This window comes from Diadema setosum, chromosome 9 (assembly GCF_964275005.1).
Source record: "Diadema setosum chromosome 9, eeDiaSeto1, whole genome shotgun sequence".
Classification (NCBI taxonomy): domain Eukaryota; kingdom Metazoa; phylum Echinodermata; class Echinoidea; order Diadematoida; family Diadematidae; genus Diadema; species Diadema setosum.
The window spans coordinates 4,484,372-4,628,550 of NC_092693.1; the positions used below are offsets into that span (position 1 = coordinate 4,484,372).

General features: G+C 38.5%; 5 protein-coding genes and 2 non-coding genes across 9 annotated transcripts in view; 2 read left to right on the plus strand and 5 right to left on the minus strand.

Annotated features, from left to right (window-relative positions):
* LOC140232834 (dipeptidase 1-like) overlaps positions 1-3,484 on the minus strand; it is a 13,312-nt gene extending 9,828 nt beyond the window's left edge. The window contains exons 1-4 of one of the 2 annotated variants that reach the window (XM_072312949.1): positions 3,322-3,484; positions 1,459-1,600; positions 735-834; positions 1-131 (exon numbers count right to left, since the gene is read on the minus strand). The exon at positions 1-131 is cut by the window's left edge and continues 20 nt beyond it. In XM_072312949.1, the coding sequence (XP_072169050.1) occupies positions 1-131; positions 735-834; positions 1,459-1,600; positions 3,322-3,482 (534 nt within the window). In that variant the 5' untranslated portion in view covers positions 3,483-3,484. Of the gene's footprint in view, positions 132-734; positions 868-1,458; positions 1,601-3,321 lie in introns of both variants that reach the window. The other variant, XM_072312948.1, reaches the window with a different exon arrangement.
* A 2,359-nt stretch (positions 3,485-5,843) lies between these two features.
* LOC140232636 (transmembrane protein 143-like) lies at positions 5,844-31,204 on the minus strand. Of its 2 annotated transcripts, XM_072312737.1 has the most exons (6): positions 31,096-31,204; positions 14,088-14,528; positions 13,488-13,682; positions 10,036-10,669; positions 9,324-9,558; positions 5,844-8,022 (listed from the first exon to the last, which is right to left on the minus strand). In XM_072312737.1, exons 1-6 carry the CDS (start codon positions 31,171-31,173, stop codon positions 8,007-8,009), a joined length of 1,599 nt encoding a protein of 532 aa, XP_072168838.1. In that variant the 5' UTR covers positions 31,174-31,204; the 3' UTR covers positions 5,844-8,006. The 2 variants fall into 2 exon arrangements, with proteins under 2 accessions (XP_072168838.1, XP_072168837.1); XM_072312736.1 differs by having other exon boundaries at positions 5,844-9,558.
* LOC140232706 (tartrate-resistant acid phosphatase type 5-like) lies at positions 19,881-20,900 on the minus strand. The gene has a single exon (XM_072312824.1). It carries the CDS (start codon positions 20,898-20,900, stop codon positions 19,881-19,883), a length of 1,020 nt encoding a protein of 339 aa, XP_072168925.1.
* Positions 31,205-37,943: 6,739 nt separating the features above from the next.
* LOC140232763 (uncharacterized) lies at positions 37,944-76,044 on the plus strand (the record flags this gene model as incomplete). The annotated part of the gene is made up of 10 exons (XM_072312878.1): positions 37,944-38,063; positions 42,681-44,351; positions 44,930-45,104; positions 45,540-45,754; positions 47,170-47,440; positions 49,977-50,135; positions 53,116-53,185; positions 62,195-62,326; positions 63,649-63,818; positions 75,939-76,044. Coding segments are annotated over exons 1-10 (3,087 nt in total), but the record flags the coding sequence as incomplete, so codon positions are not given.
* Positions 71,181-71,253, minus strand: Trnat-ggu (transfer RNA threonine (anticodon GGU)). Its single transcript has one exon. It is a non-coding gene; the product is annotated as a tRNA-Thr (tRNA).
* Trnat-ggu (transfer RNA threonine (anticodon GGU)) lies at positions 72,252-72,324 on the minus strand. Its single transcript has one exon. It is a non-coding gene; the product is annotated as a tRNA-Thr (tRNA).
* A 36,034-nt stretch (positions 76,045-112,078) lies between the features above and the next one.
* LOC140233397 (uncharacterized) lies at positions 112,079-113,454 on the plus strand. Its single transcript, XM_072313504.1, has one exon. It carries the CDS (start codon positions 112,079-112,081, stop codon positions 113,189-113,191), a length of 1,113 nt encoding a protein of 370 aa, XP_072169605.1. The 3' UTR covers positions 113,192-113,454.
* Positions 113,455-144,179: the final 30,725 nt, after the last annotated feature.

Genomic DNA, 144,179 nt, shown 5'->3' on the forward strand with positions numbered 1-144,179 from the left:
GGTGATCGTCATATATCTAACTCCAAGATCATAGAGCATGCGCAAAACGGCCATACTGCTATCCATCGCGTGACCGCCCTCTACGCCGATCAGGGAGGCAATCTTCCCGTTGGCATGCGAGTCTACTATTCCTTTAACACAAGAAAATGAGACATTTTCTCATTAGTAATATGGCTGGCACAAGGAAGAAGTAGGAGTGTATGGTAGTGTTCAAAATCTTTTCTCGAATTTTGATAAACGTATTTATGTTTGTATTTATTTCCAAGCTGAGTAGGCTTAAATATGCACCATTGTTATAGGCCTGTATGTAGCGCATGCCATTGAATGTTTTAAGTATTTGCATATTTGAAGACTTTTATTGCAAAACGAGCTAGCTCACTTCTTGTTTAGTTGAGATGTTTGCTATTAAACCTGCTAAAAAACCGCCAAAAACTAATGATAAGAAAATATGGGATATTTTCAATCATAACTTCAAAAATATTCTTTGCTATGTTACAAGTGAGGCAGAAATGTTTCATTTTACTTTAACAAGTTTAAAAATGTCACTTAGCCCATATTTGGCAATGGAACTCTTCATTTTTTACATGCATAAAATTATAACTCATACTTGATTTTCATTTATTCTCTTTCTTAGGCCTATTCAGTTACTTGTTTGCTTTACGTGAATGATATTTATTTATTCCTACGTTCATCAGTGCACTGTTATCTTTGATACCAATTCAAATGCTTCTTACCTTGTGCAGTTGTGACGAAATCAAATGTTTTTGGATACATCTGAACTATTCGCTTGATGATGTCGATTGTATCCAGGAGGTGCATGATGGCATCTTTGAACTGCGAGTAACATGGAGCCCAGGCGGACCAAAACTGCCATACATTCGAACAAACACACACACATACACACACGTGTATACACACACATACGCACATACACATGCGTGTACAGTTCGAGAGATAAAACCGACAAACACGGCATTACAATTTCACGATAATATTTTCACATTCCCTGGGTAGATAGGAACAGAAACACACATTAATTAGATCCACTAAGTCACTTCTAGAAAGGGAATTACGATCTATAGTCAAAACTTCTTTGTTGGTCAGATGGATGGTAGTGCAGTGTGACATGAAATGATAGAAAACATATCACTACTTTCTAATTAAAGAATACAGATCACCATTGAAGGAATAAACATGCTTCCTTTACAAACGTGGAAAAGTACGAAATCACCATGCAACAAAATGCCGCCAATATTATCTCAGTAACCTACAAGTAATCTACAAGTAACAGTAACATACAAAAACTAAAATTCATTTTTTTTTTGGGGGGGGGGGAGGGGGAGGGGATGGGTATTTTCCTTAATGTTTTACATTGTGTCGTTGAAAAAAAAAAATGTTGTATTCCATTCTACATCCAAGCAGGTCTCTCAAACGAAAGTCAACCTGATCTACACATACCTGCCCACCAACTAGCCCTTCTCTCAGTCGGGGTATGTCGGTATGACTGGCGTTAAATCGATGAGAGATGTCGCTATTCAAATCGACGTTTTGAAGTTTTCCGTTTTCGTGCATTCTTAGTCTTCCTGGCAGGTCGTTATGCCTAGATGTACAGATTTCGATTCGTATAAAACTTCAGAAACGTCAAAATGGAATTAATAAATCTGAATGATATCTATATTGAATACCATATAAATACTTACCTGTGATGTATCCTCATCTCCGATCCGATATCTTTACCTCTGATATTTTTCCTGGCTCTCAGCAGACTCCTCAATAAGCAATAGGTACTCTATGACAGTTTTTTTTTTTTTTTTCACTTCACTTCGTCTCTATTATTAATTGGTTTCCTCTTTCCTTGTTTTCGTCCGCATAATTTGCACTTGTAGCTTCTCGCCCCATTCCTCCTTCTTTTTTGAAGTACAAGTATCAATGTATTACAAGCGTGCATAGTCTTTGAGTAGGTAACTCAATCTATTCGCAGAATGTACAAGTGTGTCTGTAATATAGTTATTTCGCTGTTCATTGATCATAATATACGCATGAACATGCTGTCATTTTGCTTTCTGTTAATTATTCAAATGCACGTCCAATTTTAACAATTACTTTGTACATTCGCTTGAAGAAATGAAAATAAAGTTTGAATTTAGTGGAACTGAACTGAATTGAATTGAATTTCACTGAATATTACAGATTATGGTTTCAAATTATACTTTATACAGGAGACTATGGGAGTTGAAGGCATGGGAGGGTTATCTATACTGTAGGTCTCATTGTGCCACTGGTGTGCTTTACGTCCATGAGAGGAACTTACTCAAATCTCTATATTCTTATAAATGATATAAATTCACGTAGTATACAATACTAAAGAGCAATGGTTTTGCCGCAATTGGATAAATATCAGTGTTAAAGGCACCATTTGGAGATGACACAACAAAAAACAGCATTACTGCTTTAAAATTGTTCTAAAATGTGAGTTAGGGATAGAAACAACTTCTGTAAAAATGTAAATCCGTATAATCGATGTTAAGTATTGTTAAATACACAAAATGTGAACAATAGTTATAATAAAAATGTTTCCAGACTAAACCGTCTACAATGGTTATTGAGAAAAATACTGATGATCTCCTTATATATAGGCTTTATGCAAAAAAAAATATATATATATATATATATATATATATATATATATATATGGTAGAATGTTTTGTGGTACAACAGACCTACACAATGTCATATGCATTAAATGTGATATCTTGAACATTTTTCAAACCACTGCTCCCAAAGGGAATTGAAGATTTCCAATACATGTACTCAAATTTAAATACATTGTACAATAATTACACCAGTGTGCAGACAGATAGGCATCATCAAGATTATTTGTGATTTAGAGGATGACGATGATAATAATGATTAATGATTAATGATGATTCGATAGCACATGTAATAATGATAATAGTAATAATAATAATAATAATAATAATGATAATAATAATAAAAGTTATTATTATTACAATAGTAATGATAATAATGATAATCATCATCATCATCATCATCATCGGTGGACAGAAGAGGTACTCTACCTGGATCCCCCGTTCCTCCCCCTGATCCTCTTCGACCTATCATATACAATACTAATTTAATGGATTTCCCAGAGTAAATTTGAACTTTGAGCTTGTGTTTCAGAGGCGGGCGGCGAGAGAGGTTTCAAATCTCGGAGAACTGCGGGCTTCAAGAGATTAATAGGCCCTACGTACAGTTTGTTACAAACGCCAAATATTTCTACCAGTAAGGTATACCAACTCCCTGTTTTCTTCCACTCACGTGTCAATAAGGGGTACTTCCATCATGTACCGCCTAGCCTTGTCGAGGTCAGAAATTGTCCGCCGTTTGCTCCGTGACACGGGGATGGCTACGGCCACGGCCAGTGCAGTGACCAGAACCACGACGGCGACAACGAGAAGAACTAAACGGGAGCGCTCCATGACCTGCGATCACCGCCAGCATCGGCACCTTCAACGCGCGGGACACGGCTCCGTGTGGTAGCCGGAGAGAATGAGAAGGACTGAGGGTTGATTTGTAGGGTTACATCGCATGTGCAAAGTCAGCGAGGTCGAAGTGGAGTAGCTCCTATGTTTGGGCAGCGTCTCAAGGGGGAACGGTGAGAGGATGTTCGATAAAAGGGACGTGGAAAGATATTTACCGCTGGATGGTATTCAAGTGAATATCCAGGAGCGCAACGCAGTATGGATCAGGGTATAGTTATATACTTTCCATGTAGGGTCTTCCTATCTTTTCATTCCTTCCAAAGCCGGCTAGCAGATTGTAAGTGCGGATATAAAAACAAAAACAAAAACAAAAGAAAACAAACAAACAAACAAACAAACAAAAAAAAAACCCCAGAAGTTTATCCCATTAAAAACGATTGAGGAATCTCTCCCGTCCCCCTTCCCCACCCAACCCCATCCTTCTTCTGTCTTTCCTTTCTCGAGTCTCTCACGTTCTCTTTACTCTCTCTTCTCCCAAACTCTCCAAGCGTAAATCACCCGGCCTGTCATCCCCTCGACATCTGCTCACAAGAACTCATTAGTCATGTACCGGGTACGTGCCCCGTGACACGACATCTCCAAGCACCATTACACTATAAACACTTATAGTTTGGTCTCCGCTCTCTGTTTCTGATCCGTTTCCAAATCTGTCAAAGAATCTCGTACTGATACCGGTACTTAATATCTAATACATCCTTGGTGATTAATGACATTGAGGCTTGTCCTGCTTATTGATGGTATTTCCGTTTTGGCATACATCATATCAGATTGTTTAAGGGGCGGTACAAGTTTCGGTTAAACTATTTTGAAGGATGTAAAGAGCAGCTTTTTTTTTCTGGTTAAACTTTACTTTTACTTTCAATTGATTTGGCATCACTCCCCACTAGCTTATTCATTTTAATTAAACGTGCATCAGTATAATCTAGTAAAAAGAGAGCAAGTCTGAAATTAAAGCATTGTTTATTTTACCTCCTTTCCGTACAACTGCCCTAGGTCTTCCGGCAAACTGTCCTCATACATCATTGATAAAATTATTCTCTTTATCTGCACATCATTCATGTATGAGGCGCAAAGAGGCCTGTTAGACTGCTTGAATGGCTTATGTTATTGTATTTGACTATCATGACATTATATCCATGTGGAATTTTGGTATTTACCCGCCATTTTTCGTGTTTTAGATATAATTGAACTGTCATGGTAACTTTAAAGGCATAATTTACCATTTGCAGATGGAACAAAAACCCAGCATTAGAGCTTTAAAATAGTTTTAAATTGAGAATTAGGGATAGAAACAACCACTGTAAAAATTTGAATCTGTATAATCGACGCTAAGTATTGTTAAATATATACAAAATGTGAACAATAGGTATAATAAAATATTTCCAGACTGAACCATCTACAGCTATGGTTTGAGAAAAATACTGATATCTCCTTATATTTTAAGCTTTATTGCAAAAATATCATATGGTAGGATGTTTTGTGATACAAGAGACCTACACATATGCATCAAATGTGATATCTTGAAAAAAAATTAAATCACTGCTCCCATAGGTAAACAGGACCTTTAAGGAGAAGTTGTGTGGCTTTGGAATTTGTGGGTGTTGCTATTCACAGATGATAGTTAATGTAATTACATGTATTATAGTTGATATCAAGAAAGTTCACATCAATCAAACTTCTTAGTATATGTGAGCTCTTAAGTGATGTTTCATTATGACCACGTTCCCTCTTTTGTTTACAGTACATGCATTAGGCTTTCAATTAAATTGCGGACAGATTTGTGGTGGTGCTTTGATTTACAGCAAGGAATGGTATGGAAGCCTATCTCTTGTTGTGTTTGAGTATTAGGATGCACCATTTGAACTTTTAGTACTAGCTATACTGGGCAAAGAAAGTAATGCTCTTTTAATGTCACAAAAGTAAATCAATATTTCATTTTTGTTATTATAACTCTGTGAATATGGCATGTGAAGTTTGTCATTGATATATGATGTGTGTTGGGTCACAAGCTTAATGCTAACTGTTTTGACTTTCATGTTTGGAATCCCATGCCCATACATTTTTTCACTTTTAACAGCAAGATGGGAAAGTATCTTACCAACCTCCCTGCATTTAACTCTTCTGTCTCTGCTGTATCAGATTTCTGTAAATTGTATATTCTGTATGTTTCTCTCTATGGCTAGATAAGATATAAAAGTTATCAAGAGTTTGTTAAGTGCAAACAGGTAATCATACTGACAAACCAACTATTCTCTGGTCATCACATCAGAAACAGAGTCAAAAGTCTGTATATACATCTTGATTTCAGATATCCCCAATCTGAGGAATTTATTGGACTTCCTGGCATCCCAGAATTCCAAGAATGGTGCTGAAAACTTGCAAATTACAAGAATCCAGTACCCACTAAGTGGTATTATATTCATGTTCACAGATAAACTTCATCTTTCTATCAATACATATACATTGATTCAAACATTCTGCCTCAATCCTTGAAATATTTCATTGCCTTTCACAGTCATCAAATATCACACTCTACACATTCTTCAACATATAAATTGGTAAAAGAAGAGAGAAAATTTGAAGCTTAGAATTATCCCTCAACCTTTTGTCAAGTTTGGTTATCATTTCAAACAATCATCTGAACCTGTTCATGAACACACTAACAGAAGATGCAAGCCAAAATGAAGCTACTGCATAACAGAGCAGATGGGTACTACTGTCTTTGCACAATGAATCACCTCTCAGAAAGACCAGAACAAGCATAAATTCAAACAATCTCAACAAAGGACTCATTTGCTGATACAGTGGTACTTCGGGTTTGTGCAGTCAATATGGCACATGCATACAGACAACGTAATCATTAATGAATCAAGCACACTAAATGATGATTGGTTCCAGAATTATGAGTGTCTTGGTCACTTTGTCCCCTTATGAATAAAAAAAAATAGTACTCTACTGACAACTTAACGAAGTTGTACATCGTAATATTCTTTCTTTAGAGCAAGATGGCTGTCAGGGCTACAGCAGGTTAGTGATACTGATGGGGCACCTATGCCTTTAAATTGACAACACAACACTTTGCCGTTTAAAAATTATGTAAACACCTTTTCAAAAGATCATTCCTGGCAACCGCAAAGCATGCCGAAGCCTTGTCTAACAAAGTATTAATTAGTACATATGAGGTACATGTAACAGGTAACTGTATTGAAAGGTTGCTCAAGAGAAACATATTGATCAAACAGCCTAATACCAGGACCTCAGCGATATCGTCTTTAAATCTGAATACACCAGCACACCGGCCAGGAGAAGTGAGCAGGGAGGAGATTGTCATAAGAGACAGGCAGATCACCAGGAGGAGACAAGCACTAACCAGAGGGTCTTTGGATACCAACCCAACTTTCTTTTCCCACACCTCTGAATTAACAAACTTTGCTACCAGTAATTGGTAGCCAAAGTCACAACCAATCAGCTGAACTCGGTTCAAAGAAACTCATTCATATAGCAGTGATGGCTGATGGGCAAATCTAGCAATTCTATTGGTTGAAGTGACTAAACGAATTATTTGAATCATTAAGTTGGAGCAATTCCATTGGTTAGAGTGACTAAATTAGTAATTTTTAATCATTCAGTTGTCGCAATACCACAGCTGAAGTGACGAACTGAATTATTTTCAATCATTCAGTAGGTGCCATTGCATTGGTTGAAATGACTAATTAAATTATTTTAAATTATTCAGTTGGAGTGTTGCACTGGTTGACCTTTCTCCCAATTCATAATCATGATGGCAGATCTTGAAAGGGTCTTGTGCTATTAATGCACCAAGGTTTGCTCCTAATTGCAGTGGTAGTTACAGTGTGATGGTCTTTGAAAGTGCTAGGCTGTGACTGTTTTCATACCAATGGCCCACTAGAGATGGTTTACAAAATGCCACGTTGAGGAAGGATGACAAAGGCGAGCATCAATCAAAATCTGATCATAAACAAAAAGCGTAACTGACCAACTGTCCATCAACCATCTTTATCAACGTTTTATCGTCACTGGATTCATTCTCACAACCTACATACTAGACCAACAAAAAAGGTCTCAAAATATAAAAAAAAACCCAAAAAACCAAAAAACCAAAAAACACACACATGATGCTTTTTGAGATATGACAAGTGCCTAAGGATGGCTGAAGTATTTTTTTCATGGCAGCTGGAGCCAAGAATGCTGTAGTTGTAATATCAAGACAGACGTTAGGATTCTTTGTTAAAACAAACAAAGAAGGGCAAAGACATGCAACAAACCAGTAGTGATCATGGCATCTATAGACACACTGCCTTCACACTACAGCTACGCTACCTGTCTCTCTACAGAGAACTCAATAAACAGGTCAGCTACATTCTGACCAGACAGAAACCAGTGGACTGTACCTTGGCTGACTGCATATGACTGAGGGGGTCATTTCTCAGCTTAGCCATTTTACTCTCTTGAAGAACTGGTGATATTAATGGATAGAAAACAAAATAATTATGCATATTACACATGGTACAGTATCTGAAGTAACAAAAAGATTATCTTAGTCCATGGCAAGCATTATGGAATACCATATGGGATTGGGTGTCTCATTCACCAAGAAAATCATCATTTTATCTGAAGCAGAAACAGAATATCTCCAAATAAGAAATTAAACATGTTAAGTTGCAGGAAACATTAATGCATCAATGAAGAGCAGTTCTCTCCACTCCCAAAACAACGACTGTAAATACCTAACGGTATTGCATTGCATATGAATGAAAAAATTTCTTCAGCAGCATTTTAGTGCTGAGCAAATAAATAATACTTGAAACAACAATATACACATGCACCTGCTGTCATGTCTCATATGATCTATTATGGTGCAGTGATAAAAATCTACCAAATTAAAATCTAAAAGTGAGAGAAACACAGACATAATACAGCTTGACTTGGTGGTCCTGCAATGCCTTAAACATTTTGCAAGATGACTTTAGATGAAATACATATAAAAGTAATACAGGCGTGTTAAGGAATTAAAGAATTCCTTGGTAACCATTTTCAACGATGGTGGAAAACAATGATGAAGAGTGAGCCAGACAATACATGTTGCATTCCTCGGTTTACTGAGAAAAGAGCGGCTCTCTCAAGGGGTTGAAATTCATCAACATTTCTCAAAATGTACTAAATCTCCCTAACCAGTGGCACATATTTTCTAAACTGAATCAACAGCCAAGCAAATTAATTATCGGTACACACTTTCTTGCACTGAAGTTTGGTAAGCATATATTCAGGGTTTACTTTTTCAAAGAAAGGAAAAGAAACCCAAGTTCTCGTCTATCTTACGAACTGAATAATCATTGCTGTTAATATCAAGGGATTGCAGTAATACCCTTTTCCACACTGACTGATACCAGGGAAGTGGCCCTGCTGATACCATGGAAGTTTGGCAAACAAGCAAATGTCTTCAGAGAAAACCTTGAAATCTGTCTTTACAGAGGAGATGTGAACTCCTATGGTGAAAATCTGCAAGTTTTTTGTTTCCTTTTGTTGCTGTCTTTTTTTAAATTCTCAGCAAATCATTACAGTTGTATGTCTGATAAGGGTTCCAATCAAAGACACATTCTTGCAATAAACAACTGAAAATTTTGGATGTTCAACCAACTTCTATGAAAAGTTTGAATAATTCTCTAAATCAGATTAATCTATGACCATCCATGTCTTCTCTGAGATTTCTCCTCTCTCTTATACGTCTTCTCATCCTCCGTAAAGATGCGATCGTACCCTTCCTCCAGCTCTGCCTCTTCTGTTCTCGTTGCCATGGAGACAGGTTGCCGAGGGAGACCAAGGATGGCCGCATCTAGCGGAAGCACAGACAGGTTGTCACTTTCATCAGCGTGGAGAACTCCGAATGACTCCAGGATCCTGCGGGCATTAGTTGAGTTGAAGGAGATGGTGGACCCAGTCTGCTCTAGCACCCACTGCTCTACGGTCTTCTCCAGCCTAGAACTTGGTAAACCTGGAAATCGGTCAAATAATATTTTTCATGTCAATAAGAAAACCATGATGACAAGAGAGGTTAAAGATATCAAATGCCACTTAGGGCTCAAAACTCGTGTAACAGCTCCAAACAGAAATAATCGTTTTGCAGTTAGGTGCCTAAATTATGATACAGATACTTAAATATACAAATTCCATCACATTTTCAGTCTACGAAAGTAGTAAAATTGAAACAATTAAAAAGCATTAGAAATGTGGAGGAAATGCACTACATTAATCACTTTCAATGCCATGATAATCTATCAAAAATTACATTTCCGGAAGTTGGTCTTAAGCAATTTCTTGTTTAAACTGTATCATCTACATAGGATATCACTGGCAGATGTCTTTCTCGAAAAAGACTAACAATTTTGTGATACGTTTGTTTTTGTAGAGAAAAGTTTGACGTCATTTGGATTTTAGCAGCTGGCAATACGTAATTGGGAAATTAATTTACCAAGGAGAGAAGAGCTTGATTCTGCTGCATCCAGTGACTGCCTCGGTCTGTTGGTCAAGAGGAAGGTGTATGCCAGAAGAGACTCTTTGAAGCTCTCATCCTGGGCTCGGTCAACAAGTAGAGCCAGGAGCCCTCTGTTGTTGGCGATGTTCTTGAAGTACAGGGTACGCGACAGCTGCATCATGTATCTCGTCCGTCGGTTCTTGTAACTGTTCCATGCCCTCAGACCGATCAGACCAGACACTGCTGCTACAATGAGCGTCCACTGGAGCTTGATGTCTGCGAGAACAGTGACAGCCTTGACGAGCAAAGTGAGGGAGCCGACTGAGACAGTCAGCGCCAGGAAAGTCTGATCAAAAGCGCTCATCTGGATTTTGCCGTCGGGCAGGAGCTGCTCTAGCGCCCCCGTTGGGATCTCCTTGAACATCTTCAGAAGCAGCTTGTCCTGACCTTTAGGCTTGACAGCCACCACGATGCGCTTGTAGTAGTGGACTGGTGGGGGAGGTTTTTGCTTGGACGCTCTGTACATGATGGATTTGGAGGCACGTTTGTACCAGGGAGTGGTGTCAGCTGGAAGCTCCTTGCCAAGTGCCCAAAATCTCAGAATCTCATAGTTCTTCGCATTCACACTTACCTGAAAACAAAATCAGTGACAGTTTAAGTAAAAGAGACAATCAGATTCCATATCATTTCGTTCACAGTGCTAAAAAAAGAATACTTAGGGTATTGAGGAACATAATGCTTCTTTCATCTTTCAAAGCTGCAGTAACTCATGTATGTCAAATATGAACTGTGCATCTTGCTACGTACATTCTCATTAATGAGCATGCTTCTACTGAATGATACAAATTTGATGTGATGTAAGGTGATGCGCAAGGATGCGGGAAACAACTCAATTTTTTCCTCAGTAGAAACACACTGGTATTGGGTGATGCTACACAGACAGTGATCCTTAGACCGCACTTTTAGGTGGTCGATGCGAGGTAATGCAAGGGACAATTCTAGTAGAAACAGAATGGGTAATGAAATATGCAGCAGTGTGCTGGAAGTCTCAAATTCTAAGTGGGAGGTTCAATTGCTTCTAAGGCAGTGTGCACATGACCTGAACTTTGACCTTATACTAAGGACTTCCTGGTTCACAGCATTTTGCAAATTTCCTCTATTACCCCGCATATCAATGCATATCTTACTGCTCAGCAGAAACAGTTTGGGTTGTAGTGAAATTTGAGGTGATGCAAGGTTATATGTGTCTAGTAGAAACATGCACATACATGTAGATCATGTTCCCTTTCATTCTTTTTCACTGAAGTCAATGCCAAATTACTGCACCATGTCAGGTAGAAAATTGACTTAAGAAAATACACACTAGATCGAGGGCAAAGTGTTTATCATCACAAATGAAAGTGAAGATAGCTCTTTCAAGTCAAATCAACAGGCTCCATTTAGGAGGAGAACCCCTAAATCATGATTTGAGTATTACACTTGGACCATCTTGTAGGCTCCCACACATCCTTCAAAAGTCAGCTGCAATTTTGTTGGGTGAAGACCAAATACTGCCTAAATACATGTAATAAAAACAAAATAAATTTTCATAAACAATTCATCAGTGCCTTATGTTTAACAATCAAACATCAAAGTGAAGAAGGTCCCTCCTACCACACACACACACAATGCTATATGGAAATAACTGTGTGTCAAATATTACATAATGGGTAGCGATACATGCAATTCCAACTCAAGTATGCATTTTTGTTTGACAGAATATGACGAACTTAGACCCCGTTTACAGTGCAGGGCCGGGCCGGGCCGAGCCGCGGCTGAGCCGTGGCCGAGCCCGGCCTCAATTGCGGGGCCGAGCCCCACAATTCTGTCCGTTTACAGTGCCGGGCTTTTAATTCAAAACTTTCAATATTTTGTCGTAGTTGCGCTCTGCTTGTGAACAAACACTCGCAATGTGGTACAGTCTGGTTTCCAGACCCTTTGCCAACTGGACCCCGCGACGAATTTGCTGCCTTTACCAAAGGCAAAGACCTCTGCAGGACAAAAGCACCTTAAACTATACTAGTTTTCGACGTTGAGGGCATTAATATCCTGTATAGCGAAATAGTATGGGCAGAGGGTCTGGAAGCCAGACTAGATTTGGTACTGCATTTGGCCCAGTTTGCGTTTACAGTAAGAAAAGGCGGGGCTCAGCCGTGGCTAGGCCGCGGCTGAGACTACCTCCAAAGCTTGGCCAAATGTGCGGCCGATTTTGGTACCGCATTTGGCCTTTTGCGCGTTCACAGTGAAATGAAGTCCGGGCTCGGCCGCGGCGGAGCCCGGCCTTTTCACTCACTGTAAACGAGGTCTAAGTCAAGTTTTTTGGAAGCCTCCAGCATGATTAGGAGACTAGGTAGCTTTGTCAGTATAGTAGTAAAGTCATGTCTAGTGAGTTGGTCACTACTTCAGTCTATGCGCCAATTACTTAGCTTGAGAAAACAGGATAAAACAGGGAATGACTCATAGTGCAGTTTCCTGATTACATTTTGCTTATCATATCATACCTACATCCTGTCATACTTTCTTTCAAATTGGACTTGTGCCAGTATCATTACATACAAATATTCACTGCTTCACGGGATATCATTAAAACTACTTGCCCACAGGCAGTTATGAGGAAATAACAGTGCTATGCCCCAATACAAAGTCAAGTGGCATAGTACTGTTGAAAAATCACAGGGGCAAATAGTTTTAACTATGATCTAAGAAAGAAAGCAGTCTATATTGTTTTACACACTGCATCCCACTTGATTTTAAGATATTTATGCTTAATTATGGAAATGAAATTGCCATGCTACCATCACAGCAAACAGAATCACATTAAAGTGTAATACCCAGAGTATTATATTTGCTATATTTGTAGAATATACTTACAACATGCCCTCTGCAAAATATTAGAATTTTTTGTCACTCTGATTTTGAATTATTGGGGTTTGAATGTAAATTTTAGAGAGTATACAAAAATGAAAACGACTTGAAATAGACTAGTTGATCACCCAATTCTTTCAATCGAACAATCCCATTATCGCCCTAAACAGTATCCTGGACAAGTATTATACAAACTATGGCTTCCTACCATCATTATTATAATAGATGACTACAGAGTATCACCTGTCCACCTTCCCCTTAATGAGAGTGATTATCCTTCGATGCTTGCAGTGTTGTTACTTAAAACACAGCCCTGACTTAGTTGTGCTCACTCTTTACTATGTACCAATCCCCTGACAAACATGTTACCCGTATGACACCCTATTAGGATCTATGCCTATAGTGTAATTCCCTCACACCATTTCCTGACTTTAAATATGTAGTGCATTATCTTAACACTCTACACCTAACACTCTCCTGATCACAGTGTAAACTCCTAGACATCAAAACCATGACACACAATGATACACAATGGATACACTTACCCTGACACCTTCCCCTGACAAGTGTTCATCCAGGGCCTTCTTGACCACATGTTTGGGAAGCTCATGGAAGTTGGCACTTTCCATGAGAGCAGAGAGCTTCTGGAGCAGCCAAAACTCACTGTCCTCCTTCTCCCTCTTCCCTAGCAACCGGCTAGCAACGGTATCCTTGTCTGGGTTCACTGGGTCAAATAGTTGCTGCAAAATACAAGTGGAAGACAAGAGATGAATTACAATTGTTTATCAGACAATTCTCCTTGTTCATAGAATAACCTGAAAAAACAATGATATCATTAAAGTTCCTCTTTCATGATATTTATCAAACATGAATTCATCATAAATATAAAATAATAGCAAAAATAGAGAATTCCTGGTAACTTGCCATTGTGACTGATATGAAGCACACACTCCTTAGTATCCTCATCATATACCATACACAGGAAAATTTTGCTCTTTAGTTAAAATTGTTGAAATCAATTTCAAGTTGGTCCTTATTTGTGAAGTACTGTAATTTATCTACATGTACTGCAATGTCACTCATGACACATACTTGGTAACATTGGAGAAAAAAAGATTGAAACTAAAGTATTGTCACTTCATTACCTTTAACTCAGCCAGAACACCATAATACTGCTTGCTTATTGCTGTATCCATGGCAATTGCAAATTCTTCAAAGCGCTTCTTCTCAGCATCTGTTAGAAAATTGTCCTCTTGCATTAGTTCCCGGATGAGGGATCGCCGTGACAATGGGATGAAGCGCTCCCTGAAGCCGTCTTCATCGTGAGGTCCAATGTCCAGCACAGGGTTCATGCTGGTTACCATGGCAACTGCTTTATCCCCCTTCCCAGAGGCAGCTGGAATTGGGGTGGTAGTCACTGGTGAGGATGGTGATGACGGTGATGACGATGATGATGAGGATGATGACGAAGATGATGATGGCGATGGTGATGAAGATGCAGGCGATGAAGCTGATGAGCCTCCTGGATTGGGCTGGGGCACGGCAGCAGTGCTCATATAACCATGATGGGGAGACTGCAAGACAAGCTGCTAAATCAAACATAAACAAAATCATGTTAATATCCAAATCACATTCTGTGCTATTTCCAACTGTTACAGTGCTTGAGAAAGGAGCCATGATCAACATCAGAACTCTGATTTTTGTTTTGTTTGCTCTTTTAATTCACAGTAATTTTAACAGCACAAATAATTTGTCAAATTATACCTTAACTATGCAGCCTTTGCTTATTTGACAGACTTCTTTAGTTCACATTACTATTGATGCTTGATCATGATTTCTGTCTGTAGCATTGTACACGCAGAACAGCAACAGATATCAAAAATAAAATTAAAAATGTGTCAGTGTAAATACAATAACAAGGAATTACTAATGCAAATGCATGCAGTATAATAGAGTGCCCCCTCACATGAAGTGTATTTATTTATAAGCACACACTGTAAAAGCATACACATGGACATGGGTTTGTGCAACTATCGATTTGTTATGAATGAAGTTAATTCTGTAACTCTTCTTGTTCTACTCAAAACTACTCAGAAATCTTTTTTCTTTGGAGGTATCATATGTTCTGTTCTATTATGTCAGACTGGTTGGTTGGGTTGTTGATTATTTGATCGGTTTTGATGTTAGGTCATTGATCATAAAATTCAAAGCAAAGTAGCTTCTGATGAGCTGTGAAATAAGAGACCAGTCCAGTCCCTGAACAAACTCAATCCAAGTAGCTGGAATACATGTGCACTTAGCCCATAATGTGTACATGAATAGAAAGTTCCATGGGTATCTGTAAAGGGTTTCTGTGTCAATCCACTTCCATAATTTACCATTTGCAGAAGAAACAGAAACTCAGCAACAGTGCTTTAAAACAATTCTAAAATGTGAGTTAGGGATAGTTCTAACCAACCACTGTAAAAAAATTGAATCAGTGAAATGGATGTTGAGTATTGTCAAATATACAATACGTGAACAATAGTTATAAAAACTAGAAATGTCGCTATGGCGACCGGTATGCCTCCGCCATAATGCATGGTTCTCTTAAAGGTCCTGTTTACCTTTGGGAGCAGTGATTTAAAAGATGTTCATGATATCACACTTGATGCATATGTGTAGGTCTGTTTATCTCAAAACATCCTACCATATAAAATTTTTGCAATAAAGCCTAATATATAAGGAGATATCAGTATTTTTCTCATTAAACCATAACTGTAGACGGTTTAGTCTGGAAACATTTTTATTATAACTATTGTTCACATTTTGTGTATTTAACAATACTTAACATCGATTATACGGATTAAAATTTTACAGTGGTTGTTTCTATCTGTAACTCACACTTTAGAACTATTTTAAAACACTAATGCTGGGTTTTAGTTTCTTCTGCAAATGGTAAATTATGCCTTTAATAGGTCTATAGTACATGTGGACAACGTGTGATTACATTTTCATAAAATTGGCAAAATATTAAAATGACAAGTTTGTCACAAATGTGTTGAATGTTCACCTTCCTTGACCTAGGTTTAATTGGATGGATAGGAGAGCATGTATTTGGAGATTTAAGAACTTTAACTTGACTTGTGATCCACTCATAAGTTTATGCACTGAGTAATTTTCAAGGTATGGAGAAAAAGTGTAATTTCTGTATTAAATAGTAAATTATTGCCATTTTCATCTGGCCTTTGACCCTAGAAATCACATTAAGATAATCACTGTCAGGCAGAACATGCAAAAATATGTAGTAAGTTTCAAAATAACTTGAACCATTTCCTAGATAAGGAAGAAACAGTTAGTTCAGCACATTCTCAACAGAGAATCTCTATTGGGTTATACATGCATACACCAAGAGTAAAAAAAAATAATCCTGCTGGAATTGCATAAATATGAGGGAAATAGTAAAATTTTGAAGTGTTGCCCTTGACCTTTGACCCCATGAACCTTAAATTCTCTAGATAATCACTGCCAGTCAGTACATGTATATATACTATGTTCCATGAAGATACCTTGAACAATTTCCAAGGTAAAGAGAAAAAAGTGAAATTTTAATATTTCTACTTGACCTTTTGACCTTTGAACTTTGACCTCATGACCCCAAACTTTCACCAGAGAATTTTAATTGGGTAATACATGCATACACTAAGTTTCAAGAAAATATCTTCAGGCAATGCATAGATATGGAGAAAATAGTGAAATTTTACATATTTGACCTTGACCTTTTGACCTTTGACCTTGAGCATGTGCACCCAAAAGTTGATAGGCACAACTTCACCCCCTAATACACATACATGCCAAGTTTCATTAGGATACCTCAAAAGGTTTTTTAGTTACGCTTGCCACAAAATTCATTACGGACGGACGGACAACCCGAAAACATAAGGCATAAAAATGTTTCTAGACTAAACCTTCTCAGTTACGGCTTACTGAGAAAAATGCAGATATCTCCATATAATTTTAGGCTTTATCGCAAAAATTAAAATGTTAGGATATTTTGTGGTACAACGGACCTACACATATATGCATTAAATGTCATATCTTGAAAATTTTTAAACCACTGTTCCATAGGTAAACAGGACCTTTAATGTAGGGAGATTTGTTGGTCAAGATAGATTTCATCTGATCAAAGATCAAAGGTGGCTGAGTCAAATCAGACACAATGTACAGATAATCTGCGGTTGAATTCAATATCTGTTTTAATAAGTCATTCAATACCATGCAGTTTCTGTGCGTGACTTGGTATTAGTACGGTACCTTATCTCCATTACACAGTGCTCATGAGTAAAACTTTCAGATAAGATATCATGTCATTTGCTGGCTACATGCTAAACTTCTGCATGCATATCAAACCATAACCATGAGATGATGAAATGTGATTCATATGTCAGTGTCACTAAAGATTTATTTGAAGCTCTTGATGTCAAAATAATGTTTTAATGACTTTTGATACACAAGCATATACAAATATGCATGATACAAATGTTTACAAATAAGTGCATTTTTTTTTCTTTAAAGTGACCAACCGTATGTGCATATTTCTTGTCACCATATCTATCTGGTACACGCGTCTCAATGGATATTGTCTTTGCCACAATATTGGCATCATAGTTTACATTTCTTCTACTTAGAGTCTTTGCTTCTACACTAGGTCTACTGGTGAAAATATGTTTTTCTCATATTAACAGTAATTAACAAAATGCTTTCATTCAACATTAAGTTTGTAAATAAATTTTGGATAAATATTACATTACTTGCATAGTTTAAACTTTACCAAGTGATCTACATCTACACGCTCTGCTTTGAGTGGATCACTCTTTTCCACTGCTTTAATTACTTCTTAACGTTATTTGTTCTAAGTATGCATTGTTTGTCTTAGCATACCATTACACACATCATTCCTGATTCATGTACACATTTTTGTGCACTTTACTTTTGATAGCTTGTACTTCTTCGCTTCCTTGCTTGTATACTTTGTATTATGTGTCACCTTCTGTTTGAAGGAAATAAAGTAATTTAATAAAATTTAACTAAAAATATTACAACAACAAAAAGGAAATCCCCACCAAGGCTACTAAGTACGATGACAAACTTCTTAAATGATATGTATTATTTATCTTTTCACTTGAAAAAAAAATGTTCACTAAGATTAAACTATTCTCTTGATTCCTGCCATGCTAGATCAAGAATCTGCTTGGTACTAGTATTCTAATAAGAATTAAGAACATATACATCTTTTTTCTACATAATGTATATTCATAGATACGTGTGTATGTGCATGTGTATGTACGTGTACATTTTCATTAAAAGTTTAGCTTTTCTTTTTTTTTTCAGGGACCTGTTGGGGCTTCATGGGGATTATTCAAAATACACAGTGTATTCCTCACCCATAAAGATACAGAATTCTTCAACAAAAGGAGCAGTTGTAGATCTTTTATGTTAAGTGTATACTTAGCAATATTTTCTGCTCTGGTCCAGGGATGATTCCACACAGTTTAGGCTTAATATAATGAGCCATTTTTAAGAAAAGTGTGGAAATGTGAACAAATCAACAAATACCATGAGACAATTGCTCAATGCTGGTTACCAACTGACCACAAGTTGACAGTAATGGAATATGTGAGCCATATCACTAGTTCTGTGAACTACAAAGGAGTGCTTACTGGAAACTAACATCAGACACAAAGTTTAGTGCATGATTTGAATTATCAGCAAGATGTCTATGTGTCACGGTGGTATCCACACAACAAATATGATGATACCCGAGTGTCCTCTACAACATATCATCTCACTGCAGTGGTGGGTAACAATGGGATCACTAAATTTCCAATTATCAAGTTCACAGATTTGGTACAAAGATTAAAGGGACTGTACAGTACTGGTTGAGGTGGGGATTCAGGTTTATAACATTCCTAAGTGAAATAATGAGAAACCTCTTATGAAATATGAAAGAGCATGTAATTTTAAGAAGGATTAAACGTTTATTTGGTGAAAATTGGTTTTCAAATGGCTGAGATATCCAAAAAAGTGATAATAATAAAAGGCGACAGGCCACGCCTTTTATTAGGATCTCTTTGTTGCACCTTGTTTTTGGATATCTCAGCCATTTCAAAACCGATTTTCATCAAATAAACTTTTGATACCCCTTAGAATTGCATGCTCTTTGACATCTCATAGATTGGTTTCTGAATATCTTGCAAAACGTTAAAAGCTAAATCCTCACCTCTACCAGAATTGTACAGTCCCTTTAAAGGGATGGTACAGTATTGGTGGAGATGAGAATTGGGCTTTTAACTTTTTGCGAGATACCAAGAAAACACAAGATGAAATAGTACAGAGCATACCATTTTAAGAGGAATTCAAAGTTTGTTCGATGAAAATTGGGTTTGGAATGACTGAAACATCCAAAAACAAAGTAAAACAAAGCGATCGTAATAAAATGTGGGTCCCACACTTTCTTAGAATTACTCTGTTTTGGATATCTCAGCCATTTCAAAACCAATTTTCATCAAATAAATGTTGAATTCCTCATGGAATTACATGCTCTTTCATATTTGATAAGAGGTTTCTCATTATCTCACCAAAAAATGTTGGAAACCTGAAATTAGGTCTCAACCAAAACTATACGATCCCTTTAAGACAGAAATGATTCACTGATTGTTTATACGTAGTTAATCTTATAGCAGACTGACTTGAAGCATCTTTATCATGTCTCTATTATCACGTGTTATCAGTAAATCCTCATGTATATAAGTGTATACAATACATCGCACATGAAATTACCATCACAATAACAACTTCAAAACAAGCTCAACCAGTACAAAAATTGATCTCTCATCCAGACAAAGTCCAGCATTTAGTGAACCCAGCCTCAGATTCCCCACAAGAGTTAAGAACTTGTGTTACGGTTTAGACTGCTTTGCTCGGGGATACATCTCGACAGAATAGACTTCCTTTCCCATGAGACCGGTTATAAACGTAAGCTTCATGCTCTCACTGGAAGCCGTCACCCGAGCAAAGCCTCCAAGACTGGCAATGTTATCATCCATAAACTTGAGCCACGAGGGGGGAATGATGTCTGCATGCTTGCGAGATGGATCGACGACGTCGGCGGAGCCGATGACGAAGTACTCCACGGAAGAGTTGCCCTGCTTGATGTGTTGTAGGTTGTGGTCGTGCCCTGAGAGGTAGGCAGTGACATTATACTTCTCCAAGAGGGGCAGCAACCGTGAGACAAGGTGAGCTGTTGGACCATGCTCAGCAATTGACCACACAGGGTAGTGACCAGCCACAATGAGATAATCTGCTGTGGACAGTAACTCCAGTTGCTTTTCAAGCCACTCCCACTGTTCCTCGGCTGCTGAATGACTGACAGGCCCAGGAAGGTTGGACCCTGTTGTCTTGTCATCTGTCAGTCCACACAAGACCACCGTGTCAACAAGGATGACTGCAACTTTTTTCCCTGTGTTGGGGATGTCAAAAACATGACTGTGGTACAAGTCAGGAAACTTCCATCGTGATGACACCTTGGAGTAGGCTACCTGAGCTGAGATGTTGCCATAGTGATCGTGGTTTCCTCCCACAACATACCAGGGCACCTGCAGGGAGGGCATGTGGAAGACTCGTTCGTATGTTTCCCTGAACCTAGGGTCGTCCACACTCGTGACGCCTTGCTCGTAGAAGTTGTCACCCAAGGCGAGCACGAACTCGGCATTGTGCCTGGATGCAACTTTTCCCATCTGCCGAGCCACTGCGTATTCAAAGGGGCTGAAGTATGGCCATATTGGGATCCCACCCCAATCAGCAAGGACTAGAAATGTGATATTATTCCTGGAATCCTTGAACTGTCCAGCCCAGGATGATGTGAAACAGGCAAGGAAAGTTATGAGCCACAAAGCGATACTGAAGGGCACATTCGCCATGGTTATATTACACTCAACTCACTCTTGGCAGCAATATAGAGAAGTGAAGTCTCAAGTACAACCGCCTACAGTATGAACTGTCGCAAATACTAGTAGGTGATTCAGTTGACACCTGATTTCACCAAGAGATAAATGCAAACTATGTTCAAAGCAAAGTACAGCTTATTATATCTAGATACTTGTATACACACATCAGGTGGGCTTATATGAAACCACAACAAGTGAACTTTGGTCATGCCTGTCTCCTTGATGCAACCTACTTTCTACTTTGTGGAGCTGGCGCTATTAGAGAAATCGATCTCAACTTGAATAGATTGACGAAATCACAGCTGATGATGGCGGTAAACACTTGGGTATGAAAAGCAAGCATTGATCTGCTGAGTAAGCACAAAACAAACAAAACACTGTCACCTTAGAAAGTCCTGTTGGCTGTCAATTTCAGCAGGGTCTGTAAACTTTTAATAAGCATAATAATAATAATGGACATTTATATTGCACAGCTACTATGATAATATACTCTACTGTGCATTACAAAATAACATACATAATTCAAACATAAAATACAATACTTCAAGAGATGACTTTTCAACCTGGCCTAAACTCATTAATTGTAGCTGCTTGTCTTACAAACAAAGGTAGATTATTCCATAGTTTTGGTGTAGCATACAAAAATGCCCTGTCACCAAGAGTAACAATTGATTCCCTGATGGATATTTCAATAATGTTTGATCCTGTGAACTTCGGAGGTGATAAGAAGTTTGAAATGATGTTTTTAACCCGTTGAGGATGGTTTGATTTTGCTACAATATGTATTTCCCATAGACACACGCCCGAGTATACTCGGGACTCGTCCTCAATGGGTTAACAAGTGCTACAAGTTCCTGTATGTACACTGGTAGCTCTATCATACACTGTACAATCAATATGTTAATTTTTATGTTACAGATCTGATATTAATGTTACAGATCTGATATTTGATTCTACATTCATGCAGTAGAAGAGAGATGACTACACAAATTTAACTAGATATAAACCAAGAAAAGCACTTGAAAATCAGGAAACACATTTTATAGTCAAAATATGACAGAAATTATTATGACAAAAGCATGGATATCAAAAAGTCATGAAAATTCTGTCATCATTGAAACCCTCCCCCCCCCCCCAAAAAAGGCAAAAAACAAACAAACCCCAAAAACAAAACAAAAACATGATTCAAATGTTGCCAGGATAACACTCTCTGATTGCAAACAATGTGTTTCTTATATTATGTTGTAATGAAAGGGAATTTTCCTCTCATTTCGCTCAAAATAATTGAATGGTCCATCATTAATACCCTTTGCTTTAGACAGTTCATTTCCTGAGAAATCTTATTTTTGAGTACTCTATTAATCAAAAGAAAGCTCTGCACAAGGAATTCCATAACCATATGAAAAGACTAGCTGGCCTGAAAATGCCAGTGGGATGTTTTCATCTTGAAGTATGGTACATCTTAATTCATTGGTATTATATTTGTTGAATTACATGCATTGTATTCACACATTTATGTAATTTCCATTTATGTGTGCTCTATGACTGTCATCTAATTTATTGCAACAATTTCTTGGCAATTAATTCCATTCCGGGTGTGGAGTGTAACTTGGACATAGAGCTCACATGTAAAGCCTTAACTTGCTTAAGCCTTTTCATTCTTTGCAAAACCTTACAGTACTCTGATAACACTTTTTTGTATACTGGATTTTTTTTTTCTTTTTTACGGGGGGGGGGGGGGGGGGTGGAATGAATACCCATTTGCCACAATTATATTTTTAGCTTGTATGAAGAAAAAAATCCATCTGGTGTACACGCTTAATTCAAATTGTATTATTTCTTTTCTTTTATGTTCAACAACTCCCTGATGTGCTTCCTTAAGTTGGTTGGAGAGGCCCAAGGGTCATAGTGATTTTGATTGCTTTTTTCCAACCCGGCTCCTTCGGGAAGCTCAACAGGGAATGCCTGACACTTTGTTTTCTTGTGTTTTGTTTGTTTATTCTGTTTCTCTGTTATCACTTGTATTGTTTTGCAAATGCCGAATAAATAATAATAATAATAATAATAATAACATCTTCACACCATGTCAAAGCTGGCTTTGATATGATTAATACATTTACATGGTTCAAATGAAAAAAAAAAGAACAGCAACAAGATAAAGGAGTTCATTCCATTCTGACCTAAAATGAAAAAGAAGATGTGGACTTTCAAAGTTTTAAATTTTAAATTTTTAATTTAATTTAATAGATTAAGTGATGCCATCCTTCCCATGTTTCCTATTGATCTTTATAGAATACTTTAAAAATATTCCCTTTATCTTTGACATGAAATGAAAAGAAAAACTTGCATTCTTTGCATTAGATCTTGATTGTAATGCACTGCAGCCTGACTACAATGACTTTTAGAGGAAAGGGGTTCAGCATATGTTTTCATTTCATTTCATTTATTTTCACCTGATAAAACATGCATACATAAAAATGTGACAATAGTATGACAAGTATAATGTGACAATAGTATGACAAGTATAATGTGACAAAACAAACAAGCAAACAACCAACCAAAGTTATAAAGTGAAGGTATTAATGAGAAGGCAATGGGCCTTATCTAAAATCAACCCCGGGAAAGTAAACACAGCATTTTGTCTCTTCTTTCTATAAACTATAACTGACAGAAATGTCGGCACACGCATGCACACACACAAATATACTGTATACGCCGAATATTTTGCGAGGTTTTTATTTTCGCGAATTTCGCGAGTCAGCTGCTATTTGCGAAATTAAAAACATGCGAAAATATTTACTCTGATGCCAATGTGAATTTTGTGAATACACAAAATGGCTCAGGGCCAGCCCCTGGAGTATGACCATAGTTTGTTCAAGATCCCAATACTTTTTGATATTTTGTTGCAGATGACACCAGAGTGTTCCTTCCATGACAATGTTATTTAAATGATTGCATACTGTTGCTGTTGCATTTTTTATTTACCAACACCAATGGGACAGCTGCAAATTAATGCCATCATCACGTCAGCTACAATGTAATTTGCACTGATGTGACCGCAGGACGTACTGATATTCAGTGAAAGTGAACATTGTGATGAACTTCTAAAAAATTCCACACTTTCTTCAATATTCTCAATCCAAATTTTGGAGAATTTTTTTTTCATTCTGTTCTAAAGTCAAATGGATCATGTGGTCTCTCTGATGATCAGGGCTCTATTGCATAAAGCGATACAATGAAACATACAAGTAATTGAGAAAATTAAACAAGATCTTTGTAAGTCAGGTATCAGCCCATCAGAACTGAGTAAATCAGAGACTCATGTTTGATTTTCTGACTAATGTTTGAACTCAATTTTTATGCAACTGGACCCTCGTGCTTCTTAGATCATCGATTGCATAGGATTAGGACAATCAAGGCCAATAAATCAACAAATTATCTCCTATTGGTTTGTACAAAAGAAAATACAAGATTGAATAAATGGCACCTGCACCCTCTTCCCCTTAAAGGGGATGGCTAGTAACTGATCGATCAGTGGGAATCAGTGGGAATACTGGGGGATGATTGTTCCAATCCTTATGGGATTCATTTAAGAGTACATTATACAGTATATCTATTGTTGTGTGAAAATTATTTGCTTCAGAATAGTCTCATATTCAAGTAATGTGCAGTTCAATGTTTCCAGGTTAGCATGCCTGTACAGTGTCGGGCCGTTAACGATCGCCCCGTTAATGTATGTACATGGTGTACATTAACTGCGACCAGCCCTAACGCGTGCATAACTGTGTACAAGGAGCGCCCTAGGGTTAGGTGTACATTAACCCCGGACGCTCCTTGTACACATTTATACTGTGGGAGCCTCGCATTAGGGCTGGTCGCAGTTAGGTGTAATTGTAAAATTGCATGAGACACTCAAAATATCCCTCACAATGGCTATTGCATGGAACCAGTCTACAACACTTGTCACTGTCTCGAAAGACCGCACTTTGTATTTCCCTTGAATAGCTGTTGTGCACAAGTTTCAGTAGCTCTATATTCACAAAACCAAGCCTTTAAAGGCATAATTTACCATTTGCAGATGAAACGAAAACCCAGCATTAGTGCTTCAAAATAGTTCTAAAATGTGAGTCAGGCTAGAAACAACCACTGTAAAAACTTGAAACTGTACAATCGATCTTAAGTGTTGTTAAATACACAAAACGTGAACAATAGTTATGATAAAAATGTTTCCGGATTAAACCGTCTACAGTTACGGTTTATTGAGAAAAACTCTGACATCTCCTCATATTTTAGGCTTTATTGCAAAAATGTTATATGGTAGGATGTTTTGTGATACAACAGACCTACACATATGCATCAAATGTGATATCTTGAACATTTTTGAAATCACTACGGCAATTGTGCACTTTACGGCCCTATATTATCGGTGTGAGATTTTACCCTAATCGAGCAGTGAATGCGAATTCGAGTACCTATCAGGCACCGCGAGTTCGACAGCGTGTCTTCCGGCACTGTACTGTGTACATGTGTGTGAGATTTTGCATTGGCATGCAGTGTGTGTGAATGTGTCAACATGTGTGTGCGTGATGAAAGCACTTACAACACGTACGCCACATGGTTGCTCTATAACCGCCTTTCGCTGCGAGGCGCAGCGTGATCGAGCGTGAGCAGACCCCAGACAAACAGGATGCTGTGCACTGGCACACAATGGAACGCAACGGTAAACTTCCGTGCTTCAATCATGATTTTAAATGAATGAATTCTGCGTTATATCTGAGCAGGGGATCACTAATTAACCTACTGAGTATTTCAGAGGACATATGTCCACTCGCGGCCTTGGCAAAATTATTCTGTGAAATTATAATAAAAAACCCTCAAAATCTTATCCCGATTCGTCCGTCTGTTAGTGTTTTTTTCGTCCAGGCCTAGGCCTACAATACCGTTCGCCGAGCCCAACCAGACGCCGTGCGAAGTGTGTATAGCTACCGATTTACGGACACACACACACACACACACACACACACGTGCGCGAACCTCGCCCGCGGCCGCATGGTTGGTTCGCACGATTGCACAGTGTTCAATGTGTCGGCTGCGCAGAAGCGCAGTGAGTGAGGCGGGCTTTTAGTGACCCTATCACTTGTCAAACGGCGTTCCATACAGCAAGAAAAGCTCCCCAGCTGCTCAGTGCGTGGTGGTTCATGGGATATCACCTTGGCGTACGGCAAATAAGGTACCGATAATATAGGGCCGTAAAGTGTACAATTGCCATCACTACTCCCAAAGGTAAACTGGACCTTTAAGGAGCTTCCTTGACAAAACAAACACTAGCAAATTACATTGTCATTGTAAATTTACTGTAGATAGATGTGATGATGATGTGATGATATCACATCTACACAAGCTCGAGATGGTGACTACAGACGAACAAGCAGTGTTGCAGCCATGCTTCACCAGTTACAGTCATTAGCCTACACTTCAAGAGCGCAGGGCTCAATTCAAAGTACAATTTGTAGTAATGCTTTACCCCATCATCTACTCAATCATTGACATACCCCTAGCTACACGCAGCCGCTGTAGAGACAGCGGCTGCACCTCTATTCCTTCGCAGACATTGTCATTTTTCAGTGTGGTTGTGTGACTCCTTCATGAATATCTTTATTAGGTAAATTGGCACCTCGTCTACGACCACCCTGTCCACTGTCCACCTAGTCTAATGCCATCTCGTCTAAACTCACTTCGTCTACTACCAACTCGTCTACCAACCATTTTGTCTATAGCCAATTAGTCTAATTGTCATTTCGTCTACTAGCCATTTTATCTAATGTCCAATTTGTCTAAGTCACATTTCGTCTAACACCCATTATGTCTATTGACCATTTCCTCTATTAATCATAAGGTCTATGAATAAAATAGTCTACAGCTCATTTTGTCTAATAGCCAATTGGTCTACAACTCATTGTCTAATAGTCAATTAGTCTAATAACCAGTCAGTCTACTGCCAACTGGTCTACTGCCAACTGGTCTACTCCCAATTGGTCTAATCCCAACTGGTCTACACCCAATTGGTCTACTCCCAACTCGTCTACTCCCAATTGGTCTACTCCCAACTCGTCTACACCCAATTGGTCTACTCCCAACTCGTCTACTCCCAACTAGTCTACACCCAACTGGTCTACACCCAACTCGTCTACTGCCAACTCGTCTACTGCCAACTCGTCTACTGCCAACTCGTCTACTCCCAACTGGTCTACTACTAGTTATAGTTTTTTTTTTTTTTATTTAAGTCTACTTCATCCAGTTTCTTTTTTCCCAGTGAAATAGGTTGAACACTCTTGGTGCCCCATTTGGTTTAAATTTTTATGTTCTAATCATGACAAGTTTTTAGGAAAAAAAAGATAATGTCACAGTGTGAAAAACTTGCTGTGTTATTTTTGTGGTGGATGTGTAATTTATATCAGAAGCAATCATGCAGCATTTATAAGTCCAAACTTCAACACTCCATCCATTCAACTTTGATACACAATCATAAGTATGGTAAAAATGAAAAGGAACACATTAGAAGTACATTATCAGTATTCTTTATTCTGTCTGCCACGTACTGATGTATGTAAACGGTTAAATGCACAAAAAAAGGTTGAAACATATACACAAAAATATGATTTGCGATGATGGAAAGAAATTAAATCTTGATCTAAAATATGGTAACGTAAGTTTCACTATATACAATTGGTGACACATTTCATTTCATCCCTTCTTGAAAACAAAACATTTATATAAAAAACTTTGACTATTATATAATGAAGGGATCATGTATGTTTACATTAATTAAGTTTTGGGGCAGTGGCTCTTCTCTAAATTTTGGCAAGATACGGAAATTTAGAAAATATTTGACTGGCGACACGTCAGTGGTATTTCATTACTACATCGGATGCCTTTCCTGATTTCTCATTTTTTGGCAGAAGAAGGTCATTGATATGGATTTTATCTTCAAGAGTGAACCTTGTATAATAAATAAAACATCCTAGCGTGATCGTTAGTACCTTCACTAGTGTACCAAACGCAATGAAAATCAAATTACACTCGTACTCGATAATTCCTCATTCGGGATCCCGCCAAGATCGCTGCATGCATGCGCACGGAGGTACAGGTGGACTGGGGTGGTCGGTCGAAATGTAATTCTGTTTCGTATGACTGACAATTCGTTTGTGATGGAGGATTGTAACTGAGCTAGTTTATCATTATTTAGTTATTTTATGGCCAGAATGTAGACTGGATAGTCATGTCTCACCATTGATTAGTATGTCTTTATATTCAGCATGTGCGAAATAATTAACAACTAGAATAGTCTAACATTGATTTTTGTGCTAATCAAGGGCAGGGTTTAATATGAATAGTTCATGACAGTGAGACGGACTGGGCACTAGACAAAGTGGTATATTTATTATTAGCATGACCAGATGGAAATGATCAGTTTGGGTAAATTGTTGAGAGTAAACCTGTATCAGTTGGGAGTACACCAATTGGGTATAGACGAGTATAGACCAATTGGGAGTAGACAAGTTAGGAGTAGACCAATTGGGAGTAGACCAATTGGGAGTAGACCAATTGGGAGTAGACCAATTGGGAGTAGACCAGTTGGGAGTAGACCAATTGGGAGTAGACCAGTTGGGAGTAGACCAGTTGGTAGTAGACCAGTTGGGAGTAGACCAATTGGGAGTAGACCAGTTGGGAGTAGACCAGATGGGTATAGACCATATTGGGTATGGACAAACTAAGGGTTGGACGATATGATAACTAGACAAAGTGAATGTAGACTAAATGACTTGTAGACGAGGTGGGAGTAGACTAACTAGTAGTAGACAAAATAGATATTAGACGACATGGCAAATAGACATTGTGAGTGTAGACGATTTGGCTATTAGATCAATTGTTTTGTAGACGAAATGCTCCTTAGACGAGTTGGGTATTAGACAGTACGGGTAGTGGGCAAAGTGACTATTAGACAATATGGGTACTGGACAAAACGAGTTGTAGACCAAATGGGTATTAGACGAATCGGTAATAGACGATATGCCAGTAGACCAATTGGAAAACAGACATAGTGGCTGTAGACGAGGTCACTATAAACCCTTTATTATTTGTGGAAAACTAAAATACAAGGAATTATCGTAATCTATGATAATCATTCAATAATCGGTATGCGATTTTTTGTTTAATTACGTCAAAAACTCACTGAAATCTGTGGCTGAAATCAGGTCTGTAAACGTCCTTATTGCTTCACTCCTCATCTGCGTGTTATTATGAATGGCATTCACTCTCGTATACTACAACGTACAACGTAGGTAGTCGGAGAGGCGCCCTCTAGCTCTCCGACTACCTACGTTGTACGTTGTACTGTAGTATACGAGAGTGAATGCCATTCAAATAACACGCAGATGAGGAGTGAAGCAATAAGGACGTTTACAGACCTGATTTTAGCCACAGATTTCGGTGAGTTTTTGACGTAATTAAACAAAAAATCGCATACCGATTATTGAATGATTATCATAGATTACGGTAATTCCTTGTATTTTAGTTTTCGATGATTATTAAAGATATTCATGAAGGAGTCGCACAACCACACTGAAAAATGACAACGTCTGCGAAGGAATACAGGTGCAGCCGCGTCGCTTCGCGACAGCGGCTGCGTGTAGTTAACATACCCCTAGACATCATACACCCTTCTTCATCAACATCACTCCGCGGACATTCTCACAAGTTCTTTATTCCATATACATGAACAGTTAGCTACCAAAGGACATTCTTCCCAGACACAATCAGACTATGGAATGCTCTGCCCCAGGATACCTTCAACTGCACCACTTTACTTAGCTCAGTTTAAGCAAGCGGTGCAGGATATTCAACTACGCTATAAAGCCAAAAGGGAATGGGACGTTTTTAGCCGCACTGTAGAAAATGTAGTCATTTTAACCTGCACTGTACATGAACAATTCCACACCATGCCTGCCAACATTACGACAATACACCAAAGGTCGACTGTAGGCCTACTGAACAGGAAGAAGAAGAAGATCCGACACCTGCCTGTTTGTAGGCACTGTTTGGGCAGGGCACACAGTAACTATACACAGCCCAGTCGCCGCTGTACATACGTAGCGCGACAGGGCTGTACCAACGAAGCTCCAAACACGAAGAGGGTCCAACGATCGCATGCGATCGGATTGAATTTTGATACTTTAGATCATTTTTTTGTCACTTCAAACTCATCCGACGAACAAAATGATAATGAGACTTCATATCTATGCTATGAATATTGAAATTTAGATTTAATAACTTACCTAAAATGATGGTTATATGCAGCATGTGTGAACGGTTCACGAACGGTACATCGTCTTTCACGCCAGGCCATTTCCAATATCCGGGAGGTCACATGATCTGAATGCCCTTTCAAAAGGTCGCGCTGTCGACCGTACCGTGCTGCTACACCAACACTCAAGCGCAGCGCATCGCACGCACGCGAAAGATTTCCGCAGAGATCAAGGCGCCATTTTGAATTCTGCAACGATGAACCCCGACGGTGTAGGGAATCCGCCAGAAAGTATCATTTTTTGGTTCCACGGACTTATCACGAGGGCTCTCAATGGACTTACGAACCTTCTCTAATACAAGCATGCACTTAAGGTGAGTAACGTTTGGTAACGTGTACACTGTTTATAAAGAACGTATAAATTTTCATAAGTTTTGTAGTTGTGTTGTGGTTCCCCACTTTGAAGGTGCCCGCTCGCTGGTCAGACGCTGTATTCGCGTAGCGTATTAACAGCGTCTGGTCGGGCTAGGCACACAGATACATACAAATGTCACGTTTGCCTTTGCTTAATGCGTGTTGAATTCAAGAGTGCTCTATTATCTGAATTCTGGTCTACCACATGCCACAGTGCAGTAGACAACTATGTCCCCCTGCTAAATTTATTCTACAGTTTGCAGAATCTACACAGTAATTTACAGTGCAGTGCGTGGGAACTAAAATATTACAGCACATGAACATAAACAGGTGGGACTGTGGTAGGACATATCCAAGAAATAAATATTCATACTAATCATAGCGCTATATAAATACACTAGACACTATATAGTTTCTTTCTGGATATTTCTTAAAAGGGAGTTCTCTCACCTCCCGCCTGCTTATGCAGCTCAAACGAATAGGTGCTGATCGCAGCCTGAACAAATATCGGCATGTAGCAGCCATCATGGCTTGTATTCAGTTATCACTTCTGCTCGCCACAAAAACTCAGGGTTAAGAAGCCACAGCCGCAAACCCGTACCATACCAATCAATGGCAAGGCCGAAGGGCCGCCAGGCATAGTGCCAGGGCGGGGTACCTCGTGCGTGGGGAGGGGAGAGGAGGGGGGAAGGGATGGGAAGAGAGGGGACGGGGAGCGGAGGGGAAGGGAAGGGAGAGGAGGGGAGGGGAGGAGAGGGGAAGAAAAGTGGAGGAGGGTGGGGATGGAGCGAGGAGGGAACATATTATCCATATATTAAAAAAAAAATGAAATATACAATGTACAATAAAAACACAAAACAACATCGAAAAAACAACATCAACATTTGAGTTTACAGTTTACAAATCACGATCCCTATACCCAATCCCCCCAAAAACAAAACAAAACACAAACACTAACACTAACACACGACCAACTCTACGCAAGATCATGAATTGTGTTTGAACTTAATACTTGCTTTGTGTATTTGGGCTGTTTATAGTTTTGTGTGAGTGACACAAAACTATTTAAAAAGCAATGAATTTACGAGGGAATTCATTCTCAGTACAGGTATCAATTATAATGAATATTCAAATCAAATCTGCATGAAGGGCATGTCTTTCAGACTCCTGGACAATCGGTTCCATTATTTTGTTTGTTTGTTTGTTTGTTTTATTTCCGTCATAAACATAGTCATACAGATATAAAAGACAACATATAAGGTACAGGGAAAATGATACATCATTCCTAAAATGAAACATACATACATAGCAAATGAATAGTGCGACACATCATCGATATACAAAAAAAATATATATATATATATAGAATGTACAGTAGGATTATATAGAAAGATAAGGCTGGATAGCCCATAATCAGTTGCACTTTTCTGGTGCCGCTGGTCTTCCATGGGGACCAAAAGAGGTATGGAAAAGAAAAAGAAAAAAAGAGTAGAAGATTAAATATCATATAAATACAACATTATAATACATTTTGTAGTCTCTTGAAAACTTATAATGCAATAATTATACAAAATCTCAAGGCAAAATACGCTTTCTTGAAAAGTGTAGATAAATGTCTTGTGTATCAGACAAAAGTATATATATATATATATATATATATATATATATATATATATATATATATATCTAGATAAGTTTACACAGATGAAATTAAACCAATTCAGAAAGGGACCGTTTAAAATCCTTCAGTGACTTGCAGTCACGGACAGCATGAGGAAGGCTGTTATATAGTTTGGCTCCCCTGTACAAAAATGCACGTTTGCAAAAGTTTGTCCGAGGATTTGGAAGGCTGAGGCTACTGTGCCGAAATTGGTAGGGTTTGGGGGAATAAAATAATATATTTTCGTGTAAATAGGTAGGTGTTAAATTATTCAAAATCTTGAAAATCATTACTCCGACATGAAATTTTTGACGGGATTTTAAAGTTTCCCACTGTAATATATCATGTATTGACTTGACAGAAAAATGTAATTCAGGATTAATCTTCAGAATAATTCTTCCTGCTCTATTTTGCAGTTTTTACAATTGATTTATATGTTTTTCACAAGAAGACTCCCAAATAACATTTGCATAATCCAAATGAGGAAGAATAACATTGCGATATATCAAATTCAAATAATTTCTGTTTATGAAATATGTCAAACGACGAAGGAAAAAAATCATACGGCCTACTTTTTCACACAGATAGTTTACATGAACGTCCCATCTGAGTTCGTCATCGATATACAATCCTAAATATTTCAAACTTTTAACCTGATTAATTTCATATCCTTTTATACTCAAATCCAAACTGTTATATCTTTTCAACATAATATATCGATTACCAATTAACATGCTCACAGTTTTATCATAATTAATTTTCATTTTGTTCTTACACATCCAACTATCTAACACAAATAATTCCTTATTCAATATTGTTTGTACTTTTTGTGGGTCTTTGTGAGAAAAATAGATAACGTTGTCATCCGCATATAAATGCACATTACATGAATCAAGTATGGAAGGTAAGTCGTTGATAAGTATGATAAACAACAATGGACCCAGTATCGATCCCTGTGGCACACCGAGCTTAATATCCAGTTCTTCAGAGGTACAATTTCCTATACTAGTTACTATTTTTCTGTCAGAGAAATAATTTTCAAACCATTAAAGGGTGGGGCCGTTAATACCTATTGTGAAAAGTTTATGCAGCAGACATTTAGGGTTGATCATATCAAAAGCTTTCTGCAAATCTACAAAAACTGCACCAGTGTATAATCCGTTATCCAAAGACTTCAACCATTCATCGGTTACTTTAATCAGTGCCGTGGAGGTTGAATGTTTTGGCCGAAATCCGGATTGTTCCATTATGAGTATATTATTTCTATATACTTCAATGTTGAAGTAATTGTTTTTGTATAATCTTTTCAAGAATTTTTGATAAACACGATAAAATAGAAATTGGTCTGTAATTATTTGGAATTAATCTATCACCCTTTTTATGTAGAGGAATAATTTTTGCTATCTTCCATTTATTTGGAACTTTTCCTTGGGTTATAGATTCATTAATCAAAAAAGTTATTGGTCGAACAATTGCATCCTTTGACATTTTTAGGATCTTTACTGATATTCCATCTAATCCGACTGACTTCTTATTTTCTAATTGCTCTATTTCCTTTGAAACTTCACTTTCACTCACAGTAGAAAACGTTAATGGATATTGCACACAACATGGTTCGCATGTGGCATCATCTGTACAGATTCTGTCTACAGGTTCTACTACAGTATCAGCTGATTCAGAAATCAAACTGGTTGCAACATTGGCAAAATGGTGATTAAATTCGTTTGCCATACTTTGATTCCACGAAATGAGAAACTAAAAGCATTTACTATTGAACCCATTTCTTAAGACAAAATAAGATTCTTTGAATGCAAAATGTTGTAAACAATCTCCCGACATATAGGCCTGTATGCAATCTTGTGCATCATGAATTGCAAAATTTGTTTATATCTCTTATCAGAAAGATTATCAATTTTCGAAATATCAAACAATTTATGACTCAGAAAACTCAATTCCTTCTTCATCACAATCCTATTCTATAAGAACTCTATTTTGCAATTTCTGTAATTTGTCGAGTCTCCCTTTTCCAGCACAATTCCCCAAATAACACCATACAATAATCAAATCTGCTCTATATTGTGGATTTGTAAAATGTAAATGCAGTTTGCTGCTATGTAACACAAATTGTGTTCTCTTCCACAAATAAATATTTTTGGCTATCTTTTCCCCCAAATACTCAATATGTTTATCCCAGTCTAAATATTCATCCATAAAAAACTTTATGTGCTTATACACGCATGACTGATCCGGGAAATTGGAACACTGGGGATTAAAACATCTGGAACTACAGAGTCCTTATTACCAAATTCGTTACTGTTTCTTTTTCTTTTCTTTTCTTTTCGTTTTTTTTTTTTACTTTTATGACAATATTATATATTCCTGTCTCTATTTAGTTAATTTCGTCTTTTTCAATTAATTTTGTGCTTCAAATGGTGTGATTGTTTTTATGATTGTTTGCCACAAAAGAAAGGGGAAAAAAAAGCAGTCACTCAAATTGGTTATGAGGACTGGCAGTGCTTAGAATTAAATGGTGTTAGAAATGATGACATACATGTTTCACAGAACCTATTTAAACGATGGTTAACCTATAGTCTATACGTATGAATGGTAGTTATATTTTGGAACAACCAGAGAGCAAAACTAAATTATTATGTCAACTTGTTTGTCGGCGAAGTCAAAGGTTAGTCAATAATTTTATCCTCTTTTATTTTTGTTGTTGTTGTGATAACATACCTGTTTATGAACATAACTTTTATGCATGAGCCTATCTCAATGTTCCATTAAGGAGCACTGACGTAAAATATACAACCAAAGTTTATTTCAACGTCATTTGTGATTTTGTTGTTGATGTTGTTGTTGTTGTTTGATGCTGCAAGACTTAGTGTCGTTGCTTTAATTGACAACCTTTGATTGCCTGTTCGCATTATCATAATTATGGTGTGATCTCCATTGATTTCTCGTCGACTTCGTCATTGTTCATTACATACTAGTATAGTATAGAGGCATAACTTCTTCAGATGTCAGGAAATAATTAAAGAAATTCACAATATATTGACAACACAAGTTGTAAACAAGACCAACATACACACATACTTGGAGTGAGCCGTTTAGGACACTGTAATTGCTAAGACAGCCATATACCCCACAATGACACTCACGCGTGATACAACGAAATTTTCAATTCAATACAATTCAATTCAAAATGATTTTATTTCCATATAAAGTAATACAAAGTAATATACATAACGCTTACATGAGTACATAATATTTACCTACCTTTTACACCCAAAAAAACAAAAAACAAACAAACAAACAAACAAGCAAACAACCAACCAAATTGCAACCAACTAACCGACCGACCGACCGACCGACCGACCGACCGACCAACCAACCAACCAACCAACCAACCAACCAACAAACAAACAAACAAACAAACAATTTTATTCCTTTACCATACAAAATGTGATCATTCGTGAGTGTATCTCACGGAATCCGCTCTATTCTATTAATCGAATCATGTGTCATTAACCCTTTATTATTATGCGCGTGTACATAGGGCGATCAGTCCTAAATAACTCGTTTTACAAAATGGGTACGTCTATGGGGTAAAGTGCTTATAATATCTTTGTAAATGTTCGGATCTATATACAAGCACAAGTTACAATTTAAAATATGAGTAGATTAGACATGGGCGAAGTGAATGAATAAAAAAGTTAAACAATTAACGGACAAACACGTTGAGATTCTTAAATAGGGTCCTAATTCAATTTCGGTAACTCGCATTACCAAAAAAAAAGACAAAAAAAAAGACATGGTAATTTCTATGAAAACTTCTTCTTGGAAACTCCCCTCATACCAGACAATCTTAATGAAAATTGTCCTGCAATGTACCTTGAATTACTAGTGGGTTATTACTTTACAAACTAACAATATCAAAGTTGAGAAAGAATGGGTGTATATAGAAAGAATCAAGAAGTAATAATCGGTAACTCTCGTTGATCGTGTCACTTGATTTTGTCCGTTCAAACAGCCTCGTGTGACAGAAATTAATGATAATTGATACTGCTATACGGTGGCACTGTAACTTGTCTTAAGAATTTTGACAGAGTACTTTTGTCTAGGACAATGAATTATATCTTAAACACACATAAGCTATGATATAGATGAATGTTGGCCATGTGAAAATGTGGACTTTGTACATATATTAGGCCTATATGTTCAATTCACTTCCTGAACTTTTTATCAATTTTCTTGACAAAGCTACCTGCCATTTTTTTTTCTAAATTCGGTTTCATACTTTACTGTACAATAGGCCGCCTATTTATCTTACTTTATACAATGTTTGCAATTCAACACTGCAAAAAGATCCGGTGTTAAATATGAAACACCGAGCTGGTGTTAAATTTCCGGTGCTCATTCATGTTGTTAGATTAACACCTCCGGGTGTCATTTCAAAATTTAAAATTGTTTTTGGAATAGTTTCTTAGTCACTGCACTTCTTGATAATTTTGAACTTCAACAAGACGATAAAGAATTTTCCGATAAAGTACTTGATTTTTGAAAAAATCTGTAAATACATTTACACCACAGTAACACCAGTTGGTGTGGTCCCCTATTGAAGCTGGACGGATGTTATACCATTGAAATTAACACCACCAATATCAAATCAACACCATGCGGTGTCATTATTGAATTAACTCTATATAGCGCAGTGTCAAAAATATCACCAGCCACAGTGTCAAATTAACACCACGAAGTGCCAGGCGAACACTTTTTAACACCGTCACAATACATTTTCTACACCTGTGGGTGTGGTCCTCTATTGAAGTTTGATCGGTGTTAGATTTAACACCCGTGGTGTTAAATCTAACACCGATTTATTACAGTGAATGATCTAAAAATTTGCGATTTATCTGAATGCGTTTCTAAACATTCGCCTGAAAGTGATTATGAATAACAATAAAGCATTATAAGGGACTGCCGTTTCTCGGGCTGAAGGAGTAGTACTAGAGGAGATCATGCCATGAGAATGGTTACTATATGATAATATAAAATGTTCAAATTTTGAAAGTTTTGTTTGTATTTGCTAGATAATTGTGCCAAATTATTATCAACACATGTTTGTATTTGCTTTAAGATCCAAATCAATTATTGCAAAAGACCAATTAATGCTATAAAAAAAAAAACCAAGCAAACAAGAAGATAACAGAAATGGGGAAGAGAAAGAAAATGACAAAAGAAGAACAAAATGCAAAACTACGACTGCTGAAGCAAAGTACCGGTATAGGCCCTTTAAGAAACGAGAAAAGAAACTATAGGTGCGTGGCAAAGGGAGAGAAAGCTAGACAGGGGAAATATGAATGCAACAGAAAAAAAAAAGCCCAACAACAAAACAAAAAGAGGACAACTTCATAAAAAATAGGGAGTTCTTGGAGAACATATAAGACAAAGAAGCTTTTGGTTCAGTCCAAAGTGAAGTGAAGGCATTTGGCAAAGAGTGTTGCCATTTTACACCGCGGCTGTTCGTGTTGTCGTATTTTATCCGAGAGCTGACATGACTTGATCATCTCGATCGGTTGTGTGTAGTGTACGTAAGCAAATGAGCATTTGCATTCGTATTGCGTATGCCGCTCAACCAAAATGGTCAACAACGCAGCAGAACGTGTGCGAAATCCGCAGAAAAAGAAACACGTCAACACAGACGTACACAACTCAAAGGAAAGACAGCAACTCGTTGACGAGCTATCATTTCTCACGAGTAAGTTGTATCGATTGATAAAGTTTTTAGACTTTTAGCAAGGAGTCATCATGATGTGAAGTCGAAAATTGGATGCCGCAAAGTCGTTAGTCCCATGTGTGTAATAATTTGTGGTTCAAACACAAACGAAGTGACAGTGACATCAACCCACTGTATTTTTTAGCATGTAAGATAGATACAACACAGTACGAGAACCTATCTAGACAAGTGAAGTGGTATGTAGTAGGCCTAGAGTAAAAATTACTGGCCCTACTGGAATTCTACCTGACTCTTGCCATACAGACAGTTCCAACTTCATAATCAATGAAACATGTTTTACTGTCAACACTGCTTCATTCACTCTTGTGGCATGTCTTGGGCTTGGGCCTTGTTACCAATTGTTTGCGTTGGCTGGGCCTAGCTAGGCTTGGGTGTGGACGTAAAACGAAGATTTTAAAACGTTAAATATTTAAAAACACTTAAATCTGTATGGTTTTTATACAGTCAAGTGTACATCTAGAGAACAGCTTTATCAACAAGCCACAAGGCCTAGTAACTAGGGAAATAAAAACTTATTAAGTTATAGGCCTAAATCAAATGCATGATAATGAATGCTGGTACTGGATGCTAATTATTCAGGTAGGCCTAAGTACAATACAATTTCAGTAACATAAACCTATTATAGACCTGATATTAGCATGGTTTTTTTCAACAGAATGTTGAAAATGCCCAATTGCTTTTTTTTTTTTTTTTTTTTTTTTTTTTTACACCTGTAAATATTAAATTGATATTTGATTCCGCACGCCGTACACCGGGGTACCGTTGTAACCCGGGGTACCGCGTTGTATAGCACCATCTCATGCCCATTATTTATAATGTGTATCCGAATTCAGACACGCCGATTCTGAATTCGGATACGGCAAAGTCGTCGCAATGAACTAGCACCATATAGGTGTTTTTCGAAGTACACTTGCATGCATTAATTGATGCATAATCACAAATAAGAAAACATTTTTGTGCATAATAATACTAAAAAATATTTCGACACATTTTTTGGTAAGCCAGGGTACAGCGCTGAAAAAAAAATAATTAATTCAACAAAATGGCGAATTTTCATTTGGTACCCCAGGGTACCAAATACTGCATCATTTAAGTGAATACAAAAAACAATTGAGCTAGCCTAACCTATAATGCAGAAGACTCGAAAGATCCAGTGCCTTTCATGTATATATTTCATCACTTTATTGATATACAAATCGAACAAAGGAATACATAAATACAAAACATAGAAGCCCAGGACATACCGTGGTAACTGGATAAACAGAATAAGCAGGGCATATACATAAATATCACACAATGTTACAGAAGATTTACGAATATAAATGCACATAACTTTGACAGAATCATATACATATTCAAAGTGTGAAAAATATTGTATAAGCAGGCAAAAGGATAAGAAATGAGACCAGAAAGATTAAGAGTGGAGAAAATGGAAACTAAGAAAGAAAAAGGAGAAAAGTAAAATAGCATGAAGAAGAAGAAGAAAACTAGGACAAGTGTAGTACATACTTAAAAGATACACTTTTCTCTTGACGGCATTTAACATACCTATTACATGTAAATATTAACAAACATTTGCATTAGTTTATATTCCAGTGAATCCAATATATAATGAAGTGAGGCGATTCCGCATGCATAAATTATTCACAATAAGGCACAGTCATTCATTCCGCGCCCCATTAACATAACAATAACAATAAATTACATAAATTGATATCACATGGGACGACTCCGCCCCGGGGAACCGAAGAGACCCTGGAAAAGCCCAGCCCCGGGTGGGGATGCCCCATTATTATAAACCTTTAATTTATATTCATATATATAAAAAAAAAAAAAAAAAAAAAAGAGAGATATCTCCTCCTCCCCCCGATAAACTAGGATGGACCATGAGAACCCACACCCCTCCATCAACCTCTAAATCAATGCAATAAACATCTAAGTACCTACAATATAACAAAACTAGCACATTATAACCAACCCAAATATTCATAAAATAACAACAATCCATCCCTAAATATAATAAATCCTAAATATTACTTCACATTTAACTCAAAATAACAAAATGTATCCAGACTAGACAGACAAAAGAAGAGCCCTTTCCAAGCCTCAAGCCAGAGCCCACCCAACGGCAGAACACTCCCATCACATAGAGCAATGAACTCGACTAAAAACAAACCCTACACACATCTCAACTACTTCATAATTATATGTTATAATGATAGCCCGTCTCAGAAAAACTCATGCCCGACAACAAGTCCTCCCGAATATCAATCCGATCCGATACACAATTAGTCCAGTGGCCTCAACCTAAACATTGGGCCAAAGATTAAAATTATGTCAAAGCAATGAATTTTGACATTCCCACTTTGGTTCTTCCTTGGCCGAATAAATTACAAATGAAGAAGTGATTGCAAGTGACGACAATCTGTCCCGAAAAGTCTTGAAAGACACTGGTTTCCTGCATAGCGCGAGAAATTTCTTCAGCCTTTGCACATTGTCATTACTAACAAAGCCCCGAGAACCTATTTCAGTAGGTAGAAAGACAACAGTGTAACCATTTGCTTCGATGTCAGATAACAAAGATGCATATTGTTTGACTTCCGTTCATTTGCCTTAACCCTAATCAGGCTGGGCTTTTTTGGCTATGCTATATCTGGGGGGGGGGGGGGGGGGGGGCGGATTCCGCCCCCCTGTCAGATCTCGCCTATGGAACGCGCGATTGCGCCGAAAATCGGCACACGCGACGCCCGCGATGTATTCTATCAAAATGTATGGTTGCTTTCTCCGAAAAATTTTTCTTATATTTTATATTAATTAATTATTGTAATTTATGCATAAAATCAGTTTTGGGCTATAAATCACTTATTAATGCTCCAATTAAGCTAATTTCTTTTTTTAAATGTTTCTTGTATCATTCTTCTGAGACATAGGATAAAAAAAAATCTGTATCGAAATTAATTTCTTATGTATTTTATTGTTTTTTTAATTTCTTATGTAGTTCATTGTTTTTTGACCTTTTGTTTTTGTTTGTTTTTTGGCCAAAATTTGTCACAGACATTTTTCGAAGCATTATTATGCTAAAATAAATTAATTTCGGCCATTCTAAGTGAAGATATGAATTTTTATGTGAATTAATTGGAAAAACACAATTTGCATTGGATTTGTACACAAAATCATGTTTTGGAGGAATTTTGGGGTTGACAAATTTTTTTCGAACGGGCGTCGCGTCAAAACGGTACGCGCGGGCGCAACAATTTGGGTCTCAAAAGTTGCGCGATACTTGAAAGAAAAAAGTCATGAAACATCGTGGCGGGAGCTTATTGCGTTGCGAAGATATTGCGCGAAACGTCGAGGGGGGGGGGGCGGATTCCGCCCCCCCCCCCCCCCCCCCCAGCCTGATTAGGGTTAAGCAGATTTGTTTCAAAAGGGACTGTGAGCTCAATAATTGCGAGTTTCTTATCGCTTTTCCAAAGGATGCATAAGTCCGGGATTAGGTCAGTTTGAGTGCATTCCAGAGGAACAGTGTATCAGTGTATCATATCAAATTAGACCAACTTATTGCATTCAATTTATGTAATTTGCATGGGGGGGGGGGTTCTGCTAGCTACTCAAACTCCACTCAGAAATAATTCTGTAAGAAAGGCTATGGTTTTACCAGTCAAATGTATTCCCCCTAAATTTAAAAGAAAGTATGTCCAGCTTCCTAATGAGACAATGTGTATTTTGTCGAGGGAATCCCTATCATCAACCACACCTACAATCTACTCACATTTTTAACAGACTATGTGGTTAATTGTCTAATCTTTTCCCAAAATTTATTTCAGCATCATACTTGTGTAGTACAAAAAGAGTGATGGAGCTTGGGGCTGGTTTACTTTATTTACAAGTGTAAGACCAATACTGTACCGTAGTCATATAAAGTGCAGTCTTCATCTCATTTGTCCATCCACCTAATATATTGATACCGTACCAGAAATGTAATTTGTACTTTGGTCTTCACCACTTCTCCATCCCGAAATTTTCGAGTTTGTACTCATAAAAGTTCCTCATAATAATTCTTATGGGAAATAGATCAAGAGTAGATTAAAACAAAGACCTGAACTCATTCAGTGGGCTTCTAGCTTTGTTAAGTTTACCACAGTATCTATTAGTCTATAGGATACTGTTAATATGTTTAACAATTTTCATTGCATTTTTTTTTTTTTTTTTGGTGAGGGGTGAAGGGAAAATATGGCACTGTGATTGTTGTAGATATCTGTAAACCTCAAGAGAGAGAGAGAGAGAATCAAGGATGATTTTTGTGTAAATATTTCCAAGTTTAAAGTGCACAAAATCCTGCTTGAGAGTGAGGGTATGTTTGGCTATACTGAGGTGTCAGAACAGTCAATCAGCATACCACTACATGTGTGCCACTCATCAGCATGTGAGTCTTTATTTGACAAAATGCTCAACTCACTTTCCAGGCTGGAGCATTCATGTAGAATGAGAGCTCTGTTGTAAGAGGAACACACTCTGTCTGGGGGATATTCGTAATGTTGATGAAAATCATGCTTTTCTTTCCCTTATCATTCCGGACAGATCTTCTGCATCAGCATAAGAAGAAACAGTCAGGGTCGCATGCCAATAAGGAAACTGTCAGAAATGCCCAGACAAAATTTTCATGGACCAAGAATGAGACACATCATGCAGCCTTGGCAAAGTCGGCAACCTCCGTGCCAAGATACAGTCCAGCTTCTTGTTCATCATCCGATCACACAAAACCAGAGCAAAGAATGAAATCGCAGCCTTCAAGCAAAGTGTCTCCAAGTGCTAGTCATTCAAGCAAACAATGGCCAGCAAAAGTTAAAGTCCATCAAAACGTCACCAACCCCAGTCTTGCCAAAGTAACAAAAAGGGACATTTTGTTGCACAATGAGCCTCTTTCTAGTCATTCTGACACCAGAGCTGATGCAAGGGTGTCAGAGACGAGCCATCAAAGAGAATCCAAAAGACACAAGAAACATTCAGTATGCAAAGAGAGCAATGCACAGGTGCAACATTTAACAAGCTCAAAGTGCAATGCAAGTGCAACAGACAAAACAGATCTGCCATGTGACAGGAAGCCAGTCCTGTTCAATAAACCAGTTTCTCTTGCTGAACATGGGTCCAGCATTTCAACTCCTTCATCAAGTTCACCAACTGGTCAGCCAACTTGCAGGACAGTACAGAAAACCAGACAAGGTGCTGCTCCAGCAAGAACAGTACTGCTCAGAAAGCCTTCCAAGGACTTACTGCCAGGAACAGACAAAACCACTTTAAGAAAAGTGTGCTCTAAAACGCCAAACCAGAATGTAGTTCCGGATAAACTGAACTCACAAAAGTTAGCCCATCTTGCCAAAGAACTTGATAAGTGTCTTGGAGACATAGCCAAATTAAAAGCAGCCAATACCAAGGCAAAGTTACCCACCACACCTAAACAAGAGTTTCTTCCAGAAGGGAATGGGCCAATAGCCATCAGCCAACTAGCCAAGTCTTCGATTAAGCGGAAACACAGAAGTGGAAACAGAGTGGTTGTAAATGTGTGTAGTACCAGCCAGCGCCCATCAACTTCAAAGTCAAACTATACGTGGACATCTAACCAGATTTCACAGCAGCAGCCCATTCTAAAGCAAGTTGATGGGGGTCAGAGAAAAATCTCCACAACTCAAAGTCTGATTGATAAGTCAGTAAATTCTACACAGAGTCAATCTCTTTCACAAGGGACAAAAGCATCAACAACAAAGATTTTATCTGTAAGACCAGTAGTGCAGGAGACTTCACCGACGAATGTAATCCGAACAAAATACAAGGTGAAGAAACTGGCATCTCTTCCTTGTCATCGAGCCAAAGTTGGCCGCAGTAAACACAGTCCTAGTGTGCTGGCTGTCAAAAGCAGATGTCAACCAGGCTTTCAACGGAGAGGTAGATACAAACTAGTCAGGTCATCATCTGTACCGTCATCAGCTGGTCTGCCTTTGCCACGACCATCACCGTCAACAAAATTGACATCACCCCACTCCCTTGTGAAGAAAACGCCAGTGATCCTCAACTCAAGATACAAGAAGATTAAAGGGCAGTCAGCTAGCCATGTGAAGCACAGAAAACATCATGTCATCATCCCACATCGATCTCAACTGAAGTTGGTCAAGGTCAGGGGAAAATCTCCACAGCTCAAAGTCAGAAAACATACACCTCACTTCACAGCTACACGGCAGACTTTCCATAATTCGGGTAAGATTTATACTATTGTCATTTTAAGATAAAATTTAAGTAATTTGAATTCTTTGCAATAGTCATGAGTGCTAATGGCAATATCTGTATATTTCAAATGCAATTAATAGCATGCAAAACTATGACTTATTTTACTAAATTGCACTAGTGACTGATAGTAAAAATCTAATTCGTCTTCCACTTGCAGTGAATGTGACCATTCAGCCATTCAAAGTCTAAATGCAGTCATGTGCTTTGTTTTTGTTGTGTTGTATGAAACACCTAGGGAAAAAGTCAGAAATCAGGGGGGTGTTTCATCAACGTTTGTCAGCGCTGACAATTTCAGCAAAATCCTTGGTTTTGATTGGATGAGATACTCTGGTCACTGACTGTTACTAAGGTGATTGTCAGCGATGACAACTTTTAGCGCTGACAAACGTTGATGAAACACCCCCCTGATCTGTCAGAGTCTGATTTAGTGCTCAAAATTTCTTGGTGAGTGGTTTTCACTCAGATTGAATACATTTTTGTTTTCTGTATGTGTACTGTTTTGTTTTGCCATTTCATATCTCCATGAAAACATTGTCAATCGCATGTAGTCAATTGCACCAAGACCACTCCAGTCATAAGGAGCCGGTACAAAATGAGGAAAGTCAACCTTCAGACCTCCCAGAAAACAACATCCAAACAAGCTCACAACTCTTCGCCTTTCAAGTGGAAGGCCCAGATGTCCACACCCGTCAGCCAGAGTATGAGGGAATCATTCATGCAGAGGTATAAATGCAAATTCCAGCTGTGACTTTTTTTTTTCGTGGGGTAACAAAATTGATTTCTCTGAAGTCAAGGGTGCATATGACACATTCTGAATATTTTTGTATTGAAGGTCAAGATGAATCACAATAACCAAAGGTAATGATTCTGACAAGTATGCTTTAATCATAAATGAAGCAAAGGAATGCAACCCGTGTTAAAGTGATAATCACTATTTGTCAACAGTCTTTCTTGTTCCAATGATGAAGCATACATTATTTTGTGTGACATGAAATACAGAAGTTAACAAAGATATATGAAATATAGTGATTTATCCATTACAACTTATTGTCTAACACCAGTGTGTGTGTAACTTTCTACCACTCATTAATTTTGTGCATAATTATGAAGTACTTCATTTCCAGCCCCTTGTCCATTCATCATTTTCTCTTTGTGCAGGCGAATGAAATATGTCTTGGCTCACACTCCAGTGTTGCTACGCTCTCGCTTCCGCCTGGTGAGATCTTCCCAAACAGCCAAAGTCTTCCCAGAGACTGGCTGGACGAGTCGTCATTATCGCCATGACAACAGCTCATCTGCCTCCAAGATGAGTAAGAGCCCACAGCAGCCTCTCCTGAAGAAAACAAAGACCAAGATTGTCAGGAAAGCAGCAGGTATGCTGCTGTCAATGAATTCATGAGAAAACTCTCCTTTGATTTTCAAATTAATTCCAATAAGCACAGAAAAATTGAACTGGTATATAAAGAGGAAAAGTTTTAGTGGATTAGGACTCTCTCTCAGCCAAGCTATTGTATATTGAGGAAGACTAGCTTTCACAGAAAAGTAATACTGGTTGTAATAATAGTTATGCAAGATAGACTAGGCAAATGTGTTATCCCTCAAAAAACTTCCTTTATCTGCACATAAATCTTTCTGAACACATAAAAAGTGACTGTTTATATTTGCTCATATATATCATAAGCTTTGTTAGATACTTAGCTGAAAAAAAAACCCAACAACATCAAAGTCATTCTATATACCCACTCAAAATTGATGAATAACAAATCCTCTTGTAAAAAGCAAAATCAATTTCAGATTGAGATAAGAACTTTGTGTTTGGGAGGCACACTTATCATGGGTGTATGCAAGGGGGGGGGGGGGGGTCGGGAGGGTCATACGACCCCCCTCCCCCCAAATTTTCAAAAGGTCCAGTTTTTGTAAATGACAATTTCTGTTTTTCGAGGGCTTTTTACCCTGGGGTCTAGGAAGGTGTAAGGTTAGCTAGTTAGCAACTTTTTTTAAATGCACTTATGCAGTTTTCAACTTATCGATTAACGAACTTACAAGTGACCAACACAGGTTTTATCACCAATTTTAACATGATAAATGGGTTTTTTTTTTAAGTATGCTGAAAAAGTCACTTTTGTATGCACCAAATGGCCCCATTTTAAGATATGAAATTAAAAAACTCCCTACTGTGGGAGGGGGGACACCCCCCCCCCCACACCCTCCCTCCGCTCGGTCGCTCCGGTCCCTCGCAAAGGTAAAGGTCCTAAAATTTTGATTACGACCCCCCCCCCCCCCAGAAAAAATCCTGGATACACCCCTGTTTATATCAGCAGTCATTAAAAGCATGAAGTTTTGAATTATACTATGTGGTTGTTAGTGGCTGTCTTTATGTTGCCACAGTCCTACCTCTTTGGTATCTCCTGTGGGTTGAATAACATTATTCTTTTCTTTCTTCCCACATGTTTCATATGTTGGTCCACTTGCATGATTTTCAGTAGATGTCAATCTCTTGATGCAGACAAAAAACTCCCTAAAATTTGTGCTAGTACTTGAAGTAAGTTTGATGTGTATTTGATAACAGTGCAGCATTGTCATCTGTGCAGGATTACACTTTTTCTCATGATCTACAGTTATGCCAAGAGTGTCAACTTCACATTATTACATTATATGTGTATTTGATGTCTTTGTACACACACACACTCAAACTGTGGTAAGAAAAGAAAAGCGTCTGTTGGATGCCTTGCCACATTTATTCTTTCCAATGCCACTCCTCTCCACTCGCTCTATCTCCCACCTGCAGGTCACAGCCCTGGTCAGTCTCAGGACAAAGCTTACAATCATGGCGTGGTCAGTGTCAAAGGAGTCCGCTATCATCGCAGCAGCTCGGGGAAGAGCCTTTGTAGGATTTCTAGCCAGCCACTCCCGCTGACACCATCCTTGTCTCCATCCCCAGTCTTCCAGCGGGCTGGAGGCGGGAGGCGGCCTTCCTTCTCCAGGGTCTGGACATCAAGTGCCCACAAGATGCACCAGCAAAGCACCCCAAGGGTGTCCAGCACCCAGTGGATGGCAAAGTAAGTTTATTGGTGATACATCATCAGCTGCTCCTGTGCAAAGATATTGCAAGGAGTGCCAAGTCTCAGGTCACATGATCAGGGCCCTGTCTTTTATAAAACTTCTGATAGAAATCAATCAATCTCAAATCTCTTGAAAGCTGCAATCAATCGCAACCTGTGATTGATTGATTGCAGTTCTCCATCTTAATTTCAATCATAACTTTTTTATAAGATGGATTTGCAATCAATCGTAAAGTTGTGATTGATTTTAATTAATCACAAGTCTTTATAAGACGGGGTCCAGGAATGCATCCATGGATTAGGTAATTGGATGAAAGTGTTTGATGTTTTGGACTTTGGTAACTTATATCACTAAAACTACAGGTCTCCTGCCAAAATTGTCAAAACAATCTGAACATTTCACTGTATGATGACAGAAACTTAATGGTAAATGAATTTCTTGATCAGTCCTTATGAATGTTCAAATGAGCGAGTTGATGATGTCACACCCTCACAATTTTTCATGTATGTTATATATGAAATTCAGGAAAAAATTTTTGTTTAGCTAATATAAGTAAAAGCATGTTCTCTTACCAAGTTATATCAGAGTTAACATTTGTTCCTTTTATTTTATTTTAGGTGGTTTTAAGGCAAGTTTTATATTTTATACAACTGAGATATGAGACTTTTGTCATTTCTGGATATAAAATGAAAATGAAATTGTGAGAGCATGACATTTTCAACTTGCTCATTTGAATATTCATATTGACCAGTCAAGAAATGATTTCGGACCAAAAAAAAAATGAAATTTCAAAATGTCGTATCTTCATTTTTTCTTACCTGATTTTTGTTATTTTTGTGTCATTCTGTAGGGAATATTTTTCTCTTTCTTTTGAAGTTTATTGATATTTTGGGTTGATTTCCTCTTTAATGTTAGTGATGTTCAATAGTATGAGTTTAAAGAAATTGAGTGATCTTGTATTTTCAAATTCTTCAAATATATTACCATCTGTTCAGGATTAGTCTTTGACTGCTGAAAAATTACATTCAGTCATTACATGTGAATTAGTTTCAAAAACTAAGAAGAGTACTAGAAAATATAAACAGTTCACGTTTGATCTATTTACTCAGACCGGGAAATTAGTATTGAGACCACTGTTTCTGTTAGGCATTGTGTCATCAGTATTTGGGATGTGTTGCAGTCAATTGAAATTCTGGTCGAGTGTGACTTACATGCGAATGTGCAGCTAGTCTCACTATTCACGTTACACACACTATACACATTACGTTTATAGGTTAAACTGTGATACTTCCAACTTCATTACCATGGGTGATAAATTTTGAGAATATAACAGTGCCACAAGTGAAGAAATTTGTGGGTGAAAGGGGTGTTCCTTGCAGTGGTAGACAACTGGTGCTTGCATGGACTCTGAACCAGTAAAGAGGGCCCCAGAGTCTCAAGGGCGACTGATGCCTATGCCTCAACATTTATTCCTGTTTATGAAAGATGTTCGCTTTGTCGGTGATTGCCGTTTTGCATTTGCTAGTCCAAAATGATTCAGTAAGAAATATTTTTGGTTGCCAGTTGCAGTTCTATTGTCATTAAGCTGTTCAGAATCAAGATGTCTTGAACACAAATGCAAGTTTCTATTCAGCTCAAATTCATCTTTGTGACACAGCAGCTTTTTTCAAGTCATCTGCCTTCTTCGATCTTTAGGGAACTAGAAACAAGTTATCTCCTTCATCCATGGATATTTTTATGGGATTTTTTCAGTTTCGCATCATATGACCAACACATGACAGCTTCACCCCCCCCCCCCCCCACCGAAAAAAAAAAGAAAAGAAAAAACAACAACATGCTGATGATTTGCAAAAAAATGAATTGCTGTTAGCAGAATAGAAAAATCATAGATCAAAATAGCAGTGAAAGTAATGACCTGATGGTTGGCAAAGCATGTACATATGTATGCATGTGTGTTTATAGCCAGGAAGTATGATTGACTGCTAATCAAAGCCAAGTGAGGCATTACTGGTAGTGCGCCCCCTACATTGATTCAAAGGTGACTGTTTGCAAAGTGGACAATTCTATGAAGTGGATACTGATACGTAACATTTTTTTTTTCCCCTATCCGTACATGATACACATTTTGAAACATTTTCAATGATTCAACATATGATCCTCTGATTTAACTTCAAGTGTTAGTATGTTTTGCCTTTGCTGTATATGATGCAGATTTGAGTGAAAGCCAGGTTGAGTATATCATAAGCCCTGGAATGCCAATCAAATTGTTTCCCTGCTGCTCATCAGAACACCATCATGATACTATATTACTAATGTTCAAAGGGTCATGAGGATATTCTTTAAGCCCACACAGAATGCAACAACAGATTATATCTACTCTTACAAGAGAAAGGGAAGGGGGTAGGAAAGCAAAGGGGCTACACTTTTAGATGGAAGTAGATACTAGCTGTCAAAGTATGCATTACCATTAGAATTTAAGCAGAGTATTGACAGTGGCTTGTCACAATGAAAATGTGTTATATTCCTTTGCAGCCGAGTCTTGCGCAGAACCATCCAATCCAAGATCAACCGCGACAGTAGGAGTCTGAAGACCCAGCCTTACTGTAAGTTCTACAACAGGTACGGAAGGTGTCACCGCGGTAGCAAGTGCCCCTACATCCATGATCCTGAGAAGGTGGCTGTCTGCACTCAGTAAGTACTTAAATGTTCTGTAAGTGTGGGTGTGGGTGGACTTATAGAGACTGTAGGAGGCTGTTTTAATAGAGGAATGGTGTATATTTAAAGCAAAGAATTGGGAATTAACTAACTTGAAGCAACATTTTGTCAATTATCAGTCGGCTTCCTTGAGTGAATGAAGATGGTGATCTATCATTTGGTCTACTCCCACTTCATCTAATACCCATTTAGTCTCAACCCACATGGTCTAATCCTGTTGCGTCTACAACCAGTTTGTCTAATGACCATTTAGTACAATTGCCACTTAGCCTCATTTCCAGTTGGTCTACTTCCAGATGGGCTATGCCCATTTTGTCTGATACCCACAGTTTATTAGATAAAATGGGAAAAATCCAAGGGGACAAAATTGCAATTAGACCATCTGGTCATTAGACAGAAACAAAATTTACCAAACTGGGCATTAGACCAAGTGAGGATTAAACCAAACGAGCACCAGACAAAATTTATAGAAGACCACATGAGTTTAGCTGTAGTGGTGTTAGGGTGTGTTTATGCTCAATTTGCGAAGGCAGAATTAGCGTTTTGAAACGCTGATTCAAAACGCCGTTCAAGGGAGCACTGTTTATGCTCACTTTCTTCGAGTCTTGGAAAGAGCGTTTGCAATCGCTTCGCCGACCTCAGCAGAGGCAGGTCAAATTGGGGCGCGCGCTGCCATCGGTGGCCTGGCCTGGGAGAGCAGCTGGGAAAGACATGGGTATGCACAGTACATGGGAAAACTGCTCAGGCCAGGGTAGCTGGCTGGCCGGGCGCACGCTTTTTCACGTGAACTGGAAAGGCGTTTAGGTGATGTCACTCTAAACGTGTTTAGAAACGCTGTTGCGTTTATGCTTCCCCGTCAAACGTGATTAGTCAGAAACGCCGATCGTAAACGCACCTTTTTGTGCGTTTTGGATCGGCGTTTTGAATCAGCATTTCTATCGAAGTGAGTATGAACGCAACAGCGTTTTGCACTAATCACGTTTCAAAACGCTGATTCTGGCCCGAAAAGGGGAAGCATAAACACGGCCTTAGACGAACTGGGATGTAGACTATCTGATTTTAGACCAAGTCATTAAATCAATAAAGATCCTGTGGAAGGAACACGACATTTGCAGGATTCCAATTTGTCTTTCGCTATGCTGGACAAGATCCAGTGCGCACAGGAGACTCACAACCCAACTCTAAGCCTAAGTCCTTGGAGAAATTAAGACCGGAGCAGTTGTTGCAGGAGCAGATGTCATGTTACAATTGTAAACAAGTATGATGTGCTAGCCATTGTGATGAATGTCTTCTGAATTTCATATTTAATACTATAGGTATATGCAGCCACTTGCGTCTGCTAAACTCTATACCCCTTCAATTTAAACATTCAGTGGTTGCCTTTGAGCATTAGGTTTATTGGAATGGCCAACAAAATTGTCAGTGTGCTGTTCACTCAGCACCACACACAGACAGGTGTTTGTTGTGCACAGTTGTCAGTCATCCAGTAGAAACCAATATTTGTGCTTGCTGGTAGAATTAGGCAGTTGATTACCCATACACAGGTTGTTAACGACACACTTTCTGAGCAGGGGATTTCCATCTCATTGCTGTGGATGAGTGGTCCTTATAGGTGTTTATTTGAGCGGGTTTGACTGTAAAGCAAACATGTGGCAGACTGGACAGAATTTTGATAATGTGTAAATCCATATGTACACATAGGCACACACACCTTGTGTGATTGGATTCCTTTTGTTGAAAAAGCCACCTAAAATAATAAGAATTGTCCTTGCTTATGATCAGCTTCATTGCATAGATTTTATAACCTTTATCTCATGTGAAAAAAAAGAAGAAGATTATACAAGTATAATATATGATCTTCTCTTGTTTTCATGCTGTTTGCTTTATGAAAACAACAATCTGATAAAATTTTCCATGATATTTGAGAGCTTGTTCCAACTCAACATACAGTCAAACCTGCCTTAGCGGCCACCTGTCTATAGCAGCCACTGAAGAATTCCCCCCCCCCCCCGAGAGAAAAACCCTGTTAAAGACACTGTGTATAGCAGCCACCTGTCTAACGCGGCTAGCGGCCACAAATTTTGTTTCCTGCTGTAGATTTTAACCTGTTTATAGCGGCCAAAGACCCGATGGAGCCATAGCCGAGCTGATAATTCAGCGTGTTTTTCTGCTCTGTAGCCATGCCAGTCATTCATGGGCAATGTTCAGTGACCACCACCACTGCATTTATCACTCATTCAGTCATAATAATGCACAAAGTCAGTGTTAAGCTATCTTCACGACTGTACACGTGCTACTGTGCAACCGGTGATAAACACCTGCATTGTTCAATGCATGAAACACATTTCTGTGTATGTGCATGCATATACACATAAGGCCTACATGTGCATGTTTAAGTACTTAGAGATGTATACAACGATGATACATGCACATGTAGGCAATGCACACAAAGTTGGATAACCTGTCTATAGCGACCACCTGTCTATAACGGCCACTCTTTTCGTTTCCCTTGGGTGGCCACTATAGACAGGTTTGACTGTATATTTCCAGTGCGAATATTCGTTTTCATATTCACTCAGTTGCATCATGTACCTAAATCTTGTCTAGTGGCATGTAATTTTAAAGAATGCATAGAGAATAGGAAGGATGACTATCCTTAGATACTGGTACTCTTTTCCTGAAATTAAGCATGTGTGAGGAGACCTCCCATATAAATATATCAATGGTTATCCACAGTGCTGATTATGTGTGTGAATAGAATAAGGACCACTACTAGTGTCATAGAGGGGGGGGGGGGAGGAAGAAGGGGAGGAGATAATGCGTACTTGTTTCAAATTATTGACAATCAAGCCTTGGCTAGTCTGACCACCAGGTGAGGAGAGAAGGCCAATGCAGTATCCACCTGTCGGTACGTTCAAAAACGCAGTGTCCTGTTTTGTTTTCCTTTGAAACCTAGATTTCTGAGGGGAACCTGTCAAAGGACCGATGGCACCTGTCCCTTCTCACACAAAGTCTCCAAGGACAAGGTGAGTTCCCAATCCTCTGTAAGCTCCAGAAAATTGCTCTAGAAGTGTGGTTTTGGTTTTGTTTTTTCTTCTTCTTTGTCTTATTTCTCTTTTACCTCACCACCTTTTGGACACACAGGAATTTTATCACCTGAGATCAACGTGATAAAGCAGGCCATTTCGCTCAGTCCGCTGCACACTGAAGTGTCTCCATTATGTGACTCTATTGCTCTATCTTCCTTGATAATTTCTTTGCTGTAATTCACATGGGTTTCACATGGCAGCCAAATTGCCATCACAATGTCACTCACACAGACAAGATTCACCAAAACTTATGCACATGTGATAGGTCTTAGAAGTAGAGGGAGATTAATTTGAAATATCTGATTGAAATGTCTGGCATGTTTCTCAGTACCGTGTCAGTCATTATTATTATTATTATTATTACTATTATTTATTCAACCAGGTAAAGAATATAGGATACATATCATTAACATCACAAACATGAAACAAAAACCAGAATGAACATTACAAAGGATACACTGTACTGTACACGTTACACAAAATGAAAATGAAATGAATGGAGACTACATGAGGGTCAGGGCACACAAAAGTAAATACATTTACTACATTGCCCATAGGCATGTGAACCCACACATGTTGCCCCTAAGAAACATTTAACAATTAAATTGAACAATTTAACAAACATTAACTGGAACTCAAGAGTAAATGTGTTCCACATTCACCAACCTGTTGGATATTCACCATATGATTCGGCACCCTGGGGTACCATCGTAACCCAGGGTACGGTGTTGGCCTTGTGTAGCGCCATCTCTTATCCATTATCAGACAGTTGTGCAATGTTCTCATGGTGACATTTCTCAGTACTGTGTCAGTCATTAACTGGAACTCAAGAGTAAATGTTTTCCACATTCACCAACCTGTTGGATATTCACCATATGATTCGGCACCCTGGGGTACCATCATAACCCAGGGTACGGCGTTGGCGTTGTGTAGCGCCATCTCTTATCCATTACTGTATGAGCTGAAATTTTCGCATACAGATATTTTCGCGAATTACTACTTGGAGGACATTTTCGCGTGTTGTTAATTGCGAGAGTCTAACTGAACTTACTTATTTGCGTGTTGCTATTTTCACGTGTTGTTATTTTTGCTGTTCAAAGGCGATTCGTGAAATTCGCGAAAATAAAACCACCGCGAAAATTTCAGCTCGTACATTATCAGACAGTTGTGCAATGTTCTCATGGTGACACATTGCATATTTTCACATTGCTTTTATTCAAATTCAGTAAGAGTGTGTTTCTTTTTTTGTATGTAAGATGCTGTATGCTATCAGTAAACACACACTTGATTATTCATTCACTCAATACAAGATTATTGATGAAAGTAACTGACACTGTCTTGGATGATAAACAAAAAATTAATTTCCAATCCCATTCAAAGTCAACATAATAAAATCAGTACTTACAATAACATGTACAATAATATCACACAGTGAAGATTACAACAGAGTATGTACATGAGAAAAAGAAAATATTATTTGCATGCATTAATTGTTGCATAATCACAAATAAGAAAACATTTTTGTGCATAATAATACAAGAAATAATTTCTGCACATTATTTGGTAACCCAGGGTACAGTGCTGAAAAAAAAAAAAATAGTTCAACGAAATTGTGAATTTTCATGTGATACCCCAGGGTACCAAATATAGCATCATATGTGAGGTCTACATCACGTATAATTCCCTCTCCTTTATCATAGACTAACCCTGCACTCTTTAGCCTTCCTAAACCTCTTATTGTTTTTGTCCCATCAGTCACGTTTTACTCCACTGTTGTGTGTGTGTGTGTGTGTGTTTGTGTGTGTGTGTGTGTGTGTGTATGAGAGAGAGAGTCAGACAGACAGACAGACAAAGACAGATGGAGAAAGAGAGAGGGAAAATCCTTGTAACCAAATCAATTCGTTGTAATGTCATTCTCTTCTTTGATTGACGACCAGAAAGTAAATCTTACTTTATGTGTTGTTGAAGGTTTGTATGTCGATATGAATGAGGATGACAGAGAGGTTTGTGGTTACACCATGATATGTTTGTGGACCTTTAAACCCTTATAAGTAGGCTGGGCTGTTTTATTAGATGATAAAGCTGCAGAGGGGCCTTCCAGGCCCTCCTCCAGATATCGAAGGTCTCCCTCACCTATTGACCATTGACCGCGCGACTGTAATCAGTACTCACATTGCCTGCATTGTAATCTATAAAACTGTGGAGTTGATTTGATTTAAAAAAAAAAAAAACATTTATGCTACTTTTGCATGATATACATGTACAGTTCGACCTCGATTATCCGGCCTCCTTTTATCCGGAAATCTCTATTATCCGGACGCTTTCACGCAGTGAAGGCCTTTTTTTTTTCATCCAAACATTGAGAAAAAACAGTGACTTTAACATCTATGGATCTATTTCACTAATTTCATAAGATGTGCATGATAGGTTTCTCAATATCTAATGAGGTAAAACATGTATGATTTTTACATAAAGATATACTTTATTTTTGTGAAGAAGGGACTACAATTTTGCGCAGGCTAGCATAGATTACACTACCGTTGCGGGGTACGCTACCTGCCTAGCTGCCAGTGCACTGGGACGGCAGCTTGGACGGCAGCTACATTAACATTGTGTCTCCCATAGCCGGCCAATTCGCTTATCCGGATGAGCGCCGGTCCCGACATGGCCGGATAATCGAGGTCGAACTGTATGTGTGTAATCAGACTGTTTGCTATGTAACACTAAATAAAGCTCCAAAAGGCCTATTTTTGGTGTAAATATTCTTTCTAGTGCTCATTGTTGCTGGGGCAACAAGACCTCGTATCAACAAAATTTCAAATGTTCCAAGTGAGCAAAAAAACATGAAAGCCAAAGCACTATCACAAATTATGGGATAGCCCTTTCTTTGACATGTTGTGGTGGCTTCATTTGGGGGTTGGACAGGTAGGATTTGGACAGGATATCACTGAGCTGATTATCTGACCATTAATCCAAAAAAGTCATTTTCACCAAAATTTTAGATACAAGATCTTGTCACCCCAGCAACAAAATGTAAGTAAAATAGATTGTGCCATCATAAAGAATTTCTTCAGTATTTTATTGCGCTTTAAAATTTCTATGCATAGTATTGTTTTTCATTGTTTTTTTGATGAAATTTTTCAGCGACACTGTTCTGAGCATGGAAAATTTGTTGGTAATTGATTTTAATCAATAAGAAGCGAAAAATAATCATTCTCTGCTTTAATAAAATTTGACTGAAAGCGCAATATGCATTGAATTTTGCACGAATTCATGTTTTTGAGCAATTTTTGGTCCGAAATGTGTGTACATCTATTCGTAACATCAAAACTGCATGCCCGGATGTCGCAGATTTGGTGTCAAAAGATGCGGGAGATTCGGAAGAAAAATAGCGGTGAAAAATTGCGGCAGTGGCTTTTTGAAATGGCAAGATATTGAGTGGAACGTCTAATGTCAGAATTTTGGTGCCATTATTTTTGCTTGATAAGAAGTCTACTACAGTTCATGACATTTTGTATAAATATCAATTCGATATTTCATTGAGTAGTACACATTCCATCAACTTGTGCAGACATATGGTAAGGGTAATGTTATTCTCCCTGCTTTCTGAAAGAAGAAAGCCTAAGTCAAGTGCATTTGCATTATGCTAGAAAAGTGAAAACAAGTTGAATTTTCCTAATATTTTCTTTATATTGCTGTCCATACATGATGCTATAAATTGTAGTAGTCGGTAGTAGGCACCAAATCGTTCAAAATTCATAAGTTTTGAATTGATTGTTCTATTTTCCTCAAACTTTCACTGATGTGTTCTACTAATATTGCTGCTTTTACTCAATCCATATCTATACTTGGGTTTTGGTTTTCCTAAAAAATGTGATGAAAAGCATTCATGGGCATCTTCATTATACAAGGCTGATTGAGATAGATAACAGCAAAATTGTAATTGAAAAAATACTGTTTCCTACAGCCCATGTAGGATTTTGTTTCATGAAATCAATGTCTATCACTGCCATAATGAAGCATTCATTTTCATGCCTCTGAATAGGGAGGTTGAAAACATTGTCTATCCATCTATTCAGTTGTTGGACCAGCCAGTCACTGAGATTGTTCTTTATTTCAAATGTGCTACAGGGAGTATGTATCTTTACAAGAAAATATTATTAAAGCGAGGATCAAAGATCGAGGTCAAATTGTGATATATCTCATAATCTATCCAATAACTCACTTTCAAATGTATGGCATTATTTGTCAGATTTGATGTATGATGTAAGCTTGTCAGGGCACCTCATTATAAGATATTGGTACAAGATTTAGGATTGTCAAAATCATGTAAACAGTAGTTTTGTTATTCATTAACTCAGAATTCATTACTTCAATTTTTTATCAAACATATGAAATGTCATCGCACACTGTTATGATGTACTACAGCCCTTTAGGGAGAATAATATAACATAGCAGAGGCACACAAATCACCGTAGCAACATATCTCATTCTTAATATGAAAGTGTAGTATCGAACAAGTGATGTTGTTGGATGGATGATGGATGTTGTTCGTTTTGTTTTTGTTTGTTTGTTGTTGTTTTTTTGCCCGACAAGATAACACATACGTGAACTCCATCGTACAAAGTACTCATGTTCGGGGAGCCTGGCGAGTGCTGCAGTCTGTGAATGTTATCGTGTGTCCTCTTCCAGTCGAAAGTTGATCAATTTGCCAGCGGATGTGCCATGTTTTCCTGACGACATTCCCAAGTCTCCAGTTCCCAGGATGTGGAAGACAGCCGACGTGGATGTGACAGTTTAGGAACCTCAATAGACACGCCATCATTGGTTCTCATTCGCTCCCATGTCTGCTTTGGATGACTTAGGGTGTACTTCACAGGTCACAGTGGTATTAAAGCCTCGCCCTACATTTCTGACTTCTATGCGAGCAGGTGGCAAAGGCATTGATCTCAATTAGTATCTAATCACTGCCTACAGGGTTTGAATGGAATAAAGAAATATTTCCCCACATCTGTGTGATTTCTTTGGCTTACTTTTTTTTTTTGAAGGTCAGCATACTGGAGCCTTGTTGATTATTCAAAGTAAAAGTTATCACAGTGATACCATCTTTTTGTATTTACAGCTGTGAAATGTACACAGCATTGCTCCAAGTGTACATTTCGTAGTTGGGAGAAGGATCTAGTTGGAGCAGAACCACAAGGAAATGGAACTCACTTGATCATAACAAACTTAATAAGTTCTTGCTTTTCTTACAGTGGAGAAATCATTACAGATGTTTCCTTCATAGATGATTCTTGTTGTTGATATTACAAATGCAGTTGAACATTAAAAGACAGATAATGCCAAACAAGAAACATGGAAAGAATCATACAGGGTTGTTTAGATGTTATCCAGTTAATGTTAAAGAGAGACTAACAGTGCTCCCTAAGAGTAAGAGCTGCATGAAATGCCACACCCAAAATGTTCTGCAAGCTCTGGTAGAGGAGAAGCCATCATGATAACAGCAACAAGAGAGTGAAATTTGAAGCTTTTAAAACAAAGAAGATAACGTTTTGACATCTCCTATTGAGTCATCAAACAAATTCATGCAAGAATTATTGATTATTTTTTTAAATGTTAGTTGCAAGGATGGGGAATTGTTTAAAAAAAAAAGATGGAAATATATCTATGATCTGAACACTGACATCAACACAATCTGTTTTGTTTAATCTGAAAACTGTTGTTTGTTTGTTTTCTAACTCTGTCTCCCCTTCCTCCCCCCCCCCCACTTTATCTCTAGAGGGGGATTAGATTCTTATGTAAAAGATAAGATAGTGTAAGACTAAAGCTTTGATCCTTATATTAGTCATAAAATAAGGACTTCTAGGTAGTCATTAATAAAACATTAAGATAAAAATTGAAATCAGTATTTTAAGTGATATTGTAGTTGAGAAAGAATTATTCCTTGACCTCTTCAGGAGGAGCTGACTTTGCTTTAGCACATATTTCCCTTAGACACCTGCCTGAGTATATATACTTGGGACTCGTCCTCAACAGGTTAAACATGTTACTTTTGAGATGTACTTCAGACTACATTGTACTTTTTTTGTAACTCTGCCAGTTTGTGTGATGTGTGAGATGAAGTCAACTGAAGATAAAATGACTACCAGAAGTTTAGATGTCAATAATTAGAGTACTGGTAATTCATCATTGCCTTTCAAGTAAAGTTGAATAAGATACAACAGCAACAGCATCAGGAATTACAATTTTATACCCTCCTTGGATTGGCTTCATACTATCAAGGTTTTCATATGTTAGATTCATCAGACTGGCCCTTTTATCATGGGGCATATTTCAAGTATAATCAGTCCCTTCAACAAGATTGATTTCTTTCTCCTTTGTAATTTCTTTGTAATGAAGGGGCCCCACCTGGGAGAGAAAGCAAAGTTAATTCAATTCATTGCCGATGATTAGCAGGACAGTGGTTCCCACAACATACGGTTCATAGTTTCGCTGGTGCATGGCTTAATGTCCTGATGCGTGGAGCAGATGTTCTGTTCGACCGTCGTCAGAAATTGGGAAACCAAACGCTGTGTCAAGTGCGATGATCGCAGCACATTACTGTGTCAAGTTCAGGGTTGATGGGCTAATCCCATTGTTTCCAAAAATAGACTTATTTTCTCAGTGGCAAGGATTGTATAACAAAGAAGGAGTTGCTCTATTCCAGCCCAAAATATGCAAGATTGTCTGTACATGCATGCTGTGTTTTCAGAGGAAATAATGCCCATAGATTCAAGTACATTCCTGGTTTCCCCTTTTTAATGATGTTTTGATTTTTGAAGACTTTATGCAATTATCATAGACACATAACAATTTTCATTGATCATGTGACAGATGTGTTTTTCTAATCATGGAATGTTTAAATGCTGTGTGTGTGCACAATGTCGTGTGTCCTGTGCGTCTCCAGACAAGGATACAATACTGACAATTTTTATTTCTTATTTTGCCTTGAGACAAGCTTGCATTTTATCAAAAACAAATGATTTGTAACTTTTGTCTGCTTAAAGTGTCTGTTTGAATTGTTTGTGGGATGGAAGTCAGAGTTCTATCACCAGGACCTGGCACTAATCACTAGTCAGTATTAATGGGTGAAGTCCATTGAGTTTCATATGGTCCTACCTTTGGTTTATTAATTCACTGTTTATTTCAATAATTATGTGGATGCTTTTCTGACACTGCTTTTACATTCAAACAAGTTTTCCATAGAGGGAGTTCCCAAGTAAACTTCTGAAAATGAGGCTAGTTTTCCCCTCTTTCCCATGAAAGAGTAAGTCTCGAAAAATACCCAGTGCGGTTGAAAGTTGTACTCTTGTTGCCACACAGCAAAAAAATGAAAGGCCAGTCAGTAGACATTTTCTGTGAACATTGGTGGTAAAGTGGCTTTCCAATGTATTCAAATCAGTTGTGTGTCTGACCTTTCAGACCTTATGATAAGGTATTCATTGTTGGAATTGCTTTCATACGTATATCTATTTTCATGAGTGGAATTTGTTGCCATGTCAGGCAAGCCTCATCCAGACTATGGGGTTGCCATTGATCAGTGCCAACCCAAACCCCAACCTCATAGCTAGTTTGTCTGTTTGCTTGTGGTTGCCTTTCTTTGGTGGGAAGTATGCATTATGGGGAGCCATTATGGGTAACTGGATAAGACCATGGATTCTCAATCATGAACAAAGTCCCTAGTTCACCAGCAGCAGTGAACCTGCCCTTAGGCAAGGCATTTCATGGTCATTGCCTAGACCTCTGGGGAGAACTTCAATCCTTTGGTCCGAGGGTAGCTTGCTCAAAAAGAATCCGAGTGCTTTCTCAGTAGTTACTGTGGATAAATCCTAACACAATCCACCTTCAAAATACCATCCTTGTATTTAGTAAGACTAGTTGATTTCAACCGAATTCCATTCTTGCAAAGCATTACACTAGCATGGATCCAGTTATGGGTCTAACTACACTCCTTATCTTCAAATGCGTGATGTAATTAAAGAGAGGACATATCCTTGAGTGCTGAATTTGATGAGCGTGTTTGGCACCTGCTAGTTGCCTTCGCTCACAACATTTACTTCCTCACATGAATTGTAATTTGATAATGAGTTGAATGTGATGTGTTTCAGGGGATGAGTGAGTTATTTCTGAAGGTAGTGGCTCTCATTAGTTTGCTGTTGTTGTTGTAGTAGTCTACGCTCTCCTCAAAGCAGCGTAGGATTTCATGTCGTCCTGTAACCCTCACTTCTTAATTGCTGTCTGACTTAAACATTAAAAAAGGTAAACATGAGTGATTTTAGAACACTATGATGTAATGAAAACAGGCTAATATCATCAAATCTAGTGAATATCTTGTGAAAACAAAAATTACATTCATTTCTTTTTCCCTCTGTCACATGACATGAATTCTTAATCTCTTCAATTCTAATGACTATCAACACATAATCAATAAAATCATAAGTACACATTGACAGAATGTGGTGAACAGACTTTTCACATGTGTATGTTCATATGATGCCCTGTTAAATCCTACTCACCCCTCCCCCCCCCAAAAAAAAAGGGATAATGATGCTTCATAAATGGAAATTCCAGTTAAGAGACTGTACGATATGATATGAAGAAGACCAATTTTGACAGATGGCCTTGAAGCAAAGAAAGAAGAGAAACTGAGCATTACAACATGTGGCTCCGAAAATCAGGTGACAACCTGAACAATTTACCGAGATATTAAAGCATGAAGCTACCAGGCACATGTAGTGCAAATTAACAATACTAGTAGAACCAAAGGTCTGAAGCTCATGTTATGCTGGTAGGAAAAGGACTTATATGCACCCCTATCTTGCCTATCAATCATGCTTTTTTCAAGGAAATTTTACACTAAATAATCAGTCTTCTCTCTTTCATCCATCTCTTGATATTTTTTTGTAGATGCCGGTATGTGTGTACTTCCTGAAAGGAGTCTGTAACCGCGACAACTGCCCCTACTCTCATGTCAAGGTCAGCAAGCGAGCGGAGGTCTGTCAGGAGTTTCTGCAGGGATACTGCCCTCGTGGGGAGAAAGTGAGTGCAATGTGTGCCAGTCGCTGCTCATGTTTTTCAAGACATCAGTACCTTGAATGATATAATGCTGCTTGACTGTAAATTAATTTTTAAATGATGTACTTTAAATTAGTCAAAATCATATTGGAAGCACAATCTATAGTAAGCCCCATCAGAAATATGTCAGACCTCTATGTCCATCCAAAAGAGATATTTACAATTTTGCAAATTACAGTAGTGTTGTTGCTATGGTAACATCTAGACTGATTACTAAAATGTTAGTGTTTCTAGTGCAGTGCTATGTAAAACACAGCCTTGACAAAATGGGCAGTATGCTGTCTAAAAGTGAAGCAATTCTGTACAGTATTTGGCAAAACAAAATACAGACAGAGAGACTGGTAAGACGAGTGAATTAAAGTGAAGTAGCGATAACAAGCTGCATTATCTATTGATACAAAAAAGAGGAAATAACCTTTGTAATGCACTTTATGATTGTTTAATTATTCTTATTGTATTTTAGCAAGGTACAGAGCAAGGTAATTCATCAATGACAAACTGAAATAGATAGAAACAATGTCAGTTGCTCTAGTACACCAGTATGAAAAGGTTGGGTACTTTTGTTTTCACAAAATGGAGAGACTTGCCTTGATGCAGTCAAAGTGAATGCAAACAGTGCACTCCAAGTCTTGACATCTGCTGTTTAACTCTTTAAGGACCACTATCTTAAAATCCTGATGACATTTTATGTGAACATTTTACCCATAGGACTGAAACAGTTAATCTGTAACTCCTAAATAGGTCGTTGATATTTGATATAGATCATTTGTCCCATTTTATTGTTATATCATTATTGGTGCAATTATAGCTCCATTTACCGTGCAAGCTTGGATCCATGCGTTTTGCTCCATTGCATATATGCCGCGAGCCTAGCACACTCCGTACGTAAAATGCTTGCGTTTGCAGTGTTTGAGATCAAGCATAATAACGGACAGTGCGCTAGCGTATAGTGCTTAGTGAGACTCTCACAATCTCAAATCTCGCACTTTTCTTTTGTTTCTAAATTCAAGACACATCGAATGACAGTGATCTATTTTTAGATGCTATATAAAGCAAATAATGTTTTTCATTCGTGCAGTGGACAGAATATTTCATTCGGTGAAAGATGAAATCTTTGATCCATTCAGCTCGGCTGCGCCTCGTTGAATTGATCGTGTCATGTTTGGCCTCATGAAATATTCTTTCCATTGAACTTATAAACATTCATTATTTGTATACTGCTACATATAAGATAAATTGTAGTATGGTAATATTCATAGATTCTGCACCCTACAATTTGTTTGCAGTGCAAGAAGAAACATACACTGGAGTGTGCCGAGTTCAACGAAACAGGACAGTGCAAGCGTGGTAACAAATGTCCGCTTTGGCACCGCAAGGCCAGGAGACCGTCGCGCGACGGGAGGAAAGGAGCAAAGAGGCGGAGCAGCGATGGAGACTCCTCCTCCTCAAGAAAGAGGTGAGAAGATGGTAGAATGTTTAATCCTGGCACTTGTGTACCATCATCATCACGGGAAACACAAATAGGTTTGTTAGGGCTCCATATACAGTCAATTTCTGTGTGTATGGCCCACTTTTGTGTAATGCGCACCCCTAACATTAGGAGTCAACAACAACAACAACAAAATGAATTCAAAAAAATAGTTGTTCTGATGAAAATGTCCGCTCAAATCATGTGTGTATTTTCACACACGATGTAAGTATACAGACTGCGTGCATGCCACACTTAAAGTATTTTCGAAATAAATTCCCCCTTCCTTTTCTACTTTCTTTGGCAAGAAGTGATGACTTTCATCATTGAAAAGTGGAAGGCGCAAGACGAAAGTATGCTGACTGCGCACATTCCTGTATGGACGCCATTGTATGTTGGATGGGTATATTATATGCTACCAATCATTTCTGCTGCACTCTCACAATAGCCATCGGCCAAGTTTTCTTCACAAATGATAAGTTGCGATGAAACAATAGCAGTGGTTGCATCGGAAATTATACTTACATGAGTTGATTTTGCTGAATGGTAAATGCATTTTAACACTTCAAATCGATATCTTTTTTGTTTCTTTATACAATTATATATGTATGCACAATACTAGCATTGCATGGACTTTGTGAGACAGGTTTTATATTTATGACACTTAGCAACAACTGTCAAGATTTTTGTGAACCTTACCTGGCATATTGACAACATATGATATTTGCTTCGATGAAAACCTGTGCAGTGTATTCACAGAACTTTGCGGGACTACACAATACATCATACACATAAGCACAACAGTGCAGCACATATATGCATAATACATATATATGCACTTCATTGACTCACTAGCTCTATCGCTAGCTATCCCCTCCATTTATGTGATATTTGCAATATTCTTGGTTTGCAAGGGTATTTTCAAGGGATGTCAAAGTTGCACTTGGTCATGCAGGGCTTTTACATTTGTGAAGGACTTGCTTAGAATGTCTTAGAGTGTGTAGTTTGCCAACATTAAGGAGAGTTCTTCTTGTTTTGCAACATGTGGTGATTCTAACAATATTGTAGAAATTATGCTTTTCATAATGGTGATTACAAACAAGTGTGCACGCCCTCATAATGCCACCATAAAAACTTTGGACATTCTTTTGATATACCATGAAGGATGAATTTCAGCATATGATACTAACACTTTAATCTGTGAATAAAATCTCTTAGCCACAAACCACTGTCCTCAGCATTCTGAGACCCATAGACTGGAAGCGGAGGGGTAGGATAGAGTGATGACTGAAACAATAGCATGGTGGCAATTAGTGATATAGGTTAATACTACGCATTGCAAGCGATAACTTCCTTCCTGTTTTTCACCGGCAGCCATTTTCCATGGCATTGACCCTGGTGGTACTGAACTATATAAAATATAAAACAGTTTCTGTTTGGGTTTTCCTGCCGTGTCTACACTCCTGGGGCAGTCATGCAAGGAGAGTGTGCTGTAGGTTCTTTCTACAGGTGTCATTCAGACAGATATTTCCATCTAGATTAAAGGCAGCAAAAATGAAAATTATCATTTGGTATAGTTATGTGCTATGGTATACATTTCATTTCATTTCATTTCATTTCATTTCATTTCATTTCATTTCATTTCATTTCATTTCATTTCATTTTTCATTTCATTTATTTATTTATTGTCCAGAAAATGGATTTTTTTGTGTGTGTGTGATTCAAGTGGCATACAATGTACATACAAATGTAGATACACACAAAAATATTATGTAAAACACACATTTCAAAATGAAACACAGAAAATGACAACACACGTCAATAATTCATATAAAATAACACAGAGAAACTTAACACTCAATAACAAAATATACATCCATGACATCCAATATTGCACCTGTTTCTTCTATATCTATTCAAGTATTATATATAACAACAGTTGTAAAATACATTGAAATACAAAAAAAAAAAAAAAATAAGGCTGATACAGCACATACAACGAAATATTGACATATCATCCTATGAAATCTGGAACAACACTATCAATAAAAACTTACTACCTGGAATAAACCCCCCCCCCCCCAAAAAAAAAAAAAAAAAAAAACTCAACAAATTTAAACAACATCCCACAGAGAATGTGGCTGAAACAGCACACACAAGAATGTGACAGATGCAGCACCCACAAGAATGCTAGTGATAAAATACAACACACGAGAATGTTAATGTTTACCACTTTTTAAGCATTGCAATTCATAACATTTTCAGATTTCTTCTCTCTTCTTAATGCTGTGATGGGAAAAAATATGTATTTAGTAAACTTATTTATGTATGAATAAGTGAAACCAAAATTGGTATATTAATCTTTTTGTCATTGAGCTCAAAACCTACACCTCATTGATAAATCCGTGAAGCAATGCTAATGACTAAAAAAAATAAAAAATGAAAAAATAAAAATTGATATGCTGTGACTTTGTTTGATAGATAGATACTTTATTTTCTGCAAATCAATATACATAAGTTACATAATCATGAACATGTGGGAAACATACAAAGTATATTTAAAACAGAGTCGTTTGACTTGCATAAACAACAATATAAAAGGAAATTAATGGTATAATATACAGTATGCATGTCTATGCAGCAGGGATTACAATAACAATTGTAGTTAAGAAGCGATTATGCAGAGGGCCGCCATTGTAAGCATTGCTTGAAAAGATGGCCGGCCCGAGGAAAAGGTAAGGACGTACTAGATTCGTAATAATACAAATTCTGCTGCGAAGATAGCAGGGGAAAATAAACTCTGATATGTGATTTGTGGTGAATGTGCGTGCAAGTGCTTGAAAGTGCACAAGGGCAGATAGGTTGGAATTTAGAATAATAGACTTGGTTTGCTGGAAGAGGGAACGACATGCGATGTTGCTATCGGGAGACCAACATTAGTCACATAAAATATTTGTGTTTAGTTCGTATTTGAAGTATGTGTATACTGTAATAAAATGTGCTTCTTTAAGTTTGCTTTGAATGGAAACAAGGAGGCACACTGTTTCAACTCCTCAGGAAGAGTGTCCCATGTATCCGAACCGTGATGTCTGATCGACTTTTGAGCAAGTAAAAGCTTTGGATTACTTAAATGAAAATCATGGGAACGACGGGTAGGGTATGAGTAAATATGGTCATTGGTTACTAGGGCATTATGAAAAATTGGTAATAAATTTCGAGTGTGTTTATACATAAATATGGCAGTTAGGTATAAATGTATATCATGGGCCTTTAGAGTTTTTAGACGAAAAAATATGGGATCAGTGTGAGCCAAGAAATTTGAATGTGTGCATATACTAAGAGCCTTTTTCTGGAGAAGAAAAATTGTGTTCAATTTAGTTTTGCTACAGTAGCCCCATACAATATTGCAGTACATTACATATGGTAGAAATAAGGTGTTGTATAACATTATTAAAGTTTGATCGTTAATTAAGTATTTTATTCTCCTTAAAACACCAGTTGCTTTAGATATTGCTGTTGTAATATTCTGGACATGAGTATTCCAAGTTAGATTGCTATATAGGGTCACTCCTAGGAACTTGGTTGAATATTTCTCAGCAATGTTTGTATCGCAACTGATTGACAAATTGCCCTACATCGACGTAAATAAGCACTGAATTGATCAGTGTTTTAGTAGTAGCCATGATAAAAAAATCATGGGCGTACATACTCGAGCAGGATTCGAACCTACGACCTCCTGATCACCGGACAGGCGTCATCTCCACTAGACCACCGAGCTTTCGCCCGACAGCAAGTGTTGGTTCTAGTCCTTATAGCATGCAGCGGGTACTGCTTTGTTATTCAAATTCATGAAATTCTTCCGTCGAGATGTTTTCATTGCAACTGATTGACAAATTGCCCTACATCGACGTAAATAAGCACTGAATTGATCAGTGTTTTAGTAGTAGCCATGATAAAAAATCATGGGCGTACATACTCGAGCAGGATTCGAACCTACGACCTCCTGATCACCGGACAGGCGTCATCTCCACTAGACCACCGAGCTTTCGCCCGACAGCAAGTGTTGGTTCTAGTCCTTATAGCATGCAGCGGGTACTGCTTTGTTATTCAAATTCATGAAATTCTTCCGTCGAGATGTTTTCATTGCAACTGATTGACAAATTGCCCTACATCGACGTAAATAAGCACTGAATTGATCAGTGTTTTAGTAGTAGCCATGATAAAAAAATCATGGGCGTACATACTCGAGCAGGATTCGAACCTACGACCTCCTGATCACCGGACAGGCGTCATCTCCACTAGACCACCGAGCTTTCGCCCGACAGCAAGTGTTGGTTCTAGTCCTTATAGCATGCAGCGGGTACTGCTTTGTTATTCAAATTCATGAAATTCTTCCGTCGAGATGTTTTCATTGCAACTGATTGACAAATTGCCCTACATCGACGTAAATAAGCACTGAATTGATCAGTGTTTTAGTAGTAGCCATGATAAAAAAATCATGGGCGTACATACTCGAGCAGGATTCGAACCTACGACCTCCTGATCACCGGACAGGCGTCATCTCCACTAGACCACCGAACTTTCGCCCGACAGCAAGTGTTGGTTCTAGTCCTTATAGCATGCAGCGGGTACTGCTTTGTTATTCAAATTCATGAAATTCTTCCGTCGAGATGTTTTCATTGCAACTGATTGACAAATTGCCCTACATCGACGTAAATAAGCACTGAATTGATCAGTGTTTTAGTAGTAGCCATGATAAAAAAATCATGGGCGTACATACTCGAGCAGGATTCGAACCTACGACCTCCTGATCACCGGACAGGCGTCATCTCCACTAGACCACCGAGCTTTCGCCCGACAGCAAGTGTTGGTTCTAGTCCTTATAGCATGCAGCGGGTACTGCTTTGTTATTCAAATTCATGAAATTCTTCCGTCGAGATGTTTTCATTGCAACTGATTGACAAATTGCCCTACATCGACGTAAATAAGCACTGAATTGATCAGTGTTTTAGTAGTAGCCATGATAAAAAAATCATGGGCGTACATACTCGAGCAGGATTCGAACCTACGACCTCCTGATCACCGGACAGGCGTCATCTCCACTAGACCACCGAACTTTCGCCCGACAGCAAGTGTTGGTTCTAGTCCTTATAGCATGCAGCGGGTACTGCTTTGTTATTCAAATTCATGAAATTCTTCCGTCGAGATGTTTTCATTGCAACTGATTGACAAATTGCCCTACATCGACGTAAATAAGCACTGAATTGATCAGTGTTTTAGTAGTAGCCATGATAAAAAAATCATGGGCGTACATACTCGAGCAGGATTCGAACCTACGACCTCCTGATCACCGGACAGGCGTCATCTCCACTAGACCACCGAGCTTTCGCCCGACAGCAAGTGTTGGTTCTAGTCCTTATAGCATGCAGCGGGTACTGCTTTGTTATTCAAATTCATGAAATTCTTCCGTCGAGATGTTTTCATTGCAACTGATTGACAAATTGCCCTACATCGACGTAAATAAGCACTGAATTGATCAGTGTTTTAGTAGTAGCCATGATAAAAAAATCATGGGCGTACATACTCGAGCAGGATTCGAACCTACGACCTCCTGATCACCGGACAGGCGTCATCTCCACTAGACCACCGAGCTTTCGCCCGACAGCAAGTGTTGGTTCTAGTCCTTATAGCATGCAGCGGGTACTGCTTTGTTATTCAAATTCATGAAATTCTTCCGTCGAGATGTTTTCATTGCAACTGATTGACAAATTGCCCTACATCGACGTAAATAAGCACTGAATTGATCAGTGTTTTAGTAGTAGCCATGATAAAAAAATCATGGGCGTACATACTCGAGCAGGATTCGAACCTACGACCTCCTGATCACCGGACAGGCGTCATCTCCACTAGACCACCGAGCTTTCGCCCGACAGCAAGTGTTGGTTCTAGTCCTTATAGCATGCAGCGGGTACTGCTTTGTTATTCAAATTCATGAAATTCTTCCGTCGAGATGTTTTCATTGCAACTGATTGACAAATTGCCCTACATCGACGTAAATAAGCACTGAATTGATCAGTGTTTTAGTAGTAGCCATGATAAAAAAATCATGGGCGTACATACTCGAGCAGGATTCGAACCTACGACCTCCTGATCACCGGACAGGCGTCATCTCCACTAGACCACCGAACTTTCGCCCGACAGCAAGTGTTGGTTCTAGTCCTTATAGCATGCAGCGGGTACTGCTTTGTTATTCAAATTCATGAAATTCTTCCGTCGAGATGTTTTCATTGCAACTGATTGACAAATTGCCCTACATCGACGTAAATAAGCACTGAATTGATCAGTGTTTTAGTAGTAGCCATGATAAAAAAATCATGGGCGTACATACTCGAGCAGGATTCGAACCTACGACCTCCTGATCACCGGACAGGCGTCATCTCCACTAGACCACCGAGCTTTCGCCCGACAGCAAGTGTTGGTTCTAGTCCTTATAGCATGCAGCGGGTACTGCTTTGTTATTCAAATTCATGAAATTCTTCCGTCGAGATGTTTTCATTGCAACTGATTGACAAATTGCCCTACATCGACGTAAATAAGCACTGAATTGATCAGTGTTTTAGTAGTAGCCATGATAAAAAAATCATGGGCGTACATACTCCAGGGGTGTATCCAGGATTTTTTCTGGGGGGGTCGTAATCAAAATTTTTGGACCTTTACCTTTGCGAGGGAGCGGAGCGACCGAGCGGGGGGAGGGTGTGGGAGGGGGGTGTCCCCCCTCCCACGATAGGGAGTTTTTGAATTTTATATCTTAAAATGGGGCCATTTGGTGCATACAAAAGTGACTTTTTCGGCATGGCAGTGCGGCTTAGAAATAAGGTAAATTATGGCATATTAAAACTAAGTTACGAAATTTACGAGGTTTTTGACAATTTGCTGGAACACCGTTCACTTTTTTTTCCCTGTTGTAGGCCTATATAGAGTAAAAAGCCCTCAAAAAACAAAAATGTCTTTTACAAAAAGTGGACCTTTTGAAAATTTGGGGGGGTCGTACGACCCTCCCGACCCCCCCTTGCATACACCCATGTACTCGAGCAGGATTCGAACCTACGACCTCCTGATCACCGGACAGGCGTCATCTCCACTAGACCACCGAGCTTTCGCCCGACAGCAAGTGTTGGTTCTAGTCCTTATAGCATGCAGCGGGTACTGCTTTGTTATTCAAATTCATGAAATTCTTCCGTCGAGATGTTTTCATTGCAACTGATTGACAAATTGCCCTACATCGACGTAAATAAGCACTGAATTGATCAGTGTTTTAGTAGTAGCCATGATAAAAAATCATGGGCGTACATACTCGAGCAGGATTCGAACCTACGACCTCCTGATCACCAGACAGGCGTCATCTCCACTAGACCACCGAGCTTTCGCCCGACAGCAAGTGTTGGTTCTAGTCCTTATAGCATGCAGCGGGTACTGCTTTGTTATTCAAATTCATGAAATTCTTCCGTCGAGATGTTTTCATTGCAACTGATTGACAAATTGCCCTACATCGACGTAAATAAGCACTGAATTGATCAGTGTTTTAGTAGTAGCCATGATAAAAAAATCATGGGCGTACATACTCGAGCAGGATTCGAACCTACGACCTCCTGATCACCGGACAGGCGTCATCTCCACTAGACCACCGAGCTTTCGCCCGACAGCAAGTGTTGGTTCTAGTCCTTATAGCATGCAGCGGGTACTGCTTTGTTATTCAAATTCATGAAATTCTTCCGTCGAGATGTTTTCATTGCAACTGATTGACAAATTGCCCTACATCGACGTAAATAAGCACTGAATTGATCAGTGTTTTAGTAGTAGCCATGATAAAAAAATCATGGGCGTACATACTCGAGCAGGATTCGAACCTACGACCTCCTGATCACCGGACAGGCGTCATCTCCACTAGACCACCGAGCTTTCGCCCGACAGCAAGTGTTGGTTCTAGTCCTTATAGCATGCAGCGGGTACTGCTTTGTTATTCAAATTCATGAAATTCTTCCGTCGAGATGTTTTCATTGCAACTGATTGACAAATTGCCCTACATCGACGTAAATAAGCACTGAATTGATCAGTGTTTTAGTAGTAGCCATGATAAAAAAATCATGGGCGTACATACTCGAGCAGGATTCGAACCTACGACCTCCTGATCACCGGACAGGCGTCATCTCCACTAGACCACCGAGCTTTCGCCCGACAGCAAGTGTTGGTTCTAGTCCTTATAGCATGCAGCGGGTACTGCTTTGTTATTCAAATTCATGAAATTCTTCCGTCGAGATGTTTTCATTGCAACTGATTGACAAATTGCCCTACATCGACGTAAATAAGCACTGAATTGATCAGTGTTTTAGTAGTAGCCATGATAAAAAATCATGGGCGTACATACTCGAGCAGGATTCGAACCTACGACCTCCTGATCACCAGACAGGCGTCATCTCCACTAGACCACCGAGCTTTCGCCCGACAGCAAGTGTTGGTTCTAGTCCTTATAGCATGCAGCGGGTACTGCTTTGTTATTCAAATTCATGAAATTCTTCCGTCGAGATGTTTTCATTGCAACTGATTGACAAATTGCCCTACATCGACGTAAATAAGCACTGAATTGATCAGTGTTTTAGTAGTAGCCATGATAAAAAAATCATGGGCTTACATACTCGAGCAGGATTCGAACCTACGACCTCCTGATCACCGGACAGGCGTCATCTCCACTAGACCACCGAGCTTTCGCCCGACAGCAAGTGTTGGTTCTAGTCCTTATAGCATGCAGCGGGTACTGCTTTGTTATTCAAATTCATGAAATTCTTCCATCGAGATGTTTTCATTGCAAATGATTGACAAATTGCCCTACATCGACGTAAATAAGCACTGAATTGATCAGTGTTTTAGTAGTAGCCATGATAAAAAAATCATGGGCGTACATACTCGAGCAGGATTCGAACCTACGACCTCCTGATCACCGGACAGGCGTCATCTCCACTAGACCACCGAGCTTTCGCCCGACAGCAAGTGTTGGTTCTAGTCCTTATAGCATGCAGCGGGTACTGCTTTGTTATTCAAATTCATGAAATTCTTCCGTCGAGATGTTTTCATTGCAACTGATTGACAAATTGCCCTACATCGACGTAAATAAGCACTGAATTGATCAGTGTTTTAGTAGTAGCCATGATAAAAAAATCATGGGCGTACATACTCGAGCAGGATTCGAACCTACGACCTCCTGATCACCGGACAGGCGTCATCTCCATTAGACCACCGAGCTTTCGCCCGACAGCAAGTGTTGGTTCTAGTCCTTATAGCATGCAGCGGGTACTGCTTTGTTATTCAAATTCATGAAATTCTTCCGTCGAGATGTTTTCATTGCAACTGATTGACAAATTGCCCTACATCGACGTAAATAAGCACTGAATTGATCAGTGTTTTAGTAGTAGCCATGATAAAAAAATCATGGGCGTACATACTCGAGCAGGATTCGAACCTACGACCTCCTGATCACCGGACAGGCGTCATCTCCACTAGACCACCGAGCTTTCGCCCGACAGCAAGTGTTGGTTCTAGTCCTTATAGCATGCAGCGGGTACTGCTTTGTTATTCAAATTCATGAAATTCTTCCGTCGGCATTTGCTGCAATCTATCAAGTTAACATCATGTGCATGTGATATTTGTAAATAATGTAGCCTGCAAATCTCATTAACTCGTATTTATGATTCTGAGAGGAAGTTATAATTGCTGGTGTATCCCTCAAAAACTATTTGATGTGCTGTATGGCAATGCGAATCAATTTTCATTCCGGCATATCACCTTCAGTTTCCATAATAACAAAATTGTGTAAGCTCAGGGCACCAAATGGAGGGAACCCAAACAATGATTGTTATTGTCTGTCAGGGCTCATCAGTCAAGGATCATTGTCCCACGGTCTAGACAGCTGATCAATCAAACTCAGTCGAAGAGCCCACTTCCGACCGAGAGCCGAACCAAACATCGAGACTGCAGCTCTGGATGAGGTTTTTTAGGTCATCATGCCTTACCCCTATCTCTCGGCAGTTGCGCTGGGTCAGTCTGCGAGGGTTATTTTCATGCTGCTCTTTTTCTTTCTGCATCAACAGTGATGGGGTCTGGGCCTCCTTGTTCCCCTGTTACAAGTATATTGTAAACAGTAACAAAATACCACATCAGAAAAGAGCCACATATACCAGCAAATGCATCTGTAGAACCCAACATTATGTTATATTAAATGGGTTAGTCAAATACCGGTTAGTGATTGGCTAAACACAGTCACGTGATGGAGGTACATTCGTTATGTTCGCCCATGGGCGAACATTCTTGTAATGTTCTCCCATGAGAAAACATTTTCACGTAACAAATGACAGAAGGCCTAGGACCACGCGCATACAGTGAATTTGGCTCTGCACGAGCGAGTGATCGAGCACGTTGTGCTGGTGGTTGACGTTGACGTATTTGACTAGCCCATAGGCAAACAGATGATGACTTTTGTTGTCGGGAACATGCACCAAACATTCCACCCTCAGGTGTTGAAATGCTATTTCGGGAGGCTATAAGTCCCGAGACGAAGTCGAGGGACTTATAACCTCCCTCAATAGTATTTCAAACCCTTCGGGTGGAACATTCGGTATGTTCCCTCCCCCGCCAGTCATCATCTATATAATGTTTTCAGCAGGGCACTATTACTATGTTTGATTACTTTAGTCAGAAACCACCCCACTGTTATGTTACAATGACTATAATGGTGGTGATTATTGCTGTGATAATAATTGCAATAATGATGATGATGATGATGATGACAGTGTGTAGCACATTACCTACTACATGCAGCAACAATAATAATGACAGTAATGATTTTATTGTTATTTTCATAAGATTTACATCAAAGCAAATCTTGGCAGTTTGTATGCATCTTTACTAAGTATGACCAGTGTAACAAAAATCTATAAAAACTTACATAGATCTGAAAAACAGAAGTAGCATGCCTACATTGCATTCTCAGAATAATGTGGCACAGAGGGGATTTACACCATGTAAAAGTAAACCAATTCAGTCGATGCTTGAGGCAAGTTATTGCGATGGGCTCATGAAAGATAGTGATGGACTGATCATTACACTACATTGTAGGTTATTGTGAATTGATAACTCTGTGTGCATGTGTGAGGTGTGTGAAAGTGTGTCTTACATTGCCATGTTATGGGGAAACTTTTCTTCAGGGTGTGTGCGCCTAATTAAAGATTTACCCCCTCTAGTGTCCAGTTTGTTTTAAAGTGGTATCTACTCCAAACATACTAGTGGATTCAGTGAATGCAGCAAATAGTAGAACATATCAGTGAATTTTGAAGAAAGTGAGACAATCTATTCAAAAGTTCAGCATTTTCTAAGTTTTGGTAGAATCTGCTGTATGTGTTGTTATTGGATAAGAAGGCAATGACAGTCCGTAATGTCAAAGTAAGGAAATCCTGCAAAGGAAATAGAAAGAGAATTCCACAAAATGTCATGTTTTATAGAATGAACACCTTCCCTCTGTTTGTTACTGGCATACACACAGGGTGATATCATTCCCCCTGCTTTTTGAAGGAAGTTGGTCATGAACTCTTCCATTATACTAGAAAAATGAAAATATGTGGAATTCTCTGTATATCCCCTTTATTTTGCCCCCTTCCTCTGGCATTAAATACTTTTTATAGCCTTCTTAACCAGCAATGATGGTCCATAGTCGCTTTTCACCAAAACTTGTAGAATCGATAACTTCTGAACAGATCGTCAAATTTTCCTCTAACTTTACTATTTATCACGTGTTGGACTGATATCTCTGCACTTCACTCAACCAACGAATATATCTGTATGAATATATGGGATGAATTCCTCATTAAAGGAATATCATGTCCCTCAAAAAGAATGTAGATGAGAATGAGAGAGAATGTCTGCACAGGAAACATGAAATAACAAAATAAACATGGAAAGATGAGGTGCTTTTAACAATAGTGCAGTGATACGGGTCAAAGTCATTGTTTGTGCTTTAAAGTTCAGTTGTTATTGGATCCAATTCTCGCTTGTTTTTCTCAGATACACTCATCCAAAGAAACCACGAAATAAACAGAAAGGGATGACACTTGGAAATGATGCACTCAATGATGGTAACCATGGAAACCGTTCACTGGATGAAGGCACCAATGATGGTGGTAATGCTGATGGTGGAAGCACTGGTAGTCTTCCATCCTTCATTGCCTTAGACAGTGACTTCAGTTTCTTTTCACCTGAGGAGAATACCAAGAGATCTCCAGCGGATGAAGGTGAGTTTCAGAGTCTTTCATATACTGTAAAAGTGGATATTTTCGCGCGACTAATTTTCTGCGCTTGGGCGGGTAAGAAGAGTTTCGCGTGTTTTTAATTCCACAGAATCAAGACATCAAGCAAGGAACATATGGCAAGCAAAAATATTTGCATGCTTCTATTTTCGCGCTAGTTTCTAGTTGCGCGAAATGCGCGAAAATTTCAACACCGCAAAAATTTCCACTTTTACAGTATTGGGGGTGCATACAGTATATTCTCCAAAGAGCTATTATATAATCGTGAATTTGACGAATTCTGTTATGTTGGTGAAATAGCATGTGCAGTATGAGGAAAAACAGACTATGTGCAAAAGTAATAGTTAATTCTGTGTGCAGCTCTTTGTAGATGAACTGGACAATATGTGATGTCACATACATGTACGTGTAGTACAGCAGAGTTGAAAGTGTATTGAAAGAATTTTGCAAGATGAAGTATCTATTGCATTGCAGCAACGCATAACCTAACCCTTCGGATGGTAAAGAGAATATTGTCTGCTGTGACATATCAAAATAACAAGCAGAGGGAATGTGTACTGTCGTTAAACAAAAAACCAAATGAAAATTGTGCTATTCTATAACAGTGAGGTACCATGTAGCATCAAGCAGACTTTGCAAGATACAACTTGTACAATTGAATCTCACAAGCAGTTCCCACATGAAAGTAGGAAGACTATTCAAGTCTGAAGTCTTGCCTGTTCACTCAATCAGTGATATTGGTTGCACTTATAGAGTGGATGTTGCCACTATGAAAATTTCATGATTAACCAACACCCAACTCTTCACAAAACATCAATTTTGAAATCACTTGGAAAAAGAACACACATCAAGGCCGAACTGTTATTATTATGTATTCTGATAGTGTAACTTCTTAGGTTGTAAATGGTTGTGAAGATGTTGATAATGGTAAGAAGATGGTGATATTGATGATAATAATGATGATAGTGGTAGGAATGACAATGGTCATGTTGATGATGCTTATATTATCAATAATTTGTTTTATTTTCTATTGAGATATTGAATATGCAATGATGGTAGCGGTAATGTTGCTTGGTGGTCGTGATGATGGTGAATTGATATGACAGTTTTGATAGAATATAATTCATGATGAAGACATTTCTGATGTCATTAATGCAGTTATTTATTGGAAGTGAACATAAAGCATTAAATGCATGAATGTATCAATTTTCATTTCCTTCATTAACCCATTGAGGACGGACTGATTTTGTAAACAAACATTTCCCACAGACACCTGCCCGAGTATTCTCGGGACTCTTCTTAACAGGTTAAGACAATATAGACCGTAAAGGTATAAAGTGTGGCATACAACTGAAATATCATCTTAAATAAGCTCTTTAGTTCATGACAAAAGCTAAGGAAAATGCATGATGTATCTAGACCTTCATCTGCTGCCTTGAGATCTACATTTGGGGTACATTTGAAAACCACACATGGCACAGGCCTGCTATGATAGACTTGCCCGTCAGGTAATAGGTGCATTGAAGTATATGGTAAAGTTTGAGATTCTTTGGCTCTGTGTGTGTGTGTGTGTGTGTGTGTGTGTGTGTGTGTGTGTGTGTGTGTGGTTACACTTACTATAGATATTGGTGATAAAGCCGTCACAATTTGTTACCTGGATTCCTGAATATATCCTAGTCGGGCAGCCTTCCCATCGCATGGTATCTCCATGCTGCTTGTGGGTTGTCTTATTCAGTTTAACCAGGGAGGTCCCTGGTTTGAATACAGTTGATTCAGTATTTTGTGTTTTTTCATTAGAAATAGAATTTGTTTGACTGTATAGCAAGCACATGCTGCCTTCAATAGTAGATAGAGACTTGGAGGGACATTTCCACAGCACATTCCAACTTCACTTCTTACTTGGAAGAGCAGTAAGAAAATTTCAAGACCTTGGATGTTCTGTTCTGAGCCATTATTATTATTATTTTTTTTTTTTTTCAGTGGAGATTCTGGGCTGAGATGGTCAATTAAAAGCAAGTGGTTGCTGTTTTTTTTGTGTGTGTGTGTTTTGTTTAATAGACTTGTTTGTTTTCTCAGAGAGCCATGCCACTCAGGGATGTTGTGCAATGCTGGATGGGAGATAGGAGGAGTTGATTTCTAGGAAAACCCTAGAGCTGCACTAGTCTTTGGTCCATGCTGTCTTTGAGCTCTTTGCTAGAGATGTTTTGGGTCAATTCTCAGCAGCATGCAGGAGACAAGACTCTGCTCAACCTCAGATTATTGCGTGTATTAAAGACTGCATTTATCAACTTTCCCACATATATTTGAAGCGTGTTTCAGTACCCACGATCAAAATGCTTTTGCAAATGTCTTTCGGATTGCTTTTCTGGCTTTGCTGCATTTATCAGCTTTGTTGTGAGTCAGTTGGGAGGCCTTGTCACTGCACAGCTCCATTTCACATTATGACCCGAGGAGCAGAGATGTGTAGTTGCCATTGGTTGGTATGGGCAGGTCCGAGCTATAAATGTCTTTCATACATGACTTTAAGCATTTGCGATCACATTTTTCGGCCTTTCAGTTTCTCTTCTACTGTAACCCATAAACAAAACAGCTTTGCATTTATCATCTGTTCAAAACCCCATGAAAGTTGTTTGGAAGCCTTAATTCTGCCCCAGAAATGAGTTTATAAATGCACCCTTCTATAGACATCCTCTTGTTTTTGTTTTTGTTTTTGTTTTCTAAAGGCACACAGACTTGTTACTGACATCTTGTAAGGGTAATATTATTCCCCCTGCCTTTTGAAAGAGGCTAAGTTACATGCATTGTAGCTCCATGGTCTATGCAAAGCTGTAGTAGTACCCACCTTGTTGGTCTTATCAACGGAAGATAAATCCAGTGACTACTCACAGACTGAAAAGTTGCATCCATGGCCCAGACTGGAATCTTAAGTCTCTGCAAAGCTTGTACCACTCATCCCCGATTGCCTCTCTTTTTCTCATGGGGTCATGCTAAAGCAAATAACTCTGGCTACAAACTGGTATCAGTTATGTTGATGCTGGAACAGGTGGTTAGAAAAGAAGGATGGACCACTAGGCTATCAAGATGCCTTATATAATAACAACACCACACCAAAGTGCATGAATATCATGTCCCATAAGTCATAAAATAGATGTTACATCACATACGTAACAAAAATGCGACAGTTTTGTCACTCTACAATGTAATGTACGTTCACCACTAAGTCTACTAATGGTATAAAACACAATGTTCAATAAACTTTGAGGGCTGTTATTTTCTATTCAGTAGTGCCTTTCAGACGAAGGCAGTTTTGGTCGGAGTAACTTCTGAGAAAACTTGGTCGAAGGAAGGTCGGAGGAAAGGTCGGAGTAGTGCCCGTCTGAAGAAGGTCGTGGTACTTTCCTCAAGTCTGGGAATTTACATTGACCTCTTCCTCCTGAAAAAAAAGTATCTCGCTACCACAACTAGCCGGTCGGAGTACGGTAAATTGCCCCTGCAGACAAGCCCTCAGAGTATCTAGGACCTAATACAAACCTTACAACCTAGGTAAAACTTCCAGGTTCAAATTGCAATGTTGACATTTCGCGGGTACCTATTCCATCAGAATACAGATTTCGCGTGGTTACAATCGTAAGGTCGTCGCATACGGTGTGGCGCTACCACTTCCGAAAGTTACACCGACCCTCCACGGTGATACCCGCGAAGGCCTTGGTAAATTGGTCGGAGTTTCTTCCCACGACCCGTCGTGTGGACACAGGGTCGTGGTAAGATAAGTATCAATTGGAATTTTAGTTGCTGTGCCATAAAATTTTACTCGGACTAGAAATACGTCTGAATATGGCTAATTAGTAATATTAAGCCATTCAGTTACAAAACAACAAATTTCCAATGATCATTTATCATTTGACCTTCATTGGTTGATACAGAGATGTTAGTCCAGCATAATGTGTGTTTGCACTAAAGAAAATATCATTTTGGCATACATTTTAATATATTGCTTGTTTGAAGCATTTAGGGGCAAAGTTATCTCTCATTAAAGTGTTCTAAAAATAATGTTATATGGGGGGGGGGGGGGGGGTAATGCACACTGGAAACAGAAAATAACCTGGCACCCATGCCCAATAAGATGTTGGGGGGGGGGGGGACTCTAAAAAGCTGCAGAGTCAATTAAAAGCAGCTAAGTAATTCAATCTGCTGTTGATTGAATGAACTAAAGCAGGTTGACCCACTGATCTACTCTGATTGGCTAGCACAGCTTGCCTGCACTGAATCACAGAAAAAAGAAAAAAAAACCAACTTTTTTTCAATATGCTTCCCAGGCTTAGCCCTCAGGATGTGATAAGCTCTTTAGGTGTTGTGGCATGACATTTGTAGCATAAGGTTTAGACTGATGGTGTGCAAACTCATGTGTGAGGGAGGATACACAAACCAACGAGCTCATCCAGGTCTCTCTTGAACAGACATTCAGGACTTATTGTGGTATTTGAAATGGGCTCATAAATGCTTGAAATGTGTGTTCAAGGAGAGGTCAAGTATAGGACTGGTCAAGCCCCAAGAGATGTCCTCCCAGGCTACTGCCATCATAAGTTTGCCACCATTTGTTTTCTTTCATTTCAGTTCCTTCCTCCCCAAAAAGGTCATACAATGTTCCTTTCAATAATGCACCAGATGTCAAAACCAATGATTGGTTGAGCTTCTTGAAGAGGTGGAGCATTCAGAGGTTGTATTTTAGCATCTGAAGCAACTGCTTTGGGTGCTGCCGGAATCTTGCCATTCTGTGATAGTTTGTGATGCCAGTGATGACAGTGCACGGAATATTCACATTTCTTCTCAATAAATACATGGACACAATTGGAAACCTGCTCCATCAATCTTGCTCACTGAGTTTATCGGAGCAGGAAGCATTTTATAGTTTCCATGTTGTAGGCCCTCCTCCACTTCCAGTCTTTCTACAATAAATCTTAAATCACGTTCAATCTTCAATCTAGGATAAAATCTTAACTTTCCAGTAAACCTTGCGCTTTTTTTTTTTCAATAGAAATAGGCCTATCCATTTTTAGCACCTTATAAATAAATGGCATATAGCCTGTTGTAATCATTGAGTACAGCAAGTTACAACTGTGAATAGGTCCAAAACACAGAAAAAGGGATGGAGTCTAAAAAGATGGCCTCAATTACCGGTATGTACATATTATTAGATGAAGTAAAGATGTCAATCCCTCATAGCTGTCATATTGGTTGGTTATAAAAAAAAAAAAAATGTGTAAGAATGATACATTTATGCTGTAATTTAGAAACAGTAAGTCACCATTGCTGAAATATTGATAGGGCAGATTTATTTGATTTGTTGTTCTTTTGATTATGCATCTTAAGAATTGTGTGGAAACCGCTGGGAAGGAAGTTGAAAGGCAGAGAAGATGGAACATTTAAGAAATAGCTTTGATTCTAAACTTGGATGTATGAAAGATCAGTTTATGTGCGCTTGCAAATCTTATAACACTGTATGGTAGGGTCCATGGTATTACAAATGGTATGTATGCTTGCTGCCTGTGTTATGGTTATTCCATGGTGGTAACTGAATTAAGCATGCATATGGCTTGCGTATAATGTTTGCCTGACCTGACACAGTACAGAAAATGTGGGCAGAGACAAAGTTTGATAGCAGATAGAAAACCATACCACATATTGTCGGCTGAGATCCAGAAGGGCTTTATTGCAATCTTGGGACATATTGCATGAGTCACTGGTATAACGTTGTAGAGCTTGATCTCATCTACATTATTTATGGTATCAATTTTGAATCATTTTCATTTTCGGTGAAATATTAAAACAAAACCCCTAGGGTTGCCATTTTACCCGATGTTTGGAACAGTGCTAAATCTACCCACTTTTGATTGAATAAACTTTTTTATTTTATGAAAATTGATTATTCCGTGTTTATTTATGCTTTATGTTAAAATCTAAGAACACGATAAGCGTGCCCTTCTGGTTCACAGCTGACGATATAAAGCACGGCTGCCATGAAGTGCCAAGCTGATCTGTAGGCAGTCGGGCGAGAAACAAGCTGGAGTCATGTTTCTTGTAGCTCCATGCTGGAATCAAGAAACTGCTCTTCTGTGAAGGTTTGCTAAGGAGGACCACAATCTGAAGAGAGATATATCAGAGCCTTTGATTTCATGACTGGATTTGGCCGTCCTCCACCCAGTGAGTGAGGGAGGGCAGGTGGCGTCTGGCTTGGAAATCTCAGGAGAAACATTTCTTTTCTGGCGGACAGGTGGACGACATTGGCGTTAGCCTTTTCCTTTCTTTCCACTTTGCTTTCTTCCTTGGATCCGTTTGTGACTTCTATTTTTTTTTTTTTTTTAACATTTTATTTTCCTCCTACCTCCTGTCATAAAGAGTGTATGGGTGTTCTATTTTTTCCCTCATTTTTCAAATTAATTTCTTCTCATGGACCGGATGTTTTGTTCAAAGACCTGTTCCTACGAACTGATCCTGTGACCCAGTGTCAATGCGACACACTGAGATGTTCCAGGTTTCCGATTTCTTGATGTCTGCGATTGTGCCAGAAGTTTCATACATATCAACTTACGGTTGAATAGGCCTCATCATTGAGGCTGTACAGTTTGCAATTTGTAAGACTGTACAGCAATTTGTAAGACAATGAAGCTAAGACTGTGCCATGCACTCTAATGCCAAAAAATGCTTACACTCTCATTTGAATATCTTCAAAGTGGTCGCCTTCTTACATGAGTCCCCTCTCCTGTATGTCTACAAAGTTTTGTTGGTTCTAATTGATCAAAATGTGCTGAATTCTGAATTACTCTCTTTTGACTGAGATAATATGTAGGCCTAACTCAGTAAATTTTCACAGAATTTTCATGATCAAATTACAGCATTTTTTTTTTTTTATAGCAATAATGGATAAAACTTGAGCTTAAAAAAAAAGCTTAATAACCCCTCCTTAGACCGTTTTTGTCCCATTTTTTATTTATTTTTTCTGATTTGTTAATGTTGTGACGAGCCAAAATGTGATGAACCAAAAAAACGAGTGGCCGGTAAGAAGGCAGAAATGAAACTGAGATGAAAACTTGATGAGCATATGATACCATTTTAAAGCAGAGTCACAAAGTGAAGGGTGGTAAATGTCTCTCCAATAATTTCGTATTCTTCTTCCACATCTTTCTGCCAAAGAGTGAAGTGAAGTGTGAAACATGAACATAATAAAGTTTTATGCTGCCAGAGCGTGTCCCAATGAACTCACAGACTTCACTAGTTGATTGTGCTTTGAATATTCATTCACATTCTTTATCATATTCTATTCACAACAGAAAGCCTCACAATCAGACAGTACTTCAGTATAAAAGGGCCACCAGTTGCCTAATATGTTCATTTTGTTATGTTATGTTCATCTCTTTTTTTCTCCCTCCCTCTCTCTCTCTCTCTCTCTCCTGTTTCAAAAAAGGAAAGAGCAGACAAATTAAATCAGCTGTTTGAAAATGGGAAATTGTAAGGCTCTGTTGCCTCCCCCCCCCCCATGAAAGGAAGAAAAATAAAAGAAGGAAAGCATGAAAGAAGGAAAGCATGTAATAAACTTTCATGTTCAATTAGAAGGTTATATAGCTGTGACGTGAGGGAGGGACAAGATCAGAGTATGGGGGGGGGGGGGGGGGCATGTTCTCTACCATTAATGCAGTTTTGAAAATTTGAAATGTTATGAGTAGTGACTTTTGCTTGAACCGGTAGTAAAGCCATCATTCACAAAGTGGGAGACCTCAAGCAGATTCTGCCTCTTTGCATCCAGAATTTACGACTCATGGACACAAAACCACAACATTTAATTTGTGGTGGTCACATTGAAATATTTTTTCTGACAATCCAAACATATAGCTTTCTCTCTCACTCCCCCTCTCCCTCTCTTTCTCTTCCTCTATCTCTTCCCCTCCATCTATCTGTCTGTATGTCTCTAAGCTCTCTTTTGTAGGGGCTTCTTGTACCCCTTTCATAAACTCATCCTCCTATTATCCGCATAAGAATAATGCGGACAATTCAATAAAAAATGCGTTCACAAACTCTGAAAATAATCCGCATTATTTTTACGAGCGCCCGTCCTGAAAAAGGCGGATAATCGTCATGGTGACTGCACACCCCCCTTCTGCGGGAAAGACAGGTGACGTTTGACCGCACCCCGGCAATTATCCGCATTATTTGGGTTTGCGTTCATAAACTCAAAATCTCGTCCCGACGCTGCTATTATGCGGATAATAGAAGGGTCGAAATAATGCGCATTATTCTTTCCCCTCTCCGATTTTACGACCAAATGTTGCGGATATTATCCGCATTATTGAGTTTATGAAAGGGGTATTGGTCTCAAAAGTTACGTTCAGGCGGGAGGCCCTAACCTCAAGGTTAGGAAACCTCAAGTTTTACCTCTTTCCCCCTAACTACAACGTGTGTCCACACGACGAATCTTAACCTCGAGGTTACGAAACCTCGAGGTTAAGCTTCTGCCCCCCCCCCCATAACTACGAGTGGGTCCCACTCGATGTCAAAACCACAAAACCGGAAGTTTCAGCCCACACTGCTAATGATTAAGGCGTCTATTTCTTCTTTAGTCCAACATACTTTTTTACCCACCGGCAGCACCAGCTTCCTCTGTTATGGTATGCAGAGATAGCACTGCACTGATGACTTTATGCCTTTATGAAGACATTCGTCGAAAACAATTTTTCAGCGTCGGAGAAGAATATAGAATACAGTAGCAAGTTTGATGTGTTCAGTTTCAGAGATCGAGCGCGTGGGAAGAACAGATGATGTTGTTGTGATGTGCGTAATAGGTTTTTCACCTCGGGCGCACGTGTAGTGTATTTGTGGTGTACGTTTAGGAGGTTGACCCGGAAGCAGAGGGAAATTGTGGGGGCTGGAGTTCACGGCGAGGTCACTCTTAACTTCGAGTTCGTTGTTTTTTGGCTCCCGTCTGAACGTAACTAAAGATGTTGAAGATCAAAATGCAGCTCCTATTTCTCTCATCAGACTCTTCTAATGCCAAAAATATGACATTTGAAAACAATACAGGGGGTATTTGCAGAAGAGAATGACTTGAATATGGCCAAGATGGCCAACCAACCTTAAAGTATTGTGAACAAGAAAAAAATGTTGGTATTCATAAACAAAGTGATTTATATATTTCTGCAAAGCTTAAGTCTCTAGGAATATGAATAGTTAAGTTTCAGAAGGTGAAAATGTCTTTAGAACGATTGAGAGATGGTGTTTTGAGGCCCTGTTTAGACCACATGAACCCGATCTGATGGCGAAATTTTGGTGACCAAAATTATGACGTCATGACATGGACGAATCAGCCCTGCGCTCGCTGATGTGATACGCTACCACTAGCTAACTTTGCACCTAAGCTACACTCTGTATCACGCCGCCGCGGGCGATGGCCTGAGTGCACCGAGGTATCTGTACGTGTCTTGTTTACTCTATCAAGCAAAAGTGAGTTATAATTTCACTTATTGAATCCATCTTCCTTCGAATTACCATGAAGTATACCTTTTTAAATTTCTACTCAGTGCGCTTTCGCGCCTCAATCTCTACTCTTAAACGGCTTATAGTAACCGTTTAATAGGCCTAGTTAGTACAGTAGTAGAGCCTAACGTTACGGTAGAACAAGAACTCTGACCTAGCTAACGTAAGGATCTACGTTGTGGAGTAGCCTATGTAGGGTTGGACCTACTACTCATCGACCGCCTAATGTTTATTTGCCTGATAAGAATATCTAACACTGAAATTCACGTAAAAAACTCCAACTTGACCTACGTGATTGAGAAAATCCAGCTCTATCAAATGCCGTTGTTTCCTTTTCGATTCGAAGTTTCAGTGCAAAAATGTCGCCGACGAACTAGCGTGGCCTCGTTTCAGCTCCCCGCGGTAAATCGCGTTATCAGGATCGACCGCTGTTTTTTGCATTGACAATGCACGCAAACCGAGTTGTATTGAACACCGTGTTGTAGAAAACGTCAACGAAGCTTTTTAGGAACTTCCATAGACATTACATTGTGCTGTCATTACGATTCGGTGAAAGTATTCATTCGAAATTTTGTCCTTGATTAAAACCATCAATGAACAGTGAATTATCGCGTTTTCCCACACCATCCTCATCTACATTCAAAGCCAATCCATTTTTATGTGCTTTGCGCGCAGACGAAGTGCGTACTAAGTGTTCAGTGCGCGAATTATACGCGGTCGGATATGTAGTGGGGCTACCATACACACCAAACTAGCTCTCCGGCGGGGACTCGGCGGTTCGCTACTGACGTTGCTTCAGACTATATCATTAGTATTATTATGGCTATTATTTATTTATTTATTTATTCATTCATTCATCTCTTCTTCTTTTTTTAAATAATGGTACATTTTACCCTGCTGTTTCTGCCGATAAAGCAGATGCGACTAAAGACAGGCAAGGTACAGTATTGTATTGCATCCGCTCACAAAGAACTACGTGCTTTATGAATGGCGGACTCGATGTAGAGCTAGCTAGCGCTGCACACTCGATCGTTAAGGGTACGTTCGTCCATGTCATGACGTCATATTTTAGGGCCCCGAAAAGACGGCCGTTCTGGAGCGAAAATCGGTGAAGTAAATCAGTCAGTTTTAACTCGCGATTTTTCAGTGGTACGAATATATTTTAAAAAGTCACATAAAAAATCTGTTTTAACAGACATTTCCCTCTGCTTTGACACCTTCTTTTGTATGATTTTCTTGATTTTAATGTCTCGTTCACCATCCTTTAATGATTTGCTTTGTTTTAGATTGCACTTCTTTTTTTTTTCTTTTTTCATTTTTGCATCTTAGGAAAGCCATTCTAACCCCATAATCAAAACAGCTGTGCATTTATCATATGCCCAAATCTCCCTGAAAGTCATTTGGAAACCTTCATTGTACGCCAGAAGTGAGTTGATAAATGCATCTGATTTTTTACAATAGGCACGTCTTCATCAGCCCGAAGTTCAAACTTGCGGGATATTTTGCGGTCTTGGAAAATAGCCCGATACAGCGAATGTGCGTCTTCATCAGCTCGCACAGCCTGCTTCGGGAAATTAGCCCGAAAATTGATGCATGCGCACTTTGCAATATCACTCTGCCTAGCTCGCGGTTCGAAAGTGGATTTCCCCGCTCAAAATCTCCTATATCACCATATGTACGATACTACAACCAGGGAGGTGAGCAGTACAGCATATTCTCTCCAAAGGGATATTAATAACGCTACTCTTTCTTCTGTCCAGTGAGGCATCTTACAAGTATCTGAAATTAACGAATTGCAATGTTTAAACAAATCCAAAATACACACAATCTGCAAGAATCTTCAGCTAAGGTAGAGTGGACCAGAAGAAGAAGTTTACAACAACAACAACAAAAAAAAAAACTAGTTTTTTATAGGGAGGTGAGAGAAATCACCTCCCTGGTTTTAAAGATGTCAACAACAGTAGGCCTGGTACACACTGTGCACATGTGATCCTTGAATACACTGTGCGTGTATGTACTATACACAATCACTAGCTTGTATATGCGCTTTCCATAGCCAGCTGGCTAACCAGAAGCGTGGATGGATCAAGAAAATTTCGGGCTGATGGAGAGCACCCAAAATAGCGCGCTATTTTACGAATTAGCGCTCTAGTTCACGAACTAGACCAAGATTTTTGGGGAAATTTTCCCGATCAAATAGCGCGCTATTTGCGTCTTCACTACACAGATAGCATGCTATTTTGGCATTGGACTAGTTTGGTAACTGCAAGATAGCGCGCTATTTTGAAACTTCGGGCTGATGAAGACACGCCTAATGTGTATCCTCATTTACTCCAAAACCTCTCGATGCTAGGTCTGACTGAAAGATCACAGTGTTTCTGGAAGAAGTGCACATGACTAGTTAACTCATTTAACCTGTACCAAAGTTATGCATAAGTCATCTGAGGAAAGTTATGATTTTTCTGCTATATGGGTCCTAAAGACAAAACTTAACGTTCTGACGTGCAAGTTTCCCTGCAAATTTCTGGTGGATTTTGATACTGTTGCTAGGCAACCCTAACTTCACGAGTTTTCAAACTTCACAAATTTTCAAGCCCAATGAGAGTGGCCCTTGTGTTGGTGTACAATGAGAGGCAGATGTCTGGATGCCAGATGATGGTGGAATGAATGTTTCCTCAAATTCTAGGAAACAATGTGGTGGTTATTCTCTGACTGTGAGAAGTCTGAAATGCCGAGACTAGGTCCGGCAGCTGGCCCCTTGTGGGCAGTGGGGAGCCTAGGCAGGAGGCTGACCTTGAGATGGGTAATTGGGATTGATGGGTTATATAATTGTATCTCTACTTGATTATCCCCTCCCTGCCTGGTGACCCTCTCCTGACCTCCTTCTGGGACTGACTTCCCATTCACGCTTGTCAAATTAGGATATGTCTAAAAACACAAGATAGTTCTTAAAGGGATGTTACTGTTTACTGTTTGTCATCAGTGCTCAAAATGGTGTTTCTTGTTTTAAACAGAAGAACTTGATTCAGATTCATTCATTCAGATTCATTTATTGTCCATTTAGGAAAGTCTTGTTGGCATATGGTCCAATGGACATACACATAATATTATCTATCTATCAGTGGAAAATTTAGCAAAGAAAATGGCAAAGAAAATGGGATTCCATTTTCTTCGCTCAATTTCCACCAATAAAATAATAATATTTATTTTGGTCACTTTTTCTGTTTGTGTTTGTCACATAATATCTACATACATACCATCTTCATCATACGCTGTAGATACATGTACACATGATGTATCTTGTTTTTTCTTAAGAGTTTTGACAGCAGTCTCACATGCAATTTTTGATGATACAAATTCCGTGTTTGTCTAGACCATGTGGGTGAACAAAATCAAAACCAATTGTAGAAAATGCATCAAAAGCAAAACCCATAACCAAAAAGAATATAATGTCTATTTACCAGTTCATCTCGTTCATCTAGCCACAATATTACATTACATCAATCATTTAATCAATTACTAACATTGTAATTGCTGTTTACTTATTTTCATTTTTTGTTCAGTAGACATGGTACAGTGCTTCCTTTGTTATGATTACTATATAAAAATGTGAAGATTTGCAACAATGTCTGCGGCCAGCTTCCGTTATCTGCTGGCATTATACTCTGTGTCTACAGTTGGCACCTTAACTGCACTAGATGTCAGCGCTATTTGACACCGGTTGTGGTGCCAAGAGAGTTTAAGCAATTAACACCTACTTTCCTGTTAGCAAGCAACCACATAGTCCTCCAAAAAATCATGCTGATGTATGTTTATTTCTGTGTATGTCATTAATATGTTAATTGTCTCTCTCCCTCTCCCCGTTTTCCCCTTCCTGCTGGTTTTCTATTTGTTTCAGTTTAAGGTTTTGTTAGTTACTACTTGTATAACAGTCATCTAAAGTGCAATTTCACACCATATTCAAGTTGGCCAGAAAATATTAAAGATCAGATAAGCAAAATGGTAACAGTTTTGTATGAATTGGACTAAAATTGAAGAATTTAGAGAATTTTACAGTTTTCAGTGCTTTCACATATCTGTGATATTAGTCTCGACTGCATACTCCAATTGGCAAATTTCATGATGCCATTATACTTCACAAGCCTCCCATTTAACTATATGCACAAAAATCTTCATCAATTTTTCATTTCTGATATAAAGTCAATATGAAAGAGGAAATCTACTGTACCCCCAAAAATGAACACACTCCAAAAGAAAGAGAAAACAATTCAAACGTTCAAGAAATACCAAAAATCGGATAAGAAATGAGGAAGATATGACATTTTGAAATTTCACCTTTTTTTTTTTGAAAACATTTCTTGACCAGTCATTATGAATATTCAAATGAGCAAGCTGATGATGTCATGCCCTCACAATATTTCATGTATGTTATATATAAAATTTGCCAAAAAAAAATGTAGTGTTTAGCTAATACAGGTGAAAGCATATTCCCATACCGAAATATATCAGAGTTAACATTTGCTCTCTTTTTTTGAGTGATTTTAAGGCAAGTTTTATGTTTATACAGCGGAAATATGAGATTTTTATTATTGCTGTATACAGGTATGAAATGAATACAAAATTGTGAGAGCATGACATCGTCAACTTGCTGATTTGAATATTCATAAAGACTAGTCAAGAAGTGTTTGCCAAAAAATTTTGAAATTTCTGGATGTCATAACTTCCTTATTTCTTATCCGATTTTGATCTTTTGCACTGTTCTGCAGGGAATGTTTCCCCCTCTCTTTCTTTTGAAATGGATAGAATTCTGTAGTGGATTTCTTCCTTAAAGGATAAGATGTCTCCTTCACAGGGAATGCTTTTTGTCTCAGAAAAAGACTTTCATGAGGTGAACTGGTTGTAGTTCTGAAATCATCAGACAGTCTCATGAGATTCATGATTTTCACAATAATTTAGCATACTTACTAATGGTTGAGTAGTGAGGTGATGACATCAAGACCTCCTCCTGTTTCTCGATCTTCATTGGAGATCTGCCACACTTTAAAACTCTACAACTTCTTTATCGAACATCCAAAGTTTTTGATGCTTCTTCAATCATTCTGTTTGTCTGATTTTTACTGTATACATGAAAGTGAACACAAACAAGGAGAGAAAATGCACTTTAAATTTGTCTTTGTCGTGTGAAGGAGGCACTTTTCAAGCTCTATTCACATTTTACTTCGATCTAAAAATAGTCATACTCAATCCACTGAAGCAGAACTTGTTAAATTTAAGGACAAGTTCACCCAGATATATGTGTGGATTGTATGAATACAGCACTATTTGTAGAACATATCAGTGAAAGAAGGATAAACGGACAGTCCTTTAAGAAGTTATGAATTTCTGAAGTTTCTGTGCAGCCATTGCTGGATGAGAAGACTACTACAGCATTCACACACATGCTGCGGCGCGAATTATCATGCTATCTCAAATTATTGGTATTATTATGAAATGATTGCAAGATTTCTTGGGATTTAGATTGTTTTGTGATAACCCTGTTTAGTGGGATCTTTATGTCAACATAGGCAAAAATCTCAAAACTTAGATTGAGATACAAATTTCGAGATTTGTAGCCTGCTAATTCATGTCAGTGTGAACCCTGCTAGTGTAAGGGTCCTTTGAAAAGGCTTTCCAGACAGTAGTGTAGAATATCCCAATATTCAGTTTTCTCAGCATTTTTTCGTTCTGTCTTGGTTCCTAGTCCCAGGTATGGTAGGCAGAAACTTGTGTATCCAGGGGACAGCTGACTGTGTGTGTTTACTGCTTGATGTCATGTACAGACATATGTTACCTTGTGATGAATACTCCACAAATGCATATCCTGGAGATATTGTTTGTAGCTTACACCATCAGGGAAAGTGATTAATGTCCCATCGAAAACAGAGAAAATAAATCTGGGTAGCCCCACCCACCCAAACACTTTCTTCTTTACCCATCTTCTCCCCGTGAATGCCCACCCCTTCCCCCCCCCCCCCCACAAAAAAAAAAAAGAGAAAAATATTAAAGAAGTCTGGGGGAAAGTAATATTCCAGCATTATATTTCACATCAAGATACCATCTGCTATTACTGCATCACTCCATAATAAGAAGGCAAGCTAAAAATAATTGCTCAGAGCGATGTCTAAGATCATATCGTGCTCCCCCCCCCCTTTATATGACACAAACATGAAAACAATGGATTAGAATCAAATGGAAGTATACACATGCCCAGACCACAGAGTCACGACAAACGGATATAGTTGCAGACATTTAAAAAAAAATGCCATCGCAGCTAATTCAAAATTTAATTTATGTACGTGAACCCTTTCTGGCACCCATATGTCCTCATTACAGGTTCACTAAAGTTGGCAAATGCCATTTCTAAGTATTCTCTTGAGCATAAAAGGAGAAAAAATACTGAATATATTAGGATGAGTTGGAGATATGAATGCATACCTAGAGCAGGATATTATAACACTAATACAACGCCCCTGTGAAGGTTGCAAATATCATATTTTTGTGGTAAACGGAAAGACAGATCTAAATTTAATTTTTTTTTTAAAAATATGAATACATCAAACTTGTGTGAATTAAAGGGACTGTACAGTACTGGTTGAGGTAAGGGATTCATGTTTTGAACATTCTAAGTGAGATAATGAGAAACCTCTTATGAAATATAAAAGAGCATATACAATTTTAAGAAGGATTCAACCTTCATTTGATGAAAATTGGTTTTGAAATGGCTGAGATATCCCCAAAAGTGATAATAATAAAAGGCGACAGGCCACAACTTTATTAGGATCTCTTTGTTTCACCTTGTTGTTGGATATCAGCCATTTCAAAACCGATTTTCATCAAATAAACTTTTGATACCCTTTAGAATTGCATGCTCTTTGACATCTCATAGAGTGTTTTCTGAATACTTTGCAAAATATTTAAAGCTAAATCCTCACCTCGACCAGAACTGTACACACCCTTTAAATGAGGGGAATTTCATAATTCATATATCAACATATCTCTAATACCTTTCATGAAATGTTAATTTGTCTGCGATGACATATGATGCATCACGCGTTACCCCGGGGTACCGTAGTACCCCGGGTAACGCGCGTTGTGTAGCCTACCTCACGTCCACTCGAGGACAGCCAGAGAAAAATGCATGCACTGTGTGTGAGTGTACATAGTCATTCCCATGCCACTGCATGTTATACTACAGCCGTATGCGTGCATGGAAGCTGTGATACCACTAGCGTGTGCTTTAGTGCAGTGCAGTGCGGTGGCTAGCACGCGCTAGCTCCAGCACCAAAATAATTTCCTCTTTTTGGCACCCAGGGTACAACCTTTTTAAAAAAAATAAATAATTCAACAAAATGGCTGATTTTTGTTTGGTACACCGGGATACCATTTATGTCATCATATCAAGACTTTATTCTGGCACTACTTTGTAGTGAATGATTTTATGCAGTAAATTCTTTCCAACAAATCTCATTAGGTGATTGTGTGCATTTGTGTGTGTATATGTAAAGAAAAATATTTTAGGAGTATGATGTTATTGCTGTGATAGTCGCATAGTCACATGACCAAGTCAAATTACAGCCATTCTGGATGTTGTACCAACATCTGAATTACAAGAACTGTGTGTTATAAATAAGCTTCATTTTCTCTTTTATTTCTTTTGTCTTCTTTCTGTTTTTCCAGCATTCATCATCCATTAGTACTTCCTTGTAGTAAATTCTATTCTTAGTAAAAACATAAATTTTAAAAAAAAAATGTTGAGCTGAAGTGAGGTGAACATCCACTGACTTTATATAAATTAAAATGAATATTACGCCTTTGGCTGCCTTTTTGTCTATTTGATTTGATTAGAAATGTGGACATAGAAATACAATAGAGATATGCACTTAAATTAATCAGATGTGATTCTAGACACAGCAGGAATTCTTGTCTAATCAGTTGAGTAGGAATTTATATCAAATCACACCATACTCAACAAACCATGGCTGTTAGTACATCTGTGAAACTTGCTAAAGTGATACAGGCCAGTGTTTGTTTCTCAGCTGTTTTAATAAGTATTCTGTGATATCTTATGCAAAGCAGCTAAGGTGTGTGGCTAACAGCTTGATCCCTTGACTTGTCATAAGCCCTTGTACTTTTCCATTTCCTCTCCAGTCAAATTTTTCCTTTTTTTGATGTCCAACAGGTGGTAAACCAGCGTTGAAAATTCGCCCCCTCTTCGCCTCATCTTCCGCCAGAGACCAGCAAACCTGAGCCAGGCAGTGGTCTCAGGCCTGCCATCTGTTGCCATGGTAACTGGATGCAGGGCCGGAGAAGAGGGCAATCACCTATATGCAGCCAGCCATGTGACTCTCCCTCCCTTCCTCCCAGAGGAACACATCATCCAGGGAACTCTAGATCTGTGAGAATGGAAAGTGACCTATGGCCTCAGCCATGCCATGTGCCAAAGATTCCATTGGCCTACTAGTCTTTTGGCAAGGCTTTTTCTCTTTTTTTTTTTAACATCCTCCTCAGTGCATTATCTGATGTATCCAGTTCGCTAGATCTTAATGATTTCTTTTCGTGCAAAAATATGCTGTATTTAAAGGACAAGTTCACCTTCATAGACATAAGGATTGAGAGAATGTAGCAATATTAGTAGAACACATCATTGAAAGTTTGAGGAAAATCGGACAATCTGTTCAAATGTTATGAATTTTTGAAGTTTTTGTGCAGTCACCGCTGAATGAGAAGACTACTGCAGTGTATGATGTCACATACGTACAACAATATAAGGAAAATATAAAGAGAATTTCACAAAATTTCATCTTTTGAAAAAAGTACACATTCCCTTGACTCATTACTGACATAACGTTTTGGGTAATATTATTCCCATTGCCTTTAGAAAGAGGCAAGTCAAGTGCTCTTTTATTATGCGAAAAACATGAAAATATGTTGAATTTTCTTTACATTTTCTTTATACTGTTGTACTCATATGACATCACGAGCCTTAGTAGTCTCCTCCTCCAGCGTTTCCAACACAAAAATTTTAAAAATTCATAACTTTTGCATCGATTGTCCAATTTTCCTCAAACTTTCACTGATGTGTTCTACTAATATTGCTGCATTCTCTCAATCCTTATGTTTATGAAGGTGAACTTGTCCTTTAAGAACTTAGATGAGAGACTTGATGATAATATAGTTGTTATCACAAGTTAAGTTCACACAAAGTGTGATGGTAGCTTTTGATGCAGTTCTATTTTGGCTGAAAACTTGTGCAACATTTTTTTTATGCCTCCGCCACGAAGTGGTGCCGGAGGCATTATGTTTTCGGGTTGTCCGTCCGTCCGTCCTTCCGTCCGTCCGTCCTTCCGTCCGTCCGTCCGTCCGTCCGTCCTTCCGTCCGTCCGTAATGAATTTTGTGGACAAGGTAACTATCAAAACCTGTTGAGGTGTCCTAATGAAACTTGGCATGTATGTGTATTAGGGGGTGAAGTTGTGCCTATCAACTTTTGGGTGCACATGCTCAAGGTCAAAGGTCAAAAGGTCAAGGTCAAATACATAAAATTTCACTATTTCCACCATATCTATTGAATGCCTGAAGATATTTTCTTGAAACTTAGTGTATACATGTATTACCCAATTAAGATTCTCTGGTGAAAGTTTGGGTCATGAGGTCAAAGGCCAAAGGTCAAAAGGTCAGGGTCAAATACATAAAATTTCACTATTTCCACCATATCTATTGAATGCCTGAAGAGATTTTCTTGAAACTTAGTGTATACATGTATTACCCAATTAAGATTCTCTGGTGAAAGTTTGGGTCATGAGGTCAAAGGTCAAAGGTCAAAAGGTCAAGTAAAAATATTAAAACTTCTTTTTTTTCTCCGTACCTTGGAAAATTGTTCAAGGTATCTTCATGGAACATAGTATATACATGTACTGACTGGAAGTGATTATCTAGAGAATGTAGGGTTCATGGGGTCAAAGGTCAGGGGTCAAAGGTCAAGTGCAAGATTTCAAAATTTTACTATTACCCTCATATTTATGCAATGCCAGCAGGGTTATTTTTTTACACTTGGTGTATGCGTGTGTAACCTAATAGAAATTCTCTGGAAAGTTTTTGTTTTTTCTCTTTTTGCCTCAAAGGTCAAAAGGTCAAAGATCAAGTGAAAGTGCTGAACTAACTTTTTCCTCCATATCTCGGAAGTGGCTCAAGTTACCTTGAAACTTAGTACATATTATGCATGTTCTACCTGAAAGTAATTATCTTATGAATTTTAGGGTCAAGGGCCAGATGAAAATGGTAACAATTTACTATTCAATTCAGAAATTGCACTTTTTCTCCACACCTGTACCTTGAAAATTACTCAATGCCTAAATGTATGAATGGTCAAAGTCAAGTTAAAGTCCTTAAATCCCTAGATACATGCTCTCCTATTCATCCAATTAAACCTACGTCAAGGAAGGTGAACATTCAACACATTTGTGACAAACTTGTCATTCCAATATTTTGCCAATTTTGTGAAAATGTAATCACACAGTGTCCACATGTACTATCTAGACCTATTGGGAAAATCATGCATTATGGCGGAGGCATACCAGTCGCCAAAGCGACATTTCTAGTTTCTTTCAATAATCGGCCTCAATGTCACTCTGTTGTGTGCTATTTGCACTTGTTTGTTATTTTGTTTGTTTGTTTGTGTGCTTTGTCATCACCTCTACCCAGAGAGGATGTTAAATCAGGGGCTGTTAGTTCAGGCACCACAGATCTTGTAATAGTTTTCATTTTAAAGACAAAAACAGTTCCATGTTGAAAAGGTACCAAATGGTCTCCAAAGAGGCTTGGGATCTGGAGTGAAGTGTCATCTCCGCTTACTACCCGTCAGAGCACCAGCGAGACAGGCAAGAAGAGAGCTAATAATGTAAATGAGATTTCAGGCAGTTTCTGCAGCGGGATTGGCGTCTGCAACCAGTGTTTCAACTCTGAATGTGTCATTGTAGATCAATAAAACCTTGTCACTTTCTTCAGATGAAACATTAAGCCTCCTGCTGGGTGAATTTTGGGTGAAGGCTCAGATTTTAAAAAAAAAAAAAAAAGGAGAAGGAAATTGCCTAATTTGGAGAGAACTTGCCCCAATGAGAGTGCATTTGGTGGAATGGCCTTCTTATTATCTCATTGGAGGCTGGCTACCTGTGGTTTTGTCAGACCAGAGATGTTACATCAAGCAATTCAAGTATAATACACCTCTTGTCAAAGCCCGCAAACTCCTCACAAATGAAGAGTTTTATCGCAAAACGAGCTAACTCCATTCTTGTTTATTTTGAGATATTTGTGATTAAAGCTGCTAAAAACAAAGAAAATAATAAGAAAATACAGTATATTTTTAGTCATAACTTCTAAAATATTTCTTCTTATGTCACAAGTGAGGTATTGGAAAGGTTTGATTTTGCTCTATCTGATGATGGACTTACTTTGAAATGTTTAAAAATGGCACTTAGCTCATTTTGCAATAAAACTCTTCAAATGTTTATCAGAAACTGGCATTGTCTATCTAAATAGCTTGTATCAAACTTACCCCAAAATGGGGGGAAAATATACAGCAGTGTAATCTGAAAGTATTCTGTGTTCAATACTTTTCCCATCTTTGAATGGGGAAATAATCTTCAAGTTGAATTAAGGTAGAGCATCCAGGAAATCCACCCCAAAGAAAGAAAAAAATATGTCCTACAGAATGATACAAAAATAATGAAAATCAGATAAGAAATAAAGAGGATATAACATTTTGAAATTTCACATTTTTTCACAAAACATTTCTTGACCGGTTCTTATGAATATTCAAATCAGCAAGTTGACAATGTCATGCTCTCACAATTTCTTGATTCATTTCATTGACAAAAATGACAAAAATCTCATATTTCAGCTGCCTTAAAACCAGCCAAAACAAAAAAGAATAAATGCTGATATGTCTTGTTAAAGGAACATGCTTTTACATGTATTAGCTAAAGATAATTTTGTTTCCAAATTTCATATAAAACATATATGAAAATTTGTGAGGGTATGACATCATTAACTCACTCATTTGAATATTCATGAGGACTGGTCAAGAAGTGTTTTCCGAAAAAATGTAATTCTCAAAATGTCATATCTTCTTTATTTCATATCCAATTTTTGTCATTTCTATATCATTCTGTAGGGTATATTTTTATCTTTCTTTTGAAGGTTATTTATTCTTTGGGTGGATTTCTTCCTTAAAAGGATGAATGGTACATTGTAATCATGGGCTCAGCCTGGATTCAAGTGGGCACTTTCATATCCTGCAAGGCAAAGTTTGATTTTGTAGAATTCTGGAATTTCCAAGATGTGTAATGTGGGAATAGTGTCATAGAATTCAGTGTTCATGCAGTCATGCATAACAACAGTATCCTTCTCGACAAAACTATTGTGTGTACCTTCACATTGCATGCCAACCATGTCTTAAGGCAGTGGTGGATCCAGAGAGGGGCATGCACCCCCTCTTTATTTATTTTAAGACAGAAGAAATGAAAAGAAACCTGGAAGTAGCACCAGAGATATTTTTTGTGCCCCCTCTTTATGGAATTCCTGGATCCGCCACTGCTTGAGGTCCTAGGCCCATGCATGGTCTGGACTAAGGCAATTAGCAATATGAATAGACCCTACATTTTGTATTTATAGGACGAGTTCACCTTCATTAACTTAAGGATTGAGAGAATGCAGCAATATTAGTAGAACACATCAGTGAAAGTTTGAGGAAAATTGGACAATCGATGCAAAAGTTGTGAATTTTTAAAATTCTTGTGTTGGAACTGCTGGATGAGGAGACTACTAAGGCTCGTGATGTCATATGAGTACATCAGTATAAAAAAAATGTAAAGAAAATTCAACATATTTCCACTTTTTTCGCATAATAAAAGAGCACTTGACTTGCCTCTTTCTAAAGGCAATGGGAATAATATTACCCAATGTCAGTAACGAGTCAAGGGAATGTGTACTTTTTTCAAAAGATGAAATTTTGTGAAATTCTCTTTATATTTTCCTTATATTGTTGTACGCATGTGACATCATACACTGCAGTAGTCTTCTCATCCAGTGGTGACTGCACAAAAACTTCAAAAATTCATAACTTCTGAACGGATTGTCTGATTTTCCTCAAACTTTCAATGATGTGTTCTACTAATATTGCTACATTCTGTCAATCCTTATGTTAATGAAGGTGAACTTGTCCTTTAAAAGAAGAGAAAGAATGAATGTAGGCCTACATGGATTGCATATTCTTTTCTCCTTGGAATGCTCAAGCTATCTTGTAGTCTGAGGAAGAGGTAAAATTTCAGTCAAATGTTGACAAGTTGCTTGCCGTAGTATTGGATTTCATCTACTAGCTACAACTCCGTTCTGTTATGTACTCTACAAATAATGAGGGCAAACTTTCAAATGAATTATTCTCAGGTTTTGAATTGACAGATCTTCGTTTGGCTGAATGATTCCTGAATTGAGCTAACAGGGAACTCACCAAAGTGATTCTATTGTTCTGTGTTTTGTTTTTGTTAGATGAATGTTAAGTTTTCTAGTTGTCTTGTATTTAGAGGATGATATACCATGATAAGAAAAGTAGCAAATCTTGCAAACAACAAAATGTACTGAAAAACATGATATATTCGTGGCACGAAATTTTCGCGAATTGGAGCCGACGGTCTTTTTCGTGGCATGAAATTTTCGCGAATTGCCACTGGCGTTCAATGCATAAAGTGTAGACAAGAAATTTCACATGCGTTTTAATTTCGTGAATCTTGGCGCTCGCGAAATTCGTGAAATTAAATGCACACGAACATTCCTCCTTTTACAGTAATTCATATGTTGTGAGAAGTTAAGGCAAGGTCATGTGAGTTTGAGAGAGTCATGATAATTTGATTGTCAGTAAATTGATGAAACGGGACATTTTGTACAGTATACAAATGACGCACAGGTCTGAGTGCGTCAGTCGGAATTGTGTGCATAAGGTAACTATGGAATGCTTAACCCATGAGGCGAAGCCGAGTGGGTTTAGGCTAAATTCCATAGTTACCTCATGCACACTATATTCCGACTGATGCACGAAAAGACATGTGCGTCATTTGATTTATAGAATGGGTAATTTTCTTGTCAAAAACCCAGTTTTCTATCGTACTACCCGATGACAAAATTACTGGATGCATTTCCTTTTGGCTTACCGTAAAGGGCATGCATACCCGTACTTACCGTTTTTACTGGATGCATGGCCAGCCATGCATCAGTTTTTACTGGATGCATGGCCAAGCTGAGTGCGCGAACGCTTGCTTTAGTGCGCGAACCTTTGTTACAAGTACGCGTACTATTGCTAAGTGCGCGATAACATGCCATTACCACTGTGACTCAGCGTGCGGCCAGTAAAAATGAACACATAGCTCTCGACCAATCAGATCGCAGGATTCTCGCTACCCATTCTATAATTCTTCCTAACGATGCAAAATTCTGGCACCCCTTTCCATACACTCAATTATGCAGATGATATGTTTTATTTAGATTATTCAGATAATAAAATCATTTGGTTTCTAAGATCAGAACAAAAACAAAGTACTCCACACTAAAGGGTTTGTTAAAACAATTCAAAGATAATGCAGATTATTTCCAGGGTGTGATCTAAAGGTCTCCTTTTCCTGCTAACATCATCAAAAGGGCATGTGCACGTAGTTTGCCATGATGATAATACATCTTTTCCAGGCTTTATTTTCTAAGATGCCTACTTTTTGAACACATTTTGTTATGAATTGTCTTCAGTACTGTCTTGCAGATAATTGGGGAGTGCATTTATGGAAGGGATATGCAAGGGTCTTCCATTAGGAACATATTCACTCATATCCTTCAGAATCTGTTTGAAGATGTCAAGTGAATGCCAGCTGATATCACCCTTATGGATTTTGTTGATCTTTGCTAACTTTGTTGGCGCTGTTGTTTTTATGTCACATTTGTTCAATAGTTTATTAGTTATTTTATAGAATAGTTACTTTGTAGAATAATAGATTTATGAACAGAATCATAGAAATTATGTAGAGTTTGCCATTGACACCAAAGAAATGGCAGGTGTACCACTCAAGTATTACGTTCTATTTCATTAAACAAAATTTCTTGCATTGTGAGAATCTCTCTGTTTATTTGCTGCCCTCGATGTTGATCCCAGCCATGGTGCTTGCTGATCAGGTAGTCCAATCCACTCTGCGAGACTGACACACTCAGCAACTTACTAGACTATTCCACCTATGTTGATTGATCAGATGCTGGGGCAGTGCTAGTCACATGACATCAAGCCTGTCTTTGTACCATCTTGTCTGATACCAACAGTTGCTTAACCCTTTGCCCACAACGTATCCCATGATGTTTATTTACAGTGGAGTGATAGGAAAACAGCATGCAGATCAGGGCATGTCAGCTGAGTTGCCATTCAGCATCATAGAGTTAAAGGTACTAGCCCACATTTGCAAACCCACGAAAATCAAAACTGCATAAAACAGGTCCAATATGACTTCAAGTACAAGTTATAACAGTAACATACCTCACCTGTCGCTCTTTGTCTATACCATTCGATAAAAGAGAGAAAATCATCGTTTTAAAATCAATTTTCAAACCGGGTCAACCCGACCCAAAATCGAATTACGAGCACGGGCTATAGCTACGTACATTGTACATGTAAAACGTACGTGGACCGGAGCTAGCGAGCGTTATATGCATGCATACGGATTACGGTGCATTTTCATTTATTTTTATGAAAGTAATGGACTAATTGGAACGAAATTTTGCACAGGTGTTACTGCAATCATACCCAAACTCCATGCTAACTATGAGACCAATTGCTGCAGGTTTACAAATGTGGGCTAATACCTTTAAAGCAGAACCCTTACTTTTATAAACATCTCATTATTTTTTATTTCTTTTATACAGGTGAACTAGTGCTTTATGTTGAATTGCATTCAGACAGTGCATCTTTGATTATGGCCCCAGTTATGAAATGATTACCAAAAAAATTACTTAACTCTTGAGAGAAAATGTCCAAGGTTTGCAGTTTGTTGGTCAATTTTTTTTCAAACTTGAATATTTTGAGATACGAGGACTGGCAGGGTACTACAGACATGCGTGCAGAAACTGCCAGCGTAGATATGAGTATGTAGGACTGATCTGGGTGTAATTTTCTGTATTATACTGATTGAATTCAGTCAATGTAAATGTTATGTCCCTTTTTATGAATGTTGACATATGAAAAGAGAGACCTTCATTTTCAGATTGTCTTCCAAAACTTGTAAGGCCTTTGCAGGGGGAAGTAAAGGTTATCAGTATAGGGACAATTTTGACTGAGGCTTTAGTGCACGCACAGTTCAGTAGACTGATACATTTTGCAGGCTGTCAGAAAATGTTCAAAGCAAAGGTTGTGAGAAGTCTGATTTTCAGCAAAAAAAAAAAAAAAAAAAAAAATATGAAGAGATTATGAAATATAGTCACATCTTGATTCAGTTTGTCATATTTGTGCTTCAGTTTTTAAATTTCATTGCATGTTTAATGATTGCACGGTAGCAATATACTCTACAAGAAATATTTTTGTCATGCTTTTATGACTTTCACCCTGGTCCCAACGTGCAACCCCCCCCCCCCCCCTTCCCCACAGATTGGGAGAAAATTCATATTCCAAGGGTGTTGCTGAATTCCTTTCCTAGTTTCCTCTGTCACCATGGTGATTCCAAGGGAACGTGACCGAAGGAGTCAGTCCAACTGGAAATGGCATTAATGCTGTCTTAATACTCTTGATGGGAACAGGTGGGGCGGACAGGGCTGGGGGAGGCTGGTAGGAGGGAATGGTCCTCATTGTGATCTCAAGCTCTGTCACTGCCATGGCAACTTGATTGTGTATGATGTCAATGGTGTATTGAGTTGGTGGACCTAAAAGGGTTAATGGTTAAGAGTGAACAATCCTGACTGGGGGCTGATTTTAGAGAGTGGGTGTACAGTGTATATTACAGCAAGAATGTATCATGAGGTTTGGTTAAGTCATAAGAAATAAAGATACCACCTGGTAATGAGATCAAATGGATAGTGTTGTTATTCGCTCCTGCCAAGGTTTTTATTTTCTGTTGTATTCTATTTCTATGCCATCAAGCATGTTGTATTGAAGCTATTATCAAGGAGGTATGAGAGAAGCACCAGGTCATACCTCCTTGCTATTATTAATTTTAGCCCTAGCCTCATAGACAAATGAACTCCAGTTTGTGTTTTTCTTGACAATAAAAGAGTAAAATCACAGAAAAAGAAAAGCTCAAGTAGTACTGCAATCTGGTCTTTAAAATTTGATGTCTGCATTGAAGGACATTGTGTGACAGACTGTGACCTTCGTGTCCTTCTTGACATTAACCCTCCGAATGCGAGTCCCAAGTATACTCGGGCAGGTTTCTATTTGAAATGCTTGTTGTAGCAAAATCAGTCCATCCTCAATGGATCAAAAGAGTAAAATCACAGAAAAGGAAATACTCAAGTAGTACTGCAATCTGGTCTTTAAAATTTGATGTCGCCACCTGGTAACAAAATCAATCGGATAATGTTGGTATTTGCTCCTGCCAAAGCATTTTTCTTTTCCCCGATACAAGTGTACATGTACTTTATTTGTATGCCATCAAGCATGTTGTATTGTATGTTGTATTGGCCTTATAGACAAGTGAACTCCAGTCTGTGTTTTTCCTGACATTAAAAATCACAGAAAATGAAAAGCTCAAGTCGTACTGAATTCTGGTTTTTGCAATTTGATGTCTGCATTCTAAATTTGGTGTGTACATATAGAATATCGTGTAGAAGCCAACTTCCCATCTGATTTAACCTATGAACACTAACCCCATCTTAATAGTTTTCATTACTTATTTGCTGAGGCCCTTGAATAATTCGTTGGAAAAGGTACACTTTCCTCTCTTCTATCAATTACATGCTAAAACCAAAAAAAAAAAAATAATAATAATAATAATAATGATGTTGTGAACATTTGGTTGCAAGCTGTTTGAGATGTGTGGGGCAATGATATCATCACCTCTTCCCGTTTGTATTTGCTATGACCAGTATCACAATTTTCTGAAAACATGAAAAAAACTTTTTAATGTTTCCTTCTTGACTTTGGCATGAATGTTAACTTTAAACCTGTTTCTTAACCATGTTTCATTTTGTTTTGTTTTTCTGTATTTTTTCCCTCCAGGCACAGTAACAAGTAAACTCAAAGTATTCAAATGAAGTACAGTATAAAATTCAAATCGGTACATAACATTGACATGAATTATCAATTCCATGTTATTAGGGACCATGGTCAACACCTTTCTTGATACATTCATCCTTATAAGTTGAATAATCTCCTAAGTCGAAGGTCTTTTGAAGTCCTCAGCTTCTCTTTTTATTCCATTGATTTTAATCCCTCACTTGCATGTTGAATTTTCTTTAAGTTGAAGCTATTACTTCAGTCCAAATAGATTTGATGTAGGCAAGGTTGACTGTGAATAGAAATGTCAGGGGTGAGCACCTTGACCAACAGCCAACTGGCATTCCTCCATGATCACTGATGATTAGAGCAGGGAGGTGGGAGACCTCCCTGATATAGGAATGATATAAACTGTAAAGGTTGAAGAAATTTGGTTGCTGTTTTTCATCCCAAGGTATCTAATCCAGTCATATTTACTCCGCATTCCACTTTTACTACTTGAAGAGAGGATGTAAAAGATGTTCATGCATATGCATTGTGTATAAATGTGTGTGTATGTGTGTGTGTATGTGTGTGTGTGTAGCATTTTTATGTGACCGATTGTTAATTGTGTGATTTTCTGATTAGGAGAGGGCTTGGATACGAGTAAGTAGGGCGATCACTCTCAAAACAAATACAGTAGAAATAGAAAGTTTGAAGGTTTAGGGTAAAGGTCTGAAGGAAATGATCCTTGCCATATTCCTCATCATAATCACTTCCAACATCATGACCAAAATATTCCTTTGCATTCAATTGACACTTGTACCATTCATCCTCATGGTAATCAGTGACATCACAATCACATGTTGCTTATTATCATCCATGGTCGCGAGAAGCATTTTCCCCAGTTCTCCCTGTGAAAAGGACTCTGAACAGAGTGATGTAAAGGTTTTTTTTTTTTTTGTTTTTTTTTCCAAAATTTCCAATCATTCCCCTCCCATCCAGATCAGATGCATCCGACTCCCGTAGTTTGCATCCCCCCCCCCCCCCCACCGTCCACCACCACCACCACCACCTGCGCCACCTGCACCACCTGGCCACCAAACCAAGTACAGTACCGTACGATAGACCATATTGGTGATGTATTCAAATCATATGCTTGTTTCGTTCACAAAAGTTTCAAACCACAAAGCTGCCTAAAGGGAACATGCGAATGACGTTTTTTCGTTATCAAGCTGTAGGAAATTAAACATCTACAATAACTATTACATCATCCAGCTCCTCAGTCGGCCTGCTGCGACTGCACCCTCTATTCCACGCTTTCGTGTAATCCTTGGTCTGATGGACCAGACCGTTTGGCATCAAGGATGAACCATAGACATGAAAGCAATAAATGGCTCTTTGATAGTCAGCTTCACGTTGATGCTGTGGCCCGCTTTCTCTTGTTTTCAGCAAAAGAGCGCCATATATATTGTGTTATGGTCTAGCATATTGCGAATTAAGACATTAAAGGGATGGTATAGTATTGGTTGAGGTAAGAATTCGGCTTTTTTGCGAGATATTTAGAAACCAATCTATGACAATTATTAAGAAGCCCACAATTCCAAGAGGATTTTAAAGTCAATGTGATAAAAATCATTTTGAAATGGATGAGATATCCTACAAAAAAAAAAGTAAAACAAAGGGATCCTACTAAAAGGTGGGTCTCATTTTTATTAGGATCCCTTTGTTTTGGATATCTCAGCCATTTGTCGTAAGAGGTTTCTGTTTATGTGAAAAATCATCGTCAAAAAAATGTTGGAAATCTCTGACCCCATTTCAACCGAAACTGTATGATCACTTTAACCTTCACTGCAGCTGCATTGTTTGGGTGATAGCTAGTCTGGAAAAGAACCCTTAATTACACACTCGTCATTTTGTCGATGTTGATTACAGGTAATTAGGGCCTATGGAGCATTGGAATGTACATGCTCTCGTGACGGATAAACAATTACGTTCATTCTTACGTTACTCTCGAAAATAATCGTCTGTGGTATAGTATTAGAGCATACCTCGGGTTTGGGTTTTTGTTCTGTTTTCTCTTGGAGTTTGTTTTTTTTTTTTCCGAAGTTGACCACTCTTGTTTGCCATGTGCACCGAGATCGGTAATTCTATTCCTGGACGCTTGCGAGCTCTCCATAGAGCACGTGACCCCTCGCTGTTTTCTCTTATCTAACCTCCAAGTCATATCTGGGTCAAAATACACACCTACAAGGAGAGGAAGCTTTGCACAAGACTTTTCTCCAGCCGTCATGCTGGGGGGGGGGGGGGGGGGGGGGGGAGTCATCTGAGCTGCCATTTCGATCTATAAGCTTATTTGTCCGAATATTTAACATTTTCCTTACAAAATTTCGCCGTCTTCACCAAAATCTCTTTGCAGTATAATTTTTAGCGTTGTTAAAAAGTGGATCAATAATGACTACTATTACAGCGCTATATTTACGAGGAAAAAAAAACCGATACATTGAAACAGTCCATATCTAGACTATACGATGCGACGTGCATGTCGCCAAGGAGGACCTATCCAATTTTCTGCATGTGAGTGGCGCCAGGTTGGAACTGCGACCGATTAGTAGAGATGGGACTATGAGGGCGTTGTGGCAGTTCATGGACTGGCAGTGTATAGGGCTCACACCCGTAAATATAATGGATTCTTCCCGGCCTGCAAAATTAATTCAGAAATAAAATCATAAAAAAAAAATCAGGAAATGAAGGTAGAAGAAAAGTTATTAGCTCAAGTGGATGAGTGTGAATTCCTCTACAAAATATATTCTGCTTGGCAGGTGATAGCTTTTTCTTGTGGAATTTAAAGGGGCTAATTTAACTCGGCGCACGCACAGAAAATATGAGCCTTTTTGAGTTAAAAAGACACGTAGTCTGACTTTGCCGACCTTTTGACAGAGTTTGAGCTGAATAACCCCCCTTGAGATTTTGATGAGTGAAAGGGCACATCTTACTTTATTTTGACATGCGGTATGAAAGACGCCATTTGTATGACTTACTTTACAGAATTTGTTAAAGTTTGATTTTCAACACACATCCCTATGGAGAAATATTTATGGGTGTGAGCCCTGTAGGGCTCAAACGGGTAAATAATTCCCCATATAGAGACGTGTGTTAAAATTCAAAATTTAAAAAAATTCTGTAAAATAGCTGGGAGAAATGAGGTGTTTCATCTTCACTAACCTGGATAAGTGAGCTATACCCTGTCATCCATCAAATTTCCAAGGCTGGCTCCTCAGCTCAAACTCTGTCCAAGGATCCGCAAAGCCAGACTACAAGTTCTTTTCTCTCAAAAAATCACCTACTTTTTGTACATGCACCCAATGAATAGTCCCTTAAAATTCCATGAGAAAAGCTTTCATCTTCAAACCAAAATGCAGTTTGTAGAGGAATTCATACTCAGTATCTGAAGCTATTCAGTTTTATGCCAAACTACATTACTGATTTTGTTTTTTTTTTTTATCATTTATTTTGGTACCTTTAGTACGATTTTGTGAAGGGGTCTGGGACATTCCATTTTGTTTACAGGTGTGAGCCCTGCATGGAATGAGCTCAAGGAGGGCCTGTGAGTACCTTCTTGATTAGCCGAAGTCCAAGAATGTAATCACAGCGATTTTAATGAAGGATAAAGCAAGAAATGACACCTCTCATTCTCTTATCATACCTCTATGCCCATTTATTTGCATTTTTCTTACCATTCATGCAGAAAAAAACAACAACAACTACCCCCCCCCCCCCATTTTTATCACATTCGAGAAATTGTCAGTTTAATCGATCTCCCGCATTATTATTGCAGGCGAACTCAGGGAAATTCAATAAAGGAGATTAACTGTGTTATAATGCAGCCAGGTGATATCGTGCCGAGATCACGGAAACTTTCTAGTTCTTTGAAAATGAGAAACTGGTATCTAAAGTTTTCCTTTCATTTTTCTTTTAGGAGGGAATTTGGTAGGGTCCTATGAGGTGAGGTTTAGAGGTGGCAACACGTACAGTATCATTTCATTATGTTCTGACTTCTTCTTTTTTGTTGTTGTTGTTGCTGTTGTGGGGGTGTACATTCTACTTTTATGACTACTACTACTACTACTACTGCTACTGCTACTACTAACTGTTGACTACTACTACTACTACTACTACTACTACTACTACTACTACTACTACTACTACTACTACTACTACTACTACTAGGCCTACTACCACTACTACTACTACTACTATATTACTACTACTACTACCACCACCACCACCACCACCACCACCACCACCATCACAACCACTACAAGAAGAGAGTCGGTAGTGGTAATTCCGTGATAAAGTTATGGTGGGTCTTTTTGAAAAGTGTGCAGAGACAGGCAAGTAAAGTACGTGAAAATCGGTGTCAACAAATGTCAGCTGTTTGAGGGAGGTCGAGCAGTGAGTCGTAAGTGACATGAAGTGATTGATTGATATTTGACAGGTGGTCCATCTCATGTTCGGTGACCAGTCCCTCGCATCAAGCCAATTCTGGTCCATCGCTTGCCTAATCGTGGGGCGATCAACATGGACCGCTGAGCACCTCCCCGCGTGTCGCGCTATTGCCCAAGCTATAAGAATAGCCATAGAGCTAAACATGCTCCATGGCATTTGTCCCCTATCGCAGTTTTCGTAAACCTATTCAAAAATTTGCCAGTGCCAAGTGCGAAAAAATTATGATGAAGAGTGAAGCCGAATTGGAAGCGATGTGATGGTTTGGATCGGAGATGTTTGACAGGTGTAGATTGAGGAAACTTCGTTTGTGTGGTGGAAATGTTAACTGCGAGGAAAATGTTGCAAATACACAAAACGGAGCGGAGAAATTCTTGTTATGGGTTTTATGAAGCTAGTCTATGAAAATATCTGCCTTCATGTATGTTCTTTGGTAATCAACACGGTTGATCGTTCTATATCAACAGTTTCTTATGATTATTCCTTTTAGTTTCTCCTCGTTTTTAAATGAACCCTATAGTCTATCCTTTCCCAGAAGCAAAAGTATAATTCTCACAGCAATATCTGTGTCAGTTGGATTCAATTGAAATATTTCTGACATTGTTACGCTCTACACCAGCCACGCCATTTGATACGGGGGAAAATCGACGTGACTGTAAAAAAGCAACTCTATATCTTGTTAGAATTGATTTACTTTTGTCTTCTCTTTTTTATATAACAGGCAATGTAGCGACTGTGCAAAGTTCACCTTTCATGACCAAAATTTGGTTATGAAAGATTGGAAAGGAGAAGGGGTTTGATTGATTTAATCAATCAAACTCCGGAACAGTTTTTAAATTGAATTTTCATGTCAATTTGAAGTTTCACTGCAATGGGTATCTGAATTATGCCAATCATGAATCACAAAACTTTAACAACTCCTTGATATTCGGGGAAATCTCATTCGAGTTAGGCTTACCTCAGTATATAGCCGTATCGATCGCATGGCAGTTTAGTAATATTCGGCTTTTAAAGTCAAAACTTAAGACTTCCTTGAAATGAATATAGTACCACTGTTTTTTCCATAAAGATACCCAATGGTGTGTCTTTTTTCCATCACATTCTAAGCAAGAGAGCAAGCACCAGTTCCGACAAGAAAACACACGAAAAGGTTGCCCTTTAATGTACGAATTATGAGAAGCAGCATACAAGGATTGACGGCCAAAGGGCTGTGCTTTTCTCTAGTACTGTTAAAACGCTCATAACGTCCATTTTGAAACGGATATTGTGACCACAACACTACTGTGGCTTTCATATTCATTAAATTCTTCAAGAATGATTTCCAGTACGGCTGAATTCCCTTTTTCCTATCTTCATATAAAAACGAATATTACAAGCGGTGTGAAATTCACAGGATTATCTTTATTTTCCTTATAAAGTAAATCACCGACATTATCCCATTCTAATTTAGAACAAAACTTAAATAACATTTTCATTATTACTGTATTATTATTTTTTTTGTGCGTCACTTAAAAAGAATGTCAGGGGCAGAGAGGGTGTATTTAGGAAAGTAACGATGAATACAACGTCGTCATTACAGGTAATCGTAGCACTGCTACAGAACTAAAGTGAGGTTATGGGTGATATTGAATAGAATATTTTGCAAGCTCGTTGTCGACACTGAATTGCTTTCTTCCGTTGATAAATCTATACTAGTGTCCAATTCTCCACAAAGACAAACGTCAACTACCAAACAAACAACTAAACAGTAAAAAAAACAACAAAAAAAAACAACAACAACAACAACAACAACAACAACAACAACAACAACAACAACACGAGAGTCCTGGTCATCCTCATGATCTTTGACGATATCAGTCACGAGTCTTGACATTATGAAATATTTTTGATATCTTTTCCAGACGTTAGCGTCAATCACATTGTCGTGCGCCTGCACGAGTCATTTTCCAGACGGATGGTGGGGGTGAACTGGAATTCTGCAGGAAGAAGACCCCTAGCGCCACCTTCCGTTAACTCGGCGCGCAGGACTCGCAGTGCTCGTCTTGCACACCACCAGTTGCACTTGCCTGAAAATGGGAATGAATAACAAAATACAAAGAAGTACAGCAAAGGGACCCCCCCCCCCCAAGTGAGAGAGGGGTGTGGATGTCTCGCAGGTTGCGGTCGCGTGGTCAAACAGGGGTCAATGGTAAAGGGGTCCCCGTCCGTTGTGGTCTCAATCCTGCGATCATATTTATCAGGCTGTGTCTCCATCGTACGAAATTAGACTGCAAACATTATCATTCACTCACTTCAGTTTTGGCAGTTGTTTTGATTACCGTTGCTAAGGGAAGAGAGGAAATTGAGGAGAGCACGCACTGTGATATCCACGAAAGCAATCATTATCACGACTACCAGCCAACAATTCGAGAATTGTATGAATTTGAAGTTTCAGCACTGGGATTGGACGAACATGAAATGAAAATAAAATAATTATCCCCTGCAACTTGACCTATTCATTTACCAAACTTGCAGCGACGTCACATGGACAAAATATATACGCTCTACAACGCCAGAGGCAGATTGGGATCGGAAAACGCTGTTATGTAACACTGACCGCACCCAGGGTAGCTCTTATGTGAACAGGGTCATGCATTCAGCACGATAACGACACCACTGGATTACCATCACTGGTCTCTGGTTGGCTGAAAGTAGATGCCAAGGTTAATCAAGAACTAAAAAGGAGGCGTGGCCTACAGTCAATTCCTTTACCAGCTGTTCCGTTGCATATGTACCTGCGCTGCGGCGTGTGTATGTGTGTGTGTGTGTGTGTGTGCGTGTGTGTGTGTATGTGTATGTGCGTGTGTGTATGTGTGTGTGTGGTGCGTCCCGCTCGTGGTAGGCGGGCATGCCGCAGCGGAGAATCGTTACATTAGGCATACAAGCCATGGCTCTAACCCTCTGGGGGAGATACCAGTCTGTGGCAGTAATGTGATCTGGAGAGTGGTGGATGGTACACCCACTGGTGGTGCGTACTCTCGTTGTGATGTGAGGAGACCGGTGGAGGAGAGCCTATAGAAGTCGGTGCCTGCCAGGGTCATTCGTATTTCACGTCACAACACGCAGCCAACATCTGGCCTGGGCTTGGAGTAACTAAAAACACAGGGTGATGACATTACAACTTCATTCGTCTCTTCAGAATGCGCACTCTGAAGAAGAGACGGGATCCACTTGTTACTCCCTAGTCTGTTGTGATGAGATAACATCAGTGTGTGCTTATCATCTCGTGTGAGGATGGTGGACTAAAACCCTACGCTCTTCGAGCCTCACTGTTGCCCACCTCTCGAGCTCCTACAAGTTTATGAACATAGATGGTTTACTTTGCACTTCGCTCATCGTGAGCAAGCAGACATCAGCTGGTCGTGTGATCTCAGAGTCAGAGTGGAGACTCTGTTTTATGTTGACATTCGTCGTAAATCTCACTATTTCCATTCTTACGCCTCGAGTTCAAGCTGTCAACTGGCATGTTTAGCTGCGAGCTCCTTTCTTCATGGTGAAACTTTTTAAAGACGGTGATTAACGGAACCACACTCGATACTGTTTCATCTTCACACCTGTAATCTGGCTACAAGGCTACCGGACCGCGATGGGGGAGTCCGCCGACGGTTCGGCTACCTTCAACGATGTCGATGCTCTTGCCATGGAGTATATTAGAAACTTTGATCTCAGTCTATGGCAGCTTGGGGCCGCACTAAAACGTGAGCCCGACATCGACTGCGATGGCGATCAAACCATGTGTGAGGTGTTTGCCCTGGCTCAGGCTCAGGGCCAGCTGCAGCGTGGTTCCACCTACCCCGAGCTTGGCCCTGCCGAGCAGGACTTCATCATGCAACACAGCCATGGCCCACGCAGCATGAGTAGCAGCAGCAGCATAAGTAGTGCAAGCAGTGATGACTGGAGTAATACCAAGCTTCCGTCGTCGGGTCTGTGTTCACCAGAGAACTACACCAACACCATGGCTCCCATGGGAGAGCTCGTCCAACCACCTTGCCCCAGCGCCGCCGTGTCGACTGCCAACACCACGTCGACACTACCCGCTTCGCCCTGTCTTGCCAACAGCGTGCCCGCCAGCCCCGTCGAATTAAAACCTCTAGAAATACACTGGGTGCCAACGAACGCGAACACGAAAACCATCTCGAAAAAAGCTAGCCCTAAGAAAACTTCCAGCCAGAGGAGAAAAAGGGAACCGCGAAAATTGCGGTTGAATTCTACCATATCAGAACAAGACGACGAAGACAGCGATGAGGATGACGACGATGAGGATGACGATAGTGACGACGGGGATGACAGTAGTTCAAGCGGGAGTAGTACGGCGGGTGACGCCGACATGCTCGACATGCCAAAGGAGGACATTTTTGGGATTTTCACCGACGAAGAGCTCGTTCACCTAAGCGTGCGCGAACTCAACCGGCGACTTCGCGGCTACAGAAAAGAGGATGTGGTCAGGTTGAAGCAGAAGCGACGCACGCTGAAAAATCGTGGTTACGCTCAAAGCTGTCGCACCAAGCGCCTCAAGCAGCGCATGGACCTGGAGAACGAACAACTCTACCTGAGAACAGAGCTAGCCAGACTCAAGAGCCAGCTGTCCATCGCCACCCAAGAGCGAGACCACTATCGTCGTCAGCTGGAGAGTTTTCGAGCGAGCATGCAGGGGGTCGTCGTGCCGGAGAGCCCCGACTCGGCGGAGTTCTACCTGTGATGACAGACGTCACGCTCGACACATGGTTACCGTGCCTACCAGAGAGAGACATCACCAGAGAGCTGCGACAGCATCCTTTAAGTTGTACTTCGACCTCTTCGGCGCGTAGCGTGGTTCATCTTCAACTTCGTTTGAAATTTCCCTATGAACACCCTGATGAATGATTGATCAAACGAATTAAGGATGCCACAGGCAGTGACTCTGCAAATGGCTGAACGGTAAACACGTCTGACCGATGTGAGAAATCGCACCCACCTGCCGGGGAATGCTATGGCTGTGAAGTTGCAGCGTGAGAGCGCTAGATCAGGCCCTTACGAATTAACTTTTAGCCGTGATCCATGGGGAATCGAACCGCATCAGGGAGCACAACACGCTCTCACTTGATTTGTTCCACCTCTCAATTTTTAGCTCCGTTGATTTTCAGCTGCGTGTGGCGATAAATTTTGATCATGTTAAGATTTTTGTGGTTGAATGTACACGAAATGATACGCAATGTTTACAGAACGTTTTACTCCAAAGAAGAGACCAATCTCGCCTCGTCTATACTGAGTTCATGTGTTGTTGTTTTTTATGATGTCAATAATGAAGTTTCTTTTGCGCTGCTTTGTGGAGAATTTTCTCAATGAATGTCCAGAAAGGTGATTTGAGATACCCCTTGTGCACGAATTATTTCGATTGTCTTTTCTATTGTTTTAAGAGTAGTGTTTTTACTTTTAATGCCATAAAGGTGCCATAGAGGTGTATAGTATGTGTTTCATCACTGTTTTTATTTCTAAACGAGCCATTATACTATGTATATAGGAGTTCAGTTCATTTGCAAGGTCAAAATTGACATGAAGAAAGACGAAAATACTGATGCGACTTCGTAACTTTACGACCTGAGCGAGAAAGCAAACAAAACCTTGGTCGTTGCCTGCCTAATCCGGCTTAAACTGTCCTGTACTTGTCAAAACGAAGAGAGAGAGAGAGAGACCAAGGTGCAAGGATTTGTGTACAGACGTTTTCATATGATTGATTAGCGTGAGGAGGTTATGGGGCGGCTGTTATGCATATTTATTCATCTTCACAAAAATTATTTGAGAGAAACCTTCACTGACGGGTCGAAAGGACAGGTAGCATGTTTCAGGCACGCAGTTCGCTCCCGTAGTACAGCATGCTCATGATGGTAAATTTATCAAAACAATAGTATTTGTGTCGTTTGCGCTCTCCTCTGACCACAGGTCGCTTTGGTGTATCACCATCAACGTTGCAATCACAAATCTGCATCCGGTGGAGAGGAAATAGATTTCTGAAAGTCAATGTACGCCGATAATCAGTGCAGTCTGTCTAAAACCAATTCACAGTCCGCACGACGTTTCTGTTTCTTTGATAACCCTTTCTGTGTCAGTAAGTCAAATGTGCACACCACACACAAACCTAAGGATAGGAAATAAACCGGATTGTGGCACTCATAGAGTTATTCAATCTTCACAAAGAGGGCAGGGGGCTTTCCCGTCTTGTCTTTGTCACGTCCGCACCACCACCTCCCATGTTTTCCTATCTTCCTGCAATCTAAACTTTATCAGGAGGGAAGAAACCAATTTTCACACTGAGATGGAGAGCTTTGCATCAAGGTTTTAAAAAATGAATAGTGCAACTTTCACATGCGACGGTTTATTTTGATGGTGGCAAGGCCACATCGCAATGAAGGACTGTTAAAAGCTGGCTGGTTTGACTCTCATCTCACACCCACAGTAGAATTGTGAGAAACCAAGCGAACATTACAACTTCTGAAAAACAGAACCCACCAAAAAATGTTGTTTATTAGTTCAGGTATGCGTGCACGAACACACTTAATGTCGTGAATTTCTGTCGTCTTGTACATTGACTTCAGTACTCTGCGTGAGGTTTCAGAGACCTACATTACGTGACTTCTTTCAGTCTGGTCACAGAAGTTGATATCCCAATTTCACCTGGAGAAACGTCCAAAATGGTGTGAATGTTTACTGGCAGGACATCTTCACTGAAGGGGTAGGCTACCAGCAACGTCGTGTATGTTTGCCAATTCATCTTGACATACGCAAGTTCTGCATTGGTTACCAGATTTTTTTTTTTATTAAAAAAAGACAAACAAATCAATCTTCATTCAGTGACACTTACACTGTACCACGCATGTCTTAAATTTTTGAATTAATCGAGTCCATATGAAATCACAGAGATCACGAAGTGTTCCATTCGATAGTTACGCAGAGTCTTCCCAAAAGAAACAACTTTCTTTTTTTTGGGGGGGGGGCAGAAATGGAGTCAGAAAGAAAATACTGTTTATCTCTTCGTATTTATTACTTACCTGGTTTTGGAAATGTGAGCTTGTCGAATTTCACATCATCTTGTATACATTACTCCTTCTTGACAATAGCAATAAACAATGACCAGAGACAGACTCACAAGAGTAGAAAACCACGCAAGCAAAGCATATTTAGTCTAGATTAATTTGCAGAAAAAAAAAAGATGTTGTCAGAAGGTAAATATTGAGATTTGCGTTTTTATCAATTGTATCAAAATTTAAGATTCCACAGTAACCACGCTTTCTTTGTGTTTTCTGATATACTTTTCTTTTGAGCCGTACTTTTCAGAATGAAGTAGAGTAGTGTTGCGTAGTGAGTAGCTTCAAAAGAATTTAAGACAGTGTTAAGCTAGGATAGATAGAGTCTTGTGTGTTCTTGAAATGAGTTTTGAATTATGACAGATTTGTTAAGAATTCGTTATTGAAAGCTAATCAGAAGAGTTGTGTTTGCAAGATGAATGTAGAGGTTTATTTCGCTGTGGTCGTCGAGATTGGATTTGATGTCTGCATTATCGTTCGTTTTCTGTTTTTCTTGTATCAGTCGATAATCATATTATGATTGTTTGATTACTGCATGAAGAAAGAATTTTAGTTAAGGATGATTATCGTTGAGAAGCTGCCGCTATTATCTTCCCTTTTTGATTCATCAGTACTAAGAAATGACGAGTTTGGTCAAAACACTATGCAACAGAATGTTTCCAGTTCATAGTAGTTGTCATTCACGTTATTAACAATTTGAATTCTTAGATCAAAGTCTTCCGGTTTCGGGAAGTGATAACTCTTTCAACTGAAAGTTAAGAACACCGATGTTGACCTTTTAGTGCCTTCACGGTCATGAGATTCTTCGACTAAGTTGATCCTGTTCGCGAGTCCCTTGTGACTGATACAGTATTTTTAAACAGAAGTCTGATCAAACATAGAATAAAAAGTACATGTGCAGTCATGTCATCGGGGGTATTTAGATGTAAGATTGTAAAGGGGATATGCTATTGTCAGAGCGATGTTTCGTATTGCATTGAATGGTAATGAAGCAAACGTTTGGCGAGGCATTCGAAGTGATTAGCGTGGACAGCATAGTATTACGGCCCTATTATGATAGTGTCGGACTACGAGAAAGGTAGAAGGGGGAATTAATGACATGGTGTGTCATGATTCAAATCGCTGTTGGTTTCACCGCACCAGGCATCATACAATTCGTAGTGTTGGTCACAAAAGAAGGGGTGACATTTCTACCTATTACTGATGATCTACCTACCGATCGCTCTTGACCGAACGCTTTCCTGGCAAAACTTTTGTTGGCGAAATAAGGGGAAACGATGGTCGCTGTGCTTGTTTTATCGATTGATAACAGCACGGATTGTGTTGGTTACCGGAAACCAACGCTTTGAAAGTTTGCCCAGGGAGGTGAGAAGTGTTCGTCTCGCCTCCCTGATTTACCAAAGGCATGGCTACAAAACTAGGTATGGATCATAACGTGTGATATACAGTGCGCTGTTGTGAATAAATACCTAGCTGACTAATGCGTAAGTCTATTCTGCGCTAAGCCTTTCTACTTCCTGTCTTATTCAAAGCATATACTGTGTAAAAACCATTCTACTATTTGCCATCCCCCAAATTAGAACCGAGAGTGTACACTATGTGGTTGCGTCCCGTTGAACTTCCTCTATTACTTCCCGGTTCAATTTGCTCTAGTTCCCACGAGGAATACACATGAGAGAAGGTAAGGAGGAAAAAAAAGAGAGAAATGTCGCGGTTTTCTGTGATTACGTCCCTCCGTCAGTGCTCGGTCAAAATACAATGATCCTCCAGGTCTATTGTACACTTGACTACAAGTGGTTGTTTGGGAATTTGGCTCGGAAGTCGGCTTGCCAAACGGATCACGGGAAGCCAAATGTCTGCTTTTGTTTTGAATGTTGGGCTGTAATTATGTGAAGGTGTTTCTGGAAGTATCGAGTTCAATCTCGAGTCAAAATGCCACTGGTTTCTTGACGTCAACAAAAGATGGCTGCCCAGCGAAATAGGACGGTTAATGTCAACAACGGATCGAGAGAGGCGAGAAGACTGAGAGGTGGGCCTGCTGCTCTGCATTCTGAAGCCAATTATAAGCACATGTGTGAAAATTGCTTTCAGTCACCTGGTGTTGGCGTTAATAAATCAGGGGAAGGAGAGGAATGTTATTACGTAGGAGAACATGAAACGTTCTTGTTTTCTGTAGATTAAAATTTCTGAAAACCGTAGGTGTGGTGAGGACACGACTAGACCAATTAACCGTTACATCGTATCTTTGGCCAGGAATAATAATACAATTGTACATGTATAGAGAAATGCAAAAACGGTCGGGAGAATCCGGGCGTCCAATCCAGATGTGTTCTCTTCGCGGCTTCCACTATGGGCTGGGACAGACCAAGGAGCTATCGTAATAGCTCCATGGACAGACGCATCTTTCCACCAGAGGCTACTTACTCCGCCCTTCTCACCGCTGTGCTGGAGCAACTCCCGTGCGCTCTGATTGGCTGGCGACACCGCGTGACCTCCCACGAGAGGTCACATCGCCCCAACTTCTGACAAATTAGATTAAGGCGTTGGTGTCGGAGAAATATGAACCAACTGCTCCTCTGTTTGGGTGGGGGAGGGAAATCATTGTTTGAGGGTAATGCCGAGGACTAAATTGGTAAGATTTCTATATAAAAAAAGCATTATTTTATTCGTGTAGAGTTCATGCAGGATCTTCGTTGAGGTTAACAGGCATCTCTTTTTTTTTTTCCGTGGGAAGTCCAGTCCATGCTGATGTTTTGATCAAAAGGAGAAATAAGTCCGTGCAATGTATTTAGAGGCTGAGGAGTGTAAGAGTTTGTCTTAAGTTGTATTTCTGTGACTTTTTCACCCAAGTACGTTGTTAATGAAATGCATGACAGACTCACTAAATGCACTTAAATTTCATCACCAAGCGATATTTCTGTAATCCATCCACGAGTTTCTCCGAGGTTGTAAGCGTTATATTTCCATGAAATGCATGACAGACTCACTAAATGCACTTAAATTTCATCACCAAGCGATATTTCTGTAATCCATCCACGAGTTTCTCCGAGGTTGTAAGCGTTATATTTCCATGGACCTACAACACACAGTTTTACTTTCTATATGGTTCTGAAATAGGCCTACATGCACACCCTATTTCAATGTGGCGTACAAATGAACAAAAAATAAAATTGAAAATAAGCAAACATGTTGTCAAGTATTCTCACAATGTCCAGGTCGGTATTAACAGAAATTCTTACTCGCAGACCCCCCCCCCCCCTTTTTTTTTTTTTTTTTTTTTTTTTGAATTGGTAATGATTTGTAGTAATGGTGTACAATACTATCTCATGTCACTTGGTCTGATTATGATACTAGTGTGCTGGTATGTTTACAAACACCAAAACGTAATTGGTATAGAGGTAATCCGTCTGGATGGGCATACAAATGACACATGTTCAGTCGCGTTGTTAGTCAGGTTGTGGCCCCATTTGGTCACGAAGGACATGAGCATGTCTTGAATCCAACTTCTGATACATCACATCACTGCTCATTCTCTTTATTTTTATTGTATTGTCCTTCTCTCAGTGTTTGATTATTTTCAAACAATGACGCCAATCGTAATGCACAAAGATGGTAGCTCAAGTAGTTAAAGTGTTAGCGGATAAATCCATGTGAGATGCATTCGTAATGGCTGGAGCGTTCATTTATTGTGACGGAAGAAAGAGGGAAGAATGTAGGGTTATGCCTTGGAAAAAGGAAGGGATCGCTTCGCACAGATAAATGTCGATATTTTCGTCCTCGTACGTCATAGATGTGTACAACTTCATAATGACGACAATTACACAATGATGTTGCTTACAGGTTCTGTTAACAAAGAATGCTAGGTCCACCGAGATGTTTCAGAGAGTAATTCAAGTGTGTATGTCCCAACAACCATTGAGCGAACCTCGGTGAAGTCATTGTTCTCGACCTTTCAGAGCATGTGCCCCCACGTCTCCTCCCCCCCCCCCCCCCCCAACATCATACTGCGTACAATGTTTTCGCTCATTGCAAGATCAGGGGGTTGTTATGCAAGTTTGATTACATGTACAGTTAATTTTTGTAGTAACGTTGATAAAATGAATGTATAAATCTCAACAACAGACGGAGGAGTAGGCTCCCTACTTCCTCTATCTTTGCCGTGATTGTTCCTGAATGTTCCTAGACGTGTACCGTATGTTCTAGGTGCTTCAGACAGAACACTAAACGTCATCTGCTTGCACGATGGAAAACATGTGTCGTCTGAGGACGTTACTGTTTGTCCAGACTGATTTACATCAAAATTTCCATCGATATCTAGGAAGCATTGGTCATGCTAGGTTGGTTTTGTTTGAATAATCGTCAATGCTGCAGCCTCGGAAATCTTTCAATCATTTTGATTTCGTGCTAATGTTACCTTTCTTTATTTCCGTCAGCCAACATTCCGACATTAATGTGGCGAATGGGCCCGCCGCTCAATGTAACTCTGTCGAAACTAGGTTCTCTTCCACGCTCGTGTGTGCAACCTTGGGTGACAGTTTGTTGTTTGTTTGTTTTGCTTTCTAATTCCATGTCAATGTTTCTCAGACTAAAAAAAAAAAAAAAAAAAAATCAGTCTGCTGTGCACGTTGGGTACATGTGTGTTTGACTGGTTTGTGGTTTTCAGACGTTAGAAATTCCACTCCTGTCCTCTAAATCAAACCGTGCCTTTTTTGTTGTACATGTCTCTGTCTTGGCATCATGCCCCCGTACTCAAATTGAACAGCAGGGTTTCATGTTATACAGCAATCAGTTAAAGAATCTGTATCAGTCGGCGATGGCATGGGCTTAGGCATGATATAAGATAAATCCCGGGCCTGTCATTGATTCAAACATGATCCAAGCCGTGTGCACGTAAGGCAGGGAAGCAAGAGAAATCAAGGCATGTCTTTGAGGAGTTACGTGACTGTATTCTGAACTCATACAACGCCATATTGAAACCATGAAGGCCCATGTGGAAAAAAGGAACGGTTATGCGAGACTAAATTCGTCATGAATACCATTTCATAACGTCAACATGTCGAATATGACATAAGTGATGATGATTCAGTTTCATCGTGTACTAAATGAGGTCTTCCTATTGCTGCTGTTTTCCACAATATGTTACTTTGTAAGATCCAAGTACCAACACTGTAGAAAATCATGGCGTGCTGTATAAACGTTGTATTTCTAACAATGAAGGTCAACATCACTAAATTGGCAAAGATGTCTCGTGTGCCCATCTTGTAGTCATGTCAATATTTTAGGATGAGAGTATTGAAGCAAAGCATAAATGATTATATTTGACATTTTGTCTATTTTAAGGAGGCACAGTCAAAATTTTGCCAGTTCATTCCACCTTCTTCCATTCTGTCCGTGGATTGAGTTTTGTATTTTGGGATTGTTAATAAAATTTATTTTCATATGTATGCCTAACTGTCAGATGTGAACTGTAATTCATTTTTATACCAACGTTTCGCGTGGTGTTTGTTGAGATGTCTCGAGGCAGCCAACAGGATATAGAGTGGGACTTGAGAAGAAGAAGAAGAGAGAGAGGGTGTGAAAAACAAACAAAGGAGGAGAGATAATTTGGCACAGGCAGAAACAAGGGAAAGACAAGTGAGAGGGAATTTGACATACATGTACGTTTGAAAGAAACAGCATATTCCATTTAAATGGAATTTAAATCAAATTATAACGGGTCATACTCGGGTACATATATGTATGTATTATAATCATATTTCATTACATTTCATTTACTTATTTCAGCACGGCACATGATTCAGCCAAACGGTTGTTCCTTCCTCATGTCCGTGCATCATGAGGTAAACGTTACATTAAGTAATTTCAAAACATATACACATGTACATGAAACATGATTATACAACATACAATTAGATGAAGCAAACCAGAGCAAATGGAAAAAAAAAAAGAAAACATTATTTACATTTCATTTAAAAATGAATACATGCTCGGTTCACTTGAAAAAAAATGGGGGAAGGGACAATATAATTGTGGTGTCAGATACCAATTTAAACTCTGTATATAACAGCTACAATTATAATTTAAGTTAAATATGTATATGTATATGAAGAGCTTCCTTCCAAAAGGCACTAAATCCTTCATTTTTCAATTGATTTAGCGCCTTTTGGAAGCAAGCTCTTCATATATATATATATATATATATATATATATATATATATATATATATATATATATATATATATATATATATATATAATTATATATATATATATGTATATATGTGTGTGTGGGTGCGTGTGTGTGTTTATGTTTTTGTGCGTGTTTCCTCTTTATAATCACATTTCTTATAATCACTTACGAAAAGAAAAAGAATGATAACAGGAGAGATAAATACCGCTGAAGGGACATACATTACTGGTAGTGATAGTTTAATGAGGGTTTATTTTCTCTTTTGTATTTCCGTTTATTACGAATAATGCCACAACTTAAACAGCAAACGTCAGTAGAAATGATGAAATTGTAACTGGTTAGCTCCTATTATTAACTGTATGTCACGTTTGATCGACAGGCGTCTTGTTCGTGAAATAATTACTTGATGAAAATACACAGTGGTGTGTACAGTATCTCTCGAGTCACTGTGGCTCGATGTCCATACACCTGGACCCGAGTGACAAAAGCGGGAAATGCCGTCGTGTCGGCATACTTTATTGTCTCGAACCAAGATCTCGGAAGAGGTCTTCTTGTATCCAGCCCGGAAAGGAGAAAACGAGGCCAGCGGAAAGCCAAGATAAGAATGGCTTTTGTTCTGTCGTCGACTGATGAGACTACCTGGATCATCCTTGGGGGTGATCTCAGATGAAGATAAGACGGAAGACAGAGAAAATCATGTCTTGGGTCACGAACAACCACCAGTCAGTGTGGAAGGGTGGGCTTATTATAGCCACGATCCTTGTTCCAATATGTAAGAACAAATTGGGTGTCTTCAATCATTCTTGGTAAACCAAGCTTGCCTGCTGTTTTAAAGGCATGATTTACTATTTGCAGATGAATAAAAAACCCAGCATTAGTGCTTCAAAATAGTTCTGAAATGTGAGTTAATGATAGAACAAAGCATTAGTGCTTCAAAATAGTTCTGAAATGTGAGTTAGGGATAGAAACAACCAATGTAAAAAAAAATATAATAATAATCAGTATAATTAATGTTAAGTATTGTTAAATATATATAAAAAATTGAACGATAGTTATAATAAGAATGTTTCTAGACTAAACCGTCTACAGTTATGGTTTAATGAGAAAATAGTGATATCTCCTTGTTTTTTAGGTTTTATTGAAAATTTTTACATGGTAGGATGTTTTGTGATACAACTGACCTACACATAATGCATCAAAATTGTGATATCTCGAACATTTTAAATCACTGCTCCCAAAGGTAAATTGCACCTTTAAGGTCTAATTGTTAATAAACTAATTGATTATGTGTTTTGTTTCCTCAACTTAGGCACCACTGCTCATCCACCTGTCGCTTAATTGATTACACACATTTCCTATGCTAGCGCTATGGCGTGCCAGGAAACAACCACATGGCGTCCTGCTGATACACGCCAGGCCACGCCACCCACGCCACCCCTTACTTTGACAGTGGTCTTGATTGATACTGGTAGAAATCCACGATGTGCATGGACTACATCCAGTAGTTCCAAAAGAAATGGTGAAATTCAATGCACGTACCTCATTCGAAAAGACATGTTTTTATGAGTTTCTTTTGTTTTTGTTTTTGTTAGTTTGCTTTTACTGTATCTAAGCCGTGCCTACATTAGACAGGGGTGTTAAGAGTTTGGAAACAAATGCTGGAATGGATAATAATGAAATTGCGTTTTTGTTCTTGTTCTTCTTAAGTTTTGTACTTCAAAAAAAAAAACCCACAAAAGTGTATAGTGCAATAGCAATGAAACTCAATTCTAATGATAAGAATGGTGATGCTCAGCTTGAAATGATTTTGTTCAAGGACCGAACTGGGCAAAATAAAAGTGTATTTTGCTCGTTGAGAAAAGAGCACCCAAAATATTTGTCACAAAACGTTCCCAAATAAATCAACCCGTAATAAAGTAGACATTTACTCGTGATGTATTTTGATCTCGGTAAAACTTCAAAAACATCAAAATATACAGTCCAGTGCAACACAATATTCTCAAAACGACGTTATTATCACAAATCCAATCATCCTTTCGTCGGAGCGATCCCGCCCCTTATGCAGTCATAACCATTCCTTCACATTCCTCGCTCGATCTTTATGTCAACGAAGAAATATGGAACAAGAATTATTGTGAAATTTTATCGACTACGCGGGAGCGAGCGTGCCTTACCGCTAATGATTGCTGATATGATGTGTCAGCCTCGATCTACCTACATGTGAGTGAGCTGTGTTCTCAAATAAGAGAAATTACACTCCGTAGAATACTTCTTGAAATACAGCGACTCATTGACACAGAGCTGTGCCCATGAAACGTACACTGAATATAAACTGTTGACATTAAAACGGCTAGTGTTGACAGAGAGAAAGAGATAGGCCTTCCGACAGACGTTGAATTCTTTCCTCCCCAATATCGAATGCATCTTCTTCCAAACGTCACTCGCACGTCGGCCACATGACAAGTGGAAAGATCGTTTGTTTGTTTGTTTGTTTGTTTGTTTGTTTGTTTTTCTCGCAGAAATCAACCGATGCAATGTTCATCATTAGTGAAATTTGAGTCTTCTTTACTTGCAGATTCCCGCTGATACACAAAATACGGTTCATTTTTTTTTTCTTTGTCTGTATCAGTGAATATTTAAATTGGTTGAGTGTGGAATCATGCTTCGTCTTCATGGTCTTTCGTCTGTCAAAACAGGGAGGTGGAAAGAGACTCCCTAGTCAAAATAATGAGGTACTCGTCATTTCAGTTCAGTGTCATTTTGTTCCATTCAACAAAGAGTACAACACAATGCATCCATTCCACCTTCATTGTTTGATCAGTTTGAGAGAAACAAACAAACAAACAGATACTGTACATGTAATTTGAGATACAGATCGCCAGGAGTACCTCCTTGGTCCGTCTCTGTATGTTTGTGTGTGTGTGTTTAACTGTGTATAATGATTATGGGGTATATGTGTGTTTGTGTTTTGTGTGTGTTTATGTGTGTCTGCGTGTATGATGGGTGTATTTGTGTGCTATGACATGCACCTTTATAAGAATGAGCATCAACATTATGCTCATTTTCACCCTTTCATGAGGGACCTGAGGACATGAATCGAAACGATTCTCAGACTCCAACAGAGCCATTTCATAATTCGGCTTTGCGCAAGAGCAGAAAAAAAGGACAATTTTTGTCAATACAAGTATGTTCGTTTAAGTTCATTTGGATAAGCATCTGTGATGTAATTATTCATGTAATCCTTGATTGTTTGCCAGCACATCCGCCTGACAGTAACAATGTGGTCATTAAAGCTTTTATTATTTGGCAATAATAGTAGAAATAGTTTGTAGTTTGTTCCTACACGCAATGTACATGAAATGATGTTTCCCCCGATTGTTAATTGAGAGCCTTCTTTGGTCACCCGGTCTATGCAAATTCACTCTTTGTTTGAACATGAATTCAATAAATTGATACGCCGTGCAAACTTATGCATTATGTATCTTTGAAACGAGTGAAGTGCCTAAACAACTAAGAAAAGAAAAGGGTCATTTGCTAAAATATGCATTTTCGCTAATCACGAAAAAAAGAGAAAGAAGAAAAAAAAAAGACAGCACCAGACCTGCGAGCACATTTTTATGAATATAATGAGGTGGCAGAAAACTCAATAAAACAAGGGTTCTGAAGATGTTCTTTATAGAAGGCATGACTGAACTATCGTACATAATAACTATCTAGGCATATAGACCTACAGAGTTGACAAGTTTGGATATTGTGAATAGTTCTTAAAAAGAATGGTCGAACCGATTTTAATAAAATGGATTAATAACCTGTATCATGTATTGTTGTTCTTGCATACTGATACACCTGTACATGGCAATACATGACACAGTGTAATATAATTTCATGCAAAGCACATGATCTTCTCGATCGACTGTAGAGTCTGCAATCTTAGCTCGTGGGATGATTTTCTTCTACTCCTCAGTCCGCTGTCGGTACTGAACCTTTAAAGTGAAATCGAAACAGTTCGGTTCAGTGTAACCAAGTCGTTAATAATGTCTACCACAAAAAAACAACCACTTCGAAGCCCAAACAGCTCATGACATGCCATGTGAGCTCCGCACAGCGCGAATGTGTAAGCGTGACGGCGGGGAAAGGGGCGGGGGCATGGGGGCACCATAATTGACAAACATGGAGTACATGTATTATGTCCACATATGAAATTCAGGCGCGTTGTTTGCTAGCGTTCAAAAGCCCTATATGCGGAACACGTACTCCGAAACGGACCTCCCACATTCACCCCCTTTCACAGTGGGTATACTGGAATGAAATCAGCGCTCGTCACTATTATGTGGTTTTATTGCACTGAGCCGGGTCAGAATAAACCGATTTACTGATATATTCAAACTTTATGCATACCTTCGTAATAGAGCATCATAGGCTGTATACCTGATCACCATAAAGCATCCCCGAAGATTACATGACAAAGAAACAAATAAAAGGTTCCATGCGATGTATTGACATACATTGAGTATCATCCACACACATAATGTATTTCGTTGTATACCAATTAATACATGATGTGTGTGGATGGAATAGCTCGCCCCTATAGCTCCTTGAAGAAGAATATAAATAAATACTCACCTTTTATACTAAACAGGCATATTCTAAGAATAAGCTGTTCCTCTGAAGACCATGGTATTACGTAAAGAGCTGTTCACGTGACCTGTTCCTGTTACGCATAAAGCTCCGTGTCTGGAATCCATGTTACATTCACTGTCAACTCTGTCCTGTGACAATTTTCTTAGCAGGTTCTCTGGTAGAGATGAAATTTGAATGTTTGGTTTGGTTTTTAGTTTTGCATTCAATCATCTACAGATTCAAAACGAAGAATATCAAATACAATGATTGAAATTATGACAAAACATTACACAAATACAGATATTAAAGCATAAGCAATGATATTGTACCTTAAACATATGCGAAACAATAATACAAATAAGCTAAATGTATAATAAACATTTTCTCATTAAATATAAGAGATAATGGAACGCAGGAGACTGCCATCGTGAGCGGTTAGGCTGGAAATAAAGAGGTGTCATTAAAGATTTTACATTTGAATGTTGATAAACTGATAATTTATTGTTTTGTTCACACACTATGACAATGACGACGTTCACAGTCAAACACACACACACACACACACACACATATACTTGATAATCATATCAATATAATCATAATGTTGTATAGTGTAAGCATATAATTACATACTGTGTCTATGTATATATAATCAATTCATTGTATTTATAAAAATATATTATGTGTGTGTCTGTGTTTGTGCGTGTTCTGTACAATCATATAAGTATGTACAATGAATTCAACTGTCCAGAAAGGCGACCTGTACATGGATAGAGACATATCTTTGCCAATTTTACCTACTTAAACCTACTAATGACCAAATTGGCAAAACTGCTGACGCAGCACATTTTGCACCTTCAACAAGATAGTAATGGCTGACTTGTACAACGCACTGGACCCGGTTCCAGGAGGCTCGTATAGTGGCAGTTCCTATTGGATTTACACAGCACTTGAAACGGATGTCAAAGGCAATGACACGGTAAACATCGTCCACAGTGTTGTATTTGCATAGGCAGTAATCACTGGAATATCAACAACACATGGTTTCCACAATGCATACGTATATAGCTCTTGGGTAAAAAGACCAAATTTACTCAAACACGGTGCCAGCAAATGATCTTTGGACCTGAAAAGTTTACTTTGTTTTTCTTTTCCTTTGATACTGTTTCTAGAAGTTTGATAGTTTTTACGAGAGCAAGGAGGTCTACTCGTCTCGAGGTCGCCATCTTGCAGTATTCTGTGAGATTTAATCATTTTAATTGGGTAAAAGTAGGTCACGTGCTCACTATGCTAATGCCATAAAGCGAATTGTCAAATCGCTGATGATTAATCCGAACGATATTTGTATAGCACTGCACTTGATGCATAGGCCTACTGCTTTAAATCTCTAAACCTTTCCAATGCAGTATCATTATGGTGTGCACATTATTTATTTGTCTATTCATTAATTAATCAATTAATCAATGAATTAATTTATCTATTCATTTATTCATTCATTTTATTCACAACATCTTTTAACAGGAACATTCCGTTAAGTTCTGTTGATATTCCGCAGACCTCATCAGATAAGCGATCACTAACACTTTACTAAAATGCCATGAACTGTAGTAGATGAATAAGGCTATTGAAAGTAGATCTCCAAATTGAACATGTTCGTAAACTATTCAACAAATTGAAAAGACTGCCGATACTTTTCATGGAAAACATGGAAAATGGTTTCCTGCTATCATGAATAATGATACGCTACCACTAATGGTGAAGGATATTTAATATCAATGTATGTCGAAATCTGATTTTACAATTAAACTAACATTGATATGAAACACGCGCTCTTAACAAATTATCATCCTCTTCCTAATTATCATAATCAAGTTATTCTATATCAGTTTGATTTTTATTGAACCCAAGGAAGAATGATTATCTTGTAACGCAATCATATTGTATATATGATCATATACTACGATGTATTTGAAAACACGAATAGATATATTAACGTCTATATAAAGAACACACTGCAGATGATTTACCTTTTACATCAAACGTAATGTATGAACTAAATATGGAACACCATGTGAGAAAAATTGAAAGAATGAAACCTATATGGATTAATAACTTTATAAAATTCTACCCCTGATAACTATCAAAACCATTACTCTTATGATTCCCGGCCTTTGATTTCAATTTCTACCACATATAGTAACAATAAACTATTTTGATGTTCATAATATTGATATTTTACATATTTTTGTAATAGATTTCTTATATGATTAGGAAATAAACACAAACAAACAAACAGGCACTCTGCACAAGACGAAATTGTTATTTCTTTTAACAACAAATTCAGGACACACAGTTACAGTTTGCAGGGTTTTTTTTGTTATAAGTAGCTTCCAGCTGGATCATCACTGTTTAACTAATTTTGATCGATAAATGGACTTTGAGAGAGAGTGACGTCAGTCAGAACAGATGACAAGACAAGACAAGCGATGTTATAATATGATTAATTGATAGCATGTGGTACTACATACCTGTGAATAAGTTCATAGCATAAACTAGATATTGTATTTCTGAACCATCCGGTCTTCAGTGAGATTAGTTTATTTGGTTTGTGAGTATGTGTGCGTGTATATGTGTGTGTGTGTGTGTGTGTGTGTGTGTGTGTGTGTGTGTGTGTGTGTGTGTGTGTGTGTGTGTGTGTGTGTGTGTGTGTCTGTGTGTGTGTGTGTGTGTGTGTGTGTACTTCTTGTTGGTCCATCTATCCAACAAGACAAATTTGTATGAACTGTGAATTCAAATGACTCCAAGTGAAGTTGAGTTTCTTTCGTAATACGTTTTCATTACCCAAACGACACAGATGCTTTCAGCTAGAATGGTAGGACACGTCCACCACGTAGACTATGTCAGTGCGTCAGTTTATTGGATGGAGAACCCCACGAAGCAAAGCGAAGTCAAGGCTTGAACCGTTGACACGCTCGGATGACACCACAGCCCTCCCGCCCTGACCGGGATGACACCAATGACTCCATAACTCTGGAGTTATATCTAGTGGGTTTAATTACGAGAGGGTCAATCTATTTGCATGATCCATATTTGACAGTCCCACCTGAGATAAATACTCACCAACACACCCCCAGCACGCCCCTCGGAAGATGATTGTTATCAAGGGAGCTACCATGAGCAATGGATGAGATAAGTTTATCGAGTTTGTATCTGTTGGTGAAAGATTGTGACGCACGCATTCCTGACCTCAAGGCACGGTGTACTCGCATGACGACTGTATACTTACGCGAGTGGGCGTCGTGTGCAATATTTTTGTTTGTATCATGGTTAGCGAAAGACTTGTGCTTGTATCAATGTTATCATTTTTGTGTGTCGAGATTATAGATACATGATTGCAATGGAATGAACCGAGGCCAAACGTCAAACAGATATCCTCAAGTAATTGGTTAAAAGTGCTCCATGTGATTATGTGTATTTTTTACTTTTTCACCCCGTGATTATACTTATATTTGGAAATTAGCGTCACTTTTTATGACATTTTTCTGATAGTACACTATTTGTGAAACGATGTCACAAAGACTGCGACATCACAAAGCGCTTGCGATGTCACACACACACACAAAACCAAAAGAAAACTGTCAGGAATCGTTTGAGGGGTTGGTCTCACGCTGTAGAAATATAGATATATTCCTGCCAAATCAAAAACGCTGTTTTTGACCACTAAAATAGGGGTTGCTTTGTGTGTGTGTGTGTGTGTGTGTGTGTGTGTGTGTGTGTGTGTGTGTGTGTGTGTGTGTGTGTGTGTGTGTGTGTGTGTGTGTGTGTGTGTGAGTGTGTGTGTGTGTTTGGTGTTTATAAGTGTCACGTTGTTGACATGATAATTTCGATTGCAGACGCTTGAGGGCCGGAATATGCAGGCTAAAAGCAAAACAAACAAATATTTGCACCTCGCTATTCAACAACTGAGCACACGCTTTGAAATCTATCGCTTGAATCCGAGGAGTCGTCCAAGGTTCATGTTACATCCTAACGAAACAAAAAGAAAGGAAAGCAAACAAAATGATGGCTCTAAAAGAACAGCAAAGGCAGGTTAAAAGATCATGTTGGACGAGTATATCTGATGAAGGTTTCAACAACGTTATTTCATAACCCTACAAGGACACTTCACATTCACGAATTTTTGCTATGCCTTAGAAATTGTGGTGGTGAGCTATCTATTATTTTGTACAAGTTTATGCTTTTAATGGGATGAAATTATTACCTGCATTGCATGTATTTCAATCTACAGAGCATCCCACTAACCCAGGGGAAAGAAAAAATACTACGTGTCATCCGAAAGTGTCTATTTTCAGGGTGTGCATGTCTGTGTGGTTGTGTGTGTGTGTGTGTGTGTGTGTGTGTGTGTGTGTGTTTGTGTGTTTATTGTATGAAAGATATTGGTAGGATTAAATATTTAGGATAGATGAAGATCTGTTTTGGTTGGGAAGGGAAGGGCTTTTTTTATGAATGATTTCATTCTAGATGTGTATAATGTATTTTTTCTTTCTTTTTCTATATGCTGTTGTGATTATGAGTTGATTTAATGTATTTAAGGGATATATGCTTGGTATATGTCAATATTTTCTTGTGAAAAATTATCAGTGGGATTGATTCATAATCGAGTTATTTATGTTGAAGAGAGATTTTGGCAGTATTGATTGAAAAAAGGATTTGTTTTGTGTTTTGAAATGCATTTGTATCGCTTTTGTTCATGTTACACCCAGAATAGGTTGATTCACGAATGATTTGAGTGAAATCAATAAATACCAAGGAAAAAAAAGGAAGTGTGTGTGTGTGTGTGTATGTGTGTGTTTGCAGGCATGTGTGTTGATATACTGACAGTCCTTACTGCTTGGAAATTTTGCCTTTTGCAGATGAAACTGAACATATTCGCTCTTTCTTATTTTGTGCGCTTAATTTTGTATTGAACATTCTTTCCTTCCGAAATCACGTTGACGTGTAAGACAATATGTCATGTAACATCACATGGTTTTTGCTTCTTTGACCGTGGTGATGATTCTAACCATGCTCTTTAAGATAAAATATATAAAAAAAAAAGTCCTCTCCTTCCCGAGTGGAGATGTTGTTATATTTTATCATTTTGTTTCTGTCGTTCTGTTCATGGTTAATTATTGTGAGCTGCTCCAAATCCAACCTAATGTGATACGAAACCAACCTATATCAGGTATATCCGCGGTTGTGCAACAATTGAGTTTCTATTCCCATGATTCCTATCCACGATTCCATCTCAGCAATTTCTGGGGTCACGTTTTATCATGATACTCCCAAAAGATAAAGCCATATAAGTATACTGTATGCCAAGTTTATACATGAGTACATAATTTTCCCTCCAATCCGGAGGGATCCAGTAGAAGAGTAAGCAACGCCATTGTCACGTGGTCTCCTTGAAAAGATAAAAAACCTCATCTCGAAACAAACAGTACCAAGCGGAGCGAAACAATAATGGTTCTTCTATATTTGGAGACGATCTCACGTTTGCCCAACATTGTTAAAAATTGCGCTCTGCCCTCCCCCCGGCGAGGTTGACCCGGGAGCTTCGCGGATGAAAATAGAAAAGAAGGGGGAACGAAGTCCAGTCTAAAGGGGTGCATGCAGAGCCCAACTAAATCGTTCACCACCACACCATCACATGTTTATTTCTATTTGATCAATTTATTGATTGATAATCTTATCATCCTGAGTGGGTTTAATAATAAGATCTAAAAATCAGTTGAATTGAGTCAGAAACGCCGCATTGCAAGAAACTGCGAAGGGAACGAGTAATGAACAAGTAATTGATTTACATTTCAAAATATTCCGATCCCAATTACATAGTCACCGTAATTAACCCGCAAATGCTTTTCCTTTTGTTTTATAAATATGCAAATTGAAGAAGACTTAAGAAATGAAAGTTTTAAGGAGTACAATGATTCTTACATTCTGTTACCAACTGCCATGTTCACAAACTGCAAACTGAGAGCCCTAATAGATGAATATAATGCTATACTGCTATATGGAGAGCAAATCTTTGATGCTCTAACTCCGAAACTATCTGAAATGAAATGCTAGCTGTCCTAAACATTGGCATCTTTATAGTCCAGAGATTTCCCTTTGGTGGGATAATCTAGGCTGTACAGTCATTTTATTCCATTGGTTTGTATTTGTGCTGGATTATTGGGAACGGGATCGATCCGACTCATAGCAGTGCATTAATAAACATGTCCACATTCTATTCGTAATTTCTCTTTTCATAGTTTATCATGACGATGATACTGACATATGGACATATAGACATGAACATATAGCTTACACACTCTTATATTTTGTTTTCATATGCAAAAGGTAGTCAGAAAGGGATATAAAGAGCGCACTTTCAAAACATCAACGAAAATGAATGAATAGTATGTAATCACTTTTCTGTTAGACTTTGGATTATGAGTTCATTGTCACATTGTACATGGGCTGCGACAAGCATGATAGTCAAAGGTTAATTTGCTTAATATGGAGCGTGACTCTGAGGTTTACATCCGATTGGAGGATATAATTTGCAACCTGACGAAGTCGGGCTAGAATATAGGATATTCCTGTGTATGAACAAAACAATGAATAATGATGATGATGATGATAATAATAATAACAATAATAATAACAATAATGATAATAATAATAATAATAATAATAATAATAATAATAATAATAATAATAATGATGATAATAATAATAATAATAATAATAATAATAATAATAATAATAATAATAATAATAATAATAACAATAATGATAACAATAATAACAAAACTCCTCTCGACAGAGAACAAGCGTGCAGAAAATAAAATGAAAAAAGCTTACAACATTTCGGAAAACGAACATTATAATGGTTCATTGTACATGTATTAGTGTCACTCTGTATGTCAAAATTTACCGTAGGCCTAATAGAAAAAGGAAAGTCAAACAGACAAAATGATAGCGGTTGAATCAAAGCCAGACATAGAATAATTTAAGGAATCTTCACTTTAAGCATTGTTTTAAATAGTAATATCACGTGGTATACTTATTTTTGGTCCAATTTGGTGGCATTGTACCTTCTTGTTTCTGTTTTTGCTTTCGATTTTACTTTCCATATCAGTACTAATATAAACATGAAGTAAAATTGCACTTTTACACGTATTATATGAAATGATAGCAAGTATCTTTCTATTGATTATACTAATATATAAAACTGACATTCTCAAAAAGTTGCGACTGTTGCAGAAATATCACAGTTGTCCTTGTAATATTTACAACAAAAAAAAAACAAACAAACGTGTCAAACTGCTATGTGAGAACGTTGAACTGTAGTTGGTAACAGAGGGTCTGTATATGCAATGTGTGTGCGTATCCTCTCTTAGATCACTTTGATTTTCCTCTCCTTTTTCTTTCTCCTATTTATTCTTTTATATTTTGACACTGTTCATGTCAGTGAAATTGAAGAGCTACTAAATCTATTGTGCGCCTTTGCACTTCTCCTTTTCTTTCAATTTTATCCCATTAAGCTTTGACTATAACCGCATCTTGGACAGTTCTCGCTGTTGTTAGTCCTAGGGGGTGTTTCGTAAAGCTGTTCGTAAAGTTACGAACAATTTACGAGCGACTGGTGATCAGATGTGATGTGCTATACTTATCATAATTTCAATAATTCAGCACAAGGACTGATCACCAGTCTCTCGTAAGTTGTTCGTAACTTGACGAACAGCTTTATAAAACACCTCCAGGTTAGACTTCTTTTTTTTTTTTTAATGGCTGAATTTTATCCTGAATCTATTTCTGAATCAAGCCGCCATCAAATCAAACATCAAATTCTTTCTCTCTCTATCATATCCTGCCTATTTACTTGCCTAATCATCTTCTCATTCAGCCATATAGATATAATATCTACACCCTCCCTGTAAGCTATCATATATTCATCTATTTGTCGAGCTATTTTGCTCTTATATGACACATGTTTCTGCCTCAAAACGGAAGAAACAGGGCTCTTGTATAATTGGTTTGTTCAACTCTCAGATATGGTTAAACATTTCCCCGGGTTGCGCGGAGAAATTAAGCATTTGTTTTGCACGTATAATACACCTTTTTTCTCTTTCTCTCTTTCCTCATTTCATGTTCCTTGTTACGAAATCTCTCTCGAAAGCGACAATTTGTATGCTAGTCCTTTCTGCTATCGGTAAGCTTATCACACTTTCATGATTCACGAGAATAGGCTGGATAGTCAGGGATATCCACGAATGAATAACAAGTGTTCCTGACAGCCAACACACTCAAGGTTAAGCTATCACAAACTTATGATATGAACGCTGCATGATTACACGGTTTGAACCATGATATTTAAACCATCAACCCTTATCTTGCACTCGCCGCTGCGTATCTAGGGTAAGAATATTGGAGTACACGTGCACGCAGACGGTGCAGGTACAATGTAATACCTGCCTTGTTTAAACACAAACTGACAGGGACCCAAATGAATTAAGAGACAGAGAGAGAGAGAGGGGGGGGGGGGAGATGTATCATACATGTCTCCCTTGGTATTACTGAGAGGATTTATTTCTCTACAAAATATCAGACTTTCCGTGCTCAGAATGAGGGCGCTTCTCTATTGTATAAATTCTTACGTACACGTGACAAAGCTATGATAGAAATAGTAAAGAGGCATGGTATTAGAAGAATAGATAGATGAAAGAATCAGACTAATTATCTTCTAAATTTCATTCGAAATGAACAGCCATATGAATTCATTCTCTCATTTCCTCCCTCTCTCTTTCTATCTCTCTATCTACCTGTTAGAACTATACTAAATGACTCCCCTTGGTATATCTGAGAGAGCGTTTACCTCAGTTCGTATCAAACACTCGGTGCCGTGAATAAAGATGTTTCTTTAATTTGGTTCGCGCCCCCAGCGATCAAGTTTGATATGACTTGCCGATATGTCGACATCAGGTGTAGACGTAATTATACGGCGTCATTATGAAGGGCGTCGCTACTCGGGAATAACGAGCTGGCGTAATTGGTATGATAGCGTGACCACATGCGGCTTGGGTTCAAACTCTAGTGTGTCCAGCTGAGTAATGTTACGTAATTTTACCGCTCCCCCTGGATCATGGTGATAGGGTCCATGCCTGGACAAAGGCAAAGACGTTCTTGTCCTCGAATAGGCTTTTATAACGTTTGATGTGTTTGAAATAGGCACAAGCTCACGCACGTAAGCGACCAGCTTCACCCCTCTCATGTCAACCATTGCATGTTTGAGTCGATCTTCCTCGAAGATTGGAGCGGAAGCCACCATCCCTTTAGTAAAATTTTGAGTACATAATTCCCGTCAATTTACAAATCTGTTACTGGTACTTTTCCTGGTACGAGTGTCTTAATGTCACCTTTTCACAAAGGTTAAAACAGTAGTAAAGAGCATTTTTTTTTTCAAGAGCATTTCAAGATAATTTATTGTCATGTATAGAATATACACAAAATTTGTTTTCGGACATACATAAAGATAAAGGTGCATAAATGAAGAATATGAATAATGAAAATAACTTAATATATTATGAGGTTTATACCATACATACATAAAATACATACATTTGATACAAAAAAATAAAATATTGCGTTGAAATTACAATAAAGAGGGAAGAGAAAGGCTAGGAGGACAGGAGAAGAATACATAAGCGTATACAGAGTATGCATTTTTTTTTTCTTTTTCCTTCGCCCCATCGCCCCACCCAGGCACTTCCATAATGCCGGAGCACTCCTCCAGTTGAGACTTTGACACATGTTCTACACACCACCACTACCCCCCCCCCCCCCACTCTCACCGAGTACACTTTCACACACACACCCACACACACACACACACACACACGCACACACACATACCCCACACCCGCGAGTTACACCCCTATAAACTTACACGTACACACACACATACACCAAAACTATCACGTGATCAACATGAAAGAGTGCTCCAGCACACAAAAAGCCTGGGCAAGGATAGGAGACATTAAATTATCTCAAGAGAATTTGCTGCGCGACAAAGGCTATAAAAAGACAGAGACATTCGTACAACCTACTAAAATATAACAGGCAGTGTGACATATTACAAATGCTCAATAATGTTAAGACAGAGACATTCGTACAACCTACTAAAATATAACAGGCAGTGTGACATATTACAAATGCTCAATAATGTTAAGACAGAGACATTCGTACAACATACTAAAATATAGCAGGCAGTGTGACATATTACAAATGCTCAAAAATGTTATCATATTTGTATTTTGTTTAAAAGTTCTCTTAATTCTTTTTTTCTTCTTTCCTATTCTGCATATGTTCCAGTAACAAATACAATATGTAATAAATCAAAAATATTTCATCACAAAATCTAAAACATTAAATTCAGTCATAGGTTATAGGGTTGGTAAGACATGCAGCTCAAAACTTCCCAGGACTACTGTTATCTCATCCACAATTACACTGCTGCTGTTTACGTGTACAATTACTTTACAATGAGTCAGAAATATGTAGCAATTCAACATAACTAACGAACAATACAATTATCATCAAGTGCACACATACTGGACTTTCACACCACAAATACATTGCACAAAGGGTAGTTAAGCTCAACACATACAGTACATGTAGGTCGGTCAAAGCCCTGCTTGGGCTGAGTCATCTGGCACTTCATGAATAAAGATAGCAACGCCAGTAGGAAAGTACAGATCATGTTGAGATTTCACAAGATCTTGGCTGCTCAGTATTCATCATATAGTTGCAAATGAGTCTATATTTAATATGCTCACCTGGTACTTATACGTGTTCGCGAAGACGTCTAGTTACAATCATTAACGTCACCCTTTAAATTAAAGATTTCTCTCCACACCCCTTTTTAATTGGCTATTTGTAACTGTTCCTTATAACAATGTGTCGTAGAATATTGTTTACTATTGAGTTTAAAATATCAAATTAACCCTTTCTCCGAAAAGACATGGGGACCTTCAAACTTTATCGTCCACGTCTAGACGATGAACAAATACAAGTTGCACAATCGCAGCCTAATCTTGCAATGCAACATTTCTTTCAGTGGTTTATCCTGCTGTGACAATAGCTATAATAGCGTAGGTCAGTACCAGAAACAGACATTTGATCGTTCATTATTTGATTTTTTCTTTCCTCCCAATGATAAGCAGTACATAGTTAGTGAGTTAGCTTTAATAGTCGGTAGCGCGTCTGCTTCACGATCCAAAGGACCCGAGTTCGATTCCCGCGTCTCTGCACTGAGCAATGTTGTGTGTAATCATAACGTCCCCACTAGTACGACACTGTAAGAGGCACAACACGCTGTCCCTCGGGTAGGACATGAAATTAATGAAGGTCCCGTGTGTGAGAGAGTCACAACTCATGCACGTAAAAGATCCCACTTCATTTATTCATCGCAAAGAGCAGAGTGTTTAACCCGGTGAAGTGGTCCAGCCTACATCCAATCTTGGACCCCATGGAATACCAGATATTGAAGCTGAATATGGGCTAATATATCCAGCCATCCTCTCAGATGGAAATGAAACAAACAAACATACTAAATAACTGACTAACTATAACTCTTAATTCAACAAGCATTTCAAGTCGTAGGATCAATGGTCGTAGTTTCTAACTGCTGGACCAAAATATGATTTGATTTGTATGTGTGTGTGTGTATGTCTGTGTGTGTGCGTGTGTGTGTGTGTGTGTGTGTGTGTACAAATCCATGAAAGAGTTATGAGGTGATGACATGATCAACTAAATTGATTTTTTGATATTTGAGATTAATACCACTTTTCGAGAAAACGTGTAGAATTTGAGAATTCGATAATTTTTGATGTAATAAAACCTTCGATTTTGTTTCATGATTTTTATGACGTCAGATCTGACGTGTAGTGGCATGATGCATTAGTGGCTATATCATGAATGCAAATGTTCCGTTAATTTTTATCCCCGTCAGTATCAAATATAGTATATTCTGCATCTTATTATCTACCTTGTAAAATTTTCATCAGTGAAAAATTATAATCATTAACACTTTAACGTTCAAATCAACCGATGCAAATTTGTTATCAATTTCACTTCACTATTTCTTTATCAATTATACGATTCAAAGTGTACACAACCACACCCGTTTATTCTACACAAGTGGTTATTAAAGCAGGAAAGTTTTCGGGGGGGGGGGGGCGTCCCACGATTTGACATGACCTGGATCTAATATTCATAGAAATAATTGATAAACAATGGCACTAACACTATAAATTCTAAATAAATGGTCATTAGCCGGAAGAAAGTAATATACAACCCTCCTGCAAATATCATTATTTTGCGATACGTTTGAGGGTACAACACAAAATATAACTATTCGTGCCGAACCCACTTGTTTACAACACTTGCATTTACACAGTTGTTCCTTCTGCTTTGATGTAAGATAATGATTTTTTTTTTCTTTCGAGGTCAGGTTTGAATAAGGTAGAGGAGCATGCTGCATATATTCTCACGTGGGCCCGGTTGTTTGATTCCCCTGCAGAACGTATCTCTAACGTTTGTTTGCCTTACGATGATTTTTGGAACAGTCGTGTCAAAGGTGATTTTTATCTTTTATTTGGACCGCAGCTATTCATTCCTATTGTTGTTTGACATCCCAAGAATAGCAAACGCTGTGCCTCGCGCAGCTGATTATGTGTGATAGATACGTTGTTATGAACATCAACGCCATTCTAGGCTAGTTTTACCCGGCTCTTAGGCAAATAATGATAGTGTCCCTATCTTGAAGTGTGATGTGCGGGACCTGTGTGAGGAACTGCCACATGTTTCCCACTTAAAGATATTTTCAACCATTCAAATGGAATATCAGGCAGTTGACATGAATGCGAAACGAAATTTTTCAAGGCAAATCATTATTCTACGCGTTTTGATTAGTTGCCATAATATGGATCGTGCAGTTCGAACGCCAAAACATGCTCAGAAGATGTCAGCAACAAGTGTAGTACACAACGAAATAGCAGGTTAAAGTTAAAAACATGATATAATTCTCATAAGCCTGCAAACTCGATTTTTGCTTCAATATGTATACACATACGCATAAGGAATGTACACATATGAATGAGGAATGTGTGAAATAACGCTGTAATAACACGATTTCAGTTGGGTAACAACGAAAGTGCGAAATAGGCCTAGATAGCCAAAAAGTTTCTTCCGAATTACTGCAATATTAGAGCACAGCTCACCCGATCGTGGTTGTTGCGTAATTTTTCTCAAAATTAAATCGGGCCAAAGCTGTACTTCCGCACTAGAATGAATCGCATGAAGCTTTTTGGAAAATACGATTTTTTTTCCATAATCTTTTATTGATTCCATATTCAATACAATTTCATAATAAATCGAATCATATGTATTACAGAATTCACGATTTAAAAAAACACAATTATAATGAAATCAAACCAAGCTGTACTTTCAGCAGGAACAGTGCATTAGCAAAGGAAATACAATTCACCGAGAAAAAAAAAACAACAACATACACTGCTTACTTGCTTTCATTAAAATCAAATGGATCTGTCCTTTTAAACATGACAGCGCATTCATAAAAAAAAAGAATATTTATATTAAATGGAGCTGTACTTTCAGCGTAACGGTGCTTCATACAAAGAAATATCTAACACATCAATATGCACCCAAATAAAATCAATATACAACCAAATGGAATCGATATTCCCGTTAATCACCCCCTCCCCCTCCCCCTCCCCCCTCCCTCTCCCCTCTACCCTTCCCCTCCCTTCCCCCCTTCCCCGTGGACATCTGGCTCCGGGTCCTTCCATACTTATTTTCAAATTTTCCCATTTACTAAAATGAATGGTTAAAGTTCCCTTCATTGATGATAATTTCTTTTCCTCAAATCTATCCTCTAAAATATTATTTTTTATTTCACGATATGTAGGCGGCTTTCCATATTCTCTACTTTTAAAAATCAAATATTTAACCAAAATTAAAATGTGATTTAACAACTGATGTTTTCCCCTATTATCCTCCTTCCACCCAAACAGAATTTCTTCCCAAGTACAATTTTTAAATTCAACATTCTCTATCATTTCTTCACATGATTCCCAGAGTAATTTCACATGCTCACAAATGTAAAATAAGTGTTTGTATGTTTCTTCTTCTTTTTCACAAAAAGAGCATAAATTACTTGCAGTAAAACCAAACCTGAAAAGATGGTGATTTGTATAAACAATACCATGCATCAGTTTAAACTGAAACTCTCTTAATCGGCTATTTAATGTACATTGTCTTGGCCTTAAAAATATATTTTGTATCTCCTTGACAGAAAACCCATAATTTTGATTAATTCTATCAAAAATCAATACTGCACTTTCTTTTTCCTTAAGAAATTGCGAATACATTTGTTTTGATCTTAAATTGCTAATGGCGATTGTTTTCCCTCCTATAATGAAATCAGTTTCCAAAATATCTTTTTCTTTTTCTTTCATATTTCTCCTCCAACCCATCGGTATATTTTCATAAATACATCTTAGCAAAAAAAAATATCTTTAACTCCTAAACCTAAATCTCTAAAATATCTATCACATTTCAATTCACCATTATTTCCTAATATATGTTTTAATCTATAAACTCCATTTTTATACATATTTTCATCATATATACAACTTCTATTCAATCGTATATATTTATTATTAAATATTATAACATTACCACTATACAAACTACTACTAACATTACTTCTCATTTGTTTCGTTTGTACCCACACTTCTAATAAATCCCTATAAAATAATGGAGCTCTCACTTTCAACAGCGCTGGTATATAATCACACAAAAATATAAATTCTCCTCCTAGGGCATTGCTAGGGCATGATCGATCATCACGAAACGTTTCACCTACCTACCACTGAATGGGGAGGGCGCCTCAGGAATAAAGGTCGTATGCATATGATCGAAATTACTCTACACCTTTGATTTCTAAATAATCCAAAACAGTTTAATATCCTGGAAAATTGCGCCAGCCAAACGAGTTCCTTGGTAGATTCTTTTGATGTATTGCAAGCAAAATTCCAAATGGTGAAAGATGAATTTTGAGTCTTTCTGAGAACTATGTTTTGGCTTAAAAAAAATACGACATGAGACTACTGGTATACAATGGCGTGATGAAGCCGTGCGATTGTGACGTCATGACAATGGCTCGAGCGTCCGGCGTATCAGCGCCACGGCAATGGCACGATTGAATATGACACTAGGATGGGATGGGCTACATGATTGTCTTATCGGCCAATAACCCAGATCCTTTACATGCCCTGTCACACTCGACAATACTCGAATGAGCGTGACAGTTGGGTTGCTTTCACATCATACAGGGCTATACTAAAACTGATGTAGGCTGATATGATGGTAGGTCAACAGCCCTAAGCAAAGAATGGCGTTCCTAACCGTGAACTCTTAACAGATGGTGTCAGTATTGCAGTCCACAAAAGGGTGTTTTAAATTAGCGCCTACTACAATATGGGGCATTTCTTTCCTGTCTCCACTCCAACATGGTTACAATTACTATTCTTTGTCTTGCTACTTCTTCTGACTAAAAAGAAATAGCCTGCAGAGTTCTCCAACTATGATGCTGATTACTGACATTATATTTGGTAATAGTTTTTTTTTTCATTATTACAACTCAACCCACCATTAATTCACTGATCACTTGAATCGCTTGTGGTGCTGCTGCTACTGCTCAACAAACTTGTCAATGGTAACACTACATTATCGTTATTTTACTGTTATTAAATAAAATTGGTATCACTAGTTTTTAAAAGAAAATACATTTCAGAATGATTTATCTTACTATCGTACTACAACATTTCCATCCACTGTTTTACTTCAATTTCCAAATTTTAGAACACACACACACACACACACGCACACACGCACACGTACAAATCATACTTTGTCAATCTCCTTACGGTGTAACACTGCATCTATACAATAGATAACATTCCTTGCAAATGCCAGTAACCTTTACTGGGTTGTATCATCGACTCCTAGTTCGTATAATGACAATGAAAACCGAGTTTACTTGTGATAGTGGTAAACTAATCAGATTTGATCACTGTTATGCCTGCTTTTACAGACTTCCCAGTCTTTTAAAACAATAGAGTATTCTGATTGGCCAGTGGAAATGACCTACTTACACAGGTGGTCACGTTCACTCCTGACGGGCAATCGCATTATCTGATTATCTCGCCCAAGTATCGTGGACTACTTCGATGTGGTGGACTGTCGATGTAGGATAGGAATAGTAGCAGATGATCAGGTGGTTGAGTTTCGAAAGAAAATGCCTGTAGACCAGATGGTGACAGACACGAGAAATTTCAGCCCGCCTTGTAACCTTACAAGTCAGCAGCACAGTTTCCAGTCATTCCCACACCAGCCATTTAATCTGTGTAACAAGTTACAAGATGAACTCTCAGCTACATCAAGTTCAGAAAGTAATGACTAATGAAAGCGTGTATTTATTTTCATTTTCATTTCATTTATTTTCACTTAATAAAACACGCATACATAAAAATGTGACAATAGTATGACAAGTATAACATGAAAATGTGACAAAACAAACAAACAAGCTTAAACAAACTACCAAAGTTATCAAGTGAAGGGGTTCATGAGAAGGCAATGGGCCTTATTTAAACTTAACCCCCGAAAAGTAAATACAGCGTTTTATTTCTTCTCTCTTTAAACGATAACTGACAAAAAAAGTCGGCACACGCACGCACACACACATACACAGACAAAACATACACAAGCACATTTACAATACACAAGATGCCATTATCACAAACACACCCCTATCATGCTAGTCTCTTATCAATTCAGAATGATATTGATTACTCCCGAAATACCTTTCAAGTGAAATACGCTTGAAAGCTTTCTTTCTGGGGCCCCTTATCTATAAGCACCGCTTCTCATGGGGTTCCCACCATCAAGTTTAATTGTTTTCTGTTTTGTTTATGTTTACTTTGTATATAGTTATGTATCTTTGTGTATCTTTTTATTGTATACTCCTAAATTGATGGTAAATAAATTGAACTGAACTGAACTGAAAACTTTTTACCGTCTTCTTACATTTTACATCAGAGTGTGTAGAATTCCATATTCCAGATTTTTCATAATGTCCTTCGAATTCTTTACATAGGAATCTCCAATTTGCCGTAGAACATCAATGACTATCTGGCGATTTGTATAGACTCTAGATCATGAGCGAGAATGTATTCGTTCACTGAAAGTCTATAGGTCTACCCTGTGTTTGTTAGCTTGTTTGATTTTGCAAATACATAGTAACATCTGCAGTGAAATAATTCTGTTTGTATAGATTTCATACTTTATGACTCGGCTTCAACATGAAGTTGATTTACAATTTTATGACGGCATTCCTTCTCAACCATCACATTGGTTTGTACTTATTTTTTAATGTTCTAGAATAATTGGCAGTTAAACTTTCTAATTCAAAATGATTCGGTGCGAAAGATGAAAAACATTTGTTTTAAATTCATTTGCGAAAGAGACATTTCTCAGTAACTATACATGCAAAAATAAAGCAAGAGATTCTTAAGCGATAAAGTCTTACTGTGTTATTTCCATAATGCGCTAGTGATAAATATTATGTGAAAACATGAGAGATGCCAAAGACTGTAAAATACAAAAACTTAAGAAGCTATAGCTGCCACTGCCCTGATGGTTAGATTG

Bases quoted from the DNA above. Each gene is read 5' to 3' on its own strand.
- LOC140232706 (XM_072312824.1), bottom strand. From the start codon at position 20,900: ATGGCGAATGTGCCCTTCAGTATCGCTTTGTGGCTCATAACTTTCCTT.
- LOC140232636 (XM_072312736.1), bottom strand. From the start codon at position 31,173: ATGATGGCTGCTACATGCCGATATTTGTTCAGGCTGCGATCAGCACCT. The intron at 14,529-31,095 runs GTGAGAGAACTC...TTGATTTAGCAG, and splicing joins GCTGCATAAGCAGGCGGGAG to CTTGTCTTGCAGTCTCCCCA. The intron at 13,683-14,087 runs GTAATGAAGTGA...TGTATTTTGCAG, and splicing joins GTGTTCTGGCTGAGTTAAAG to CAACTATTTGACCCAGTGAA.
- LOC140233397 (XM_072313504.1), top strand. From the start codon at position 112,079: ATGGGGGAGTCCGCCGACGGTTCGGCTACCTTCAACGATGTCGATGCT.